Source organism: Brachionichthys hirsutus, chromosome 4, assembly GCF_040956055.1.
Source record: "Brachionichthys hirsutus isolate HB-005 chromosome 4, CSIRO-AGI_Bhir_v1, whole genome shotgun sequence".
In the NCBI taxonomy this organism is placed as follows: Eukaryota; Metazoa; Chordata; class Actinopteri; order Lophiiformes; family Brachionichthyidae; genus Brachionichthys; species Brachionichthys hirsutus.
The window spans coordinates 9,487,539-9,631,717 of NC_090900.1; the positions used below are offsets into that span (position 1 = coordinate 9,487,539).

At 42.1% G+C, this 144,179-nt stretch overlaps 5 protein-coding genes across 5 annotated transcripts in view; 2 read left to right on the top strand and 3 right to left on the bottom strand.

The window, feature by feature from the left end:
- Nucleotides 1-1,173: 1,173 nt before the first annotated feature.
- On the top strand, nt 1,174-49,541 carry kcnt1b (potassium sodium-activated channel subfamily T member 1b). Its single transcript, XM_068760672.1, has 37 exons — nt 1,174-1,240; nt 3,612-3,654; nt 4,307-4,474; nt 23,916-23,954; nt 29,573-29,652; nt 30,367-30,472; nt 31,012-31,068; nt 31,157-31,205; nt 31,418-31,477; nt 31,664-31,738; nt 31,908-31,991; nt 33,052-33,146; nt 33,825-34,005; nt 34,409-34,573; nt 34,777-34,913; nt 35,480-35,543; nt 35,766-35,874; nt 35,972-36,080; nt 37,458-37,607; nt 37,696-37,928; nt 38,240-38,260; nt 39,260-39,473; nt 40,645-40,750; nt 40,991-41,163; nt 41,966-42,037; nt 42,299-42,433; nt 42,703-42,814; nt 43,634-43,735; nt 44,088-44,171; nt 44,250-44,378; nt 44,640-44,653; nt 44,926-45,230; nt 46,682-46,744; nt 46,980-47,030; nt 48,353-48,364; nt 49,035-49,119; nt 49,421-49,541. The coding sequence occupies exons 1-37, from the start codon at nt 1,174-1,176 to the stop codon at nt 49,539-49,541; spliced, it is 3,870 nt and encodes a 1,289-aa protein (XP_068616773.1).
- A 5,743-nt stretch (nt 49,542-55,284) lies between these two features.
- On the bottom strand, nt 55,285-69,807 carry camsap1b (calmodulin regulated spectrin-associated protein 1b). Its single transcript, XM_068760709.1, has 18 exons — nt 69,642-69,807; nt 67,261-67,523; nt 65,632-65,793; nt 65,360-65,440; nt 64,963-64,995; nt 64,435-64,576; nt 64,062-64,201; nt 63,742-63,838; nt 62,959-63,082; nt 62,213-62,298; nt 60,768-60,852; nt 57,764-60,041; nt 57,406-57,542; nt 57,081-57,325; nt 56,682-56,784; nt 56,493-56,605; nt 56,206-56,324; nt 55,285-55,676 (listed from the first exon to the last, which is right to left on the bottom strand). The coding sequence occupies exons 1-18, from the start codon at nt 69,805-69,807 to the stop codon at nt 55,380-55,382; spliced, it is 4,671 nt and encodes a 1,556-aa protein (XP_068616810.1). The 3' UTR covers nt 55,285-55,379.
- Nucleotides 69,808-72,795: 2,988 nt separating this feature from the next.
- ubac1 (UBA domain containing 1) lies at nt 72,796-81,135 on the bottom strand. Its single transcript, XM_068738325.1, has 10 exons — nt 80,998-81,135; nt 80,026-80,146; nt 79,881-79,954; nt 79,628-79,741; nt 79,394-79,496; nt 78,380-78,488; nt 77,243-77,507; nt 75,975-76,058; nt 75,686-75,824; nt 72,796-74,966 (listed from the first exon to the last, which is right to left on the bottom strand). The coding sequence occupies exons 1-10, from the start codon at nt 81,133-81,135 to the stop codon at nt 74,851-74,853; spliced, it is 1,263 nt and encodes a 420-aa protein (XP_068594426.1). The 3' UTR covers nt 72,796-74,850.
- Nucleotides 81,136-83,815: 2,680 nt separating this feature from the next.
- Nucleotides 83,816-120,694, bottom strand: LOC137893367 (neurogenic locus notch homolog protein 1-like). Its single transcript, XM_068738826.1, has 34 exons — nt 120,637-120,694; nt 119,965-120,046; nt 107,822-108,084; nt 107,323-107,661; nt 105,987-106,109; nt 105,660-105,893; nt 105,195-105,350; nt 104,752-104,937; nt 104,348-104,461; nt 101,937-102,050; nt 101,566-101,799; nt 101,373-101,483; nt 99,935-100,127; nt 99,029-99,174; nt 97,477-97,590; nt 96,695-96,814; nt 96,034-96,186; nt 95,707-95,935; nt 95,171-95,372; nt 94,905-95,058; nt 94,560-94,744; nt 93,837-93,969; nt 92,895-93,152; nt 92,427-92,539; nt 91,726-92,297; nt 91,050-91,481; nt 90,812-90,960; nt 89,015-89,228; nt 88,599-88,689; nt 88,244-88,406; nt 86,106-86,404; nt 85,514-85,661; nt 85,303-85,400; nt 83,816-85,177 (listed from the first exon to the last, which is right to left on the bottom strand). The coding sequence occupies exons 1-34, from the start codon at nt 120,692-120,694 to the stop codon at nt 83,816-83,818; spliced, it is 7,542 nt and encodes a 2,513-aa protein (XP_068594927.1).
- A 22,275-nt stretch (nt 120,695-142,969) lies between these two features.
- Nucleotides 142,970-144,179, top strand: part of inpp5e (inositol polyphosphate-5-phosphatase E) — a 3,926-nt gene continuing 2,716 nt past the window's right edge. Inside the window, exons 1-4 of the mRNA XM_068738684.1 lie at nt 142,970-143,055; nt 143,719-143,842; nt 143,938-144,035; nt 144,148-144,179. The exon at nt 144,148-144,179 is cut by the window's right edge and continues 93 nt beyond it. Coding sequence (XP_068594785.1) covers nt 142,970-143,055; nt 143,719-143,842; nt 143,938-144,035; nt 144,148-144,179 — 340 coding nt within the window. The remainder of the gene's footprint in view (nt 143,056-143,718; nt 143,843-143,937; nt 144,036-144,147) is intronic.

Below are 144,179 nucleotides of genomic sequence, written 5' to 3' on the forward strand. Positions count from 1 at the left end.
AGGACATATTGTAATATTGTTCAAGTAAGGCAGAATAATGACTGAATAAATGAAGAGTTCACTCAATGATGGGGCATTGCATTGTTGGTCAAAGCTGCAGGAAACAAACTGCTGTTGAGAAATGACTGTGAGCATTCGATTAAAGTACATCATAGGTGACTGGGTCGCCATTAAAATTGTGTGTGCGTGTGTGTGCGTGTGAGAGAGAGAGAGTCTCCTTTACAAAGCAGAGATTACTCAAAAGTGACTCAAAAATCAGATAAAGATATATTGGCTGATATTTATGATGAAACTAATAACATATCAAAACAATCTGCATATAGGTCTCTTCTGTATGTTTCTTTTTATCTAGATAAATCTTAGATGAGCCATTATCAGACAGTTTATATAAAACAGAGAGATGTAATGTGTTACAAAAATGATGCAGAGTCAACATGCTGGTTTGTGTAAAGAAAAGGCGACCATGGAAAATATGCAGATGTTTGGTTAAAGAAAGTGTCGAGTTTGAAAAGGATAGTCTTTTGTAACTTAGTATTTTGAGATGAAAGTTGTAAGTTTAACCTTGAATTGTTGTGACAAGATGCTTTGAAGGTAATAAAGTGGAAAAAGTGCACTGAATGTTTTCAAGGTGAAATAGTACAAAGGGGAATATAAAATGGTGGTGCTTTATAATCTTTTTGTGTGATTTATTGGCTTTCTGCAGTCCCATTTCCAATACCTTTAATTATTTAATTGTAATAATTGTTCTTAATCAAATAAAAACCAACTGTTGTGAATAGCATGCAATGTTTTATTATCAATGATCCTCGAGCGATGACAGTATAATTTTCATCATTCAGCATATGAAAACATCCAACAATAGGCAAAGCATGCAGACCGGCTTGTAAAATAACAGAATCAGCCGGATGAAGTTATGGAAAAGAATAATGTGGGAATTGAGATCCTGTATGAGAGAGAGAGAGAGAGAGAGAGCATTGTGACTGCTGGCATTGGAAAGCATTTAAGTGGCTGTGTGGGCTTTAAAGCGATGACGCTCAGAGCTCTTCTCCCTGGAGAATAATGGTCTGAAATGTGGAGAGGCTGAGCGCAAGGAGCGCACGCACAGCAACACGTCTTTTCTGGAGCTACACACGAGCCAGCGGTGTCTCCCACCTAACCCTGCGAGCACACAGAATGAATATTTTTTTCAATCTGAGGGGGACCATGGTGAGACAAATGGCAGAGGACAAAGCTGTTCCAGGTATGTAAAATATATACACACGTAGTCTAGAAACACACTGGGATTTTCTAGAAGTTGCATGTCTGCAGCTCTGTTGTTTATGTTAGAAATTATGAGACAAAAAAAAGAGTATTCATGTGTATTTCGAATGTTCTTATGTATTATTTTACCATGTTTACCTGCCATTTAAATCCTAGGTTTGGCTGATGTACTTTCATAAGTGATATCTCCTCAGCCACAATTGTGCAGTATCAAAAGATGCCCTTTCTACCTTTCACCACAAGATGCCTGACACTAAATCACACTAAACATTACACATTATTACAGAACTTATATATTACAAGTATTATTTTTTTTGTCTGGACTCCAACTTGCAACCTCTTTACAGCACAGAAACGACTTGGCAGAAATCAGGGGCCAAATGATGACAAAGCGCGACCAGGCTGGCCTTATTGTTGGGTACATTAATTTCACTGAAAGCCTTTATTAATGACAAGTTTCCTGGCAGCACCGGGTTTTGTCCATTAGACGCAGATCGTTTCATGGTTGGTCCAGCAGATGGCGAAGCTCCTGCAGCCGCAGAATGAATGACTTTCTCCTGCTCCGTCCTGTGAGGAAAGATGCTGATGCTGCGATGGAAGCACCGAATGCATGGGAGCAGTGCGCGTACCGACGCGCGTACCGACGCTATTATCCCAGTTTATATGCAGTAGAAATTAATATATGACAGAAAACAGCAACGGGGATTTGGTCCCGGTGTTGTTACGACGGAGCAGCTGCGCCTGCAGCTGATGCGCACCTTCTTAAAATAAATAAATAAATAATAAATCAAGTTTACAACCGGGAGCATCGGGATAATGCTAACAATCAATCCAAATTACGCCTTCCCCTCCCGGCCGCGCGAACTTGTGTAGCTCCGATCGCTGGCGCGCCCGTTCCGGAGTCCCCCCCCCCCCTGCGTCACCAGAGAGGAGTCGACCCGGGCTGCTCGTCTTCCTTGCCCGACTTGACTCGCAATGACAGCGGCGCTCATTTGTAAGTTTACGTTCCTTGTCTGAGTATGAATTGAGGTTTGACTGCTTTAATGTCGTGGAAGTTCAGTTTGTCTAACGTCCACTGAATCCGCGTCTTGGTGCGCCACACCTGTCAGGTGGATGGAAGGAGAAGTGCTCACTGACACAGATTTAAGTTTGTGTTGAGAGAAATAGGCCTTTTGTGCACGTAGAAGAAGAAGTCTTAGATCTTTGATTTCAACTCGTGAAAAATTGGAGTTGCTTTTATATTTTTGTTTGGTGTATTTGTTTGCTATAACCTAATAATGACTTTCATACTGGAGTTGTTTATGTTCCTTCTGTCCGTTGGCTATAGGTTAGTCATCTCTCTGAACCCATTAAAGTCACACATCTCAGGTTTATCTGAAATACTCTAAAGTTTGAGTAATATGATAGTGTGTAGTATAGTGTAGTATTATGATCTCCACTTTAACTTTCATCTCTGTCATGAATGACCATTAACAGTTTGGATATTCATCGTGGCGAAGATCATACATTTTTACTGACCTCAATTTTGAATCTTTTTTTTGCTGTTCTTGCCCAGGGCTTTTTTTTTTTTTTTGGAAGCCAGTTTTGTATTTTTTCTTTTTTCTGCTTCATCTGCTTTCTTTGCTCTGAATCTGCGGTCCTTACTCCATTAAGCGACGGCAGCCTCTTACTGAGAGCGACTATTATTGTGGTCACTTTGCGTCATCCATTAAATCAGCTTTCTGCTGCAGACTTTCTCTTTTAATAGAGGACAAAACCACATTTCACTTTTACGAGGAGCTTTTTTTCTTCATGTCTTTTTACACTCTTAAATCTTCCCATCCAGTTTTCCACAATGTCTCCATCACCACATATCTTACTGCCTGTTTTCACTTTGTGCTTGCATTTAGATGCTCCTTTAGAGCATGTGAACAATATATTCATACATTTACATCTGTTGTGTGCAGAAGAAATATGAGTGTCCGTACTTCTGACGTAATTTTCTCCTGCTTTGCTTCATAAGCAGAAAATGGCATTAACACAACCTTGATGAGGGGATAATAGCTGCACACATTAAACTCACACTCCAGGGTGCCTTCAGTTAATATAATAGCAGACAGACCTGATGTGCTGCTTTGCACTTTATCAGAATATAAAAATAAAATGCTTCACCTGGTAATGTACAGGGATGCCAGCACATTAATATTAAGCTGCACTGCTACACTAAAGTGGGTCTGAGGAATCCAGATCTCAGGCAAGAACAGCACATTCCAGAGGTTGTACAAAAGCTGAAAGAGAAAAATTCAAAGTCTAGAGTTGAATTGAAATTAACTGCTCTCTCTCTCTCCTTATTCTCTCCCCCCAAGAGGCAGTCATGAGCCCCCCACGCCGATCATCAAGTTCCCATGGTGACAGGTAATCTCCCAAAGCACTTTGTTCCCCTACATGTACCATTAAGTGACACGGTGAGAACACATAAACAAACATGTCAGTGTGAATATGCAGCTAACACTCCAGGCAGTAGATGCTTGCACATACATGAATACCGTACGCTGTTTTTGCAATGAGGTGGGTTGTCTTCTCATGTTTGCCTCTGCTGGAGCATAGTCCTTGAGCAAAATGCCAGCAGTTGTTGTTGTTTTCAGTTTTTGAATAATGTATGGTTGTGTCTGAGGTCACATAATAAAACATGATGTGTATGAAATAGTGCATTAGCATGTAATCGTGTGGTTCAGATAGAGGATAGTACAGGAAGTGCACAACGACCCTCAAGTAGTTGTTGTGCTCAGATCAGTATCAATTTATCAGTATCAATAATACAACGCTGTCCCACTGAATTTTGATTATGTTAATTGCAAAACATGTATTAAATAATTTTTTTAGCCAACTCTGTGAACGCTTAGTTTTCCCATTCCCATAAATCTAGCCCCACATGTGAACACATCTGCATGTGCCTCTTTGTATCAGACAACTCCTGCTGACGTGTGAAATGTGCTAAAAAACTGCAGGAGTGGAACCGACGTCTGACGTTTATGAGTTGATGCCGTTTCTCCCTCTTGTGCTGCAGGCCTTCCACTGAGACCCTGCAGAAGAACAACAGCAGCAACTCTGGTGTTATTCTAGACATCTCGTCCCTCAAGATGGCGGAGGTGGATACGGAGGTGCCTCCTCTGCCGCCTCGCTATCGATTCAGGGACCTGCTGCTGGGAGACCAAACATTTCAGAATGATGACAGGTAGCTTGCGTTTGTGCGTGTCTGTCGAAATAATGCTCGGAATATGTGGTTTGACCCGCGATCATATTCCACACATTCACTTTGTGTTGTATTTTAGATTGACGTTCCCACTCTTCCTTGCGTTCCTGCATTTCCCAGATTGGACTCCTCATGACAGCCCCCCTGGATGTGGCAGAGTGTTGGTTTTATGTGTAAGGTGTGTAGAGCAGTGGAAATAGAAGCGAACAGTTGAGATTTAGAAGTGACACGGTAAGAGCCATACGCTCAGACGCTGTGCTACTATTGATCGGGTATTTGACCTTGTGTCATTGCCTAGTAGTGCAGTTTACAGTATTTCCTCTCGCAGTTCAAAGGTTTGATGCCAAACCAATTCTTTGCGTGTCTGATATCAACAGGAGGAGAAGAACACCCAGAAAATGGATCTAAAAATGAAAGAGTTCCATTTTTATCAGACTGTATTTGCTTCGAGAGTTAAATTAGTTGAACTAGCCCAACTGTGTGGCTGGTTCTGGTGTCACCTAAACGTAGAACTGCTGCTGCTGTTGAAGGGGTAGGCCAATGGATGCCGCCACCTGCCAGAGAGGGAGAGAGAGATCAATCAGCAGAGCATCAGGCATGGCTGAGCGCTGTGGAGCTCTCCATGGTGCTGAAATTCAGTCGTCTCACTGGAACATCAGCAGTCACTCAGCTCCCGCCTCACTATGGAGAGCTTAGCTTCGTCTGTGACTTCAAATCAAACATGTCATGCAATACATTTAGCACATTGTTTTTGTTGTTGTTGTTGTTCAGGGACCTCCTTAAGACTGTTTTACAGTAACATATAGTACATTAAAAACATCTGGCACAGTCAGACTTTCCTTTCAGAGCTAGAGTTTGCTTTCTTTTTCAGAAATGTATGTAAAACGAAGGACAAAGCAGAGACGGAATGGACCGATCACCTTCAAGTTGTAGGGTTGACCCTTGATTTCTTTCGCCATGCATGTAGAGTTATTGCAGCTCCACTGAGACGTCCGTGTCCTAAGTCAAGCTATCATTGGTTTTCTTTACTTGTGGAAAGCATATCACCCTGATTCATGTAATCGGATTTGGCGGTTCCACCCCGCTCTTTTAGAAGTTGCTCAGCGTTTCTCTTGAACAGCAAGTCTTACGTCACTGAACCAACATCGTATTTCATTGTTTGCTTTGCCAATTTGCCTCGCTGTTCACGCGTTTACCAGCACACTTGATTTATAATGTTGACAGATGGGGCATTGTCTGTATTATCACTAGACTCCACACCCTCAGTTGTCCAGCGCAGCAGCAAAGCTTCAGGAATAAGTGGATGGCTGTCAGTGGATGTCTTTCGTGTTCCACAATTAGCTCGTTGATATAGATCTCGTGTGAACGAGCCGTCAACATTGTTGTCTGTGATGCTGGCATTCTCTCGCTGCCCCTATCTTTCCTTTCACTCACACTTTCATCCCCAGTAAACTGGTGCATTGCATTTGACGCCAGTGCAGAACCTTGTGTCTACATTTGAGCAGGGGCCTGTTTGTCCACTTCCCTCCGAACATCGGCCTTTATGGTTTCCAGTGAAAATTGCATTTTTATTTGTTTTATTTGTTTTTAGTGGCACACAATTTATCAGTGTTATAGGCTTAAAAGATAAGAAATCCTTTGAGCCTAAACAAATAAAGCGATATTACACAGTAATTCCGTGGATGCACTGTCAACATATAGTAGGATGAGGTAGAGCCATTTGGATGTTTGCTTCATACTGTTGTGTACGTTTGTGTGCGTGTGCCATGTTTCTTTTTCGTTTTGCTGATCAGTATTGAATTGCAAAGGCTAATTGTGGGTTGTTGCTGGGCTACTAGCTGTGTGTGTGTGTGCGTATTGTATCATACAGAGGCAGTGCACAGTAAAGCCACACCCACCCTGGAGAGAAAAGCAATATGTCTCTCTCTGTCAACATCAGCCTTTGCACAATTTGTCTCTCTTGGCTATATATTGTGTGATGTTTACTCATTACCACTTCTGTCTGCTAGCAAACAACACAAAACACAATACTTAGCCACGGCTATGTGGTGGGATGTGCTTATCAACAGGGTAAAGAGCCATGACATAAGTCTTCTAAGCTGCTGAACTGAAAAAACAAAACTATCCTCAGTCCATAATAAGCTTTGCAGAAATGAATCTTTGGTGTGGCATGTTCAGTGGGGTGTTCAAATTCATTATTCATGGTTGCGGTTAAGATATATCAGGGATTCCAGCTTCTATTGTAGACCTTTTCCAAAAGCCTACTTTGGCATCTGTTACAACCTCTGACTGCCAGTTGGTGTGTCATCCTCATTGGAGTCACAATATGAGGAGACTGTTTCTGGCAGCATTTTAGGTAATCCACATTTGTGTGACTTAGATGACGAATTCAAATTCCTGCGGCTCTTTCAAATTACCATCCATTTTTATTGTTCTTAACAAACTTTGAAATAGCGTTCTTGCTGTTGCAGCAGCTTTTTTTTACATTAAGGCTTTCTGTTCCTCACGTACTTCTGTGAGATTCATTACACATTGCCTTTTCCCCTTCAACCAGCATTCTTGACAGCCTTTTGGTTTCATTCACAATTGAACTTTTGGGTGTTTTAGAAATAATCTTTAACACTCCTTCTGAATTGTTGATGTGGGAAAATATGCTGAGATTTTATTAAATGTTTTTTTAATTACCTCCGCAGGTTCTGCAGCAGCAGCAGCCACGGCGATCAATGCGAGATCAATGCATCATACTCGCCAGTCAGAACCATGGAGTTCTGGTTGTGCCTGATTCACTGGGAGATAGGACACAGCTTTAAAGCCTTTTGCTCCATTTCACAGGCATTCGGTTAGCTTTTCATGCCTTGCTCCATGTAATGACAGCCAGTATGTCCCGCTGCTGCCTGTCTCTAAACACTCACTAAGTCCTTTCACAGGAAATCACAGCTCCAACCATTAAAACAGAGCAGCCTTTATTTCTTTAACAACAAAGCAGCTGTAAAATGCAGCTTTGCACAACACCTCTGCATAATGTGTGTTAGGATGCAAATGAGGACACGAAAGACGAAGCACCAGTGTCCTCGTGGAACAGTATGGCGTTGCTCTGTAATTGGTGCTTTCCGAGCCGTGGACTGGAAACAGAAGCAGACTGTCAGTGGGCTTTGAGGGTGCTCTATTTTTTCACTGATTATCTCCAAAATGCTCGTGCTTTGCGATGTTGATTATATCTGATGATGCTTTGTCTAATCAAGCTTCTGAGCAAATGATTCCCCCAGAGAGTGTGTCCAATCTAACAACCCCTTCCTCCTGGTTTTAGCAAAGGGTTAAAGGTTTTAGGTGGTGATAACACCCTAAACATAATACATCTCTAGAAGGATTTCATGCGGCAGCAGACAGATGCTCATGCAGGCTGTAACAAGGGCAGCAACTGACGTTTGAAGAAAATCCAATTAAATAATAATTATACAAGTGTGTTCTATATTAGCACAGAGTGTTCGCCAATCATTTTTACGTAATACCCCGACCCCTTTAAGATTTTAATAATTTTTCAAAAATAGCATATGAAGCCCAAACCATAAATAACTGTTAACTGTAGTTATTTACATTTAATTGATTCCACACAACACAAAAAAGCTTCCCTTCAGGCAGCGTTCATAGAAGTTCATAGAAAAATGATTGTTTTGTGCTTGTCACAATTAGTAGATATAAACTGAGGTATTTTCCATTGTGTGAATTTCACATTGTTCTTCTACTCATACTTTTGCTCATTGTTACCTTAACTTCCTTTAAGGAATGGCATGAACAGGTAAAGAAATGTGAGCCACGGCTATGTGGCTATGTAAAGAGCTATGAAATAAGTCTTCTAAGCTGCTGAACTGAAAAAAAACAAAACTTAAAATGTGCCGGGGGGGGGGGGGAGTCCTCGGTCCATTGTTATATGTGCAATTTGAGTTGTAATAAGCTTTGTAGAAATGAATCGTTGGTGTGGTGTGTTCAACGCAGTGACGTGCAGTCAGGGGTTGGCAGGTGAAGCACAGCCTCACCTGCCATCATATAAAATCACACAAAAATCATGTATTTGTATTATTAAAAATAATATAATATATAATATAACATCAGTGATATTATATTATATATTTTATGACTGTTTCATTTTTAATAATACAATTAGTGCATCATGTATTCTTGTGCTCAGCGGCATTAAAATACTGCAGAATGAGGCCATGTGTAATACGGCCTCCAGCCGATAGGAGACCAGTGAGTGATTCAGCGCACTCATCAGCTGATCCGCTCGTTCGAGACGGGCTTGTAAACACGGAAGCGCTAGCTGTCTGGATGTCTGGACGTCAAGCAAGAATCCGTCTTTTCTGCTTTTCTTGCCTTCTTTTCTCAACTTCTGACGATGTCTGGACTCGGATGGGATATTGCGACATGAAGAATTTACCGAGAAGCCTCCAAACACGAGCAGCGACCGCGCGTATTCATGGTCAAATTGCGGGACCGATTCGAGCAGAACTGCGGCGGACTGGGCCTGACAGAGTCCAATAGATGGGAACGAGTGTTCTGTAACGTTCTGGAGAACATACGCTGTCAAATGAAGCCCAGCTTTTCCTCCATCGCTGGCATATCTCTGCCGTTCCGTTCCGTTCTCTCTCTCTCTCTCTCCGCAGCCCCAGCTGGACAGTGACACACACCCTCACCCACACACAGACGCGTCTCAGAACACATGTTTAACAGTTAAACATCAGTTAAACTTTAACTGATCAACACACGCATCCACACACATCCAACGCTGCACGCACACTGATACGCATAGTTGAATAATTTCATTAAATCTTTTGTAGATACGCAGATTATGTGTGGTCTCCCCTTTTTGTCATAAACTGATGAACCAGGTTTGTGACAATATGTAAAACATTCTGGTACGAATTTTTAAACAAAACACGTTAAATGTTGCCAATCAAATGATGAACAAGCTGTAGGTTCATTTATTTGTAAATCTGACTGTGCCTCAACAGACACGAACCTCACCGCACGTCACTGGTTCAACGGGGTGTTCAAATTCATTATTAATGGTTGCGGTTAAGATCTATCAGGGATTCCAGTTTCTATGAGCCATTTGAGAAACATACAAGGTCTTGATCACCCCGTTCTACATCCGGATACATGCCACACACACAAAAATACAAATACACACAAGTCATGTCTTTAATGTCCCCAAATCTATACAAAGAAAGAAAGACTGGCATTAAAAATAGCTGAACGTCCCTTTGCAATCACGTAGAATGGCTGAATTCATTAGGTGCGATGAAGTGCATGCTCAAGTAAATGTGTGTCTTGTCTGTGGGTAAATGTAAGATGTATATCACTCCAACAGAATTAAGGTAGCGAGCCCTTCATCGCTGTTGTGCGAGTGTGAGTCGTATTTCCGCTCATCTCTTCCTGTCTTTGGCGTGGATGTGGGCGTGCAGTGAAGGGGGTGGGGGTGGGGGGGTCCTCTCGTCTGAGTTGTCATTATCTCCAGGGTTGGGTGTTAGAGGGCCATAATGGCTGCTTGGCTGTGTGGGTGCTGGAGAGGAGAAATCACGCTGAACTCATTGGTCTGACAAGCATTTGGTGTGAGTGTGTGAGCAAGTGAGGGTATTCGCCATGTGCGTGTGTGTGCACGAGTGTGTTCACCTGCAGATGTCTGATTATGTAAGCAAGTATGCAGACATGGGTTTAATTTCTCCATCTGTCAGCTAGCATGAGGTGGAGAACACAAAGTCAACGTCACAGGGAGGAACAAACCGCCAATAGGGGTTTGCTTCGCTACTCTTTTTTTTGTGTCCTCCAATCAAGATGAAAGTAATGTGGAGCATTATTGGTTGCTAGATAACTCAGCACTTGCTGTGAGTCATACAGTGGCTCTCGAGCAACAACTAGTTCTGAACATGGATCATTCACTCATGGCACTGTGAAAATGTCCAACAGGACAGTTTTGGAGCAGCACAGAAGGTGTCTTGGCTATTAAATCAGTGTCTTATTAAATATAAACAAATTTTAAATACAATTTAAGTGGAAAAAAAAAGATACAATCTCTTTTTTTCTGACAGTGTATGTGATAAATCAGAATAGTTGTGTGCTTCTCTTGTTTCTTCTGTTCTGAGACTTTAAATGCACTGGAATTAGCAGCAGCTGTTTGTCATCACTAATTCTGTAGCAGCAGGGATTGATGACTTGATGATTTCCACCTGAGCGAGTTTGAGAGGTTGAAGACAAGATGAGCAGAGGGAGCGCTAAAACGAACAAAAAAAAAGAAGGGGGAAAAGAAGAATATCGTTGTTGACAGAAGAAAGAGGTGGAAAAAGGGAGGAGGAGGCAGGGCAGTGATGAGTGAAGAGTATAAGGGATTATATCCAGTCTTAATTAAATCGTGGTGATAACATTTGCTATGCGTTAGAGGTGTGGCCTTGCAATTTCCCAATATAATCTCAATCAAAGTTTTGACATACTTGAAAGGCTGTAGCCTTTCTGCTTCCTACATGTACGATTGCCTTCGTGGTAATTGTCAGCACATCGTGGGTGGGCAGCGGTTAAAGGATGCTCGACTTGTTCAGATGAGTTGCACAGTGATTGTGTGTGTTTGGCCTGCGGTTGGTTTAAGGATTATTGTTATTACCACACTGCAGCAGAGGCCCAGAACACATCATCGCATTCTAGGGCCCGTTACTCTCAGAATTGGTGCAGGCAGTGAGAAAGCACTGTAACGTGAACAGCGGTTGAAATGGAGAGAGAACTGAGGTATTGCCTTTCTGAAAAGAAAAGAAGAGAAATGAAAACACAATTTGGACATTTCATCTCTCATTTCAGGTATTTCATCTCACATTTGTGTTCCCTTCCCTTCCCTTTGAGTGAAAGTGTCTTGCAAATAAAGAGCTGAAAATAATGATGTTTTAACTAGTGCACGATTATTTATTTTCTGCATTTGAAATTGTTTTTGAACATTTCAGAAGGTCAGTGTACGGCCTCAGAGGGACAGCGCAAAAGCAGCGGACAGTTGTTGGTAGGAAACGGCGGGTGGATTATCATGGGGCAGGGTTCTCGGAGAAAAATACAGTTTCCCACACCGTACAGAGTTTGTTTCTTTTCTGGGCCATTGTATCTTGTGCATGGAAATCTCTGGCGTATTAGTAGCTTAGCCCCCCCCCCCCATACTCTGCCTTGCAACATTAATTGGTATCTATGGAATTAGCTTAATAAGCAGCTGTGATAATGGAAGCATTTTGATGAGGTTGTCAGCATTGTTGTTGGAGTAGGAAGAAACAGCGTCAGAGGATTGTTCAGAAACCACAGAATATAATAGTAATACACAATACTTGAATTCTGACTGCATTTGTATTAAACATGTTCATTTTGGTATAGTAAATGGTTGAAACAAACAATTATCTTGTTCATCTTTAAAGGAAATTGAGAACTGAGCTGTCAGAATCATATGAATCCATTAATGAACTTGATTCTTTAGTGGCTTCAGAACTGCCAGAGGCAAAATGCCACAGCGTACTGAAATTGTGTACTTATTTCACAAAATAAAAATGTATTTTGAATAGTCCGTCACACCAGCCAATCTGAACGTAGAACGTATGAATCATTCCAAGTGCTTTTCTATAAATATTCTAGATTTCTGACAAATATATAATTATTACCTTAATGGACTTCAGGATTCAATTACAGTCAATGGAGCTTCACAATTTGTTCCTCAATATCTCGTTTTTTTTTATTGACCAATGTTTATGGAATTTGACACAGGCATGTAGGAGCTAAATCTTACCACCGAATTTAATCATGTCTCTCTTATAAAGCTCTGCTATTTGGTATCCAACTGATAAATATCAATCTCTGAAGCTGGAGCCATAAAAGAAACCTTTCCAGGGACTTTCAAGGTTTTATGAACCTGTTTTCACGACAAGCAGACAAATAGGTAATTAACCTGAATAATGGCTTTTGTTTGCCTTTTTTTTTATTGACACTTGTTTACATTGTATTTATACACAGTTTCAATTGGAACCAGTTCCCGCAGCCCAACCCTACCTAACGCAATCTGCTCATTAATCCTCTGACAGACTCAGACTCTGCACAAATTACCGAAAACAATGTTTGGCCTCTGGGTGAAGCAGGAGAACACGGCACCTCAAAACACATGGCATCACTTTGCCAGCCTGAATCTGCACTTCCATTCTATGGTCGAATTTCATCAATATCCGTCCCTAACCTTTTGAGTTATCTTGCTAACAGACAGATAAACAGACAAACAAACAAACCAACGCCGGTGATTACATAACCCCCGCCTCGGCAGAGATAATGACGCTTTCTGTAATTTCCGCCTACTGCGGTGAAGACACAACATATAATTGCAGAAAGAGTTCATAATAATTGAACACACAAAGGCTAAATTATTAATTAATATTTTTTAATTAAGCTTCCAGAAATCAACATGATAAACAAGAATTGCTGTGCATATATTAAATAAACACACCATATTATGCACAACATACAGAGGTTTTTTTTTTTTACTCTTAAGAATGAATGACACAGTGAAATGGAGTGATGATGGAAGTGAGTTCATCTTCAAGATCAGAGTCACATGACACAAATGACAAGCAACAGCTAGCTGCCAGGCTATGTTCACTTTGACTCATCCTTGCACCGGCAAAAGCTGCACAGGGACGTAAAATGAAGGGAACAAGAGGGTTAGTGTGCAGCCGCACGAATTGTAATGAGAGGTTCTTGCTCTTTTTCCCTGCTACAAGAAGCAGATAGTTCCTTGATTGCTGTCATAACGATTCAGTTGATACACAACTGAAAGCAGGCATGGACAATTTCTTCTCGAAATGTATGCTTTCTTTAAGCTCTGCCTCTAAATAGTGGCCAGATTTTTAGTGAAATACTCGTTATGAGGCTGCCTGGAAACAGACTTGGCTTAACTGTCTTCAAATATAACTTTGATCCAGATGCCAGTGAGTGAATCAATAAGTAATCAGTCCCATAAGTTGAATCAATACTCACTTTGATATCGATGAAACCACATCACTCCCTAGCTCTATCTTAAATGCTTAATAATAACTACTCAAGATTGGCCCTTATTAATATTTATGCAGTCAGAAGTACAAGCTGTGACATAGTTTCTGGTGATGATGTACTTACCTGCCCGAGGCGTCAGCTGCCAATCATCTCGTTGCTACGGCTCACTGATTACAGATTTCAGCATTATCTTTATGCAAAGAGCCCAGAGCAACTTGTTCTAATGACACATTCCACTGCCAGTCAAAGGATGTTTTTTTCCCACATGAAATAGTTTGAATTCATGTCAATTCATGTCAATATGGAGTCAGAATTGGACTGGGATCTGAGTCAACACTGCTAATTTATGGAAGAAAACTTGGGTAATCCCAATTGGGTAATCCTGCTCAGACTCTACTTTGAGTTACTAAGTAGAAATGAAATGTTTCTGCCACTACCCAATAAGTAAATCCCACAGCCCCTCACATCTCTAGGAAAAAAAAACAAAAAACAGGAAGTCTTTAGAAACATGCTGGTGAATAGCAGCTGATTTTTGTCTTACAAGCAAGTGAGAACAGCACAGCCTCTTGTTGTGCAGCGTCAAGATAGCAGAGCTCTGTTATTCATTGAACTTCAAATGTGGTGCAGTCTAGCCAAATGGAAGCCAAATGTTTCTTAATGCTGCATGTTATTGCACATGATGAAGTAGCATTTATTCTCCCTCCATCAGAGACTCTCTGATCATGTCAAGGCCCAAATAAAAGGTTGAAAGAAGTGATTAAATGGTCCGACAGAGAATTTGATTTTTTTTTTGTTTCTGGGTCAACCGCTGGCTCTACATAAAACATTCTGTCAGGGGGAGAGAACATGAGGCTATGACCAGTAAAATGGCAGCTTTTCACATGAAGCAGCCTTTGGCAAAACAGCGGTCGGTGACAGTATGCATGCCTGTGTGCGTTTGTATGGCGAGTGTGCATGTGTGCTGTGCAACATGATGAGTGGCTTTGGCTAGACATCCTCCTCCTCTGTGGCTATGCTGTACACAGGAAGACAGCTCACCCACAGCAATGCCAGCTCACTGCCTTAATGTATTTTCACAGGGGAAGCTTTATCGCGGCCATCTATGCCCATCTGCAGCACAGAGCATAAAAGGGTGGGAGGGGCCGGCTGCTCACAAGACATAACATTATCTGGTTCAGTAACTGCCCTGGCATGTCACAAATTAAAGTCATCAATAAAAGGAAATATTCGGCTGTCATCGACGTTTCACTTTCAAACTTACGTGAAAGGCAGAATAAGTTGTGTGAAAATCATTCTGTTATTCAGGATCATCATCGCGCTCGCTTGGGAAATACCCTCTGTCACATTTTACTTTAGCACAAGGAGTAACGGTGCTCATTTATTTGGTAGATCTTGTATCCGTTTCAGAGTTCAGTTGTTTACCAGCTATAACTAGAAAACGACAATCAGAGATTGCAGACCCTCGCCTCCAAAAGAATATTCGATCTTGTGAGACAGTAAACAGGGCTTCCGGATCAGAGGGGCCAAACCTGCTCTAGCTTGCTGCTCCGGAACGTACTACAAGACTCCTTCTGGACTCTTTTTCCCATCATGCCATTCGTGTCCCTCCCTCTTAAAGTGGCAGTTTACAGCACAGGCACAATTCCAGATGTAAAAATAATTCTAGAATCTGGATCCAAATCCGGATCAACGCCATTCTCGGGGAGGACCGAGCCACGGACAGAACCTTGCTTGTGTAAAATTTTCAAGTTGATTGTGTTACTAGTTTTTGAGTTATGCGCTCGGACAGACAGACAAACAGACAAACAGACAGACAGACAAACAAACGCACCCAATTGCAATACCCTCGCCTCCTCTTCGGCGAGGGTAATCAGCAATCTGTGCTGTCGAATATGCCTCACACATTTTGGTGTTTCATCCTCGCAGTTATGCTGAGAAATGCCAGCTTTGATTTAATATAGTTTATGCAAATATTCAGTATGAACTATGTGGGCTAATCATTCTTCAATCATAACCTCCGCTGCTGCCATTCTCAAGAACACCTGAACAACCAGAGAAGCGTTCCACCAATAACTAGATATCCAAGGAAAGAAATGCGTGCCTACATCAGTGACCACAACACATGCTATTTTTTTTGTATCACTGTGAGGAGATCATCAGTCTTTGTATCATTCCACCCAAGGCATAGTGATTCCAACATAATGAAATTGCTTTGCTTTGTCACTGCCAAATTAAGTAATCACTTTTGATTCCTCGGCACAGGAAACAGGAAACAGGAAACCTCCCAGCACTTAGAATCAGGCTGTTATTATCAGTAGTTTATGAGCGATCAACATAATGGTGGCTTTGGATTAATTTTTAATCTGGATATGATTTCTTATGTTCGACTTGGTTTTCAAACGACAGTTTTTGAACAAAACAAATTGAGTTTAAATTCCCATGGAAGTTGAACTTGATATTCGGAATCCGAAAACACGAGTGGATCCGAGGCGAACCAAAGACACGCGAACGAAGGCGGAGTCTACCCAAGTAGGGTCAGTTTGAGTCGACCTGCTGTCGGAGAGAGACTGTGCAAATGTTTTGCTACGTGTGTGTGTTTTTTCACTTTTTTCTCTTTAGCTTTTAGTCAAGGATCCAAAGAAAGGCAGCAGTAATACTACTGGAAAATAAAAGAGGAAAGTAGTGAGAACAACTGTTGAATTAAAGATGGAAATAAATGGCAAATATGAAAATGCCATCCATTTTTGGGATCTTGCTGCAGTACGGTATGGAAAAATCAACAATTTGTACTTTTCTTAAGAAAACTGAGCAAAAGAGAAAGAAGGAAATAAAAACCCAGAAGGACAGTTACCCGGTCATTTTATGGAGGGGGACTCCCTTTCAAAGGAATAACCCGTCCCCGTTCCGGATTAATCTTGTTTCCATTATTTCTGACATAGCTTCTATAGTGTCGGTTTTCGAACAATATTACGGAATGAATCATGTTCGAGAACCGAGGTTCCACTGTACGTGAAATCCATTAGCTCTGAATTTGCATTATTTCAGCTCCATACATGTGACAATGCCAGGTATCGAGCCCTCTCTACTGCTTTACTGTGGCATGGCTTCTTCCTCAGTTGAGATCATCATGACCGTTTTAGGTTTGTTTTTCTACGCTCTCATTTGCCTTATAACAGATGACTATATTGGTATCTGTTTCATTTGATATACAGTACGTTTCTGCAGCAGTAGCTACTGCCTGCTTCCTGTAGCATGGTGTGTTTTCACTCAGCTGTCACCTACAGTACTCTACTTGACCACTAGGGGTCTCTGTGCTCAAATCTGTGCTTCCACACGTGCTCCTGCTGCTGCTGATGTCTCCACCTTTCTCCAAAGCGTCTCTCAGCGCATTCAGTTCCTGGGTTTTAGTACTTTGAGTTGCTGTTTCTTGGCTTAAACCAGTTAACGCACGAGTAGACACTCACAGGGCAGATAGTTTCTTTAATAGCTTTGTTACCCACAAAGCAGAAAATAGATGGATAGAATGTGGTGAATAAGCATAAATGGAGGGGAAATTACTATAGAACACACACATATCATTGTTGCCAATATACCCATACAATTGCATGAATGTTTAATACGTATATATGTGTTTAGGGAACATTGGATTTAAAAATAATGTTTTATTCTGTTTCCTCCAGGGTTTCGGTTTGTATATTAAATATGCAACCTTCTCCTCACAGGTGTGCCTTTCTTATCCCAAGGTTACTCTCAATGGATAATTGAATGTGCATTTGATGGCTGAACTCAAAATGCAATATGCATTGAAGAGTATAATTGCATCATGTGGTTCCTTAATGTATTAGTCATGACAGCACAGCTCGTGCTGCTGCACTGGCTATGTTAGAAATAAACTGCATCCTGTAAGCACATGACTGTAAATGGACCTGGAACAACAATTTATACAAATAGCTGATCTGAATTAATGTCCGTCAAATAAAATAAAATAAAGGTTTGCGTCTTTAATATACTAGTTAGTCGGGGTAATAGTGGAAGTGAATCGATAACACCTTTATTGTGGTGAATGTGATTTAAAGTAAATACGTTGTACTCTAGATATACAGCTACTGTTGATTTATCGGTCCCATCATTAGTACCTGCTTGCCGTGACATTTACCGATCATCGGTTACGTCATTAGTGTTGGGTTTGCCCGAGCGTTTGACGTTTCACCGTGACGACGCGTAAATCTCACAGACGCAAGAGGACCTCGCATCTCCGTCAGGGATGGAGGATCGCTCGATGCGCGCCTCAGTGCGTCCGTGGAGCTCGTGACGTGCCAGTGGGAGCAGCGCCCCCTCCACCTTTGCGCAGCGCCAGCGAGACGCGAGATGCGCTTTTCTCCAGCGGCGTCGGGCTCCGACTGATGCCGCCTGTTCCGACACCAGGAGGAGGACAGCTGAGCTCTCTGCTGGTGCACACCGGGAGCCATGGCAGGCGCCAAGCTGACACCTTCGTCGTCGGAGATCGACCCAGACGTCAAGACGGAAGTGCAGAATACACCAGAGCCCACCTGGGTCAGCCCCTCCAATCCTCTCCGGACTATGGGCTCGTTCGGGAGCGATGCCGGCCAAAGGTAGCTGCCTCAGATCCGCACCAAAGTCGCATGTTTCTGAATCCGTTTCGCTTGGGCACATAAACCAGAGGCGAGTGAATGCAGGTGCATAAAGTCCTCCAAATAACCCGAATCGTAATTATCCATCGACAAAAGTTGCGCCATCATCAATATTCCAAATATGCCACCACCATTAAATCTGTCCACCCATAAATTGTGTTTTGATCGCTAAGCACCAGGTGTCAGGCTTTATTTTCTCCATTACGACAAGGCGTAAAGGCAGCCCATGCGCCTTTATGAGTCGGTGCCATCACAAACAGCTCTACCTTCAATCGCAGCATTGCTTGGATTGATCTAATGCTGTGTGTAGTGATTACATAATTCAGATGATGCTGCTTACAATTGAATGAATCCTGATGTTTTTATAGGGTTGGGAAAAAATATATATTATACCACAGAAATCAAACCGGATGTGGGAGTGAAATGTGATCAGATTGATGGACTCAATAAAAATGCAAGCCACAGGTGATTAAGCTGACATACCTTTGTGGCTCCCTTTTTGGCACAGCTGCACAGCCGGTGTGTTGGTGGTGAATTGTGTTCTCTCTTTATTTACGGCACACATTTTGGTGATGACCTGAGATCTTTTCACGGAAGCATGTACGGTTTTCTCATACGCGCAGGCGTAATTCTATTTATTATTTTCAGACTCGGTAACAAAAGCAACAGTAGTGGTGTAGGAAAAGCAATTAGGTGCCTCTTTTGCATACAGGATGTTGGTGTTGTAAAAATGGTGCCGATCATTACATGGGATGCAAAATCATCATATTAATCTGGCAAGGTATGATGTATTGTCACTTAAGTCGTAAGAATTAGGCCCTACTTTGTAAAGTATTTTTAAATATTAATAAAATACTGCTATTTCTCCTTCAAGTGCAAGTTCCAATCAATAATAGAGTGAAAGCTGCCCACCACGGACCCTCGAGGACTGTTTGTTCGTGTACGCTGTATGTATTTTCTCCCGGGAAGATGGATGTGCCTCTTTAAATATTTCCTATGGGGCAAAGTTTTTGTTGTTTTTCTGTCCCAAAAAGAATTTCATCAAACATTTTTGTGACACCAGTATGAGGCGCTATTAATAACACTGATCAGCTGAGGATGCAAAAATGATGAGAATAACTTCACTCTGCTTGACTGGACATCTACTCATCACCAAGTTGAATCAGGGGAAAATGAAATTGTGTTTAGGGATGAAGAAGAGGCAATGAAAAATATTAGTGGTGCCAGCGATAGCTGCAATGGTGCATGATAAGGATAATAATACGTCCTCACAGAAAGACTGCAAGTCGGACTCAAACCTGCAACCTTCTTGCCGTGAGGCAACAGCACTTACCATTGGGCCACCATGCTGCCCATAATGATAATATGATATAATCTAAAATGAGTAAGTGTGACAGCGATGGAGAATGAAGCTCATCGTGTAGGGGGCCACAGCGAAATCTGTTTATCTGATCAGCAGCTACGTCAGCTGAACACAGTCAGTCAAACAGCACTGACTGCAGCTACTGCAATACCCAGGGGTCCATGAAAGCATCTGAGCATGCCATGCTGCATGCGGATAGGATGCTGTCAGACACGTGAGAGATTTTGTGGGTCCAACAAAAGTGATATTTCTGTCCAGCTGCTTGAGAGTGACAGAATATCAATAACGTGGCTCATGGGGCACCACAGCCAAGAAATAATTCAGTTTCTGTTTAATCCACAGCGGGATTATAGCAGGGTAGCATTTCTTTATTTGTTGTAAACACAGAAGGGTTTATTTTGGCTTGCCAACACATCGCCACTGATAAATAAGCATAGTTTGATACTAGTTGTGCAACAAATCTAAATATTAGAACACAGTGTGTATTCTCATTAAAGGGACAGTTCACAGATGAATGAAAAGGACATATTCTTTGTCTTGTAGTTTTGGCCCAAGCTGCAGTATTGCTCATGTATTAAGGAAGCTGTTCGCAGAGATGTTAATAACATAACTAGACGCCACTTTGTATGAGGCACCCGAAGAGCCAAAAAATAGATTTGGAAAAACTCATCAACAATGTCTCTTAGAAGTTATGGCCCGGTTATTGAACATATTCCACGGGCCTCATTGTGAGCTGGCTCACATCACGAAGCAGAATGAAATGCATTCCCTCATGGATACTAGACGCAGTAATTCACCCAACTAATTGATATCTATCAATTATTTAGATATCGATCCCCCATTCATTACTTATTGTACCATCTATGTTTTATGGATTTATCATTAGTACTTAGTCATTGCATGTTTTGCTCTTTCTTTCACATTCCTTTGTTTCTCAGTTGTACTCTGGTTGTAAATAATTGTGTATCACACCACAATTTTTATTGAACTTTTCTTTTGTTGCAAGTTTATTTATAGTATCCTGCTTTCACAAAATAATTATGCTTTCAATTTGATTTGACTACACAGGGTTTAATGAAGGAGTTTCATCTGGTCCTTGTGGTAAATTGCATGTTGTCCATCATTATTGTTCATTAAAGGAGTGGGGGGGGATCAAATCTCTCAGAGGCTGTCTTGAGACTTGAAAGTAATAACAAGTTCCATTGTTTCTATGCTGGCAATTAAACTAAATGAAGCTTTGGTGTAAGGATAATCCATTTAAATGACTGCTGGGCCTTTAATTAAGGTTCTGTACAACTGAGATATCAGGTTTGTGCTTGGCCATGCGTCCGAAATGAGTGTTTACAGTATGTATAAAGCATTTACATAAATTGGCTGAAAGATCGATAACAGCCATCACCGCTCCTCTGCTGTTCCTTCAGATAATTAGGGAGAATTAATTTGACAGTCTGAAGAAGAGGAGATGGGTGACTGTAGCCTACAAAGAGGATCTCACACATGTGAATAACCTAATTTGATGCTTGAGGCAGAAATCCAGCCAATGGAGAACTGAAATGGAACTCCCAGTTGAATTAAATCCTTTACCGAAGAGACTTTCTTCTCCTGATGCATCTATATGTTTCTTGAAATTCCATTCAGAAGACGTCAATATAAATGCAGTATTAAAAACACTTTGAAAAAAAATGGTTTGTGATGGTAAAATGGTACGGGATAATGGTTTTGCAAAATGTAAATTGTAAAGAGTTCGGTTTACGATATTTTTTAATTGCAATTTTCTGGAATGCGAAACCCTTTCTGTGCTAAATCCAAACTTGCTGAAGCTTTACAATATAAAATTTTGGTTAAGCCTGTTGGCAACTTGTTTGCTTCAGACCTGACATCCCGTAAGTTTGCAATAATAACCAATAAAGTGTCCTGGTATGAAAATAACAGACTGTGTCGTATCGGACAGTTCTGTAGCGCCTTTATGCAAATCATGAACCATGCATTTTGTAATCCATCCTCCCATTCTATTTACGTTTGTTCACAGTCAACAGTTATGGTAGCTGGCTATACGTAGAACAAGAGGTACCGTTGCTATGGTTACTTTTAATGTAATATACCTGTCGCCTACTTTAGATCGGAGGTGTTGCTGTTGACCTGATTTGTGCGAGGTGGTCGATAATAAGGCGTTTGCGCACGGTTTATTTCTCAGAGAATTGTACAATAATCCATGCTGGTTCTGATTTTGTGTAAGTAACATCAGTGTGCTTCAATGTTTATGGTCTATATAATGAAACTACAGAACTGGATTGTTCATACTTAACCAGATGTTGAGTTATCGCTCTGAAACCAGCCACTCATGAGGTGTCTCTGTGGCACGTGAGATGATGTAAGAGGCTTGCCGATGATGAGCATTAACAGATTCAGAACTACAAATCCCATTTGTCCGTGAAATTGCTGCAGAGAAAGTGCATATGTGCAATGCCCTCCCACTTTGTAGCAGACAGTCCTGGAGGCAGCTGCGAGCGAATCTAATTGAACACATACTTAGTCGTTTTGCACTTGTCTCACAAGCTCGGCGCGTTGCTGCTGATTCCAGATCTGCTGTGAAGAGGTGGGGCTGTTTGCTTTTTCACTCTTGTGTACTTATTCAGTATTAGTGTAAAGACTGAAGAGCATTTAGATTCTAACTGCATGAACATTAGGATTTTTTTTAAAGTTGTATCACACAAAGGAAGGAGCAGTGTTAATGTATTTCAGTTTGAATCAGATATATGCAAAGGCAGCATCTCTTTTTAAGAGCATCCAGGCTGCTAAAGCTTTTTGCAGACAGATAGCATCTTTACGGCTCTTTAAAGAGTAGTTGCATAGCCACAGAATGGACAGTGAGGTCAGTGCAGAAATGCTGATAATGTTGTTTCACGCTCCATCTCTGATAATCAGAAGAATCATTATCTAATGGCGTTGGACCAACACTCTTTTGTACATTGGGCATTACCAGTCACATGGCTGGAAATGTGTGATGTGTTTTGTTGCCACATGCAGTGCATCAATCTGTTACATTAAAAGTGTAATTTAAGTAGTATCAGAAGTTCCTGGCAACCCTTTTTTAATCTTTTATCTCTGTTCTATATGCATTATAGATCTAAACTTTAAAAATGTCTTCTCCTGAGACCCCTGAGAAATGATTCCCGTTTAATTCAAAGTCATTTACAGACGGCCGTCGACTTCGACCATCATTTTTGTCGAGGATTTTGAAGATCTCCAAGAACATTTGACACATTTTCCAGCAAGGAATCGTTCTTGAACGATTCCTTGCTGGAAAATGTGTCAACAATATATATATATGCTTAAACTTAGTGAGTGAGTGAGAGAGTTAACTTAAGTGTTTGTTCAGCATGTTCGGCTTAGAAAAGCAAAAACACAGAGTATTTTGAATTTATCGTCACACCTCTAGCAGCCGTACTAGAACGTTCCAGCATAGAGAACATTGTGGCCATTCTTAAAACCATTTTGGCTGTATGTAGATAGCTGATGACTTAATTGGGTCCTAGGGACTGAAGTAATTGACTGCGCTCTGTTGTTGACTCGGCAAACATGTTTTGGGTTAATTGCTGGAAATGTACAGGTCCTCTCTTGTGACCTTGCCACTTCCTCGGTTTAATGGACATTCCATTAGTCCATCTCAAAAGGCGTGTATTTTATGACAACTTCCGTTTATGTCAGAAACATTCAACTCGGCCTCAACTGCCAAATGATGACCTTTGTAACATTCTTAAGATTTTGACCACCTGCAGGTCCGGCTTGTTGCTGCAATGTACACCACGGTAGCTCGTAGAATTATCACCAGTGACTGCGCTTCCTTCCCTGGACCATGATTCCTTGGCACGGAGCAAATTACTCTGTAGTACCGCCTCTGTAATTTGAAGGTCACTTTATTCGGTATCAAATGAAATCTTGTTTAACCTTTGACCTGAAGCCCATCAGAATCCCCCCATACGTCAAACTACTATCTGGCACTTCTCTGTCATGCACCTTCCTTGGAAGGACGTGGGTATGTCCACTGATCTCCTGTGGTTTGCATTAAGTGTGCCATCAGTTCTTTCATCAGCTGAAGCATTGCTATACAGACTAAGTTAGAGTATAGTGTTTTAGTAGCTTAGAAAGTGGTTTTGAATTTCTCCTCAAGGCCGAAGACAGTCAATTTATGTTCTACAGTTCTCTCTCAATGCTAGAAAATACTTTCATTCTGATTTAAAATGCAAACGAAAGCAAAAAAAAGGAAGCTGCAGCAGCATCCTTAGTGGCATCCTGCTTTTTCAACCCTACCCTCTCCTAACCTGTACCTGTCTGTGTCCATGTTTGCTGCATCCAGGTATCAAGAGGAATACAGTATGGATTCAACCAATGCCCAGTAAGTCCTTGGCGGCATCATGCTTGCATGGCATGGAATTTTTGCGAACACAAAAATCACAGAGTATGCAGCCCTGTTCACTTTAGAGCCCTTGATGTAGACAGAAAGTCTTCAGAGGACACATTCCCCTATGTGGGTGATGATTGTTATGGTAATGATGCAGAATAATTACTAAGTTTGTGGCTACCTTTTCAACAATTGTTGTGTCAAACACTCAAAAATGCATATTTAGCTCAACACAGATTTTATCACACCACAGAAAATGGTAATAAGGAAGCGCATTTGTTTTAATTAGGTTAATGTATTCTGGATTTGCAGGTCTTCACACAATGGCAAGCATTAGTCATGTGACCAGAGACGAGTATCTCAAACTTAAATGTTTTGTTAGTACTGATAAAAAAAGAAAGAAAAGAAAACCAGAACAGCAGTGCTAAATCACTGGTCATAAAATGAGTGAAATATGAGGTTAGGATTAGCACATTCATACTCTAAAAATTATGAATTTAACGAATATTCCTTCTTGAAGACGAGATGATCATCATAATTGTCTTCTCTCAAACAACACTCACAATCTGTAAAAAAATTCTATGTTTGAATTTCTATGTTTGAATGTTGAATTTGCATTTCTTCTCTGATTGGGATTTGTTTCAGAGGAAGTTTCAATTAAATGAAATTAAATTAAATTCAGGTTCATTTGAATAATGCGAGAGCCTAAAAGAAGTCAAATTAACTTTAAAGATATTCAGGTTGTATTGACCTGGACCGTTTCAATGGCTTGCAGCTTCAGAGAGTCCATGATTTCTATTTCAGTTATCATGTCGTTGATGCTTGCTGGCAGCTCTTCATATCCCTAACAGACCTTGTGCCGGTAGTGTTTGTTCACCACTCTGCATTGATCGGCTGCAGCTTGAGTCTAATGTTGGGCCAATGTTCCTGTTAGAAAATGGCTTTTGGTCCTTTGGGGTGTACTGAGTGGAGTGATACAAATATGTTTTGACGTACGAAATTCCCTCACCCTCATTGGTATCTCCTTGCTAGGGGATTCTAAAAATAGCTAATACTGTACAGGGTATTTTGTGTTACGTAAACTATAACCTTTATTTTAACGATGGAGGCTTTCACAGCGTTTCAACACACTAATGGTGATAAGAGCCATAGATAGGCGACACATTGAGCTACAGGTGATTGATGTCTCCCTTGAAAACTTGTTTCACTTCACTGAAGAAAAACAAATACATCCAGCATGAAGGTGTTTCTTGTGATTGCAAAGATGTGGAATCTGTCAGATGGAATGACAGGTATCGGTTTCACGTCTTCGACTGACATGTTTTTCATTATTGCTCTGAAAGCCACAAAGCCTAATTTCAGTCTTTTAGGGGTCATATTAAATAAACTTAATTATTAAGTTAAGAAGTTTGTAATTTGTGAATTGCATAAGTAAATGTGACACTAATTAGCAAAGAGTACTTGATGGAGAGATTTGGACAACTTGCCTGGTTTCCTAAAGTGATGAGAATGATAGGCTTTTATTTTACTTACTTTAGTAAGGTTCAGAATATTAGCTTTGGGACAGTTCGTCTGCAGTTTATTGTGCTAAATCAGGCCGGAGGATGAATTAGCAAGGTTACCGAATAGTTAAGAGTATATGCAAGTTAGACTGTTTTTGTAATATGTCTCCAGAACTGTAAATAACAATAAATAATATCAATCTGTTTTATGATGGGTGCTTACAGCTCAATTCAGCTGGTTCCTCTTACTGTCTGCAACATCTTCTAGTAGCTGCACTCAATAGCTAGCAGGTTTTATCATGAAAAAATGATCGCAGACAGATGTTTATCAAGGCTAAGTCAAGGCTAAGATATAAAAAGAAATTGGATTGCAGTGCATTTGTGCCGGCTAACACAACGCGTTTAAGACATAATGTCAAAAATTGGGTCATTGAACGCACCCTGTGAACACAGGGTGTTCACAGGGTGCGCCCTCTCGTATACAATATACAAAGTATATGGATGCCTCAAAGAACCAGAGATGACATGTATATTGGCGTATATCCTTACAGTCCATTTTTCTTAGTGCTTTCACATTTGCTGTAGCCCATGTCTGGGCTGGAGTCTATTAATATTTGGTACACTCTATTGGATGAGCACCGCCACCATTTGAAGTTTCAGATCAAACCTGATGCAAAGACGTTGTAGCTTTTAAATGCTCATGTTCAAGTGTAATATTTTTAGTCTCCACAGCTTTTACACCTGGCACAGGTCTTGGAGTGGTGCAAGGGAAGTGTTCTATTTTTATCTGTTTCCATCCTGAGGCCCAAAACAAACCCGAGATGTGAAAAATATGTAATGTGATTATTTTGTAAGACTTTTGTCATGCTGCTTAAATGACAAGAGGTAATGTTATTAGTATTTGTGCTGCTTCTGTGCTTAAATGAATTCCTCTTCTTTGCTCCCACAGGTTGGAAGGTCACAAGAATGCACAAATGTTATTCTAAGGTGACCCAACATGTAAGCCTCATGCAATGTCATGAGAACAGGTTGCATGTAAACAAGATGGCAATGCCAATGAACAACAACAGGACATTGGAACAGTGTAAAATCAAAGCTGTTACGACAGCCTGATGGTCTATGTTTCACAATTTGTGAATTAATTACCGGGGTATATTGTTTTTCATGAACAGACATATTTTTACTGACATTAATATGTATTACTATTTTTTAATAAATAAAGTAAAATACAATTATTTGGTCACGTCTAGGATTTGGTTTAGGCTGCTCTAAATGAATGAAGTCAATGCCTTGTCCTGGCAATCTCCTCTTGCCTTTTCTTTTTTCTTTTCATTAACATATACAATCCTGGTCCCTGGTACTTGGTGCTATTTCAGGTATTAGAACTGTTGATGTTACAAGCAAGCTGGAATACTACCAAATGCAGTTGTGGAGGCAATGTCGACAACTGATGGGACAAATGTACAGACAAGCCAGGCTTGCCATTTTCAAATGATCTTGCAACTACACACACTGTACACAGTTGTTCTTGTTTTTAATCTACACATCATAGTTTTAGTAGTAGTAGTTTGACTGGAGGAAATGAAGACATTGAGGACATTGCCTTGTTTGGTTGCACAGCATCTGTGTGTGTCACATTGGAAATGGCGGTCTCAGTGGGTCGGTATGAATGCGCTAAATGTCAAAGATAGCTGCCCTGTGTGTGTGTGTGTGTGTGTGTGCGTTTATACCTATAAGCTTTACCTTAATGCTAAAAGCTTGATCACAAATATTTCATTTCTTCTGTGTTTTCATTTATTATTTTATTCGCAGTGATTGCGATCATGGTTCTGACGCTCTCATATTCAGGCTGTCTAAATACAACATCTATGGAAAAGTAAACAATAACATTCCTTAGGTGACATCTGGTGTGAAGACTGGCCCAATCACAGCAGTCAATTTAATACAATAACAGCAGCAGATGTTATCTGGGGAGATGTCCAGCTGTCGTCTCACATTGTATAATATCTTACTGTATCATATTTCATCTTTTGATAGGGTCTATTTTTCTGTTGGAAACGTAATTACGGGTATCTGTAAGCAATCTGTGTAAACATTGTACCTGTTCCATAGCCATGTCAACGGAGAACAATTCATTGCACCCATTTGTATTTTACAGCTTGTCCGGCGATAGAGCTACAGATACACTTGGTCATGTGGATCACATATAGCTGTGTGCTTGTGTGTTAGCAGGGGATGGGAGAGTGTGTTGTTGGTGATCATAGAAGAACAGGTCTAACATTTTGTATGTGTGCAGCCATGGCTAATTCCTTGCAATGGAAAAACAAAACACACAGGTGAACATTTTCTTTCTTGGAAGCTGTTTCCATGGTGACACAACAGAAACAGGGAGATATGGGAATAGCTTCCACCTACATTTTTATCCATCCCCTTGGTATTTAGATGATAATAATAATAATAATAATAATAATAGCTGCTCCCTCCTCCCCTGATGCCACATGTCAGATAAGGTAGACGGCTTTTTGGGGCCATCCTGAATTCACAAGGCCAATGCTCACGAGTGACGACAAGCTCTCCATGCTTCAGACTGTTAATAGTCTTGTCTACGTATTAGCATGATGATGGAGCTACCCTCAATAGCTGCATCATGTTAAAGCAATAGTTTGGTCAAGACCCCGTGCCTATCAAGGTCCATTATGGCAGCGCAGACCTTCACTTGCTTTTGATTTGTAATCATGTGAAAGCGATAAGTGATGGCTGTTTGATGTGAAGCGCTGTCAGCTTTAATGGATTTCAATTATTAATGGATGCATTTGTGTTAGCACTCAATATAAATCAAGTTGTCCATTCATATCTTCGATTGTCTTCATGAAAGTGATACAGACTGCTGCACAAACTGTAAACAAATGTAAGTAAACACAGCTTATGTGGTTGGCTACTAAATGTGTACAAAGAGTTAGGGCGAGTAGAAGCAACACATAGAGCATATTGCTCAATTTGGAATATGTCTCAGTATAGCAGCTAAAAACAACCTGCACCTAAGTTTGATCTTGATGTGCTTCATGTCTCTAGAATGAACTCTTTGGAGAGAATGTCCCTGGATGAAAGGACAGGGCTTCGTGTGGTCTTTATTTGACAATCTGCACCAGTGCTTCACATTGGGGTTGAATGTAACATGCATTTGAGGCTGATTTAGTTTCATTATGAAATGAGACTGTACACGGCTGACAATAATGGATGTTTAATGGGATTAGTCAGATGGGAAGCTCGGCTTTTTGTGTGTGCTTTGTAGTCCCTATTTACTGAAAGCCTACACCAACACACAATTATGGTAATATCAGATGCAGCATTACCATTATTTAAGACTCATTTTTACCAGGATGAACAACTGGGATGAGTAGATGAGTACACTGACGCGCGGCAAATGGCCACAGGGGAAATCAAGCCTGCAGCTGCAGTTACACACCTGCTGCTTCAGCAGATGCGCACGCTCAACCCACTGAGATAAACACACTCCATATTATCACTTGGGTTTTTATTGAAATGCAACCTTTGCATGAACTATTTAAATAAGACACAAGGAAAGTGAAACAAAACACCACAATCATGTCAATACTCACTGACCTTCCAAGCATCTCCAATGCCCTTAGCCACATGTCAATTAATTACTCCTTAAGGCACACTGTACTTTAAACATTTAAAGAGTGAGTGGTAAATAAATGACTTTATTTAAAAAAAGACAAAGTATTTTTTTAAGCGCGAGGTGTGGTTCTATTCTTTCAAATGCTAATTTCTTTCAACATCTAATTCTGTTTAGTAGTGGTGCCGAGATGGGGGGTAATGGATGGAGAAACTAAAGTGAAGATTTTCTACAACGTAGCTCAACAGTGGGGCTTTAAAAGCAGCATCGTCTTGCTACATATTACTCAGATGCTCTCGTGAATACATGTATTAATATGTGCCTGACAATCTTCAGCTGCTGTTACACTTCATCAAGTGAAGAGGATGGGTTTTTTTTTAATGCTAGATTTACCCAGTTTGGTGCTTTCTGGTCCTTTCTGATATTGTGTACTTGTATACACTTACATTAATGACGTCACTCTTTCACAGGGTGCAGGTGGAGTTCTATGTGAACGAGAACACCTTCAAGGAGAGGCTGAAGCTTTTCTTCATCAAAAACCAAAGGTCAAGTAAGTACAGCCTCCAGAGCACCACATCATTTGCCTCCCTCCCTGCAATGCAAATGACAGGCTTGCTGCTTATTGTGGTGCTCAGAGCTAAATGGGCATATAAAAGCGTTGTGAAGGAAATTGCAGGCATTGATGACTCATCGCAGGCACCTCTGGGGTTTCATTATTGCATCGATGGCCTCATCACAATAAAGCATATTTTTGGTTGTGTGGCCCGGCAATGACAGAAAAACTGGCTCATTTGCTGAAGAATGAGGAAAGCTTGTTGTTTGTTTCTCACTAGGAGATGATGGCAGTGCTGCAACATTACTGGGTTCATGTCTGCACTTATCAGATTTGCCTTTAGCCAAGCAAGAAACTGGGATTCAACAATATTATAATTCTTCTCTGCAAATCCCTCTTGTATTCTTCTTCTTATCTTGCCGTCTTATCATTTGGCAAATTAGAATCCCATAAAAGTTGCCAAAGGAAATCTGTTAAGACCAGGAGTTGAAGGATCCAATACATTCTCTTCAGGTCTTTCCCAAAAAGCAGTTTATGTACTAAAGTTCTGGTGTCGAAGCAGTTTCAGGGTCCTTAATGGCACCAACAGTAGAACCAAAGTAATCACAGCACCAGAGGAGATGATAGAAAACTGGTTGCTCAGCTTCAATAAGCTTCTGTTTTAGTGTTACCTGACCAGGATTGGACTTGTGTGCTTGTGTTGGTCTAAAGGCCTGAGAATCCGCCTGTTCAACTTCTCACTGAAGATCCTCACCTGTGTCCTCTACATTGTGAGAGTCAACCTGGATGACCCCAACGAGGTCAATGGCAGCTCATGGTGAGTAGCACATTCAGCAGTGTCTCCTATTTTAGATGTGTGCATATATGTTCTGTTGTTTTGTGTCTGTTGTTTCATATTTGGCAGCATTGCTTTTCAAAATTAGGACACTTTGACGCCTTTGCTGTAATTTTTTTAGATGCAGATTTTTGCCGTCACTTTTAATACTATCTTTTCATTCGGCTGGTAATTGGAAAATGTACTGATTGCTGTATGACAGGATTTTTCCAGGAATATTTTCCTGTCGCTACAGGCAACATAAATAGAGCAATGAAAGATATGATGGTAGAGAACATCTATTCATATATGAATTTTGTTTTAAAAACTTTCCATATGTGACTCCTTCTGTGCAGAAAATAAGGAAACTGAAGAATATGTGCATTAGATTCACAGCCAGCAGCTTTTACAGTGGGGTTTGTTCCTTTTAGCAGAATACTAAGTGATGGAAGTGTTTCCCAGTGAGCACGTTTCCCCTGACATGCTTGCATTCACACACATCTTCATGCAAATGTTCCTGTTTGCCTTGTTTTTCTCCACAGTGCATTATGCCAGAACAACAGTGGAGCTAATGCAACAGAGCCGAAACAAATCAACTGGTATGATTTTGTCGGTGAATTACAAAATAAGGCAATTATATACAGATGCGCGGAAGTTTAAAGGAATGTTTCTCGTGGTTTTTGGCAGGGAGTTAATTTTCTGGGTTAACCGACGGGTTCCTGTATGGGCAATACAGGTGAGAGCGATAATGGCACCATGAAAGTGCACTTCAATTCGATTCTACAGCATGAAATTGAATCTCAAGGAATGACTCAACCCAAACACACTAGCAGACTACAGTAGCTAAAAGCATTCTATTGCTTCCTCACTGAGGAATGGACATCCTGGAGCGATTCATTGGTTGTCTGGTTGTCATTTTTCTATACCGTTTACCGCCCTCTGCTTCAGGTGACAGTGGCCTTAATAAGCTTCTTGGAGACCATGCTTATCACATATCTCAGCTATAAGGTAAGGACCTCGTGCACAGCACACACATTTATATCATGCTGAGGCTGCTTTTATGTCTTCTTAAAAGTTCCAGTGCCAAAGCAAATACCAAGACACAGGACATATATATATATATTTTTTTCCACAGCTGATTACAGTTCTCTCTCAGTGGTTAATTCGATTATGTCCCGTCTGTTTTCTTTCCAGGGAAACATTTGGGAGCAGATATTCCAGATATCCTTCATATTGGAGATGATCAACACAGTGCCATTTATAATCACAGTGAGTAATTAATCATATCAAATGGTCTGTCAGTCTGATCCCAGAACTATTGGCACAACACCTTTGGTTAAATGAAGGTACTTTCTCTCTTGATTGTTCTGAGCAATCCAATAATCTGCTGTTAATGCCCCAGTGAAATGTGATGTCTTTCCATCTTGCTTTCCTTAAGATCTTCTGGCATCCCTTGAGAAATATATTCGTCCCTGTGTTTCTGAATTGCTGGCTAGCCAAAGGGGCCCTGGAGAACATGATTGTAAGTAAATCACGCATTTGTTTTACTGTAAAAACTGCAGCTATCATGAATAAAAAACACTTTGAAGGTACAACTCCCTAGCTGTTGTAGCTGCCATTAATGCCAGCTGTGATGCCAGAGCGGCTGAACGCAATTTAGTCTGAACAGAATTCAATACAGCTGACTACATTTGTATTCTTTATGGATGCACTAAAAAATATTTGTAGGTAGTGTTATTATCTACCATTTTTTGTATGTTTTGATAAATTTAGATGCTGGCTAATTACTTTGCTATCAAAGCCAGCAACAAGCATTGGCACAAATGAACTGATATATTTTCACAGTTAATAAAAATGTAATTTTTTTTATTAATTCAACTTCTTCTTTTTTTATTTCAAGACCACACCCTCGGGTAAATACTATAACGTGTGCAGAGAGACTAATCTATTTGTCAAACACATTCTGTTCATATTGTGGATCAGCAGCTGTTGCTGGGGGTTAGGAATGCAAGCATACTTAATTAAATGATGATGAAATGAATCATTACATTTTCTGTGGGACCATGAAACATTTTGTACGAAGCAGAACTAACACAAGACAAGCCATGTGACATAAATGCAAAACCGGGTTCTGTGTAGAAATCTGGTATTGCAATATCAATATTAGCAAAAAGATATATCATTGGTGTGAAGAAACTGGTCGCGTACTGAGACTCTAAAGCGATTTGATGACATCCAGCTGGCCTAGTTGGTTCGCGTTTGTTCCGATTTAGATGAGACCTTGGCGGAGTAAGATCCTCAGGACACATTAGTAGAGCAGATGGTAGAATCTGAGGCCAAGTGAAGCAGCACATGAAGAGAACGCAGTGACAATTCAGAGGGGCGTTAGAACGAGGTGGTGGCCGAACAAGATGCTACTGAAAATGAGTTCCAAGACATTATTCTAATGTTGAAGGAAGTCGAATACGATTAAGTGTTTTGATGGAGATTAAAGTGTAGTGGTTATTTTAGCCTCGTTTAATCTGGTTTCTCTGTTTACGGAGAAATCTCACACCTCTATATGACTGCTGCCCTGTGTGCAGAATGACTTCCACCGTGCCATTCAGCGGACCCACTCGGCCATGTTCAACCAAGTGTTCATCCTCATCTGCACCTTGCTATGTTTGGTTTTCACTGGGTGAGTATTCTCTTTGACTGTTGTCAGAGAAATAATGAAAGGATTTAAACATTTGTTTTGAATAGATCCAGAAAGCTTGAAATTACAGTGCTTATACTCTTATTTTACTGGCAAAGAGTAGATTAAGTTATTAACAGTATTTTATTGTCCCTGGATTCTCAACACAGATCTAATCTTAAACCTGAACTATTTTTTTTAAAACCAATAATAACATTGAGATCCAGATAAATAATAATTCCTGTTCACCTGCCCTGTGTTTTCTTTATTCAATTTACAACACTATAAATAAATAAATAAATAAACAAATAAGTTGTCAGTTCCTACCGTAAATTCTTTGTCATCCTTATGAATTAGTCAACATCCAGCCTCACCTATGTCCATTTAGATATTTCCTCATTCCCCTCTGCCTCAGGGAAATGAATTTGCACCAGCGCTGAAGTGGAACTGACACAGCAATCAATTGTGTCATCTTAAATGGCCTACTAAGTAGCAGTCTAAACTAGACTGACACTTGTACCCTTTGGTTTTGGGTTTATTGGATTTTTAATCTAATATCCTGACCTCAAACACAATACTGAAGCAGATTGCCCTCAAAAAGTATTTCACTTTTCCCCGTGTATAGAAGACACGCCTGATGTAATATTGTCATTAATTGTTTAATCCCTCATCTCTCGGCAGAGCCTGTGGGATCCAGCATCTGGAGAGAGCCGGGAAGCAACTGTCCTGGTTTGACTCGTTCTATTTTTGCATCGTCACCTTCTCCACTGTAGGCTATGGAGACGTCACACCACAGATCTGGCCCTCGAAGCTGCTGGTCGTCATTCTCATCTGCGTTGCACTGGTGGTGCTCCCACTGCAGGTTAACTTACTGAATGTGTTGGCACAGTGAGGGACTCCTCGCTTCACTACATACATATAATACTGAACTTTACAGGGTTACCATCAACTATTGAGGGACACTTTCTTGCAGCATTCACAGGACTCACTTAATTTAGGGAAGTCGAGCTGTTTCACACTTTCTTCATGATAAATCCAATGATTCACTGAGCTACTTATTAGACCACACGTGTTTTTTTGAATTGTTCTGCTGTGTTAACAGCCTTTGCAGAGCAAATTGGGTAGGAAATAGAGATGAACTCCCACCGCTCGCACTGCTACTACTGCATCAGCAGTTTTCGCTCCAGTGCTTTCACCATCTGTGTGTAGAGAGACAATCTATTCATTCTTGACACTTCATTTGGTGTTTACTGCCATTGTGTCAGTTTGAAGAACTTGCCTATCTGTGGATGGAGAGCCAGAAGTTAGGAGGGAACTACAGCCGCCACCGAGCGCAGACGGAAAAGCACGTAGTGCTGTGTGTCAGCTCGCTGAAGATCGACCTGCTGATGGACTTCCTCAATGAGTTCTATGCTCATCCCAGGCTGCAGGTAACACAGCAAAACGCTGGACATAGTCCATGTAAATGCTGCGCGTGCGTCTTGTGTATGTATGCACAATAATATCTCAACATATCAGATGCATAACTCTATGTATCTACCAACTGCCAACTTTAGACTTTCGGGGTAATGCTTCAACACCGTACACTAAATTACATTTTTGCCTGATTCTTTACAAATGCTTTCTTTTGCAGGATTACTACGTGGTTATCTTGTGTCCAACTGAAATAGATATTCAGGTTCGCCGTATCCTTCAAATCCCTTTGTGGTCCCAAAGGGTCATCTACCTTCAAGGGTCTGCCCTAAAAGACCAGGACCTGATGAGGGCCAAGTAAGTGAAGACATGGCATGCATCACCTTGTTGCTCCATTGTTGACCGCATGTGACATGAACTCACACATGTCCTCTATTGATGTCTCAGTCATCCAGGTCATGTTAAAATTACTGTACTTATACAGTGCCTTATACAGTACGCACATGCATACACACACACACACGTACACACAAAGGGTGCATAGACATGCAAGTTTGGGGACAGAGGGTGGAGTCTCTGCCAGCAGTTTTAGGGTTCTGAATATGGGTCTTGGTCTAATTTAGTACCATTAAATGATGAGAGCGATCCGGATACCCGTCTGGATACAAAAAGAATACCAAAATCCCATTAAATTACAATGGAGGCTTTTAAAAAAATTTAAAATATGCATTCAGTTCACTCACCAAAAAACCACAGTCATAAAGGGGTCCGACATGCACTATCATGGAAAATGTCTTTTGGATCTGATCAGAATGAGGTCAGGCTCAGCGGAGGTTTGCACTTTCCGAGGGCTTTTCTCGTTTCTTTTTAAATGTGTTGCTATAATGTACGGCTCTTGACTGAACAATTTTGTTGATTCTCAGGATGGATGACGCTGAAGCCTGCTTTATCCTCAGCAGCAGGAACGAAGTTGACCGAACTGCTGCTGTAAGTCCCATTATCAGCAATGATTTGGTGTATTTCTTAAACTTCAATTTATTTTATATAAACACTTGCTTAAAAATTACTTAAAAAACTCAATTGGAACAATTTCCCTATTGTGAAACTACCATTAAGTAGTATTAAGTAACACAAGGAGTGGGTGAGACAAATTTGTGGTCCATTGAATTCTGATTGCATTTTACGAACGAGTCATTTCCTCTCTCACAGGATCATCAGACAATTCTGAGGGCTTGGGCAGCGAAAGATTTTGCTCCAAATTGCCCGCTCTATGTCCAAATTCTCAAACCAGAAAATAAATTCCATGTTAAATTTGCAGGTATGTAAGGGAAGACATATTTTAGTCTATTTTATTGCACATGAACTGCAACTTGATCCAACCTACTGTGTATTTGCAATTTATCCATTTCATTCAGATCATGTCGTTTGTGAAGAGGAGTTTAAATATGCCATGCTGGCGCTGAACTGTGTGTGTCCGGCCACGTCTACCTTAGTCACACTCCTGGTCCACACTTCCAGAGGACAGTGAGTACAAACGACTATATTACAGCAATCAAGCAAAGCCTTCATGGACGTTTATCACTGTCACTCTGTAATTTATCCCCAAAAGGCATTACACTTGAGGTGATTATAATTTTGATTATTCAATTCTTTGAGTATCCTTGCGGCAAAATTAATCACATTTTCCATGATTGTCACTCCCGGGCTGCCATCGATGGGATCAATGGCACCTAAACCGTATCAAGCGTCAGTGGTAAGAGCAAAGGTTCTTACCTAGGAGTTGTAAGAAGAAGAAAAATCGAGTTTTCAAATGCACATACTGTACTGTATATACAAAGTACACACGCATACACACAATGAAATGTAATTTTTCACTCTACTCCTCTAACAATCAACACACACACATACATTTGTAGTGGCCCCGTAGCACGGCAGGGAGGGCAAAAGGTGAGAGGTGTGTCTAATATTTCCTTTAGATTTGAAGGAATGCACACATAGTTTATCATAAGGATTGATATGGGGGAGGGGCCATCTTAGCTCTGTGTAATGTTGTTAACTTTAATGCAGAGCATTTTGTCCAACCAATAGGCTTTATGGGATTCAATCGGATTAAAAACTCCACATACTGCATGTTAAACAGTGAACTTTAGATATACGAGTAGTTCATTACCTTATGCAGACTTTAGTTCTTTACTCCTTACAAGCATCTTTTGGCTTCAGCTTCATATCTATGAGTATTTTATTAAAGTAAAAGATGGCACATTTCCCAAAATGTCAAACTAGACCTTTTAGATATTCAGGGTGGAGATTCAAACCTAGTTTGACTGACAGCGTTCTTGAAATTGACTCTAGATGACACCATTGGACTTAATGGGATTTTGAAACGATAGCGTTACTGACATCCAGCTTGATATTACCAGTCTGAAAAATTATCAGCTTCTGTCAAGTCAGTAAACATTTCCCGGCTTCTTGAAGCAAGCAAGGTAATGTACGGTATTCTGTGCAAGGTGACGACCAAATATATATTCATCGCTCTCCAGATTTAAAAACAAAAAACCCAGCACAGGCATTTTAAATTCCATTATGGGGACGTACTGGCCCGAGACCTGGAAGGTGAATAGAATGGGAGTAGATTTATTTGTGTTAGGTGATAAATCCCATTTACTGAAAGCAAAGAAGTGAACAAACTGCATAAACAAAGTGACCTCGTATTTCTCTTTTCTTCATAACGAGATTTTAGATGCCTGGGGAGGAGAGGGTCATAAAATTTAAGGCCACCTCATCAGTCTGTGGGGGAAGTTGCACATGAAGTTAAATTTGCATTATTCTGTGAATATGATGAATGACATGAAATCACATTGCAAAGATCTCAACTTCATGTTTCTCTTTGCGCTGGTTCAGGGAGGGACAGTTGTCCCCAGAGCAGTGGCAGAGAACCTACGGACGCTGCTCTGGAAACGAGGTCTATCACATACGTCTGTGTGACAGCAAGTTTTTTGGAGAATATGATGGAAAGAGCTTCACCTACGCCTCCTTCCATGCCCATAAGAAGTTAGTTCAACTTCTGCTGGCCGAATCTTGGTTATAGTAATTTATCTTGGAATACATTTGGAGCAGAAACCTGTTTTCAACTCTACAGATATGGTGTGTGTTTGATCGGAGTGAAGCGAGAGGACAACAAGAGCATCCTCCTGAACCCCGGCCCCCGCCACATCATGGCGTCCACTGACACCTGCTACTACATCAACATCACCAAGGAGGAGAACTCAGCTTTCATCTTCAAACAAGAGGAGAAGCACAAGGGCCTATCGGTCGCCGGTCTCTACGACGCCCCCTCTCGGCTGCCCGTACACAGTATCATCGCCAGCATGGGTGAGTCTGGCGGCCAAAGAATCTTTGGAAGTAGGATAGTTGGTGATGAAAAGTCCAAGGAAATGAATGAGCTATTATTTTAGAGACAGTATTGTGAATAGTTAGACTGCAGACATCCTTCCAACCACTGTTCAGTTGAAAGTGTTTCAGTAAAAGAAGAGAAAATGGATGTTTTGATGTGACTCACTCCGAATGGTGGCTGCCTCTGGATGCTTTGGCTGACTGTTGTGCATGTTAGGCATTTTTGTTCAAACAACCTTTTTACGTTCTGGGCTGACATTATTGTATTGTTTTTCTTTGACCTGTAAAAGTTGATCAGACCACTTCATTTGGTAAGTTTGTGCATGATGCATCACCCTTTTACACTCATTTACTTATTTTGCAATTAGATGGAATACCATCTTTACAAATTATATTATATGTGATACACTGTACCAAAAAAACAGAAATATTGAATTGTTAATTGTTTTTATTTTTTTTAAAGATGAAATATGTGTTGTGACTATAGCATGTTATTATCATATTCACATTTTGTACTTGCATCATACATCATATTACAAACAACTAATATGATGTGTATTAGGGTCATATTCATTGTCACAAAAACTATATCAACATCATTTGCATGTATTTGTTGGAGCTCAAGAATGCAAAACATTTTCTCCTCAAGGTCAGTCTAAGCCCTAAGGCAAACTGAGACCAAATCTGCTGCTAGGGTTGTTAGTGCTGAGCAAGATACACATTATTCTTGTTACGTTATGTCCCATGTGACTATTTTTTTGTCCAGGTACCGTATTTTTCTTTCGCTCTGGAGTATAAATCACACTTAATTGGGAAATTTAATTTACAAAATCCAGGCAGACAACAAGCTAAGTAGGTGTCAAGTATGATAAGAAAATACATTACAGTAGCATAAAGAATACAATCTAAATTTCAAATTATGTATACACCCCTGGCCAGAAGTTTTGGGACATCCAATGCAGTCCCATAGCTTTTCTAATCAGCTAAACTGTTTCCAGCTGTGCTAACATGATTGCACAGAATTTTCTAATCACCCATTAGCCTTCTGATGCACTGAGCAGACATAGTACTATTAGAACTCTGGAGTGATGGTTGCTGGAAATGTAGATGTTGCACCAAAACCAGATATTTGCAGCTCGAATAGTCGTTTTACGACATTAGCAAGGTAGAGAGAGTATTTCAGATTTGTTTAAAGTTATCATCATTGAGAAACAGTGCACACTTATAGTCCGGAAAATACAATATTTCGACATTGTAATGGGTTGTTGACAATAATGACAAATAGCTTACAGTTGTGATGTAATTTTCAGGTACTGTAGCCATAGACCTCCAGAACCCTGATCCTCCAGAAGAACGCAGCAAACTGTCCTTGCCTACAGAGAATGGCTCTGGAAGGCGCAGGCCCAGCATCGCTCCTGTCCTAGAGATCGCCGACTCATCTGCCATTCTACCCTGCGATCTCCTCAGTGACCAATCAGAGGATGAAACCAACCAATCAGACGAGGAGGGCTCTGTGGGGTCAGAGTAAGTAACGTTGCTTCAAAAATGCCAGAACTTGGTAGACATTTCGTGGTCTTGGTAGTGATCAGTAGATTTGTACTTGTACTGTAATACATGCAACTGTTTGACTGTACCTGTACTCTAACATTCTACCTAATAAATATATTCACCATCGTCATCATAATTTATGTTGTCGGCAGCAGTGATAAAGGAAAATGTCCTCGCAGGTCAAACATCAGGTGCTCTGTACTGGATTGATGTCACCTTGTTCTTCATTTTCTTAATGGTGTAAGGAGGAGAGGTGGATGAGTTTGGAATAGGTGTGCAATCTTTTTATAATGAATAAGGTGCAGACATGATAGTGACACATGTGGATGCCATGACAAAGAGGTCCTTTCCTTTTGGTTGTAGCTCATGTTGTTTGTCCTTATTCTCGAGCTCCATGGGTCGTTCTGACTGATAGTTGCCGTGAGGGCCGCTTAGTTTATCTCAGCACTCTGTCTCTCTGTGCGGTTGCAGATCGGATGGATCAACCGCTTGTCCTCACAGCGTGCACCACAGTCCATGCAAGTGATTCTACAATGCAGCTGTTGGACATAAGTTGGACATAAGCCTCTGTTACTGAACTCCATGAGACCGAAGTAGTTTTTCCCTCTTAAGTAATTGTCAGGCACAATAGTCGGTCAAATGGAGGCTACAGGAAAATGATGAGTTGCTCAAAGTCCCACAGTGCCATCATGTGGTCATTTTGTTGTAGATGCATACTGAACAATGTCTGAATCTGTTTCATTGGCAAGCCAAACAATATTGTATTGAGGTTATTGAAGATTGCACATTAAGCACAAATGGACAATTAATTAACACCAAATTAGACACAATTTAAACTAAAATGGGTACAAAAACATTGTAATTGCTGATATAGTCAAATATTCAGTGAACAAGTTCTTCTGGCCAGTAAACATCATTGATTCGAGCAGGTGTAGTTTCAAATGAGAAAAACAGTCATATGAAATATTGATGAGAAGACCGCGGAGCGCTGCAGTGATTATTCTACCCAGGGTTCTTTGGGAGGTGGATTGATTTCCACCATCATGCTTTGTTTCAGACAACATTACTGGTTGATTTTTCCAAACCATGTCCCATGCAGCATTTCCAGACGTATCATCAGAGTTGTTTCTTGTTTGTTTTCCATCAGTTTTGTAAAGGGCTACCCTCCCAACTCGCCCTACATCGGCAGCTCTCCAACTCTGTGCCACCTCCTACCACAAAAAGCTCCATTCTGCTGCCTTCGCCTCGACAAGGTACATTCACAAGCATGGCAAGAGAGAAACAGCATAAAACCGAGCCACAACTACTGCCGTAATACATACATTATTATTTATTTTTTGCTGTTCGGCTATCATGGGATGTGTCTCCTGACAGCACAGCACAACTAAGACCTGCCTAACAACTTGTCTTATCACAGCACAACTAAGACCTGCCTAACAACTTGTCTTATCACAGCACAACTAAGACCTGACTGACAACTTGTCTCCTTCCAGGGCTGTATACACAGCAGCTTTGAGGATGCAAAGGCATACGGCTTCAAGAATAAGCTGATTATAGTGTCTGCAGAGACAGCAGGAAACGGTCTCTACAACTTCATTGTCCCTCTGCGAGCTTATTATCGACCCAGGAAGGAGCTCAACCCCATCGTGCTGCTGCTGGACAACCAGTAAGACTTATTACTGTCATCTTCAACCTGGCATCTCATGACCTTCCTATAATAAAGTAGAGTAATGTAACCAAGCCCAAGCGCACACACACACACACACACACACACACACACACACACTCACAAAAGGCCCATATGCATGCAAATGTGGAGCAAAAGAGATGATGTATGATTTTTCAAGTGGCATGGTCCTGGGAGCAGTAAGGAGTTCAGTGCCTTGCTCAATGGCACCTCAGCAGTGCCCAGGGTGTGAACTGGAACCTCTCCAGCTGAGCGACTGCTACCCTAATAGAAGCCAAATGGCTTTTAGTCTAGACTAAATCATGGCAGCTGGAACTCTGGGTTAGCGTTGCATCAGGATGAAGAAAAAGCTTTTTCAATTATTTATAAGCAACTGTCCTCTCTGCACAAGAAGGCTATTTTGTGTGTTTTATACATTTGTGTGTGTGTTTGTGTACGAGAGCGTTCTCTGCTGTAACTCACTGTGGTTTTCATTAGCTTCCACCAACCCTCTGCAGCCACAGAAACAGAAAGCATAAGGCAAAGAGCCAAGGACGTTCTTGATAAGATACCAACAGCGAGTCAGCGAACACGTAAATCCTCTTTTAGGACAGAGAATTTAAAGTGCTGCTAGGCTTTCCCTCTGCTGCCTTATGAAACAACACCACAGCACAGTTATTGCCGCTGAAAGTGTGACTCTTATTTCCCTGAAACACATTTCAGAAAACAATGTCGTAATGTGTCGCAGGGGACTGGAAAGGTAGCAAAGGATGCTCCTTTATGATGTTTCCTGTTTCCACAGGCCAGACAACCACTTCCTCGAGGCCATTTGCTGCTTTCCAATGGTTTACTTTATGGCTGGCACTATTGATAAGTAATTCAATTAATCAATAATTCAATGATCATGTACGTCAATTATTTTATTTTTTTATAGCTTGAATATTAATACACACAATGAACATTCAATATAAAGTACTATCAGTTAATGCATTTGTTATTTTCCACTTAAATATAATCGTGTTAGCACATGAACATTAGCTGCGTCAGTTCAGGTACAAGAACATGGTGGTTGAGATATTGATGTTGCACCAATGCTATCTCATTGTGTAATATACGCCGTTCTTTCCTTGACAAGCTTGGACAATCTGCTTCAGTGTGGTATAATCTATGCTGACAATTTGGTTGTTGTGGACAAAGAGAGCACCATGAGTGCTGAGGAGGACTACATGGCAGATGCCAAGACCATCGTCAACGTCCAGACCATGTTCAGGTAAAGCCAAGCATATTTTATTTTCCAGAGTTGTCGATTCTTTTATTACGAGTTTAGGATCAGCTGTAATTTAGGTGATTTAACTTATTCATCTGTTCTCCGTCTGATGCTTGCCTGAGTTCATCTCAGATACAAACTGCAGTTGTCTCAGCTCAGAAACTATTATTTTATTTAACAACTAAAATTAAACGCATTCATCACTGCCGTGCTGGATATTCCCCGCAGCGTGAAGCTGTTCATCTGTCTACGCCCCTCTCGTATCTCTCCAGGTTGTTCCCCAGTCTCAGCATCATCACGGAGCTCACGCACCCATCCAACATGAGGTTCATGCAGTTCAGAGCCAAGGACTGCTACTCACTAGCACTCTCCAAACTGGAGAAGGTGAGCCGTTGCTCATACTTGGGTTGTTTTCTAGTGATCCATCCATGGTTTTCAAACTCAGACAAGAAATAGATTTTTTTGCGTAATGTCTTTAACAATGTCTAAAATTGGTTAGCTTGCATGAACACCTTGGATTTCAAATATTTAAGTACTCTTAATTGGTCTTTATGGGTTCTTCGCGCAGCCGGTGAGTGGAGACTGAGGGAATAATGGTGTATCTAAATCCCACAAAATTAGATACAAGGAAAAGTGAAATAATTCTGTTAATAAAATATAAATAGACCTAATTCCCATTCCCCAATACAAAACTATTATTTTGTAAAGAAAAAAAAGTTAGTGCTTTATCGTGTTCCTTTTTATGTTTTATTGCATAGATCGTGCATGGAGGAAAAAAAGGGAAGCATAAAAATCAAAAATGAAAGCGGGTTAATGATTCATGATCACAGCTGCTTTCTCGTCTCTAAATATGCTTTGAGTTTTTTTGGGGATTGCTTTCACCTTCAGTGTACATTAAAATCATGTTCCTCAAACAACCTGGATGTTTGCAGTTGTAAAAAACCAGTAGACCTTTTTCTTTTCCAATCCAACTCCAAGCATCTTCAACCTTCTCCCTCACACCTCTTGTCCAGACATGCATTAAATATAACCCCTTTTAAAATCTGATTTCAACCTGTGATCCATCACCGCTTTGCAGCTATTTATTGTCTCCTGTTTTGTTAGTGTCAGATATTTTTTATCCAACCATAATTGGATTTCTATACATGCTTGCCATTTTCTTCAAATCTTTTCTTGATTTACTGTGTGCGCCTCTCTCCTCAGATAGAACGTGATAAGGGCTCTAATTTGGCTTTCATGTTCCGGCTGCCGTTCGCTGCAGGCCGAGTGTTCAGTATCAGCATGCTGGATACGCTGCTGTACCAGGTGAGGACTAAATAGAGCCAGATAAATAAACTTTTATGTCATGTATACATTCATTATTTGATGATTTCATCACTGTTCGCTTTTGTGATGCTGCTCTGCCTCCAAGGAAGAACATGAATGAACTGAAGGATTTGTTTTTGATTTTTTGTTTGAAATGTCTAAAAGAACATTTGAAAAAAAGATTGAAAACTGCTGCCAAATTGTCTTTTTTACTCAGATTCTGAGGTTGTCAACGGCCAGGAATCAGAAACATTGACTGTCTTTATCGCTCTGAATAGGATTAGTTTACAGGTGTGTTGGGATTCTTATTAAATGTGGACTTCCCTCATGCATATTTCTATTGCTTTGACAGTCGTTTGTTAAGGACTACATGATCGCTATTGCTAGGCTTCTCCTTGGTCTGGACACCACACCTGGCTCTGGCTACCTGTGCGCTGTAAGTATGAATCTCGTGCTGCTGTGCGAGGGGGCGAGCGAGCGAGTGTGACGGTGTCTGATCAGCTCTCATTCCCAGTTGAAGATCACAGAGGAGGATCTGTGGATCAGGACTTACGGCAGACTTTTCCAGAAGCTTTGTTCCTCCAGCGCGGAGATCCCCATTGGGATCTACCGCACCGAGTCGCACATGTTCTCAACCTCTGAGGTAACAGCACTTTGATCGGTTATGTTTGAGATCTCTCTTTGGGTTTGGTACCGACTGTGACTTCTGGTGTTTCTGCCAGTTAAATCAGATTTAATGGGCTTCAGCATTTCTACCAGTGAATCCCAAAATGCAAAATAAAGCATCTTTACTGCTTCTGCACTGTTTTTTGAGGCTTTATTTGATTTCGTTTTGCTTTGAATGCCCCAGTCTTTTATTTCAATCTTTTTGTTTCGATGTCTGTTTGTCCTTTTCTTGTTCCAGTCCAAGGACGTGCAGGTAAGATCCAAATGTGCTTTGCTTTCTTTTAATTTGATCAGCCAGCTGCCACCTTTTTTTTAAAAGAGGAAACATCTCCTCCCGGTATTTTTATTATTTATTAACAATATGTAACTATGTTTATTACCATAAGAGCTCATAAATACAGGCCTCTGAAAGAGAAGATGGGTATTTGTTATAGAAAAACTGGATCAAATATATCAACATGGCCGGACACAGTTGAGCCGTCATTAAACCTAATCACAAACCGCATTAACGCCCCCTCCCTGCTCTCCCAGTCCCAAATGTCCATCAACATGGACCATGGCTTGGACCACCGCGAGCATGGAGAGACCTGGAAGGAGAAGACATCCCACAGAAACTCCACCACCAGCAACCAGTCGGAGCACCCGCTGCTGAGGAAGAAGAGCATGCAGTGGGCGCGGCGGCTGAGCAGGAAGAGCACCAAACCGTCCAGCAGGGCCGAACGGATCTCCCAGCAGAGGCTCAACCTGTACCGGCGCTCCGAGCGACAGGAGCTCTCCGAACTGGTGAAGAATCGCATGAAGCACCTCGGCCTTCCCACTGTGGGATACGGTGAGTCGGACGGCCGGAGACAAAGGGTGGTCAAAGGTGGACCATGTAAGATGTTTACTGAATGATTTACTGCAGTAGTCTCTGATATATTTACTCAATTTACTTAACTTATAGCGAGAATAAACAGTTCTGGTGACTAATCTGAATCATTTATACATATAAAACTTTCAGTGTCTAATTATTTCATCATGATTAGCCATAAGTTGCCTTAAAACAACACTATTATTATTGTATTTGTTGTAGATTGGACTCTCAGTTCTATTAGCATGTATTTAAAGCCAAACTAACTCTGAAGGCAGAAATAATGAAAGTGGTTGAGTATAACCTCAGTGGGGAGCGTCTTATGTTTAAGGTGAGAAACATCTAAAGAATAATACTATCATGGAAGCTGCAAACATTGCCTGTATAACTACATGACTGTGTTTAATAAATCAGGCATGTACTTCTGTCGAGCTCTATTGTGTTACTCTAAGCAACAAGGACACCTTAGTATAAAGGCTAGGATAATCACGTTATCAGACAGAATAAGGAATGCAGGGTTGCAACAGTGGATTTGGATTTGCTGATAATTACATACAATTTATTTTCAAGCAACACGTGTAGTTTCTGATGATCTACTATAAATCAGACAAAATACTTTTAGATATATCATCACAGATCCGAAAGAAAATGTGATGGGCCTTGTTTTGTCCAAATTCGCTTTGAGACAGTTTTCACATATAAAGACGTCAGGAATATCTGCTCTACCCACTCCCAACCTGTTCAATTATTTCTGCCAGGACAACAGGTGTGTTCTCAGAACTCTGACCTTTCTGTCACATTGTCTCATCTATGAAAATGTGGAATTGTGATCCTGTTGAGCTCTGATCATTAACATTCCATCCCATTGTCATTATTAGCCATTAAAAACCCATTTTCTCCCATCAGCTCCATACACATCAAACTCTTCATATACCCAAACAGACACACCACTGTATACTCATGGTCATACCACATGTGGACACGTCATGCCTGAAGACGCAGGCCGCACCAAAGCTCATCTCAGTTGCATTCGCCTGCATTGCTGCCCACTTCCCTTCTTTTGTTTTTCAGTTCTTTCTCTCTTCCCAGCTTTGTGCTTCAAATTAAAAACAGAATCATGCTCCAGATGCGTTGCACTTGCTGAATATTGTGTGACATGTTGATGGAATACGTTTCAGGAAGAATCACAAAAGCTAAAGACCTTCTTAAGAACCATGACTGTCAGTGAGGAACGCTGCAACAGCAAGCGGCAGATACATAATTTGGAAGTGATTCTGTGCCGACACACAAAGCATGGCTTGCTCTCGCCTTTGGTACAAGTTCTTTTTGAAACTGCAAATGCATTCGCTGCCTCCCTGATTTCTTTCTTGTCTCTTGTTTTCCTTCCTTTCTCTCTCTGACTCGTCTATCTTCCCTCCTTTGCCTTATAGAGGATGTTTCTAATCTCACTGCGAGTGATGTCATGAACCGAGTAAATCTAGGATATTTACAAGGTAATCTGTGTGCCGTCTATAACTCATTTATAGCATGTGAGTGGCCACGTCCATCTTGTGGGGAAGGATTTCCGCCTTTTCATGCCTTAAAGATGAATGCACTGAATTTACACACAGCCATTTTTAGATGTCTGTTTTTCCTACTCTTTGTTTGACTTATTTTAGATCATATCTAAATTTTACTTCAATTTAATTGAACAAATCGGGCCATTAACAGTGAAATGCTGTTGCTTAGAGTTGCAGGACATTTCAGAGCATCCGTATACAAAGGAGACCAGGCTGTCAGGTTAGCTGGTCAATCACAGTACTGCAACTTTACTGCATGAGTGTGTGTGTGCGTGTGGATCAGTAGCCAGCCTCTCACTCTTTTGCACTACTATCACTCCCTGTCCCGATCTGGTCTTTCCTGCATTGCGTTCCTGTGAGGTGATTTCCAAAATGGCTGCCCAGTGGAAGACTGCAGAGTATCAGAGTATGGCTTCCAGAGTGGAGTGGAGCACAATCTGTCTGTGGATGGAAAGTTAGACGTGGAATTAACATGAGCAGCTTCTAGTGACGTATATAAACTATAGTCTGTATCAAATACCTCTTCTCCAGCTTCTTATTTCTCCCAATGCCTCATAGTGTTATACCATGGCTACTCATCCACAGGCAACAACAGAAAGCGTTCAAATGTTTCGTTTCTTGAAGCGTGTAGTTTAGGATTACAAAGGACTGTTAATGTGGCTGCCTGCAGGTTAACACAGTTTGTGTGCTGAGTTAATGTCAGTAAACGGGACAGGACAATGTCCGTCCTGTAGTGCAGCACACGGAACTAAAACTCAGTTATGATATCAAAAGTTACCCAGATCACCTTGAACTTTTGTTTCTGCTGACCTCCAGTGTTTTCACATCTCGCCCTGCTGCAGTGAAGCCAGCAATGATAAATCTACACCAGGAGAGCTTGTGCTGAGAAGAACAGCACAGAACTGGTCTCCTGTCAGCTTGAGTCAGCTGATAAAACAAATTAGATAATCAATTCCAATATCATTAATAGCATTTAGTGATGCTCATCAAAGATTACAGTGAATTTAATCTGTATTCAGTCGACAGTGGAGCAATTATTAATTTGCCCATGTCTGACTAAAACCCCGGCCATGGTATAATATTACAGTAAAGGGGATTGGGGGGGATTATAGCGTCATAGCGTAGCTTCCACGTTGGTCAAGCAGCAGCAGGTCGGCCTCGTCCACTCCCACACTCCCAATGTGTGCTGCTTCACTCTCCATCTGGTTGGACTCTTTCTGCATTCGGCCCGGTCTCGCGGATGCTGGGGCATGTCCTGTGTGTCTGTGAGGTGTGGCACATGTCACTCATAGTGGGCTGTGGGGCTCAGTGTCGTCTGTCGGCATGGCCTTGCCAAGCCTGCTGGTCCAGTGTGGAATGCAGTGGAGATGGATTTGCAGAGTAGCCGCGCGGGGATTCTGTCTGCATGCTGGCTCGGTTCTGAAGCTGCGCATGAGGGGTGTCGTTTGAGTCAGCCGGCAGCATGGGCCTCCCCTTGTTCCACCAACTGCCCGAGTAACTATTAGCCCTTCTCTCTCCTCCACCCCGCCTGGCTTTATAAAGGGCCACAAGCAGGTGGGTGGTCACATGTGCCCTCCTTTGCCATTCTCCTGTCCACTATGCCACTAGGCGCCACCACCAGAGAGACAACACACTCCAACACACACACACACACTATCTGATATTTACATTCAATGTTGAAATCAATCCTTCCATTCAATTCTTAATTTAACTGAACTGAAGCAATAACATTGTTGCTATTTCTAATGTTCACATGTTTCGTACAACAGTTTATTATGTTTGATGTGAAGTTTAATGGGTTTGAAATGGTTTCAATCACGTACTTTGACCAGCAGAGTGCAATGTATGCAAAATGTCCCTAATACCTTTTTGAGATGGTTATTCAGCGCTTAGTTTAAATCTCCATTGTCAGCTTAACTTGTATTCCTCTACTGTCGTTGTCACGGAAACGTTAAAACTATAAAATTCTCATTTTAGAATCAGAACAAGCATCTGTTCAGTTTAAATCCAGACTAAGAAAAGAGCATTCCCACATTTCCTCAGACTTTCCCTCCCCTCACTCTGACACGGTGTGCCTTTGTCTGTGAAGAAAAGGTAGAACCAGAGGAGGCTCATATTTTCTGGGGTTGGATGGCTCATTTCCTGGTTAATGTACTGTGAGATAGAGTGAGACGAAGAAAGCCTCCAGAGTGGCCCTGAAGGTCTCTGTGGTCTTTTCTTCCAGATGAGATGAATGACCACCAGAACACGCTGTCCTACGTCCTCATCAACCCTCCTCCGGACACCATGCTGAAGCTCAACGACATTGTGTAAGAATCAGAGCAAGAGATGAGGACGCTTCTGCTCGTCCCTCTATGTCCAGAGGACTCACAATGGACACAGCAGCATTAAGTAGATAAAGGTTAATAAGGGACTAAATGCAGGTTGTTATTTTCATTTAAAATAAACAACCTTTATTAACTTAGCTTTTTCAACAATGGGAAAAGCTTTTACTCCTTTCTCTCATTCCGTTATATTAATATTTAATCTATCACTGTGAAGATGCATCAATAACTTACACACTGCCATACTTGACAATCTGCAGTGATAATATAGATCCGATCTTTACAGGTACATTATCCGATCGGACCCACTGGCACATGTGCCAGAGGACTCGCAAGTGGGACAAGCCCGCAGCACCAGAAACCAGCAGGAGTTTGTTACAGAGACCAGGGATGAGACTCACCTCTGAACCCGCCGCCTCCCCGAGTCTTCCACATCCTGACCCTGAACACCTGAGACAACGTCTGGGCCAACAGAGCTTGTTTGTCTGGTGCAGAGGACGGACTCGTCTACTGAATGTGCATCATGTGTCTCTCAACCTCAGAAACAGCCAACCTTTTGAATAGCGGACCCGAGGGAGGGCGAAGGGACAACGTTGTTCCCACTGAAGCTGCTACAGGAGAATGCATGAAGAGTGCCTCGCCATTGACCCCGACCCATCAACCCACCTGAACACTCTGAAAACCAGAACCGTGCCCTGGAAACGGCCCAAATCCTGCAACCAAAGGACTGAGATCTGATGGAGGTTTGAACTAGTCTGCAGATAGTCAAAGGCATTTTTTGTGCACACATTGCACACAACATCAAATCATGTCACTCAGGGGTGAAGCTGCCCTCGCGCCACAAATCACGCCGACTTCCTCTACGAACATCTGGGCAACTCCACCCTCCTCCACATCTTAAGCATCCTTTTGAAGCAAGAAGCAGAAGTCATGTCTAGCGGTTTAAACACTGACCATTAAATCACAGAGAATGTGTACTTATGTTAATTTATTATGCGTGTTAGGTTTTTATCTCTATCATTAGGCAGGGTTTATCAAATGTTTTTATGGCACATTGTCATTAAGAATTTAGACACTGTATTGTGCAGATTATATTTTAGCCATATTATAATCATCAGTTTTAAATTCTTTGTGGTTGGAACTGAAATAGGCTGAAGTTATTTTTGAAGTCGGTGTTAATTTTAAGTGAGTTCTTTTCATGTACTAATTTAACTGTCCCAAATTGTCTGAATTTGTTTACTTTTTTTGTTTTGTGAATAACTTAAAAATTAATTTTACAATTTGTGCCAAGTTCCATTTAAGCTGTGATATCAGTGTTATTTAGTTTTACATTTGGAGCCCTTTTGATTATTTGTCTTAATTTTTTTATATGTTGTTTTTTTTATAGGTGGATGTCTACAATTCCAACAAGTAACAAGACATATCTGTTCACAAACACTGAGAAACCCAGTATCTATAAATGAAGGCTAAATTATTTTGGGCTAGGAAATGTATTAAATGTGAATAATTTAATGAAGTATTCAGTGTAGGTTGTTTTATTTCTGAATTCTTCAGAAGGTTGACCAAAGTATCAGTATTTGATTATATGAAGTTGAATATCAGTATTTTGTTATATTATTTTGTACTTGAGCTGAAAATGAAGAGCTTTGCTCTAACTGGGAGTTCCACACCTTGAGTATGTGGCATGTCAGTATTTTTTTCGATCGCTGTAAATAGTAACTATTGATTCACTAGCCACGTTTGCACTGAGGAATCATCATCCACTGTGTGCGCTGAAGGAAACAGGCTGTAAATAAATTCTGCCATATAAAATATACTTAAACTTTACAGAGATGCCAAAACTGCAGGGGCCGGGCTTGCAGTGCTAAACTTTCCTAGATGATGCCTCTTTTTATTTCAGCCACCCATGAAGAAAGTAAAGTAAACAGACCTCCGGTTGTTATCTATCATTACATGATCAAATGTTTTTGGGGAAAAAAAGTCTCTTTTTCACGTCCGTGGACTAATTCATCCAAACTGATAACGGGTGGCTGGAAGAACCTTTCGGCTCCTTGAAAAGTAGTTACCGGGGCCTTTTGGCAGAAACGTGGCTAACATTGGTCGCTTACGTCTTTTGATTCTATCTCTTCTTGTGATAAAAGTGAAAGAGGACTTGAGCTATTTTTTTGCACTAAGCTCTGCAGAAATGTTTGGAGCACAACAGCATGACCCTTTAATATGAATCTGGACAGTACTCAACCGTTCCTGTGATGCAAAGACAGTCAAATGTGCAGTAATATTTCATGCATTTTGTTGTTCAATTCCTAGATGTGTGTGGCGTATTTTTTTCAGTCCCATTCTTGTCAAAGAAAAGTGATGAGCAATGACACTGAAGTACTCTTAGGTTGATTTTCTCCCTGAGCTCTTTCATTTGTTTCTTCAGCAGTCGGCATAAACCTCATTTTTGTGCCAGAGAGAGACCATTTCTCACAAGAGTCCCATTGAGATCTCAGTTTACGAGAGCTGAGGGAAAGTGTGAGAGATCCCAATAGAGGATTTGATTGCTGTACATCATCCTAGGTCCTCGATCCTGACAAATCACACACTCCTCTAAGAATCCATACTTATACAAAACTACAAGGGGCATGCAAAAACACTTAAAAGCATGTTTTGTCATTCAGCTTGTCAAGAAAAAATCGTTTTGTACCTTTGGCAGGATGTTTCACGTGATGCCCTGCAACGAGAGAAAGTCATAATCAATCAGCTGCTTGCAAGTTGGATTCATTATTTGATACTGTGTATTTATACGAATGGATATGCATGTTGTCTCAGTGTTATCAGAAGCCTACTTATGTTTACCTGCAGTTTGTTTTTATTTCATTGCCAAAAAGAGGAGGATCCATTTTGTACTATTTCTTATGAGAAGTGTGTGTACTTCGGCATATAGAACGGAAACAAATAAATGCTGCATGCAGGCAGACGAACTGAAGGAAAGGAGTTTTATTTCATCCCTGGTATTTAACAGTTTGAAATTTTGGAAAATCAATTTATTTTGTTTCGATGGTTACAGATTGGCTCATTCTGGATTGTTTTTTTTTTTTTTGTCTCAGATGAGGATTTCAAGGAGTTAACTAGATCTGTATTATAGTTGGTTTCATGAAACATTCCTCCCCTTGCCGGAGAGGTGCCTTTTCATATACTGTGAATTTTGAGCATTTTATTTATATATGGATATACATATGAGGAGATCCGGAGGTTTTCATGCTTGTTTAATACAGATGGTGCGCACTTATTGACGGAGTTACGTTCTGAAGACTCCGTCGCTAGAGGATTTCGTCGTTAAACCTTAGTGGCAACTTGGCTGACATTTTTTGCGGTGAAAACATTTTTATATTTGCATTCATATAAGCCATTTTAACTGCACACATGTACGTAACTCACTCACAGCTCCGCAGCTGGTGCATTGTGCTCGTCGGAACAGCGATATACGCAACGGAAGCCTAGACGTGCCAGTGTGACGTCCCATAATGACACGCTGTATTATCTTGCGCATGCGCACAAGCACTTTGCACTGGCCGTCGCCGTCACCTACAGTCCTACACGGTGTCAGCAGATGAAGCTCACCGTGTGAAGTCGTTCGACCTGAGGATGTATTGATTACGTGCTGTGAGAGTTTAGTTTCTTTATAAAGTATGTTTATACTTTGAGCTTACTGTGTAGAGCACAATGCAGAGACGTGTATTTAGTCAGTAGTTTTTGCTGCCACCACGTGGCTATCATGTGCAACTTCACCAAAACGCAAAATATGAACACATTGTTAGAAAGCTGTCTTTAATTCTGTGAAAATCTAAATTCAGTCGTGATATATGTACACATTTTGATCACCAACAAATCTTCACTTATCACGGAATGATTACAATTCCAGGATAAAATAAAATGTGAAAAACTAAATAAATGTATGCTTCCATGCATAAATAAAAAATAAAAAAAATAAGGGGACCAGTGGATTAATATAAATAAATGTGGCAAATCTAGAAATTTATTCCAGAAGTTAATTTAAAGGCTTCAATCAAGAGTTAGCTTTTTAATTTCTCATCTTGAGTTGATTGAATGCGCTGCCGTTACCCTCCATGGTGACCCAAGTGATCAATGCAGACTCCAAACTACAAAGAAACCGTTACCATGGAAGTATAGAGGTTGCCATAGTGATGAGCGTTGGCATGGATCCCCTGAAACTGCTGTTCCAGTCGTGTGGTAGAGCGAAGAGTGGCCTGAAGACGTTTTGGCTGACTGATTAGATTTGAAAATTCCTTGGTCACGTTGGATGAACATTTTTTTGTTTATTTGGTTTGTGACTTATTCAAGGCTCGGAAGGTTTTAAGAAATGGGAATAAAATGAATAAGCTGAGTGAATACAAAAATAAAGGAGGATAGATTTGTGAGTTTGAAATCAGTGCAGTGTCTAAAACTAGCAAAATAAAATGAACAGCGAGTCTCACAGATGGACAAATCAAGCCATGAGAACGGTGATAAAATGAAAAAACGTGACTTTTATTCACTTGGACATTTATTCTGTTTCAGTGCTTCCATTTTTAAAATAAATAGATGGCATGGGATCAAATATAAAATCAACAAGCATGAAATAAGTACACTGGTGTAACAAAAACTCAGACCGAAAGTCAATACAATCTTTTAGTGAACATAAAAATAAATATTTACCACCTCTCCCACCCAAAAGCCCCAAAAGCAAATGAAAATGCAGCAAATAAGAAATCAAGTATTCTGTTTTTGGAGACAGCAGTAGCATTGTCAGCAGAGGCCCTTCAGCCCCACGCGTCACTATTTAATCTTAGTGTTTTGTTCACTTTTTACAATTTACGGCATGCACAGCAGCAGTCAGACGGATTAGTGCTCAATTCTTTATGCCCATTCAGAAGGGAAAAATCCCCAGAAAGTAAAGTGCTCGTGCAAACACTTCTGGTTGTTCTAGAGGCCAACATATGGTTCAGAAAAAAAAGCACTTCTGATGATCTGTGAAAAAGAGAGCGAGACCATGTGGCAGTGTTTTTCAATACATCAGAGGAATGTTCTTTAATGTTGGTACGTACCTGAAACACAGACCCTCTCCCCCCCCCCCCCCCCCCTTACCAGGCCACACACAAACCCCTTTGTGAATATACCAAATACTGTCATTCAGACTAATACAGCGCAGCACAAAAACACTCTTAAAAACAAGAGTGTGTGCATGTGCCGCGCTCACGGAGAAAGATGCGACAGGTCAATGGAAATCCTCTGGGATGACAAGACGGGGCGGGATGGGAGGGGAGGTCGCACTGCTGGACAGAAGCTGCCAACAAGTGTCGCATGAATGCTCCTTTATACAGGACAGATCAAGAGTGAAAACACACTAAGGTCTACACATCAGAGAATTGTTATGATGAAAACACATATCAGCTCTTTACCACATTAATAAAAAAACCAAAATCCATCCGCCCTGAAGCAAAAAGATGCTCTGACAAATGAAAGCATTTAAAAACGACTGCTGTTAACAGGTTCCTTTTGCTATACGCATATCCAGTGCTACGAGACCAGCGCCTACTGAAACAGCGGATGAATAAATAGATGCATACCAGGACGCACGACAGGCCAGGACGTCCGAGGGACGCCTCACAAACTCCCCGTCCGAGCAGCAGGTTTTTGAAGATCCCCGGTGAGGCAAATTCGGCAATGCCAGTCAGATTCGACAGATTCGACAGTTCACGCAGGAAAAGAGATTGTTGTCGGGACACCAGAAAAGACCGAAAGTCCTAAAGGGTTGGACAACTTTCTGGAGAGAGCGACGAATCTCCCGAAGTCCTTGCTCTGTTTTTGCCTGAACGTTTCCGTGAGCGAGGCGGTTACGGAGAGACGCTTTAGTGCTGCGGCCCGGCTCCCCATCACGACAGTGTTGAACTCAAAAATAAATACGCCCACTACGCGGGAGAGAGACGGAAGATAAAACGCCATCGTAGCAGAGATCACAGAGAAACCTCCAGCACTGCACTGCTCGCTCAGACCAGCAGTCTCTTGCTCTCTCACATAAGCACACACCCTTTCCCTTGTTTCTCCTTCGGTCCATCGATAAGTGACTAGCATCCGGAAGGGTGGCCTCCCCAGACTGAGCAGGCGTTGAGCTTCACTGTGGACATCATTGCAGTCTACTCAGAAAACAAGCGACACGGGGACTGGATGGTTTGAGCGGTAGAAGCGTTTGAAAGTTCAGCCTTCTACTTGACACTTTTCTTTGGCACAGCACTTCTCTTCGCCTGCCAGAGGTGGTTGTGGATGGTCAGGGCGTCCACGCTGATCGACACAGTCTTGGCAGGGATGACCGTGAACTGCTTTCTGTCTGAACTGTACTTATACAGCTTGTCGATCATCTTCTTGCAGATGCTTTTGGGTCCCGTGCCCGTCAGCTTCTGGATCTCTTCGGTGTCTGGGAAGTACGAGTAGAGCGCCCGGAACTGGCAGCCGCCGTCACGAAACAGGATCATCAAGTGGTTGGACTCGCACTTTTCCAACTCCTGATGAGGAAGGTAGGAAAATGTCATGAAGATGCCATTGATGTCAGAGGAATATCAGAGCAGCGGCTTTATCAGCTCAGTGCTGCTGGATTGTAAACTACAAAGTAAGTAAAAAAATAACATTTTATTATCTCTAAAAATGTAACTTTAAACAAAATGATTCAGCCACAAAAGCACGTTTAATAAATGGAGGTTTTCTACGGGCCCTAAGGTAATATTAATAGGACACAGCAATGTGCAAACGTGACGAATCTGAACAGCAGATATTCAGCTGGAGCGTCTCTACTGCAGGAACGTAGTGAGAATGCTTCAGCCACAAGTTTCCGTAACGCCGAACGTGATCCTACTATTTGTTTCTCTCTCAACAGAATCTAGGATGTGATTCTTCCAGACCTGATGGGGGCAGCACACTGTTTATGCACACCAGCCTCTGCTTATAGAAGACACATAAAGAGGAGGAAGAGCTGGCAGCAACGGAGAACAACGCTGCATGAGGAGGAACAAAATAAAAATGCCCGGCCTGACCGACCTCTAGGATCTGGTTCTTCTGTGGCTCGTTGACCTTTCCAGCCAGGCAGCAGTGGGAGATTGCATTGTGGATGATGGGCTTGTTTGACTTGGAGCTGGGCTCCTTGAATAGTTTGGGACCTACGGGAGACAAACGGGTTAGACCAAGCAGCAAACAGTCCGACCGACTGACGAGCAAATGTAAGTTCAGAAGTAAACGACTATCTAGGTATCGTGTCGAGAAAAAGAGTGGAACAAATTCTATTAGGTTTGATATCTAATGAGACGTAATGGAATCTGAGCTCTCACCCGTATATTCGGCCATGGAGGCGATGGAAGACGCGGTGGAGCCGTTGTCCCAGTCTCTCTCTGCAGTCCGGCTGTTGTTACGACTACCTGGAAACGACTCCACAGAGTCGCAGCTGGAGGATATCACAAATAATCAGACACAGCACTGCACAGACTTCAGTATAAATCACTGTGGGGGGGGGGGCCTACCGCTGGGAGCCAGCCCCTCCAGAGTTGACGCTGTCTGCCTCGTTGGTGGCAGCAGAGGCCAGGGACAGGCTGGAGCCCGACTGGGCGTTGCTCAGGTTGTCAGCTGCGCGACACAAATCGACAATCGGTCCAGAATCGATTTAAAAGAACCTGCTAAGCTAGTTAAAGGCCTGTAATGAATCCAATGTCATAGAAGTGGGACGGGCTCACCTAATCTTTCTACAGCCAAACTCTTCCATTTAATGCAAATGAATTTCTCAATCTATTTAATATCATTATAAGGCGGCCAGAATTGTAAGACAGGTAGTGAACCAGGAAACCGGCAGCGACTGGCCCACGGCTCAGACCTAAAGAAAACTCTAACAGCTAAATGTCAATCCAGCGATGCAACAAGCTCACGTGTGGAAGAGCCCTTGGAGAAGTTGATGCTGGAGGATTCCTCTCTGAAGACAGACTTGGGGGGTCTGTGCTTCTGCTTCAGCTTGGGGGTTTTGGGGGTTTTGGGGGTTTTGGGGGTTTTGGGCTTGAGGAGGCCTTGCTCCTCGAACATCTCCTGCTGCTTACGCCGCAAATACCCCTGTTTAATCAGCTCCCGCCGCGTCTTCTCCTCTTCTTTACGCAAGCGCTCCTCCTCGGCTTTCCGTCTGAAATAAAGCAGAGCGTCCGGAATTGTTTTGGAACAGTGGCGTCTGAATCCAACTCGGACATCGGTGAACAAAGCTACCTGGCTTCATCTCGTTTCAGCTCCAACTCTGCTTCTTGCTGTTGTTTACGGAGCCGAGCCTCCTCAGCTTTCTTCTGCTGCTTCAGCAAAAATGCTTCTCTCTTCTTGGCGAGCTCATCTTCTGCTTTCTGTTCATCCTAGAACCAAAAATGAAGAGATCAGAACATCAGTGGCATATTCCAAAAATTAACCAGTCTTTAATATTGCTCTAAAATGTGAAGAAAATAGCAGAAGCACAATTACTACTACCTGATGAGGTAATTCATGAACAGTGGGTCACTAAAATTAGAAAATGATAAACTGCCATACAAAAACAAAATGCATTTAATAAGTATCTCCATTCTCATTTAACAGATACCTTGAAGAAGAAGCCCATGACTGATTTCTGTTCGCCATCATTTCCTTCCGACGCTCCATCCTCAGCAGCCGACTCTTCCTCAGGAGCTTTGAGTTCTGACAGATCAACCTCAATCAGGTGGGCTTTGCTGCGCTGGACCTCCTCCGATGGTACATTCTGCGTTGCTGAACCGTCTGAAGAGCTGAGATCGGAGTCTCTGATGGTGCTGGACAGGCACTGGTTAAAGGACACTTCTGGGCCGACCAATACCGTTAGGTCCACTCGGCTCGGCAGGCGCATGTTTGCCTCCTCGTGAAGCCGGTAGGAAGCACTCCCAATGTGGCCGGCGGCCGGACTGTCAAGTGTCGCTCCAGCTATCGGGCTTATGGGGCTGTCGGGCTGCTCGGTCCTGTGGGATCTGCCTCCGACCAGCTGCCTTGCATGTGGCAATGTCTCTGACCCACTGTGGGTGGGGGTCCTGGAGGCCTGCCTGCTCTGCTCCTTGCCTACCTTTAGCTCTGAAGGCTTGGACCTGGAGCCCCGGCCTGAGCTCAGCTTGGGGGGTTTCCGAGTGGGGACGGTGCTGGTGCTAGAGGGGTGCTCCACAAAGTGAAAACTTGCAGCCCCCTTAGCGTCACCATTTTTAACGCTTGTGAGGGGAGGAGGAGTCGCCCCAGAGGGGGACTGTACATTCTGTTTCATCAACATGTCCTGCTGAAGCGACAGCTGCATCATCTGCTGCTGGATGCTGCCAATGGCGTCGTTCAGCAGCTCGATGGAGCGGCTGCATTCGTTCAGGTCCAATTCTTCCTCCGGGTGCAGGTTTCCACCGTTATCCTTCTTGTCTGAGTCCAAGGCACCTGCTGCGGTGGGTCCAGCCACCTCCTCTTTACCCCCCCGCCGGACATCAACAAACATGTCATCTTTAGTTAATGACCCTTTCCCCCCACTGAGCTCGTCTTTGGAGGTTTTGGCTTTAAGTGGGTTAGCTAACGTGTCACTCTTGCCTCCGCCTTTCTTTACAACGTGCAGAAAGGCTGCTTTTCCCAGCTTCTGCCTCTGCCTTGCTGACAGCACCTCCATCTTCTTCTTCTGGTGTTCAATGGCACGGCGCTTCTCCTCCAGCTGCATACGGAGCTGGACAAATTCAGACGCCAGTAAACTGGTGCCTCCGCTCCCGTCACCTGTTCGGAAGCATCCGCCCAAGGGCGATGAGGGGCTTTGGTCTCTTTTAAGCCTCCAAGATGAAGTCAGGGGCCCGCTGCCCTCTGATCCATCTGGAGTGGTCCTTTGAGAGCTGGAGGCACTGGAGCGCAGGTCATGGTTGCTGCCAAAACGCTGTTGTTGGGCTTTGCGCTCAGCAAAGGAGGTCATGCGGACGCTACCGCTGGCCATGCTGCTGGCCTGAGAGAGGCAGGGGCTGGAGCGGCCGCTGCCACCGTTCATGTCTTTGTCCTTGTGCTCTTTTACATTCATGTCCTCTTGAAGTTTGGCTGATTCTTCTTCATCGTCATCCTCAATAAAGGCTTTCCTGGGCCATTCGGGGTCTTTAGTGTTAACCGCTTCATCCAGATCCTCTTCCTCTTCATCCAGGTCTTCCAACTCAGCATCAAGGCCAGCCATTGGTTCTTCAGAATCTGAATGGAGGTAAAACCCTCCGGCCGCCTCTCTGGCTGAGGGGTCCACACTGGTAGTGAGGTCAGGCCTGGCAGCTGCCTGATCCTGCGGAAGCTCCTCCGACACGGTTTTCTCCTCACTTACTGTTTGGTTCAAGCTGCAGGGAGCTTTTCTACAAATGACCGACGGAGAGCCGCCACCTCGATTTAGGGAGCCCCTTCCTGAAGAGTGGGACCCCTCACCACTCTCCTCTTCCTTGTTTAGGAATATAGACTTCTCTTTAGCAGTTTTGAGGATGGCAGGCATTAACGGCTCGAGGTAAAAGCTTTCTGCTGCAGGCTTGGATTCTGTGGACGGTTTATTTCCCACTGTGGCAGTTCCTTGTGTCCCATCAACCTGTTTAGGAATGACAAAACTATCGGCCCTCGTGACTTCAGTCGAGGTTTTTTCATCATTCTCAACGGTAACATTTCCCAGGAGGCCGTGGCCGTTGACTTTACGCACTGCAGCATGTGATGGCTGGTGGAGCGGCAGCCCGTGTTTGGGCGTGACGTTCACAACGCTGGATGCCAGGCTGTCCTTACTTATTGAACGAGCGAGACTCACACTGTCGCCAGAGACCTTGTCTGCATCACTGTCTGTGGCTGAGTGGAACATGTAGGGGCTCAGTGTGGACAGTGGCCTGCAGAATAAAAGCAAAGGAGCAAAACTTACATGATACTCAGCTAATATCACAGAACGCTTTTATGTTTTCACCAACATACTTAAATTTAGCTCCCAGTTTAATTCCTAAGACACATTATCACCACAGTAGTGAAAAAAATCAAGAATAAAATTCATGCATATTATATCGGGTCAGGATTGAAGATTGAAGAAAAACAAAAACGGAAAATTGTCTCGGAATTTAATATCCGGGCAAAAATATACAAATCTCTGCAAATAGATTTAGATATTTTAAATTGTCACCACGTATCATTTATTTTTTATTTAATTTGTATCACAAAAATGTTGGCAAACAGTAAAACTATACCCATAACAATGTTGTAGAGCTTTCAGTGACAAGAATAAAGTCTTCTTTAGCATGTCCAACAGTTCAAACACAAACGTATTCCCAAATGTTGTTTATTAAATATTTTGAAAAAATAAATGATTCACAAAATAGTTAGTTATTAGAATAATGTTAATGTATGTATTAATGCAGATTCTGTCAAAGTGAAACCTTTGTAACCCTTTGGGCAAGGATTTAAATATCCGATTCTAAATGAAGCCCTCTATTAATTTAAAATGTGTCTTCTCACCTTCCGGACATGAATCCATTGCTACATTAAAAAAAAAACTTTCTAAAACAAACAGACATTTGTTTAAGATCAGAGCGCCATTAGAAATGTTTTCAAACTTTGTTAGGTACCTTTGCTTCTTTTCGGGCCATGCGACAACAGAGCCTCTGGGCTGTCGGTCCATCTGAGTCAGAGAGTTGGATCGATTTCTAAGACCTAATCAGAAACACACAAAAATCAGAATCAGAATACTTTACTAATCCCAGAAGGAAATTCTATCAGCAACAGTGCTCCACTCAACAAGACACATCAATATAGAAATAATAAACTCGAATGTTAATTAGAAAATAATAATACTTGTATGTCGTTCAGTTTTTGAGGGGGGTGGTCTCAGTCTGTTTGTCCGTGTGCTCCTGTACCAGGAGCTGATGGAGGGGGTGGGTTGTATTGTCCAGGATGCTTCATAGTTTCTGGAGCATCCTTCTGTCCATCAGTCTCTAAGGAGTCCAGTTTCACCCCGACGACATCACCTGCCTTACGCATGAGCTTGTTGAGTCTGTTTCCATCTGCGACCCTCAGTCTGCTGCCTCATTACATTACAGCAAACCGGATGGCACCACAGACTCATAAAACATCCTCAGCATCGTCCAGCAGATGTTGAAGGACCCGAGCCTCCTCTGGGCTCAGTGTTCTCAGTGTTCTGAGCCCAGTCCAGTTTATTGTCAATGCGGACCTCCCAGATCTTTCTAATAACATGATTCTCACAGAGCTGGCCGGCTGGTCCAGGCGAGTGTACACTTGGTTCTGCAGGTAGATGACGGCATCCTCTCCTCTCAGCTGGGGCTGGTAGGTGAACTGGAGGGGGTCCAGGGATGGGCTGACGATTGGCTGTAGCTGGTCCAGTATCAGGCGTTCCAGGGTCTTCGTGACGTGGGACGCCACTGGTCTGTAGTCCTGAGGGCTCCTGCTAATGCTAATGAGCACAGAAAGCCCGCCTCCTTTACGCCTTCCCCACGTGGTGAAATCTTGATAAGCCATACAGCCTGTTGTCGGAAACATCCTGGTGCAGCCATGTCTCCGTAAAGCACATCACCCTACACTCACAATATTCCTCTTCACTCCTGGCCAGCGCCGTAAGATCGTCCATTTTATTCCCGAGCAATCTCACGTTACCCATGGTGATAGACGGGAGACACGGTTTATATGTCCTCCTCTTCAGTGGCTTCTGTCAGAACCGTTTCCTCTGTCAATTCATTCTCCCTCTGCAGCCACGGGGAGCTCTCATCCAAACTTCAGCTGGAATGTCCAGGAGCTCTTGCCCCGTACCAGCCGGCATGAGCGAGATCAGATGATCCCTGGATTACACAAGGCGTCCATGGAGTTGCTGAGAGACGGAGAAACCGCCGAACGAAAATATAAAAAGAGAAACGTAGACGGGGACCAAAACTCTCTCTACCAGCATGATTAGAGAGGACACTTAACCTTCTGATTAGACAAGAGAAGAAAGCATGAAATAAGTAAAAATTACTTAAAAATAAATTAAAACAAAGAGTCGAGTCGGGGCTGCTGGCCTCACCTGCACCATCATCGCCTTGCTGCTTTTGTTGCCTCTGTCTGAGGGGCAGGAGTGGGTGGGAAGGACTGAAGGATGGGCCCCCTTTACTGATGATCAAAAAAGAAACAACAAGCAAAAATGTATTTTCTTTAGCATTCATTAGAGGGGGGGGGCATCCAAACAGCATTAGCAACACACCTAAGCAGAAAGTCACCAAGTGCATTTATTAAGCTTCAGACAACACAACCCAGAAGTTGTTCCAAGCATATGACAGATGAGGAAGTAGCACCCAGAAAGAGAGCTCCCATTCAAGGGCAAACAAAGAATACACAGCCAAAACCACAACTCTGTGCAAGACAGGAGGGCACAAAAGAATGTAGGTCAGACACCACTGCCTGCTGACCCATCCTGGTAGGGCTAACGTAACTAGCTCCAGAGATAAGCAAGATAAGCAGGGCTGGCGGACTCCATTAATGGGATGCTGATCCCAGTAGAGTGCTTTATTGGATACCTGATTTAATGTTGATAGCACACACAACTGCTAACACTGGTTAACTTCACCACATCACAGACTGCATGGATTTAAAATAACTGGCTGCAGACAAAACTATACAAATAGATATTTCTGAGATGTGGGTAGAAAAGTAAACAATATGGGCATTTTAATTGTTCCAGAACACAGACACCCGACCTTAATGATGAGGCAGAAAGAGAAGGAAAGTGTGGAGACTTACAGGGGGTCAGAGTCTTCAGGGTGCAGGAAGTACCTGTTACAGACTTCTGAGCTACTCTGGTTATCGGCCCCAGGAGGGCTGGCCAGGAAGCTGCGCTTGGTGGCATTGGAGATAGGCACTGATGGACGGGCGCTCTTAGGCTGAGCCATGGCTCGAGCTAAGGAAAGGACAAACAGTGTATTATTGTAATTTGTAATATATATTATTATGAGATTAACTTTGAGGTAACACTAATGGTGGAGCATACTCTGGAGGGAGGGAGGGAGAGTTGGGTGGTACATACACACTTTATACGGTAATTGTAGTTTACACGTGCCCTTAGATAAACTTAGACATAATAATTACTCCTTTGGAAGGCTTTATGTTCTTGATAGCATCCTTCCGTTTGATGATTGTACATAACGTCGATGTACTCCACTCGTACTGGCGTGCCAGATCACTAACGCAGACACAACGGTCACGTTAATCAATAATTTTATGCTTAATCTGCCATCCTTACCACTCGCTTTCTTTGGGCCATCACTTATAAGGACTACTCAAAGGTACAGCCAAAATCACGTCAATCATGGAAACACAACACGGGAGACGAGCACGGAAGGAGGTGAATACCTGAACTGAACGAGTGAAGCGCATTCGGCCATTTAGCGCCAGCATCTGGAAGTTGCTCATGTCTCAGATTTATGCTCGTGTCTCAAAGCAAAACTTTGCTGGCAGGTTTGCTCGTGTCTCGGAACGCTCGTATGTCGAAGTATTACTGTATATATTTTCAAACAGTTACTTCCAGAGTGCAGTAAGTAAATATTAATTGATGCTTACCATCCTTGAACTCTTGGAGATCTCGAGGCTGGACAAATTCTGGCTTAACAGTCTCAAACCACCAGAAGAGTTCAGCAATGAACACCATCACATTTTGCTACACAGAGAATATTAGAGGCATATTATAAAGATGTGAAATGGACTGGTGATTGCTCATAATACATGCAAAAAATATCAAGATTTAAAATCCTATTCGATCTGATTGACAGATAAGTCTTTTATTTATTTAACATTTTAACTTACTGGCTGCTGTACGACATGCTTCAATCCTAATTTAATTTCAAATATACATGAAACCTGCTGTGTCTTGGTGATTGTACCTTGAGCACAAGCGGTGAGTAGAGCATATCCTCCGTCGTCAGATAGAAACTTTTATCCAGATACTCGTTGGCAAATTCTCTGAGTAACTGGATGTTATACAGGCTGTCAGCGATGGGTGGTGCTTCCTTCAGGCAAATATCTGATCAGACAGATATAAAGTGGGTCAGACCAGGGCACAGCTCAATGACCTCAGGGCTATTAAATGTCACTGGGGCATTACCGTAAGTTATGAGCAAGTGCCCAAAATAGTATCACTCGTGCTTATTAAATACAATGTGCTTTCAAAGACAGCTCAATGTTTCCAATGAAATCGTCTTCAAGGACCACTGATAATGTCGAGGTGTAACCTCTGTGCATGTAAGGACAGAGTACCTTCCAGCTTGATGAGGTCCGGGCAGTAGCAGTGGACCACGGTGAGCAGTGCAGCTCCATCACAAACATCCCGCATCAGGTCTTCAAGCAGTGGGAAGAAGGGCATCTGTCGACCCGAGGCATGTTCCCGACGATATCGTACCTAAACCACCAGGACAGAATGAGAAACATCCCAACGCAAGAGCACAATTATCTTTATCGTGACATTTAGTCAAAGCATATATTTATTCATTACAGATGGATTTGGGCTCAAGTAAATGCTCAAGAATATAATTAAAAAAGTGAAAGGCACATTGTATCATTTATTCTTTGTCTTTGATTTTTGATCCATCAAAAAACATGATGCTGCCTGACAGAAATTATATCAGCGTTCTCCCCCTTGCCGAAATGCCGACTACAAGCAACACAAATGAGCTTGAATGAGCCATGGTGGAGTGTGTGCACACATCAACACAGAACTATGCGTGCAAGGGGGAGAGGGTGAAGAAAATGGGCTTAAGGGAAGGGGGTTGCTGGCATCCAACTTACAGGGACTAGCTTCCAATACCATTTGGAGGGAGACTATCCAGTTTGCAGGAATAAAAAAGGAGAGGAGGGGATAGATGAGGAACAGAACGATTAGCAGGTCAGAGACAAAGGATTGGAGCCGCTTCTGGGTTAAACAGAAAAGGAAAGCACAGTCAGAACCAGCACAGGAGAAACATGCCTTATCAAACTAAGGTCCAGCTGCTCTGAACCCAGTTTTTGCTCGATCAAATATTTGTGTGCGTTTTTGATGACACCTGCTTGAAGAAAGACTTACTAAGGAAAAGCAAATATAAAGAAGCTGGCAGCAATCTGTTGGCAATTTTGGCTCTGCTATTTTAGATTACTGGATTGCTCTCCTGTAAAAGAACCAACAGCAAAGAACCGAGTCAGTCTTTACCTTTTGGTGACTGGGGGACTCCAGGTGGTGATGCTTCACTTTGTGATCCCTTTCTGTAATCTCCCTCATCTTGTTGTTCACCTGAACAAGACATAACGAAACACTTAACACACTTATCGTGCAGATAAATAAACAAAAACAACCAGACTATGCAGATATTTGAAGGCGTTTGTTTACATTTTGTATAATGGCCTTTTTTTTAAAACTATGAATCTCTACATGGAATTGCAGCTATGTTATCTTTATCTCTGCTTAAGTCCCAGTTTTCAAACCTTGTTGATCCAGAAGACCATAGCGTCTTCCAGGTCAAAGGGCAGCTCCTTGGTGGCACTAAACGTGGAGAAGCGCTTGACAGAAGCCACCACTTTCTCGATGCTTATCATCTCCACCGTGTAGGCCATCATCAGGGCATCGATCATGGGCATATGAGCGCTCTTGGTGAAGAAGAAACAAAAGACAATTTTCTATTAAATTGTGTATAAAAAGGACTAGAGGAGTACACAGGTGCAGAACTATCTTCATTCGTGAAAACATCAGCCAAAAAGGCAAGTTGCTATGGATAAACCTCGTCATTTCAGCAAACTGGGAGTCTCGGAAAGAAGCTTTGTCCAACTCAGGATCCAACCTTGTCAGCAAGGCCTGTGTGGATTATTTTGTTAAAAAAATCCTAACAGGCCAGCTCATTATCACTGCTTGTTCCCATGGTAACAAAAAAATAGGATGGCTGTGATCAAGTGAGCAATTAGATGATCTGTCTGTCCTTGTAAAGTGGTGGGGAAATTGTGACATGTCAGATATGAGACACAAGAGTTGCCAAGGGGCAACTCTTTACTAAAGAGGTCATTTAACCTGTTTAAGATGATCTATGAGAATATTATTAATAAGTACACTCACGCTACTGTTATAATGAGTGCACAATGGGCCACCACTTTCTTGCATATACAAACAGAACTTCTTTTTAAAATATTTATTTATTTTCACCCCCAAAAACAAACTAATAATTGGGGACACAAGGCTGTATAAGCATTGCAGCAGCTTAGTAAGAAAAAGGAGACACAAAATTAAAAACTATTACTGCAGTGCTTAAATTGGAACCTTTTCTTTGAACGAAAACTTATAAAAGGCTGTCAAATCATCCAATGACTTTTTAACAAAAACCTACAGAAAAACAATAACTGAAAATGTAAAATGTTTGTAAGTAACTGTTATGCCTGGTCACAAGGCTTAGACATAAGCTTCCAGCATTGTCCTGATGGATAAGGATGAAAGCACTGGCCTCGTCTACTGACTTCACTGTGATGAGATAAAACCACTTCTGGCTGGACAGTCTTCTTCTCTGTCAGTCAATCTGTGCTACAATCTGGAGAACTACTGCAACACCAGGACCTCACATACTCTCTGTGTCTGTGAATGAAGGAATGAAGTGGGCTAAAAAGAGTAATGGAGTATACTTGTGTGTCTAGTATCTAGGACTAAACTGATCACTGATATTTGAAGGTAAAATAAAGGCAGCCTGAGTAAACCCAAACCCAAGTACACAAACACATTTAATTGAAACAAAAAAGTGATCTGATACTAACCGTGCCTGTGAAAAAGCATTTTCCAGCTTATAAACTAAACTATCAAACTGAGAAGCATGAAGTCGGCTCGAAGTTCTTACACTAAAACAGCATTTAATGTGGACTATAAATGGGTGAGCGTTAGTCCACCTCCGTGGCTCAAATTGAATAACATTAAAGGGTCGTTATGGAGATTCCTTTTTCACACTGATAAGTAGTGGGCAAGCAGTTTGCCTTGATAAAATTATTTCAAACTCAGATTTGGGTTTATGCAGGTTGCCTTTGTTTTAACAGCTGACTAGATTTTGCACGTCTAAATCGACCTTAAACGCAGTCACTCACCATCTTGATGGGCATACAGGACAGATCCCCATCAGTGACAGGTGTGTCGTCACTTTCCACAACATAAATGCCCTTCCTGTACAGAGCCTGGATGACAGACAGGTGGGACTGAAGAGACACCACCTGCTCCGTCTTGAGGATGAGCGCACAGACGCGGCAGTAAAGCTCACAGGACAAAAGCAAGCGGATGACTGGTGGCTTGATGTGTTCCTGGTCATACTGGTCTGTATAGAACGGATCCCTCAAGTCTTCTGGAATATTGTCTGCAATGTAAAAAGTAGTCGGTTAAACATGGTGACAAAAACGTCATCAAGGATGTAATAGTAGTAAATAATTAAACTTTGTTCCTTGCAAATATAACAATGTCCAATGCTTCTTGATACCACAGCCAAAAAAAAAAGAAAAGATAAAATGTCATAGGTACACAACATTTTAAACTATCAACCCTCAGACAGTGCTGACACACCAATAACTACATAAATAACACATTTGCACTATTGTCATGTGCAGACTACTGTTAGAATGTGCGTGTTTTTTTTGTTAAGTTTAGATTTGGCACTATTAAATTAGTAAATTGCTCAATTATAAACGTATGGTAGAGAAAATGTAAACAGGATTATAGATTTAAAAACCTTGCAAATACATGTGGTTTACCTTTCAAATACTGACTGACTGAATAAAAACAAATGGGTTAGCTGAGCAGTCTTAGTGCTAAATGCTACAGGAATATAATGATCCATAAATCTGCCATCTGCTCCGTGCTGACTTCAGTTTATCTGAAGCAACCGCCCATTTGTTAATGAATGTGAGTTTATTGTCTCAGGAATAAACCAGGAAAGATCTCCTTGCAAAGCACGACCCTCAGTGAGTGCAGGATTCTCAGGTGACACAGCACTAAATTTACAAAGCTGGAGCCACAGGAACAAAAAGGTTACAATGATCTACATAAAAGATCATGTTGCTTTGGGTGCGAGGTCTGCCTCAAAACCAGAACCCACAGCCATATGAGGGAAAGAATTCAGGAATGCCTTCATGCCTGAATTATTAGCAATACCATTTAGCAAATAGTTTGTTCCCCAAAATTTTCAGATGCTTAATCCCATTGTGTTTGCAGCAGGCATCGCCCAACACTAACTCGAGCTGTTAAATCTGAAATCACATTGGTCCTATTTACTGCGTTCCACGTGTTCCTGAAAGCCCATGATGTTTTCTGCCACCATTCACATGGGCCGATGATTTCATTGTTCGATGACATTAACCTATTATCCATAATACCCAGGAGTGTGGGCAATTCCTGGGGAGTAGCAGCTGAGTAAATAAATAACTGAGGACACAGAGAATAGTTGTGCATGAAAACAAAGCGGCCTGTCTGGGACTAGACTTCACGTTTGACTTCATTTGACAGACAGAATAATGTTATTGGCATCTGCCCCCACTTTCCCATCGCCACGAACAAGGAGAATTCATTAACTGGGATGGGGTGGAGCCCCAGGACAGATGAAGGATATTCTCCAGCAGTTATGAATGATGACTTTTTCTTCTGATAACCAATGTAACTTGGTTTGTGGAGGAACAACAGCTTTTGAAGAAGCAGATAAGATACAGAGCCAATTTGTAATTGTTGACACTTTTTCATTAACTATACCCAGATAAATGTGGATTATGTTGGGAAGGGGCAAACAATATCCTTTTATAGCCATTACAATCAAGAATTACAGCAACCTGTCTCCATATGGGCCACCTGACTGTTACTTTTATGTAAACTACTCCCAAATTTAGGAGCACATAGGAATGGGCCATATATCAGTACAACAGAGGATAAGCAATGATTGCTCTTATAAGTGTACATCCAGAAGGAAATGGATCCTGAAGAGCGGTCCTAAAATTCACACAACTCATTAAGTCCTGAAAAAGTATTCTAATGTTGACTGTAACCACAGACAAGGAAGATCAAGCCTGCAGAACAAGTTACAAACACTGACACAACCTCAACACTAGGTTAGACCCTGACAGTACATATAGGTATTTTCCATGCTCTGAGAACAGTCGCAGAAATATAACTTCATCCTTAGTGCTCGTCACTCAGCCTGGTTTGGGTTCCATCTCATGGCCTCCCAAATAGAATGAGTGAAGCTTCAGATACAATGATATACTCGATGGCACACTCGATTCGCTGGCTCACTTTCTGGTATGTCGTAAAAACACTTCGTAAACAGACAAAAAATAACAACAGACCGGTGTGGTCGAAACAGTCGAACAGGTAGTAAGACAACCAACCCCTGTACAAAGATATTTCTATGTAATTCGTAGCCAAGTGTAGATCTATAAAAAGAACCCAGACTGAGTATTTGCATTCTGTGAATATAAATTGAATTACTCACCAATGCCATAGGTTTTGGCAAACAGCCACCGTAGGTTAGCAGCTATTTTTGCTCTGGCAGAATCATACATTTCCAACGGTACGACATCCACTGTGCCTTGTGCAACCCCAGTCAAATCCACTTTTCTCCTGGGACTGTCCTCACCAGCACACAAATCAGCGTCCATCCTTTATTGAATTAAAAATAAGTACAGTAAGAAATACAATTAGATAACAGGACATTACCCATCCAGACAAGCTGCAGTTCTCATTGGTATGGCTGGAGGCATGGAGAGGCTGGACAATTCATCCAAGTGTATGTTTAAAGTTAAGAGCTCCACCCATGAATTTAAAAGAAAAAAATATTTGGCTGTAGATCAATTTGTCCATTTAGATTGTTTTTGTGCGAGCTGCCAAGTTTTGAAGATGCAGGTCGTAGAGATGTCTGCATTACCTCAAATTCCATGGGACTAGATGACACTTCCCTTATGGTGCTCAAAACAACAACAAATAAGCTCAACAGCAATGCCTCTTTCTAGAATACATAACCCAGATCCTGAGGTTAATATGCATGCCTTATTCTGAGGCGTTGATAGGAGGAAGTATTTTCTGCGCAGAGGAATGCATGAATATACTAATGAGAGGCTAGGCAAGAAGAAAAACATGCATTTTTTATTAGGAGGTGAACTGTGCCTTTTAATAAAATCTGTTACAATTGTTTGTTAATCATTGTGGAAAACATTGATTTGCGTGCTGCATTCTTTAAGTAGAAGATTAGGCATAACTCTGGTGTATAAGATATAAGTGCTAAGAAATGATTATTGCTAGAGCTGGACATCTGAAACTGATTCAGTCCAGCCAAATTGTATTTCAGTCATCTTTATTAGTTCAAAAACAAATTTCACTGGTATCCAAATTAAGTTTCGGTTTCCATGGTGATAGCATGCAGAAAGCCTCTGTTATGTCCACCACACACTTTGAGCCAAACATCTGCATGGACCACAGCAAACAATGCTAAAGCATGACTTTATTTTGCCCTGAAAAATGCCAGCTCTGCAGCGTGCAACACTCTTGCCAGACTTTGTGCAAGGAAGGATGTAAAATCAATCATTCAAATCAAACGATGTCCAACTCCAGCCCCTAAAGGTCTGATTACATTCACAAATGCTTTATTCAAAGGGTGAATACAAGAATTAAAGTTGCAGATCATTGTGTACATTGTGGCTAGGACTGTAGGTCCCGCTCTAGACCAAAAGCTACAGGATGTCTGTGTTGTGGCTTTTTCCAGCTCGAGATAAACTGTTTCAACCACAATTATTTTAGTAGAAAAATAATCCATTTTAAAAGAAAAACATAAATATTCCTGATAGAATAGAAAACTATCGACTCAAACCCTGGTAGACTGACAGTCCATCTTAATTTTGTATCAAAAACACTGACTGGCTTTCACTTTTACTGGCACCTTCGATTGGAATGCTTGCTGAAACATTGGTGCTATTTTAACATTTATTTTGACCTCAAACTGAAACATAATCTTGTCAAAAGAACACAACAAAGAATATAACAATTTCACAAGTGTGCAAACACCTGCTCATATCATTCCATTAAGAATTTTACCCTGAAATCGACAAAAGTTGGTCCTAAAATACATGGAAATTAGCGTAATTGTTAAGTGGAAGTGGATTTACAGCATCGTGAATATAAATTGAATTATTTGGCAAACAGCCACCGTCGGTTAGCAGCTATTTTTGCTCTGGCAGAATCATACATTTCCATCGCCAGGTCAATTATCGGCCCGATGCTAGCTTGTTGCACAAATTAGATAACTGCTAATAAACATTAGCTGCTGCGTGCTGGCGCTGAGTCCCTCCTTAACGACAGAGCAATGGATGGATGACTCTTTTGTATTTGGTTAAGGTCATCTAAACGGCCATGCATGCAAAAATGAATCCGCAACGGCTAACCATTAGCTTGCTGGTGTGTACCGTAACGCCACGGAGGTGGCCACTGCATCCACCGGAGCGGAGCCCGTGCGCGACGGTGGCTAGCTAGCCAGTAACGAGACGTTACCTTGAAAGGTGTGGTGCAACTCCAAGGCACCCTTCAGTTCCCTCGGGGTAAACGATCAGCCCAGGACCCGTCTGGCTTTACAGTGATCCGCCGCGTAGAAAATACACCGCCAGAAGAGACGCATCGTAGCCCGCTAACAGGGAGGCGAGTCTGGACGATCCCCTCCCAGCAACAAGACTCGGTTCGCGGCCTGCGTGACAACAGCTCCCGCGGCAGGCAGAAAAGGGAGGGCTCTCCGTTGAATAAACAGGCCGCGCTCCTGTGTTTAGAAATCTATCTCTGCACAAGCCACCTCATACTGGTTAACAGATGCACACAGCTTAGTGTCTCCCGGCTGGGGATACGCAATGACCAGCAACGAACGGCGTATCCACGGACCCCTCACAGAAACGTAATTAACGCAGTCTTCGTATGAGCCTGCACTGCGCATGCGTGATCACCTTCAAGACGTGAGAAACTTGGTGTATTTTATTATTATTAAACTAACACATGGCTTTCTACAACCACTGAAACTGGATTGTGGCTAAATATGTTGCCGACAACTGAAGCAAAGCGACGAAAAAGTTAAATATTCACAACTTGTGCATGTTTTCAATTTGAAACTAGTTTTCGCAGTATATGTGCATGTTTTTAATATTTTAGGGTCTTTTTCTTCTTCTGTCATTGTTTAAGGACTCCATCTAGTGTTGAAATGTGGAATCAGAGTTTTGAAAAGCATTACGTGTAATTTGTTGTAAACAAATAACTTTCAATCACTGTTGGTATTCCAATGGTCACTGATAAAAGTAATTGAAATAATAATAATGCATTTAAAAATGTGAATGTAGAGTGTGATCTGACAACCATTTACAAGAAGTCCATTCTCATTACACGTTTACACATTACACAGCAAACCAGCATCCAGACCAGGTTGTTAATAACTTGCAGGTTAATTTGCAGAATCCTTGAAATTGAAGCTGTTAAACTGAATTGAGCCACCCCCCCCCCCCCCCCCCCTTAATTTCTACTTGTTCATTTCAAACTCTGAAATGTATCAAAATGACAGATTTCTTCCAGTCTCTAGATTGCTGACATTTTTGCTTAGGAAAAACACAGAGCACAATGACTGCAGCCACAAAATTAACTTTAATGCAATAGTGATTAGGAGACCAGTCATGACAAAGGCTTTTAAAATGAACAGACTGAGAGAATATTGCATAGTTTGTTCATGTGGGACAGTCCTGCACGGAAGCTGAGTGAAAACAATAACCTGTAACACCAACAAGACTTCAGTGTCCTTAAATTGTCTTGCTCATTTTCAAAGAAAATTCTGCATTTAGTGTGAAACGTTATTTTCCTCCCCCTCTTTTGTGCAGGGATAGCACTGTGTTCGTGCCAGTGCAGAACATGGATGCGGAGTGTTCGCTGGTCACTGCGGCGTCCACTGCAGTGATGTGCAGACAAGCCTCAGTGGGTTACCTACCAGTCCAAAGCACATATTCTATGTTTGTAAAAACATTTGAAGAATGTTTCTCACATTTGTACATTATCTTTTGAGGTTTGCTAAAACGTGATATAAATAACTAGTTTGGCTTTGATATAAATAATATAATAATACATAATTCAAACAGACACTTTTTTTTTCTTCTTCTAAAAACATGGAAATACTTGTCAAATATTTCATTTACAAAACCATGTCTTGTAGTGCTCTTATAAGAAAAGTTCGAGACAGATTAGTTAAAGCCATTTTCACCTGTCAAACGAGAGAAGGGAGCGAGCAAAGGTTTGCCATGACAAACAAGCTTAGAAAAACAATCTCAGCCTCCCTGAGCAGAAAGTCACATCAATACCACATTTTCTTAAATATCGAATGAGAACATTCAAAAGCTTGGCAAAACACACCACTCTCGGTACAACCAGTCTATATTTAGGAATCTATACTCATCTTCTCACGGCTGGAGAGTTTGAGTACTCAAATGCTAATATTGTGTAACACACTACCTACTGCAGTTCACACATCTTTAATATTCAAATCAAATATATTCCTTTATAGTTCAACAGAAGTCCTTGCTATTGCACAAACATACAGGGCGTTTTTCCACGTGTACAGCTAATGACAAGACAGTTTGGTTTGACAGAATACATGTTCATTTCTGTCCTAAGAAAAAAGGTCAACCAGAAGTTCAACACTGCTTGTGTCTCATAGTCTATTATTTCTTTGTATGTATGAGGATGCTTGCATCATCCTATTCAAACAAGAGAGGAAAGAGGCAAACCCCTTTTTATTAGGCTCAACTTCATTTAATACCCCGCTACAGCCTCTGGAGACAAAATGCAAACCCTTCCTTTAGCTTCCTCAGTGCTGCAGGGAGCGGTGTTTACAGAGAAGAATGAATGCTAAAAAGGAGCAAAATGATAACGACATTAAAAAAAGCACACTGAAAACACACAGGTCTAACATTCCATGTTCTCGCAAAAACATGAAGACACCAACAGTTTAAAGCAGATATTTTGTCATAAAAGGCAATAAAGTAAAAATAAATATTCTTGATGAAGCTTCAGGACAAATGTTCTCCTCTTTGCGTTGAGGCGGTCGAATTACAGTGACCTCATTGGCACGAAAGGAGACGGAGGCGAGTGTGTCAGAAAGCCTTGTTTTCAGTCAGCTAGTCAAACCCTCCACATTGGTCCACAGCCTTTCAATAACATGTTATTTGATAAGAAAAAAGAAACAAAATAGGGGAGGAAACAAACATGACAAATTTGACACACATTCACAATTGATGATCACCAAAACTGTAATTGATATTCAAATAATGGGAAAAAATATATGAAAACAGCTTTACTGAAAGTGTAAACATTAAAATTACAGTTGATGTAAATTTTGCAAATGGAGAAATTATATAAATTGTATTAATCAACTATAAATTGCTCTCAGTAAATTGTAAAAACAATAATAAATCTCGTACTTTTTTCATTTCTGTAATAATAATGCTTGATAACATTTGTTTTGTATAAGTAAGTACTTTACTGATATAAATAGTTATATGTAGGACATCTTATCTCCTACTCTAACTACTCTGAAGGTAAAAACAATACTTGTGTCTCTGCCACACACACACACACTACAGTCAAACATATACTTAAACTGCCACAGTCACAGCAAAGGTCACCAGCAGGCTCTATGTGCGATTGAGGGTCTGGAAGATTCTGGATATTTGGAGCATGACGGGCCCAGTCTCTGGGTCGTTCATCCACTGGGTGCTGTTCAGAGGATTCTCCAGCATGTCTTCAAATGCTGCGTACAAACACAGGGCACACTGTTGAGGCACACGGTCAACAAAAACAATACGTAGAACATACACCGATATGGACACATGGATACACAAGGGAGAAGTGTTATGCCATCATGACAACATAGACATGTCTATAATTTAATACTCTGTACATGGGAAATTGACATTTAAAAGGTGCTGTATTTCTCATTTGCAAATTTTATATTTTTATTTTATATATTTCTATTTAACTGAGCTGGGAACCACAAAGCTCACAGGACTGGGAACCACAAAGCAGATAAGTGGTTGATTGCGCTCGTCACATCTTCAAGAAGATGAATGAATGAATTTGCTGAGGATTTGTAGAAATTGTTGACAGTTAACCATGTTTGTTCAGTTTTTGGTAATTCAACTTTCGAGCTGAATCACTGGTGAATATTCTGAAGACGCAAGTCGCAGAATTGGTGACAATTGAACCAAAACTGAGGGAGGACATTTTGTGATTGATAATTCCAGCCAACTCAAGAAAATACAATTATTTCAGCTCAACTATGCCAAACCTTTGGTGGAAAATGTGCATTTATTTTTGCTCTTCAGCTCATTTCAGGTAAGTTTAGCTAGTGTTTTCTTAGAAAATGAATAGTTAGCTGTAGTTGAGGTAAAAACAAAAACGTTCTTTTTTTAATATTAATAAATAAAAATAAAAAACAGTAATTTTACTGACTTTTACTTTTTAGTTTACCTAAAAGAGTCTTGGGGTTGGTCAGACCCAACTGGACCACTGGATTCTCTAGAATGGCTTGGAACAGTGGGCTGCTGGTGTCAATGCCTTTGTCCATATCTTCTGGAGAAGGTTTCCTGTCTCCCAGCAGCCACTCACACTGCAGGACAGAGATACATAGTGACAAATGAAATTCCCTTTGTGCCTTTTAAAAATCCAACAATATCATTCTGGATATTAGAGTGCAGACCGATTTACAATAAAAACAGTGTCCAAATTTCTACATCTCTCCGTGGATGTGTGAACCTACCGCAGCATCCTGCTGGTTATTTACCCTCAGAGCGTCAACCACCTCCTTTTCATCAAACCCCATCTCCATCAATGCAATGACAGCCTGCAGAGACAAAGAAAGTCACTGTGATTAATTTACACTTCTACTGGGAAATATAATTGCTTTGTGACAAACAAGTATTTTTAACATCGGAATCTTTCATCATTTGGGGAGCGGTGTTCCTGTTGCATGTGAAGCACATTAAAATCAGCAATAAGGGAAACCATTGAACACAATCAGTGACACAAATCTCACCCCAGACAGCTAACGTCCATGAATGCACATTTCAAAATGCTCTGTTTCTATTAAAGCACAAGTATTTCCCAGAAGAAACTGCTCCGGAACAGTGTGACAGGATAAGATCTCCGTTCACTGTAACCGCAGCGAGTCACCATCTGACGTCTGACCTGGAGGATGCGCAGAATAAACTTTCAGTTGATCGAACCATAAAGACGGCGTTTGATTCGAAGACGTTCGCTGCGCTGAAACATACAGAATGAATACAGATCGTGACTTGACGTGGAAGATGATCTCAGAGTGAGCATCTCCAAGATGAATCCCAGAATGGACTTGCTCTGCTCCATGCACACTGCCCATCCATCGCATTAGCTGAGCTGTTTTGCATGCAAGTGTGTGTGTGTGTGTGTGTCAGCGGCGCATCAGGCACACACACATTACATTGTTTTTTGTCCTGCTCCTGCATACTGTGTTCACTTGTTACTTCGGTTTCCTGTTACTGCTGTATTACTAAATATTACTAAAATGATAATATGGTTGTTAGGTTGGGTTCTTTGTGTTTGTATGCATTTATATGTTTCAATCATCTCACGGGACAGTGTGTGTGTGTGTGTGTGTGGGGGGGGGGTATTTTGGGGGTCGCAGTCTGAAAAGTTTGGGAACCCCTGTATTAGGGTCCCTCAATTCACCACTTCCAGATCTATATATCGTACACTAAATCAGGGTTATCTTAACATTTAAATATGTATGTCTTGTATCTACCGGTACACTGATTGTACTATTTTGGGAGATAAGCAGTCTTTCTACTCAATATAGAGAGACTAACCGTATAAACTGCACGAGTGAATCCAAATGTCAAAAGCTGGCAAAATGTACCAGACCAGGCCAGTAGTGATGTTTGCATGAAGTGTAATTGCACCGTTACTTTTAGGATAAGTAAAATAAGTTTCATAATATTAAGTAAATACCAAATTACTGTATGCAAGCTCCTACAGGATCAAACCACCCACCCTTGAATCTGGTCTGAACTCCCTTTTCCTGCGGATCCGCTTAAAGATCTCTGTGAGCTCGTCCTGCCTGCAGCTTTCGTCTGTGCTGGACTGGCCGGAGAGGCTGCGGAGAAGGTTAGGACCAGAATTGGAGGATGAGGGTCCTGGTGTGGGAGCAGCCATGGCTCCTGCGGCCCCACAAGAGTCCTGGCCAGGTAGAGGTGCATCGGCAGAGGGATCATCTACATGCTCTATGAGCCACTCCATTGCCTGTGTCACTGACATGCTGTGAAAAGAACGGATATGAAAAAGGGTTCCAGGAAGATTATTCATTCGAGTCACACCAATCTGCATCTTGTTTGTTTTGAACACAATATTTTTATCCAACCAATCTCAAATTAACACTTTCTTCTTTTTTAAACCTACCCACACCGAAATAGATTCATGAGAATTAAGCCAAAATGTAAATTTGCAAGAATGCCACAGCTGCGGAAACTTAACTGCGATTGTATCATTTGCAGGCTGGAGGTGAGACAGTCTACCAGAGGAATCACCAGGGCAGAGAATACTCACCATTCCACGATAGAATATCCACACTAGAGTTATGCAGCAAGAGCAACAATAACAGATTTTCCGTGACCTGTTCGAACACGTGTACTGACCCAGAAAGGGTTCTGACCGGCTGTTGCTACAACGGTAGAGAATATTAGCACTCCTATCAGGCCTGCATCTGACAAAGAGGAATCTTCTGAGTCATGATGGACTTTGGGGCCTGTGAGTTTACACCAGCGCTGCGCTGATAAGGTGACGGTGCTTCTGGACTATCTAGAGATGAGGCCCAACCTAAACACCACTGAAAAACTGAGTTGGGTTGAGAGAGTGAAAGCCGCAGCGTGAATATCCTCCACCAGCAGTAACTCCAGCAGCTCCGACTGAAGAAGTTAAAAGTGAATACGGAACAAAATTCTGGTTGCTTCAATTTACCTGATACCACCCAAAGAAGTGTGCAAGGAAACCCGGGAGTGCATTATTAATGCCTTTAGGATACGTTAAGGTGACTCATTTGAAAAAAGGCATCAACTTACACCAATTATTTGATACTCAACAGATGCTGGGGACATAGTCGAAATGGTTTTCTTTAAACCGAATGAATCTTACTGGTTCAGTCTAAGAGCTTTGATTGCTCTGCTCTCAGGGAAACCCATCTCAGTTAGCTGCTGAAGGGCCGTTTCATCCACCCGATCATCTTCATCTTCATCCAACATCGCTACAAGACAAAAAGAGAGAAGACATTTGAACCCAAGGGATGGGCAATAAAATAAAAATACCGTAATTGCTGAACTATTATGCGCACCTGTGAAAAAGCCGCACCCACTGAATTAAAAAATATATATATTTTGTACTAAAATAAGCCGCACATATTCGTAAGCCGCAAGTGCATTGAGACAAATGATATTTAACGGAACACGGCTCGTAACGATATCCGCAGCAGGTCTTCAAGGTGAACAGCGTCTGGCATGTTAGAATAAGGTAGCTGTAAGGGAAGTCGGCAAATCAGCTCCGTAACTTCGGGATAAGGATTGGCTCTAAGGGCTGGGTCGGTCGGGCTGGGGTGCGAAGCGGGGCTGGGCTCGAGCCGCGGCTGGGGGAGCAGTCGCCCCGTCGCCCTCCCCTCTCCGCCCGTCGGAGGCTGCGCGGCGCGCGCGCGCCCGCCTGGCGGGGTGTCCCCGTCCCCCTTGCCCCCGTGCCCCTCATCCTCCGTCCGCGGGAGCGCGGTGCGGCAGGGGTGGGGACGCCCGGGAGGTCGAGGGGGTGGGTTCCTTCCCCGCTACGCGGCGCGTCCGACGCCGCGTAGCGGATGGCGGACAGGCAGCGGGGACCGGGTACGGCGGTCCGGCGGCAGCGAATTTTGTAACGAAAATAAATAGGCTTTAACGAAACACGGCTCGTAACGAAAGTGGGAAAATATACGTAAATTTGCCGCGTCGTTGCATAAACCGCAAGGTTCAAAATATTGGAAAAAAGTAGCGGCTTGTACACCGGGAATTACGGTAGTACAATTCAACTTTAAGATATAAAAAAAACGTTTTTGTTGTAAGAATATTGTCACTCTTTCAGTCTATTCTCCTGCAGATCACATGCATGTTTATTTTAAGAGGTTCTTAGCTTTACCATTGGCCTTTTTGAAGAGTTCAACAGCATCAGGGTTCAAAGCCAGAAGCTTCTGGGCAACTTCAATGAGAGAAACCAAGATTTTTCTTAGCTCCGTCTGAAACTAAAACAAACGTGTAATTGCAAATGCAACAACTATATATATATATATATATTTCCCCCCCTGACAGAACCTGCATATTAGAATTAATTTTATGCACTCACTAAGACAAAGCCATTCACCAAGAACCTTACATCTCTATTGTTATGCTGGGTAACTGAGCGGTCAGTCTGCCGGGTGGAAAGGTTGGTGGTTGCTTTCAGAATTGCATCTTTGTCTGGAGCTTTGTTTTCTTGCTTTTTCGGGGACTAAAAAAAATATTAAAATAAATAAACAAATTAAAAATAATAAAAAGAGAAAGAGATAATTAAGGACACACATTTCTGATGCCGCTTGTGCAAAAATTAAAGAAGAAATTGGATTAAATTAAGAGTTGACGAAGCATACCTTTTCATCTGAACTAACATCTGCATTCTTTGGAAGAGTTGGTGGAGGTCTTTTCTTTATGAGCAGCAAAATGTCTACCACATAAATGAAGCATGATCAGCTCACAGAAGAACAAAGGTTTCAAGAAATATTGGGTACTACATACCTTTATCTTTGAGATTTTCATCAGCAACGGTTTTAGTGTCCGTGAGAACTCTCTCTGAAGCAGCATGTATGAGTTTATGGTGGGTAAGAGTTTTGGGGTCTTCTAGACTTCCATGCACGTACTACAATCCAAGAATGAAAGAAAGTCTCAGAAATGAACTCAAACATCATTAGGACTCGTCAATATGAAGGCAAACATGATCAAATAATGTCATTTGCTTTCTTCCACCAATAAAGCCCTGTTGTATTATATTTTCATTTCTATAAAACAGACAAATACAATATGTTTATATAAATACATTTATAACAAATAGTACATTTATTTGACAGAAAGCGTAATTGTTTGATAGATTATAATTGCTGTCAGCTGACTTTTTTTGTCAATTATCCAAGATTCACTATCATCAGAAAATATATCTGTAAATATTTGGTTGAACAATACCGAGTTGAAGCCAGTTACATTGCAGATAATTGTTTTTTTGCTTGTCCCCTAAAACCATTATCCACGATGCAACTGCATTTATTATTCATCCTGTTATTGCATATCATTTGGTCAAACAAAAGCAATCTTCATATGGGGAACTTATGTCAATCAAAAAATATATTTTAATCTTTTTACTATTAAAGACACTGTCAGTGCCCATATGCTGTTAAACCAAGTATGCTGCTGCATCTTCACATTTCTTATGTTGTCAGGAGGAATAAAATTGAGGCTAAAACTTCAGTTCATGCTACATACAGACAGGAGATGAACAGCAAACATAATGCTTCTACGGCTAGCAACAGGGAACAAAAAAAGGTTAGCTAGCTTAAGAGGGACAGCCAACCTGCTAAATTATAAATAGCGAAGTCTACCCAGTTGCTAAAAATACAACGCCTGTGATACTGACACTGACAGTTTACTCTGACGGCAGCGCAGTGACAGGAGAGAGAAAAACAACAACCTGGAGCCACAAATAACACACAAACCTACATGTTTCAAGCACTTCTCTTTCAGTTTCTCGACAGTGGCGTCTTCCGTGATCTCCTCCAACCACTCCGTACCGTCCATTGTGCAGACATGTATTTTCAACACTTTACTGGCGAATATCTTCTCCTCCTGGACGAACATAGCTGCAGCCTTCAGACTAAATAAGTGTCGTCCACTGACGTTAACCAACAGCAGTCGCTATGTGATCCTTGCGAGCTAGCGTGCTAGCGTCAGCATCCAGCTGGCCGTCGTTCTGTAATTCCACCGGCAGCAGGACAGCAGCAGGCGGCGATTATCTGAGGGACGTTGTCGGTGTCATTTGATAGTTTCGGTTTGGATGGTAACCGATCAGTTCTGTGAACCAACAAGCTGTTTACTTTCCCCTCCGCGGACAGCCAGTCAGCCAGCGAATACCCTATTTTTACTGTAGCATTTGAACTTTGAACTTCAATATTACAGTGCATCATGGGAAACGTAGTGGTTTGACTCTTTTCAGCGACTATGGCTTACAAATAATACGACAGAACAGTATGATATTACCAAGTTTATGTGTTTTCTTTATCTACAATTAGCAAGGGTGGAATTACTACTTGAATGAAGCTCTAAGATCCATCTGTGAAAATTCAAATGCTCAAGAAGGATCGCAGAGTTAGTAAAATGTAGATGTTTTTTAAAGCTACGCGGTTAATGTTGAATTTGAAACTATTATATAATAATGAAACATTTGGAAGGACAGGAAGGCAAGTAAATGTTTTATTGTGCGATGAAATATTGACTTGTGCAGAGGATGAATGTTTGTAGAAAAAAAGGTGTTAATAGAACTACAAACGTCTTGCACTTCCCAGAAATTTAGATTTTTAAAGACGATTACCACCACTAGAGAGAGACAACGAGCTACAAGATGAAACACTTGTACTGTTCTTCAGCCCCTTTAAACAATGCACCAGTAAGGAGATCAAATATCATTGATGCTACAAATCAAATACAGCATATCAGTCATATGTATCAATTGTTCATCAGTAGGTAGTAGTAAGATATTCCCAAAATCTATATGGAATCTAAAAACATGTATCAGCAACCTTTGACCCCATTAGGCCTGTGTGATCGTTAACTGTCAAAATGACTGGACCAGCATTTTTGTCTATGAATACTCTTAAAGAAGACGTTCTATCACAGCGGTGGAATATCATGTATGAGACAAGTCTCACTCTTTCAATTTATATTCTAATGGCATATTAAAAAGTGATATTAATAAATACCGTAGCAGACATGTGCTTGTACTATCATTATCATGCTAGATAATTAGTCGGCAAATTCGTTTATTCACATTGTTGATGCTGGAATTTAAAGTAAAACAAAATGCAGCTCCCATGAGGTCAAGACACACAAGTGCCCTTTATTATAACAAACACAGACTGAAAAAGAGTGGAAGAAATACATTTGTTGCAAATTATATCTTTACAGAGGAAAACATATTGCAGAGATTACAATTTCACTACAACCTATTTTTATTACAACTGTAATATTTTTGCAAACTAGATCAGGGGGCATTTCACAAGGAACTGAATGAGGTGCAACTAAGAACGTAATAATTTTGTCTGGCCAGAATATAACAAACTTTATACACAAATCTATGCTTGGGTGGAATTTTCATCAGATTGCGGAAGATAAAATAAATATGAATTTTATAAAACCCTCAATATTTATGCATTTTCTCTTTTATGAGAAACAAGTGTCTTTGAACAATATATATTGTATCTTTTTGAATACAGTAATTTATTTATGCATAAGGGACAATAAAATACAAAATATATATTGTATTGTTTGACATTCTGGAGGCTGTTGATTGGTGCAAGGCCTATCAAACTGCATGCTGAAGACATCAGATTTCTTAAACAAAATCTTGCTTACAAGGGAAATTTATAATATATTTACAAAAGGAAGAACACAGCCACAGGCTCAAACTAATAGAGGGTGGCAGGAAATTAAGTTTCCCTTTCCCTCTAGACAACATATATTGTGGCCAACAGGCCAGTTCTCCAACACCACAGGGCTAACAGACACTCAGGACTGTCTTAACTGCCAATCTCCAAGATGGCTCGATAATATACAACACATCACACCTCCACCACATCACTTCTTATGAAGGCAATCAAATTTAGAGGTGACGTTGTTCCTTTGATTCAAGACATGAACGCAACTTGAGTGAAGCTAAAAATCGCACGAATGGTGGAAACAGATCCTACATGAACAGAAGGTTTGTGCATAAAATACAAGACCTCTCTTAACAATCAGAAATTGTCTATCTTTAAATGGAGAGAGCATTTCTCATACGACAATTTGAACTTTAATTGAAATTAAACGTAAAGTGTCCAATATAAAATGAACCTTAATTACATGTGTATTTATTAACAAGATTGTACAAAAACAAAATATAAAAAATATAAACAAGGATTGAGTAATGGAAAAATGCAAGCACTAAAGTCCTTATGGGAATAAATACCCAGTGTGTACGGTGAGGCTTCACTACAACAAAGGAAAAACTAATCTCCTAAAGGACTTTCTGTTCCGAGAGACCCAGCAACATGAATCCCCAGAATTTCTGCAAGCAGGCGGTATGTATAAATAAGGCATTAATAAATAAAAAGAATGGATGAAACTGAGATTTTGTTGTTAGTATAAAAACATGTAAAAATAAAATCATATTAAATCATTTTTACAGCATTGTCCTTTTTCTATTTTTCCACAGACTGATTTTATATATATAAAAAAAGATATATATATACACAGCAGCTCATCTGAGCATAAAGACGCAAACATTTCATTTGAACTGCTCAGGTATATGTCCGATCTGAGACTGCATGCTCGTCGGCGGACTTGAAATGCCCTCTGACCAGTCTGACATGTTTGAATGAGGAGATGAACTTGACCATTGGTCAGGGGAGCCAGGGGAGGGTGTTAGAAAGGGGTGGTCAGGCACCTGGACCTGATGGTTTGGGGTGTTGTCCATTGGACCTGAATAGCTGTGCTGGGACGGTGGGGTGAGGAACTGAGTGCTGGGCATTGACTGGTTAATGGAGGAAGTAATAATCTGGGACTCCTGCGGCAGAATGGTGTGGATGGGCATATTGGCGCTGCCTGTGCCCTGCTGGAGCTCAGAGGAACTGAGCTCCCCGCTGATGAAGTTCTGGCTGTTGGTCGTGTTTGAGTTCTGGTGCTGAAGTTGGATGCTCTGTTGCTGTTGCTGCTGAAGCTGCTGCAGATTCTGCATCTGCTGCAATTGCTGAGCCTGCTGCTGCATGATGTGGGACTGTGGGCCCAGTCTGGCGGCCTGGATCCCCTGGTAGGTCAACATCTGAGATAGGCTGGTGGTGGGGAGGCCATTGTGAATGGAGGCCATCAATCCATGCTGCCCTCCCTGGTGCAGACCACCTTGACCACCTCTCAGGGCATTGAACTGGCCGGGCTGGCTCATGTTGCTATGCATCCTGGATAGCCAATCGCATTGACCGTTAATGGCACCCTGGCCACTGGAGCCAGACACGGGTAGATGAGTGAGACGAGGAGGCAAAGGGTCAAACTGCATTCTGGCCAGGTCCTGCTTGTTTGGCATCACCATGTGGTTCACAGTGAGGTGTGGGTCTGACATACCCTGTAGATGATTCAGGGACACAGATGGTGACTGCTGGAAAGGTGAGGTCATCATGGGCGGTGAGGCCACATCAGAGACATAGCCGTGTGGAGACTCCAATGAGTCAACCGGTGACAGGACGGCCGAGCTGTCCAAGAGGGCTCCAGACTTCCCATCCTGGGAGTTCTTCTTTTTCACCTTCATGTCTTTGCCCTCCTTGCAGCCGATGCCCTTAGCACTGGGCTTGCGTGCCTTTTTTCCGTGGCCTTGACCTTGAAGATGGGGCTGCTTCATCCCACCCAGGTAGCTGTTGGGCGAGCAGAGAGGCGGAGAAAGTGTGGTGCCGAGCGAACCTCCGTGCATGTGAGGACTCCGTACCAGGTTGTATTCGTCCATCAGCCGCACAATGTCGTGATGCATTCTGTCCTGTGCAATGTCTCTTGGTAGCCGGTCCATGTGGTCGGTTATTTCTCTATTTGCAAAATGATCCAGTAGCACTTTGGCAGTCTCATAACTTCCTTCCCTGGCAGCCAGAAACAAAGGAGTTTCCTCCTGGAGCAAAGAGAAATGAGGCATCACGTTAAGGGCTCCTTAGATAAATGTGTCAAATGTGTCTTCAGAATGATTCACTATTGCTGAACAGAGCTTGGAGGTGAATAACCAGATAGTGTTTTTACCTTGTTATTTTGCATGTCCTTATTAGCACCATTCTTAAGAAGCACTATAGCAGCCTCCACATTATTTACTGCTGCCGCCCAATGTAGAGCTGATTTACCTGAAGAGGCAACACAGATAGGTTAGTTATCACTCACTTGACTACGTTCAGTAAATCTGAATGATGTTTGATTACTAGGCTCTTATTTAAGACATAAAGAAGAGCAACTTTACCAAAATCATCGATTGCATTGACGTCAGCATGACAGTTAATCAGCTCCTCTACCATTCCCTCCACTGCCAGCCTGGCAGCCAAGATCAGTGGTGTCGTGCCATCATGCATGCGCGCATCCAAGTCTGTGGCGCGGTTCCTTATCAGAATCTACAGAGACATTCAATGGGTCACTCCTTATGATCTAAACACAGTTATATTAATGCAGGGTAAAAAGTCATACTTTAAATGTTGACAGCTATTTTAACACACATAGAAATACTTTTAACTACTGACAGGGTTGCCTGCCAGGGTAAATTGTAACTATGGATAATATGTTTTTTAGCGTGCAACTAATGAATGACAGCTAGCTGACCAATTTAAATTTAAGATGACCTCTCACAATGTTTTGGTTTATCTTAAATCGAACGGCATCCAATCGACTCAATTAAAGAAACCAAAACACCAAGGACATTTTAAATGTTAGCAACAGCCAATGTTTGACCTTTTTACTTAATAAAGGATTTAAATTGTGACAGAGGAATAGACTAATCTCTAGTTTCTGCATTAAAATTTAGCAGACATGAGTGAAAAAACCGGCACATGAAAACCCACCTGGAACACCCCTTGAGCATCAGCTGCCACAGCAGCATGCAGAGGTGTCCTGCCCATGTTGTCCTGGATGTTGGCATCAGCGCTGGCCTCCAACAGTCGTTTGGCAGCATCAGAACGGGCGTACCGGGCAGCCAGGTGAAGAGCTGTTTCACCTGTGCGGTCAGTCTGGTTGTGAAGGTTCGCACCCTGGTAGATGAAGTCGCTGATCACATTAGCAGAGGCGTCTTCTTCTTCCTCGCTGTTGCCCATTTCTAATCCTCCCCCACTGCATGATGCAATCATCAGCGGCGTAAATCCGTCTGGACAGAGATGGGAGAAGTAGAGGAAACATTAATAAACCAGGGAAAGCACTCAGAGAGCGCAGACCTCCGCCAAGCAGCTCATTCCCCTCCTAATTGGATTTACACCGTCCACATGATGATCTGGATCGTCATCAAAAGGTTCTAAATTGTTCTTGGTATCTTTATACACCAACCATGAAGTAAACTGGAGTTGATGTGTATTTTTAACTGATTTTTGAATCCTTAAATGGGGTTTTAATGTTAAAATTAAATATTTTGTACTGACTCCATTCTGAATTAGATCCGGATGAAATTTGGTGGTGAGATAGACGCCCCCACCCTACATGACTGTGTCACATTCCATAAACAGCGGTCAATAATCAACCGAGATATTGAGGAACACATTTTTAAGATCAATTGACTGTAATGTTACCATAAATCTCAAATGGATCCATAATCCAGGATCTCTTCTGGATCATCACCAAAATGTAATCATCTGTTCCCGGTAACATTCTCAACATTTCCTGAAAATGTCATTAAGATCCGTCCTGAACTGTTTCAGTTATCTTGCTAATGGTGGGACGGAGAGACGGACGGACGGACAGACAACACGATCACATAACCCCCGCCTCGGGGGACGTAATAACATAAATACAGAAGGTAACATGCTGCCTGGTCAGCCGAGCACAATTCAACCACTGCTGCAAAAAACCGGAGCGTGCACATCAAAGCAGCAGGCAGATCAAAACGAAGAAACAAACAAATCGAATGAGGATTTGACACTTTTTCCTGGGTTGAATCATTACAGCTCTCGCCTTCCGATAAGGGATTCTGATCAAGGTCCTGGAGACTATCCAGAAGGAAAGTGAAGCTGGGGGGGATGGAGGCCGAGACTTGCTACTGCTGCAAGAAGACGCATTAATATCTGACAGTGAGAGGCAGCTCAGTAAGTCGACTTGAATAGGTGTTCTCCTCTTCAAAAGGAGAGCAAGCCCCAGATCTTGCAGATTTGGTCGATTCAAGTCCATCAATACACAATGGAGGAAAAGTGCGCTCTCATGTTGTTAACCCTGTTACTTTGATTTTTCATAGCTTTTCTTTAGGGACTTTAGCGCTTTCTACAAAAATGTGTTTCTGCTTTTGATGCCTTCCTTGCTTTTTAAAAACGTGAAATAGACAAAAAATCAAAACAATAAATACATTGGAGGTCCATTATTGGTCAAATGATTAATCTGATCAGGAATCAGTTTCCCCCCCCAGGCACCGGCTTCCAGCAGGCTGCTTTGAAGAGGATCCTTTACCCTGAGGACATAGGGCTTAAGCTACGTGCGCATTTTGAGATGTGCGCGTGCGCACACACCCACACGCACACACACACACACTATGAAAAATGTATGATTCAAAGTTATCAGCCAATGAGCTGCCAATCATCTTAAGCTTGTTTCCCAGTCAAACAATTTACTAACTTCTCGCGACCCCTTCTCACAAGTTATAGAGTTTTAGAGGCTTTATAGAGTTAAGAAAGGAGAATATTTACCGAGTTAAAATTACAGAGTAAAATAACTATCAGAGGAGAAGCTGAAATTTTACAGCTAATTTTGAATAATGGAAAGTTCTTGTTCAAATTTCATCTTGACCATTTCACACACAATTAGGTCTATCCTGACACAGGAATTTGTATTTTAATATTGTAATTTATTTTTGTAAAATCTTTGAATTTACATCATTCGTCATCAGACAACCAAATAAAAATGATGTCCACACTCCCCCGAGTTCCCTCTGGGCATCCTACAATATAACTATGAGTTAATAGTAATAAAAATAGTAATAGTAATCTGTGAGTAATGAGTCACCAACCTGGTCCCCGAACGTTGACATCCATGCAATCATTCTCAATCTCGCCCTGGGGGGGAGTGGGAGCCATAGAGGGGACGCGCAGGTCTGCAGCATCCAGGTGCTGCTGCGTCCACTGGCGGTGGTCCGTCTGGTCGTCCGCCTCAAGTATAGCCTGTTCGTCATACTGTTAAAACAGGGGCAGAAACGGATAGATGACTGAAACTGCAGTGAATAAAACTTGACATCATTTTTTTTTTCATTGCATTCAGAAAAATAAACAATGGAAAATACATTTATATTAATTTTTTGTTTAAAAACTTGGTCAAGTTGCAAATTAAAAAAAAATCCTAAATTATATATATTTCTGTTTCCTTACCTTGAACCGTTTTGTATCTGAAGGTTCATCTTCCTCCCAGTCATTCTGGGTGACATCCATGAGGGAAATGTCTGAGGTGTTTTTCAGTGGCCTATGAGGATGCAGAAAAAACATTTAAAATTCCCTGAACTCTACAGCTTCCATCTCATTCGAGCCTCCTGACACTAATGGTGCCGCAATGCCGAAAACAAAAGCATTGATTAAAACTGTACCCCACCCCTACTCCCTAACAAGCCAATTAATGCACAGCTTAACCGCCTATATCATTAACCTTCTCTATACTTATCATTAATCATCAAAATGATTCCCAAATTTGACTGATCCGCATGCATGCCGTCTCTCAGAACCAGTCCTTCACCGAACAAAAAAGAGACAGGAACACAATTCGGCATGTAAAAAACCAAACCAAAACTTACTTCAGTCCAACAGAATCCTCTCCGACAGGCTCGCGCCTCTTCTTCTTGCTGGTCTCTGTGGTCTTGAAGCCCTCGGGGAGCCAGAGGCGCCCATGCTCATGGCGCCGCTTTCGGGCAGCCACCATCCCCACTCCAAGGAAGGCCAGTAATCCTATGCCCCCCAGAACCAAGTATATTGGGTACAGATAGTGAGGTATCTCGGGGTCCACATCACCTGGTTGGAAAAGAGACAACATGGTCAAGATGGGCTGGAGAGCAGATTCAGACCAGCAGAAGACGGACCAGGACCCCCCAGGACCAGCCGGAGTGTTCGGACGGAGCTAGTCCGGCTCTCTTTCGCCTCACGGTCCCCGCTCCAGCTCACAACCAGCAGCGATCAACAGAAGCTGACTGACGATCCTCACCCGTTCTGTCACTAGCTTCTACCATGTATTCAGTAATAATCAGAATTACTAACCACTTTCCATCCCCCCCCCCCCCCAAAAAAAGAAAAAAGATAGGGGCGTGATAAAAAAAAAAGGAGTAAAAACCAGCACCACCACCACCTCTCTCCCTTTTCAACTCAGAGTACCAAGAGACAACTTTACCATTTCTTCTTTAAGAGAAAAAAGGAGGGGGATTAATGAACTTCAAATTACTGCACGCGCTTTAAGCTGTAAAGACGAAGGATTTATTAGGATTTTCCAGATAACAAAGACTCCCAACTTCTAGCACACTCCCGATCAATTTTTCCCTTTCTCTCTTTTTTCCACTAACGATTTTGAAATGATAAACTCCCCCCCAACCCAAACCCTTAGAGATGCATTAAGTCCTGGTATTACATCCAGTGAGGTGAAGGTTGCAGCAGCTCCTCACACTGTGGGATGAAGTGTCTGTGCGTGAGTGTGTTATCTTAGGACGTGCATGTGGACATGTATGTGAGTGGAAGACAGACAGAGAGACAGAGAGTTTTAACGTGCGGGTTGGGGGCTGGATGATTTGATTTGGAGCAATTAACCATTTTGGAGCCTGAAGCCATTGGATTTACACACTGAGGGAAGGATTGATTGTTTAGGCCATGAGATTCAGAACTGCATTTGTTCAACGCTGCATAACAAATACACAATCAAAGAGAATTCGGCTCAGGATCCAACCACAAGGCCCTTTCAGTTGGGGGCGTGTGCGTAAGAGCACGTGTCTAAACCACCTGTGCAAAAGAACCATCAGTGGATCACACCAGAGGTTTATGTCTTTTAGCCAGTTCACTAAAAATCACAATTATCCTACATAGTTACTAATAATTAGGCAAATCTTTATGATGTGTGTTTGTCCAAATATTGATGGCAGCTTTCAGTTTCCACTCGAGGAAAAATCAATTTGGAGTTTGCATCATCAAGTCTGCCTCAATAATCAAAGGTCAGACAATCAGTTGGGCTGTCTCAGAAATGATCCTTCCTTGTTTGGTTTTCAGCAAATATTATTCATACAGAAGTAAAACAAAGAATAGGAACTACTTTCAGTCGGGGAACGATACACAGTTGGCGGACGGTGTATTTGGTATGGACACAAATCAAACTCCAACTATACCAAGGCTCATCCTAACGAAGGAATTGCCCCGCTGGTTCAGAAAGGGCCTCATTGATGTGTTTTTGAAATAGTGCTTAAGCTGCTGTATGGCTTCAGCTGCATCTGCTGATGAACATTGATATTGCCCAAAAGTGAAAAGAAAGCAGGAGAAGTAATGAGCTGCAGACAATCTATGATTTGAGGGCCTGTTAAATATGTATAGAGACGCATACTTCCAGAAAATGGACTCACTAAAAACTGCTTCAATGGTGTAGGGAACATCCAGTTTTCCACTGGAAGCCAGCGCCCCGAGGAAAGCTGCTGCGTCATTGGTGCTCTGGAAGCACTCAGAGGACTGCTGGATGCACTGACGGTTGTCCACCTCTAAGTGGACAACTGACCTGTAGAATAAAGAGGAGCACGGTGCACAGTAAATATCGCTTACTGCACAATACTTCACGAGAGAAGCCGTTTGGGTACTCTCGCTCACCCTTTGATCTGCAAGTGATCCAGCTCCCTCCTCATTCTCCTGCTCTCTCCTGCCCCATCATGCAGACTCCTCTTCACCACGTTCAGCACCTTGCCAGACATGTCCGACCACGTGTCCACCGAGCGTTTGATGTTGTACTTCTTCAGCTCGTGTTCATTCCCATAGTAGGGGTACACCATCATCTCACCCTTGGTGTCCTTGCTGAATATCACATTGGTACGCAGGACACGGCTCAGCTCACGCAAGAAGCCAAAGGAGTTGTTTAGGAGATGCTCGGGGGTGATGTGGACCACCAGGACCAACTGGCCCAAGGCGAGCTTCTCAGGCGTGTTGGCGCAATCCAATCCATCCCATTCACACTCAGCATTGTTGCAGCCCTGGTCACAGTGGCCATCAGCATAGTGGTCCTTGCAGTACTGGTCATACAGAGGGCTGAAAAGAAGGTCATGTTAGGGGTACGGCCATTTGGAAGTACATTTTACAGGCTGCAGCAGAAGAAAAGGACGTGACGATGCATACAACTGCATGAATTTATTTTAAAAAACAACACTTTTAAGGTTTGTTTTAATGTGCTTCAACCTGTCTGGGAACAATGATGATGCTCTTCATCAAGCCATTTATTTTTCAGACTGAATTTTTGCTGAATTTTACTGTGAATCTTGTCTAAATTACTCACTTGCACTGTCCTTCCAGATTCTGACAGTCAAAGCCGTCGTAGAGACAGCCAGCATTGTCACACTGAGAATCACACGTCCCGTCACTGAAGTATCGCCAGCACTGCAGCGAGGCAGAGCAGTTCTTCCATGGGGCATCGAAATTGAGCGAACAGTCGCCGTTGTCCCAACCGCACGCGTGGTTGTTACAGAGCACGTCGCAGAACTTGTTGTGCTTCGCCTCGCTGCACTGCGGGATGTCACAAGCAGCCTCCACCTCAGTCGGCGGCGGGATGTCATGGCCAAAGCCTCCCTGAAAGCTGTAATCGAGGATGTGGCATCGGACACCGTTGAAGTTTGTGGGGCAGAAGCAGTGGTAGAACGGGGCCTCAGATGTCTTTTCACATGTGCCACCATTATAGCAGGGGTTGGAGTTGCAGAGGCTGTCAGCGGGATACTGGCACTCGGGACCAGTGAAGGATGGAGTGCACAAACACTTGGGACTCTTGTGGCCAGAGATACAGGTGCCTCCATGGCGGCAGTGGAGGCTGCCACAGGCCTGGGCATCATACTCACACGTGGAGCCGGTAAAGCCCTAGAAAGATGAGAGAAAATCATAAACCGTGGAATGTACTCACTACACTAAAAGTTATTTTATATATATATATATGTAAGCTCTAGGATGCAATTTTATTTGGAGACATACAGTATTTGTGGTACTCACAGGAGGGCATTTGCAGATGAAGCCATGTGGGGTGTTACTGGCAACAGCGCACGTCCCTCCATTACGACATGGTTTTCCCTTACATCCATCAAACACCATGTCACAGTGTTGACCTGCAGTTAAAACACAACACATGTGACTCTTATTTCACAAGTGCTGCAAAAATATCCCAGATCTCATTTTCTCTTTCTGAAATTAATCTCGGGAGGCAAATTATTTTCTTGTTGTGGGCTTGTGACAGTTTCCAAAAGTTGCGTTTTCAAACCAATTCATTGAAATCAAAAGAAATTGGGTTAATTATGCCTTGTTCTATTGCACAGTGTCACATCTTAATATTCACTGAAGGAAATATGTTTATGTTGCTTTCAATTTCATAATCAAAAATATTATAATCCCACATGAAGGTTAGAATTGGCAAAACGCGTACGTCAAAGAAAACACACAGAGGGCAGTAGAGCGATCGTTTACCTGTGTATCCGGTGCGACACTCGCAGCGGAAGTTGTTGGTTAGTTGGATGCAGCTGTGCGTTCCCCGTGGATCACAGGGGTTGGACAGACACTCATTGACATCTCCCTCACAGCGCTCCCCCACGTACCCTGCAGGGCAGATGCAGTGGTAGCCTCCGACCCGATCGACGCACTTCCCTTTGTTGAAACACTTGGGCTCCTTGGTGACCGGGTCTGTGAATGGGTTGCAGTCGTCCATGTTGATCTCACAGTGCACCCCTGATGAAGGTATGACAGGGGAAGAGGGAAAAGCCATGCAAATGTTAAATAGCTGCAGAAAGCAACATTTTAGTCCCAATTGATCAGTTACTTCCTAATAATGTGGCGTTATTTACATTATTAAAAAAATATATTATCTCAGTCTACTTAATTTCCTTCTAATATAAACTAATATACAAGTGTGCATATTAAAATACTGCAAACATTAGATTCCAACAAATAAACAGTCCTAAAATTGCAATAATGCAGGGGAAGTCTGGTCGTTATAATCAAATTCCTTAGTGTTTTTAAAACACTAAATGATAAGAATTCCAAATCAGGCAAAAAAAAAAATGGAAACCGACCAGAATCAAAGAATCAAAAAAAAAAAAAAAGATTTCCCTTAACTTCACATCAAATCTCCTGAAATGTTTTAGTTGATCAGAAGGCCAACAGCATCGCCTTTTCTGAGATGCACCCAACGCTGCTGGCACTTTGGGCTGACCTACAACACACACTCCCCTTCATGTCTGAGAGAAAAATCGATGCTGTACTTGACAAGTAGAGGAAGGGATGGAGGCAAGACGGGAAGGAGAGTTTTTTAGACATGCCCTGGCTGCTGCTAAGCCCTAATTAACGAAGAGACAAGGAGGAGAGGATGGAGAAGCTGAGGGACGTGGAGCAGTGTGCGTGGGGTCTGCTAACCTTGGGTTCCCCGGGGACAGGAGCATTTGTAGGTATTGATCAGGTCAATGCAGGTGCCCCCATTCTGGCACGGCTGGGAGAAACACTCATTGATCTCGTCAGAGCAGTTGGTCCCCACATATCCTGGCAGGCACTGAGAGAGTAAAAGAACAAGTGAGGAGGAAGAGGAGGAGGAGGAAGAAAAGGAAGGAAGAGGAAGAAGAGAGGGGAAAGTTTAATCAATGCCTGACATGAAACAAAGATGGTTTTTGTTTACCTGGCTGTTTTCTGGCCTCCATCCTGTCAAGGCCAGGAGATACTTTATTCAAAGGGAGATTAACATAACCAATCTGTTTGTGTTCTATTTATAAACAGACCTCTCATTAGTGGCTGTTTCTAAGGCACAAAACTGCTTTTTTATATGATTCTAGAGCAAATTTGATAAGGTTAGACAATGATAAATGTAAAAACACCATTGATATACCAAGTCGACGGACATTTAGCACGCAACATCAACTGAACGAGTCTCTGTGATGGGCTTACTTTCCCCTAAAAATGTTGAAAACACAACTTCCATCAGCGCTTGATCATATCTTTAAAATTGACCATGAAAAGTAAAATTACAACATATCTTTTTGCGTGAAAGACCTTCAACCCACGGCATTAATGCATATATATGTTACGTGTACAGTCAGACCTGACAATTTCCCATTTCAATTCAAACTTTAAATTCGCGTCTGTTACCTTGCAGGTGTATCCACCTAAAAAGTCTGTGCAAGTGGCTCCATTCTGGCAGGGGTTCGGCGTGCATTCGTCCACTTGCTCCTCACAGTAACTTCCAGTATATCCGACCTGGCAGTGGCAATAGTGAACGTTGCCTGCGTCCAGACACTGACCCGAGTTACGACAAAGATGGGCAACATCCACTCCTATGCAGATGAGAAAATGAGCTTTAGCAATTTGTATTTATTTGTTATTATTTCAAACAAGGAAGAGCGAGAGCATGAAAAAAATGTTCACCAACAAACTGAATCACACAATGATATCAATGACAGCATTTTTTTTTATCACAGGCAGCTCTTATTGTACCTCTCTGTTTGGCCGCAACCTCACAGGAGACACTCGGGACGTCACAGTAAAGTCCTGTCCATCCAGTCTCACATTCACAGCTGTAAGTCGTTCCCCTCTGCCAGCAGCTTCCCCCATTCTTGCAGGGTGATGAGTCGCACCAACGAACCAAGTTCTGCACGGTGCGCACACACATCATAAAATTACTTTAATGAAATGAAAATGAAAGACAGGAGTAATCAAAAGCTTAAGAAGGTACAAGTATATCATAAGTAAAATGTTCCTACCTGGCAGTTCACTCCAGTATATCCATGAGGGCAGGTGCACTTGTAGGTACCGTAGCTGTCGTGGCAGGTGCCGCCGTTGAGGCAAGGTTTGGAGTCACACTCATTGATGTCATGCTGGCAGTAGCTCCCTGTGAAGCCTGGTGGGCATAAGCATGTGAAGGCATTGATGGCGTCCACACAGGTGCCACCGTTGAAGCAGGAACTGCATCGGGGGGGAAAAAATAAAGATTATGATGAAGTTTAATGAAATTGAGCAGAATGGAAATGTTCTTATATTTTTTAGTACTTGCTAAACAGACATTTACACACAGTTTGAAATTAAAAAATTCAGGGTGGAGACTAATGTCTCTGCTGTTTAGGTGACACTCCACCAGAGGGGGCACTGGTGGAAAGGGAAATTAGATCCACTTTAACAAGTTGATGAAAGGGAACCTGTCAGGAACATGTCCTGTGCTCATCTCTTATCTCGTCAACAAAACGTGTTGGTTGAATATGACATATTGAATAGGAGTCTTTGTAATATGTGAGCTCTGTACCTCTCAGTGCAGTCAGGAGTGTTATTTTCACAGTGAATTCCACTGAAGCCGGCCGGGCAGGTACAGGTGTAGCTGTTCACACAGTCGGTACAGTTGGCTCCGTTCTTGCACGGGTTGCTCTCGCACTCGTTGATGTCCTCCTCGCACTTGGTGCCCCTAAAGCCAGGCAGGCAGGTGCACAGGAAGCCGTGCACCTCGTCCTTACAGAGGCCTCCGTTGCTGCAGGGGTCTGTGGCAGGAGGAAATCAAGTATGTAACTAAGTGCTGCGGCTGGTTTGTATATTAAAGGAGCAGAAGGAGACAAGGGAGGCAGACTGGAGGACATACTGGGCTTGCAGTCATCAATGTTGGTTTCACAGTCGTGTCCAGTAAAGCCTGGTTTGCATCCACAGCGGTAACTGCCCAAAGTATTTTGACAGGATGCTCCATTGCGGCAGGGATTCTTCACACACTCTTTGATGTCTACCTCACATGTTTGGCCTTAGAAGAGTGCAAAAATTAATAATAATAAGTAAAAATACAAGTATGGAGAGACTGGATCCATGCAAGGAATGGCTATTTGATTTTTTTATAATAGTTTTTAAAATAAAACTGAAATACAAGGGTTCAATTTCATAGCAAAAAGTGATTTGATTTTTTGTTTCTCTTTACAACATAAAAATAAAATCACTGGAAAACAGAAATAGAAACTTAACTAAAAAAAATGAATCTGGTCATCTATCTATAAAGCAAGAAAAGGAAAATGACTTATACTTAAAACGTTTTGTTGTTGTTGTTGTGTGGTTTGAAATAAAAAATAAAAATAACCACATATTAAAAAAAATATATATTGATATGTTTCTGAAACGAAAATCAAATGACCAAAAGACAGATGAGCTTAATTGGCTCTAAGAGTGCTTTTTGTATGAATCGGCTTTTCTCTATTGAAAAACTGTATGACTTCTCAGTTAATTGGTTCGTCATACCATATTCATTTATTAATGTTTACCTTGCCATCCATCAGGACAGACACAGGAGAAACTCTGATAGTCTTCTGACTCTTGACACACGCCTCCATTCTTGCAGGGTTCGGAGCTACAGGGGGCCATCAAGGTTTCACAGTTCTCTCCTGCAACACGTAAACACTTATGTCAAAAGCACAAAAAGAATTACAAATATTACGATTCATTTTAACAGCATGACATCATTCAGGAGTCATGAACTCTACGATAACGCAACCAAAATGGACACCGTCATCTTTCAGTGCTATCAGAAGATTTTAGCCAGTGTCTGTCAGTACTCAAGGCCTGTCGAGACATTTCCCTATCTGTTTCCACAACACATTGCTCTTGCAGGAAACTGCCTCCAGTTTCCGACCATTGTGAAGCCATTTACTGTTCTGTGAGACAGGAAGCAGGCAAACAGGAAATGTGTCAAGATCCCCGTTCCCACCCCGACACAAGCAAAAGCCTTTTATTATTAAGTCCTGTGGATTTTTCCTAAAAGACTGCTTAAAAAATACAAGAACATTTGCACTTATCCTTTCCATCACCTGTTTTGACAAAAAAAATAAAATAAGTGAGATTACATAAAAACATTTTCCAGCTAACTTATCATCAACTTATGAGCCACAGAGGCGCAAAGCGATTATCTTGCTGTTGTACTTAACCAGAGAGGCGTTTCACCCTCAAACCATCTTTCCTCTTTGTCTAAAGTACAGACCTGCAGACACTCTTGGAACGCCAAGCTGACACATGGGCATCCAAAATAGTTCCAATCATAACTTCATACCTGTGTAAGGCAGGATACAGTTGCACTTGTAGCCGGCAACATCGTCAATACAAGTCCCCTGGTTGAGGCAGGGGTTGGAGGCGCACTCGTTAATGTTGGTCTGGCAGTTTGGGCCTGCAGTTGGAGCAGAGAAAACATTCCACCCGCATCAAGTTCATTCAATTTGTTGGTCAAGTGATAGGTAAGTGCAACTTGAGGACAAACATGCACCACATGAACCTAATTATCCTCACACAGGGGCGGACTGGCCATATGTCCATTCTGGAAGAGCACAGAACGGCCGCTGGCCCCACGGCCGCCGAGCCGACCTCTTGAATTCCTCCATAAACTGTGTCATAATACACACATAGGCAACAAGGACAGGGGGCGCTACCGCCCGGCCCTACAGTTGCACAACGAAATAGCAGGAAGAAGTAGAAGAACTGCACGAGCGTCTAGTCTGCGGCTATCCGGTGATCCAAGAGGGACATGTAGAGAGTGCTGAGGCGGCCAGAGCGGAGAGACGGAGGCCTTGCGAAAGGTGGAGAGACGGCGGTGTTGTGAGGGGCGGGGCAGGCAGCCCTCCAACAAGCTGCACAGCAACGGAGACAGGGAGCCGGTGCCGTTGCATCGGCCGCTTGAACATGTTGGGACTCAAGCAGCAGCAGGCAGGCAGACGCAGAACGGAGCGGTGCAGGCGTGATAAATGAGACAAGGCTTATTTACATAACACATTTCAATAATGGACGAGGAAAGCGGGGCACAAATACGAAAGGAGAAAGGGGGAGCAGAAAAGATCAGAGAAAACAGGCTGACATCCCTGGGAAAGGATGCCTCAATGTGTAAAAAAATAAACCCAGCTCTGTCGTTGACTCGTTGTTAATTGTGGATTGCAGTTGTGGAATAAAAATTCTTGTGAACTGATGTAACAGAATGACTTTGAGCAGTGCTTGAAGTGGGCCGGGTTATGCTCACCGGTGCGTACAGTGTTACGTCCCTGCATTAATCCTTCTTCATGCATGTCTACACCGTATGTGCCTCTGTCAGAGCCCCGCCCCGAGCCTTCACAGTCACTGACCCAGGACTGCAGATTCATTTGGCCATTCCACCGAGACTTCCTAACTTTAAACAGTTGCACATCACGAGAGAAGCCTCTGTGTGACACTCTAAGCGGAGAGCAACCGGCGGCTTGAGCAGCAGTCGCTCAGACTCGTGTTAGACCCTCGTTTGCACGTCTCGACTCAACCACACGAACGAAACGCAGAAGATACATATTAAATGTATTTGTATATGTGGAGCTTGCTGACCGATGGAGATGCAAAAACCTCTGACTCTGCAAGTGAGAAAATAAAGAGTAGCCTCGAACCCACAACCAGAGCAAATGTGCATATTTATCTCATTACGCTGGCTAATTGAAATCTGCTAAAGCAGTATAGAGCAGCATCGTCAAATGTATTCTCTCTCTCTCTCTCTCCTTTACACAGGCCCGTTGATGAACTGAATTCGGGCCGGGCTGGGCCGTTCTTCAGTCCCAGCCCGCCCCTGCACTTGTACATGCAAAGCAAATACTAACCTGTGAAGCCCATGCGACAGGTGCAAACGTAGCCGCTGGTCATGTCCTTACATGTCCCTCCATTCATGCAGGGGTTGGATTCACATTCGTTGTTGTTGACGTCACAGTTTTTACCACTCCACCCCGAGTCACAAAGGCATTTGTAGCTGATGGAGAGAAATGTTGCCGATAAATCTCAACACATTCATTTTTTTGGCGACTCGCCAGACGTTTGTAGAGCTGTATGATGAACGTCAGCACTGATACCACGATAGCCTACATTCCTGATCAGTCAATCAATGTTTGGAAACTTTTTCTCAGATAAGGAAAGATTCTTTATAATATATCACTTTAGTTAATATTTAGGGCTGGAAATATTGAGCCTGTTTTGTAACTAGAATATCTGATATACTTATCTGAAGACATCAAACATTAAACATTCCAGCACCTCTGAAGATCAGAAGGCTTCTTTGTATTAGGCCAAAATTTAGCCTAATACAAAGAAACCTAAAAGAAAGCTAAACTAACAGGAGGCTTCATATTTCCCTGGCATAAGACAGTGGTACCAGTATGTACATGATAAATAAGAATATTCTCAGAATTTAAAAAATTACTTTAAATAAAAAAAGACTTTGATAAAAATAAAAAAGATATTAAACATTCTTAAATAATCAATCCAGATGACTTATCCACTGATTAATATTAATGCTATCAAACGCTGAAATACATTCACTGACATCAACAATCTTGAGCAGGGAGTATTATTATTATTCCATAGATACTCATTCCTTTGTTAAAGAGATGTTCAAGGTAGGTGCTCTAAAAGTCTCTTGCAACATTACATCATGAATACTTGCTGAATTACAAATAAACATAGCACAAAACCAACGCAATGTGGTGAAGGTTTGAATTCGCTCGCAGCCTCACCCGTTCATCTTGTCCTCACAGTCACCATGAATGCAGGGGTTGCTCACGCACTCGTTGACCTGGGAGAGGCATGTGGCGTCATGGTAACCATCTGGACACGCGCATTTGAAGCCGTTGATTCCATCGATACAAGTGCCACCGTTGTGACAGGGATCGATGGCACACTCATTGATGTTAATGTTACACATGGTACCTATAGAGGAAAACATTTGGATGTTTTTAATCAAAGTTCTCCATTCTGGGGAAGGATCGCTATTTGTCTTTAGACATTTAATCTGTTCACCAAATGTGCAGGTGGACACAGGAGTTTATCAGCTTATCTTAGCATGACGAGTGAAAACAACGGGGAACAGCTGCCCTGGCAATGTCCAAACGTAAAACCCACCTCGTGTCTCTGCTCAAGCTAATGTTCAGTATGATCAGCAAATTGTGTCGTCAACTTACAAAATGTCATCGTTGGTTCATAGAAATTTGAGAGGCTTAAAAATACTAGCAATATATTTTTAAACACCTGTCAACAAGACGGGTCTCACTGTATTTGAAGTATTATTTTAAACACGTAAACACACAGAAGCTGACAAAGCCACCACACGATTTAGCCTTCATCTCAATAAATGTATTAATTTCTAGAAACATGAAGGCTTTTAAGTCCCTCTTTGTCGGCCACTTGAAGCACCGACGCCACTCAGCCTGGTGCCACGCATAGCATAAAGGTTTTAAAGCAGGGACCAGCTTCCAACCTTTTAAAAGCTCAACTTTCAGGAATCTTTCAGGGAATCTTTTCTCCCACTCAAATCCCGAGTGCCTGGGTGAGTCACAGTGTGTGTGTGTGCGTGTGTGTGTGTGTGTCCTGTCTTTGTAGGGGAGGGCAGCTTGCGTGTCCGAACAGCAGCAGGTTGGGGACAGGGTGGAGGTGGAAAGTTACACCGGTTGAGCCTCAGAGGAGCGTGCTCACTCGCTCAGCATCTGTCACCCTCCCCATCAAGACCCACACTTCATTGTCCATACATGCAATCCTCTTATCCTGCAGTCATTTTACCCTTTGGTTACCTGAGACATAGGCAGCATTTAAGAGGTCTTAAATTAAATTTACCTTTTTGCAAATGAAAAGTCTGAAATAATTTAATAAAGACAAAGTCAACACAAGGTAAATGAGGATAAACATCTCTGTGTCTCTGGAGAATACAACCCAAAAGAAAACATTCTTGTGCTTGAATGTCCTTAAAAACTATTACTTTAACACACTTTTTAAAGATGCTTGTTGTTGTTTGTTGCTATTCGCAAGGATCTGCTTACGTGGCTGGCTTAAATTTGCCCTTTTGTGTGTCTACATTTTAATTTGAGGTTTTTTCAGGTAGCATTTCTGAGAGTGTCAGCTGCTTCTTTCCCCCCATAAAAGGCCACATATGAAATATACTGTGACACCTCTCCTGTTTACCTGTGTAGCCGGGATCACAGACGCAATCGTAGCCATCGATCTTGTCAATGCAGGCGCCGTAGTCGCAGGCATTGCTCTTGCAGTCGTCAATGTTGATTTCACAGTTGGTTCCTGTCAAAGAGTGCGTTTATTTCAATAATCTTTTGTGCCATGAAGAATAGTTGCGTTTGCACCTGCGTTTCTTGTTTGTTACCCGTGGTGCCTTTGGGGCAGATGCAGATGTAGGCGTTCTCTCTATCCTGGCAGGTGCCTCCATTCCTGCAGGGCTGGCTCAGACACTCGTTGATGTTGGTCTCGCACAGTCGGCCAGCGTATCCAGGCTTGCACTGGCAGCTGAAGGACGCCAGGCCGTCGATGCAGGTACCATAGTGGCACGGGTCAGAGTAACATTCGTTGATGTCTGTCTCACAGTGTCTCCCAGAGTAACCTGGCAAGAGTTACTTTAATTAATTAGTGTTATGCTTGTTTATCATCTTCAGCTCCCTTTTTGGGGGATTTAAAAGTTTCTACTCTATTTTTTCCTGTTCTATTAGACATTTGCAGCTGTTGTGAAGACTTCTTTACCATCAGTGCATTCGCATGTGTACTTGTTGGGTCCATCTGTGCACTTGGCGCCATTTTTGCACGGTGTGCTGGCACACTCGTCAATGTCTATTTGGCAGAAGTTCCCAGTGAAGCCTGGAAAAACAACAACAGTGTGTGTAAGTGGGTATAGGGGTATAGGGGTGTGTGTGTGTGTGTGTGTGTGGGTGGGTGTGTGCCCCCTTTCATAATCCCACGGTCGTACTACAAGAGCTCTCACCGAATCAGAAATCCACATGTAAATTACCAACTCTGCTACACTACACATTATTTTCTCTCTCCCTTCCTTTCAGCATGAATCCAAAGGGAGAAAAGAGAGCGGAGTAACAGATTCATGCTGGGGGGGGTGGAAGAATGAAAGTGAGGCCTCCTGACCAAGGGGTGAGAGACAAAGGAGGGCCTGTCTGCTCAACGTAACACCAAACTGAGTCCGTTGCCTCTTTTGTCCCCAAAAATCTTTCCATCACAATGTGCATTCTCTTGTGTTGCTTTCGCCCCCTTCTCCTCTACCCTGTCCAGTCCTTCCTAGCCTCTGAAAATCAGCTTGACCCTTGGCCTACCACTATTTCAACTCCTTGTCATTCAAAATCAACCAGCAGGCTCTCTCTCTCTCTTTTGCTGGAGTTTTTCGATACGTCTTTCTTGCGTCCCCCTCTATCACGATAGGGCGTTTCCAGGGAGGAGTGGGCTGATTTTTCCCAGTGCATTTAAACCGTTCACTGGTTTCTAGAGTTTCAAGAGGACTCCAGCATAGACGTAGAGGAGACATGCATATTTGTGTTTTCAGTTATACACATACGCACATCCACAAACTTATTTAAGAATATATATAAGCTTTGTGACTCAAAGTAATTTATGAATGCTTTTCAGATCACATTTATACTATCGAGATAAAAAAGTTTAACCTCCATTGCTGAGTTTTGGACAAACAATCAGAACTTGATGGACTATCTGTTTGCAAGCCGTGGGGGTAAAATAACACTTCTTTAAGCATTGCTTCCAAGTTTTCAGCAACGGTAAAGAAACCTCACTCACCCAAACTAAAAAAAAAATGTCTTCCTCAAACGTGTAAAACAAAAGTTATGTTTCTTCAAAGTTAAAGAACAGTGCCCCAAATTTGCAGCTGTGACCAAAATCAAAGATAAAAAAAAAAAGAAAACTCTATGAAAGAATGTCTTACACGGATGCACACGTACACACACACACACACACACAGACAAAAGTTGAAGCATGCACAGACATCATCATGCACCACAGCTGCCGAAAAGGGATTTATTCCCAGACTGCTGGAATCAGTCGTTTCAATAGCTCTCAGTGGGGTTTCCATGGCTATTCCATGTTCAGAAATAATAAGCGGGGACCCTTGCCTCAGGCCTTGTTCAAAACAGGGACAAATTTACATCTCAAGCAAAGCGGTTAAGACCCCTTCTTCACCCCTCCCTGCAGCATAACAGTCTGAGTGTCTCGCCGGCCCAACTCTTCATCTCCAGCCCCTCATCACCGCCGCATTGTGCTGCTTCCTCGCTAACCCTCTCCGACTGTCACAGACAGGGGCTTCCTTACGCGCTAAGCTCTTGTGCTCACTCCTATACCCCCTCTATTATTTCTAAAGATTCCTTGTTGGGGTGTTTTTACTTCTTCCTTTCTTTTTCTTCTCAACAGGAGGAATCCTGCTTCTCCACCCAGGCCTCTTTTGATCCACCCGACTCAAAGCTTTGCTATTTTGCTCGACAAAAAGCACACACACACACACACACACACGCAAAAGAAAGAAAATTACTCACACCTCATCGATCTGGCAGAAAGAATGCAAAACAAAAACCGCGTTTTTCCTTTCCTTTCTTCTTTTCCTCCCAACCTGTGACTCAATAGTAGCATTCCCTCCACAACAAAACATCAATACATCTTGAGTAAAAAACAGCATTTCTAAAAACAGAAAACAGCCTTCAGCAAACAGCTTAGAGTCCCTCAAAAACAGACGAGACCATTATCTCATGCTTCACCACAACACAAAAAATGTGTTCTAATCCTCATCCTTCTCTTTTATACATTTGCATTTAAAAGTCTTCTTTAAAGCTACAATTTTTGGTTCATTCAGCAGATTTTGCAAAAGGCACACCAAACTTGTTTAAAAAGTTTTATCTTCCTCAAGCCTTTCCCTATAGATTTTTCTCCCTCTCCTCCTCAACTACTGAATTCGTTCTGGGCTACCCAGGCCTGCATAAGCCTGCCTCAGGGCGGGGATTAGTGCCCGTCCAGAAAGGTGTTTGTGTGTGTTTGTGTGTGAGCGATGTACAGACAGAGACAGAAAGACGGAGACGGATCGACCTCTGTGCCCCATGGCCCATCCCATCCTGCCCCGCCCTCCCTCCTCAGTGGTACAGCAACCTCACCTGTGGGGCACTGGCAGTCGAAGGTGTTGATCTTGTCAATACACTCGCCGTAGTTCATGCAGGGGCTGCTGGCGCACTCGTCTGTATCGATCTCGCAAAACTTCCCCTTGTAACCTGGCCAATTAGCAAGGAGTAAAGGAGAGAGAGAGAGAGAGAATACATTTGACGATGCTGCTCTATACTGCTTTAGCAGATTTCAATTAGCCACAGTAATTAGATAAATATGCACATTTGCTCTTCTTCTCTTAATTAATTTTTTTTTTTTAAAAATCTCATCCTAGCATCAGTTATGATTAAGGTGATAAAGAAACTGAATCTTGTGTTCAATCAACAGTTCAGCAGCTTAAGATATTCAGCTCACATCCAGCCCTCCACTTGAACATCTTATATGAACAAAATGTTACCTGGCATGCAGATGCACTGGAAGTTCCCAATTTGGTCCAGGCAGGTGGCCTCATTCTTGCACGGATTGGACATGCACTCGTTGATGTCCAGTTCGCAGCGTGGCCCCACGTAGCCCTGCAGGCACTTACACTGGAACGAGCCCTTGGTGTTTATGCACTTCCCTGCATGCTCACACGGGTTGGATCCTGTTTAAATAGATAATTGCTGTAAGCTAACTTCACCAAGCTGCCATGTATACACAAGTCCTAACAAAGACCAATCAGACTGTAAAGATGTAAATGAGATACATTTGGGTGGTTTCGTGTTGTTTGACGAAGCCTTGACTCTGTGTAATTGGGGCAATTGTACCCCTATAGATGTCATTTATTGTGATTATGGGCACAATTATGGGTACCACAGTCCTGATGATGTTTGGTTAAGCAAGTCAGAGAGTCTACCTTACCCAGTGAGCACTCATTGACATCCTGATCACAGGAAGCGCCGACGTATCCTGACGGGCAGGTGCAGAGGTGATTCCCATTGACGGGGTTGGTGTCACAGTTGGAGCCTTTCTGGCACGGGTTGCTGATGCAGGCGTCGTCCAGTTGGCACAGCAGTCCTGGCCAATAACAGAGAAGATGGAGTTTTTAAAATCACAAATATCCTCCCATCACAAACAAATCACAAATGACAAGAAACCCACAGCCACGCCAGAAAAAGAGAAATCCGTGATGCAGTCTCTGGTGTTTGATTTTACACCTTTGATTTAGTTTTGACAGCACATGGAGAGACACCTCCCACTTATGCCATGACCTCCTCTACTCTGCCTCTGATTGACTTAATGGCTGACAGTCACATTTAGCATGCAGCACCTCGATGAAAGAATTACACGGAGGACCAATCCCCCCCCCCCCAAATATGTAAATACCTGTGCGACCATGAGGACATTCACAGAAGAAAGACGCCACACGGTCATGGCACGTAGATCCATAATGGCACGCAGCACTGGCACAGTCATCGATGTTCTCGCTGCAGTCGTCTCCGGTCCAGCCATTCACACACACACACTGATAGCTGCCGAAGGTGTTGTGGCACGTGCCGCCATTTTGGCAAGCGTTGGGCATCAGCTGGCACTCATCTACATCTTCAGTGCAGAGTTGACCTGTGGGAGAACCAGGAGTCAGATGATTATGATACCTTGGGATTGTATTCGCTTGAGGAGCATTGGCTTATGCGGATGCATCGCTCCACAAACCTGTAAATTCTGGTCTACACTGGCAGTTGTAGGTGTTGACTCCATCTACACATGTTCCTCCATTCTGGCACTCGTGCTCTGGGCAGTCATCGATGTTCTGGTTGCAGTTCTTTCCAGCAAAACCTGACAGACAAAAAGTCAAAATGACAGATTCATGCCGTGTTACATCGATTGCTTGCATCGCCGCACAATTTCTTCAGATTTCAGATTTCTGATGGCTTATCTCTCCTGTTGCGAAAACAACAATCTGTCATTTAGAGCAAAGACAGTGAAATGTCTCTTCAGTTAAATGTGGTAACCGTCTTTTTTTTTTCTCCAACAGAAGGAGGCAGCTGTACCCTCGAGCTCTGTGGAAAACTCCAATCCAAACCGCTGCACGGTTGCACAAGAGTCAACGGCTGCACTGTACATGTGGCAAGATGGTTAATAAGTGAAGATGAGAATCAGCAGAATCATCTTTTGCATTCGTTAAAAGTCACGCGGGCGTGTCTTCAACTGTAATGAACCCAACTGGGATCAGAATCTAATCATTCTAAATGAATTTCTGCTATTTCTTCCACATACAATACAAATCAGTGCCTGCTGCTTATTCGCTAAAGTCATATATGTTAAAATAACTAAAATTCCTCACTCAATCGCTCATGATTTTTTTGAGGAATAGCTTTGAACATTTTTGTTATTCCTGTTTTCAGACGTAACAACAGAAATCAGGCAAAGGCGGCCCACGAGAAGGTGATGGGCAGGACCGAGGTCCCGCTCCACTCTGCTATGTGAAACGGATGTTGTCCTTTGACCATTTCCCCCTGATAAGATGCTACGCCTTCCTGTCCTGCTTTGTTCACGCACACACACACACCATACAGACCTGTGTAGACTCACATGCACACAAACATACAACTCAGGACTCAAAATAAGCAAGAACACCCCAGCTTTAAATTACATCATCGCTTTTTCTGACATGCAGGAGGCCTTGACATTTAAGTTCCAACTTCAGAAACATCGGTAACACAGCACATTAAAAAATAAAGAAGCTAAATATAATTCACTTAAATATACCAGTGCTTCTTAGTCAAAATGTACAATATATTATGCAGTTACAGTTTATCTGTCGTGCCATAAAATCATATTAACTTATTATCAAAGGTGAATAGTGCACAATAGTGACTAAGCTATAGTTGAGTCCTCAGTGTTGGAACCTCCTGCTCCGTTCCCTTGACACGTATACGCACACTCACAAGCATTTATTTCACTCACACTAAAAGCTGGAACAACCAGGCCTTAAAGCAAAGCAGCTCATCACAGCAATACAAATGTCTAATGCGTGTAATGTCGCTACCTGGCACGCAGGAGCACTCGTAGCTGGTGTCTCCCTTTTGGATGCACGTGCCTCCATTAAGGCACGGTGACGGGGTGCAGGGCTGGTAACGGCTCTCACAGTTCTCGCCTCTGTACGCCGCCGGGCACTTGCAATGGTAGCCGCCGACATCATTGATGCAAGTCCCGCCGTTCTTGCAGAGAGACGGGGTGGCGTCACACTCGTTGATGTCTTGTTTGCAGGTCTTTCCGGTGAAGAAGGGCGAGCAGTTGCAGATGTAATGGGACTCGATGGACGAACACAGGCCACCGTTGGCACATGGATTTGAGGCACAGGGATTGGCTTGTTGGCACAGTTTACCTGAGGGAGTAGACAAATGATGATCTGCTACAGGCTGTGCTGTTTGGTGTTCTCCCGATTCTGCATGAACTGACCCTAAGAGTTATTTTCTTTTGTCTTTTGTGTCACCACCGACACCATGTTCTAAAGCCCTTCTCTCCCTTCTATTGCTGAGTGTTACCTGACCATCCAGGTGGGCAGCGGCACTTGAACGTCTGGAGACTCTCAGGCTCGCAGATGCCTCCATTCTGACAGGGCGAGCTGATGCAGACATTACTGAGAGGCGTCGTGCAACGGCGGCCGCTGTAGCCTGGCTTGCAGGTGCAGTTGAAGTCGACGGTATTGCCCCTGGGCACGGCGCGGCATGTGGCACCGTTCATGCATGGCAAGGTGGCGCATGGGTCATGAAACTGACACCTACTTCCTACGTATCCAGCTTGACACCTGGGAAAAACACAAACAGAGGTTGGAAACAGCTTTATCTCACATTCATCACTCATTAACATATAAACACTTACCCTTTGTCATTATTCAGCACCTAATTCAATAATGTTTGCTTGTTCTAAAAAAGAGATATCGCTACACAAACACGTCGGACTTGTTTTAATCGGTGCATCTGGATTTAGTATGACTTGTTGAAGTTAACTAACTCTGGGATGACAAGATAAGTAGATTTTGATAAGAAGGATGAGGATGGATTGAAATGTTATTTCTATCCACAATCTTTTTCAAGTAATTAATAATCAAGCACAAATTGATACGAAGGACTTTCAACGGAAACAAGACCGCGAGGGCTTTGTTTGGAAACCTACTCCTAGACAGGGTGTTTGACTGTACTTGTACTGCTGTAACATTCTATCTAATAAATATATTCATCATCATCATCATTTTGAAGATCCAGTACTACAGCATGTATTCCATCCTTTCCATGGATTTCAGTTCTGCATCAATTAATGATCTAAAAAAAATGTGTTTAGACAAATTAGTCTGCTAAAAAATGCTCAATCATTATTTATTTCACTCATTAAATAAACAATAAAGGGGGGGGGGGGGGGGGGGAGGGTAGATGGGAATGCCCTTTTTCATCCCACACCAAGCATAAGGGTTCAGAAGGGCAAGAAAACATGTTGCTTCTATCGAGGGTCATCCCTTTGTGCAGTGCTGTGCTTAGAAATCAGATGCTAGCCTTCACCATCAGGACTCACAATTCATTTCTCTTCAAGACAGTCCTATCCTGCTTTTCTTTTTTTTTTACAACGAGGCAACACAGCCATGAGAAACTGTGCTTTAAACAGGACATTCGTCTTTCCACAGCCACACCGTGAACAATGTGTTTCAGGCTGTAAACCAGAGTGGTCTGCACAGGGGGAAGTGGGGGGCAAAGTCCTGTGATGTTTCTCACAAGTTGTGTCTGGGTTTTAAACACTGTTGCTCTCGTGAAGAAGTTCCCAGAAAGAGAGAGAGACAGAGAAATAGAGAGAGAAAGAGAGCTATAGATCATAGGGTCACATGGGACTTGAAGGCTGTCCCCTGAGGACACGCACCGCTCAGCAATGAGGCCACACACAGTTTGCTTTTTACATAAATCACAGGATTTTGCATGACTATTTAATGGCCCCCTACATTTAACCTCAGCGCTCACACAGAACTCCAAAATGTATAATGACAAATGGTTTTATTCTTTAAATAATTATGAGATATTTGTGCTCTAATAATCCCAAACTGAAAAAAAAATTCCATGCATGTACAATAGTTAGATTTCCAATTATTTCCATCATCAATTCCATCAAAACTAAAAGTTAAATTTTGTTAAATAACATATTTTTTAACAAAGCCCTAATTTCGCAATAAAAGTCCTGAACTATTAAAAGTGACAGTTGTACAAACAGCAGCCGATAGAAAAACAAACCGACAACCATTGCTTGTCTCTTTCGGACAAAAAAAAATGCATGCAATAATACTGTAAATATAAAAACAACAAATGGTCTCCACAGATGTTTAGCGTGAGATTATTTCCTGTCCAGATGCAACGACATCGATTTAAATCACTGTGTTTTCAAACTGGTGGTTCTAATCTAGTGGGTGACATGTAAAACTGTGGAAAAACACTACCGGTAATAACAATAATCCAAATCCCAAAGTTCTTACATTTACGTCTAAAACCTGAAGACTTTTCATTTACCATCATAAAAGGCAAAAAAAAACAAATAAATAATAAAATTAAATACAATCCTTACATGTATATTTAGGAGGCTAGAAACAGCAGATGTTTTGCATTAAATTATTTAAATATTATCAATATAGTTAGTAAGTTTTGTGCTTTCAATAAACAAAATAACTAATCTGCGCTACACCGATAACCTGCCCGCTGCCAAAATCCCCTTTTCATCACATTCATGGATTCAAAACGGCTGTCAACAGAACTGGAAGACTATCGCGGCTTGATCTTTACAAAAACAAAGAACCACTTAATAGCATGAGAGATAGCGGCAGAAAAATCCTCAGCATTTGGAATTCTTCTTCCTAATCCGCCCTTCCCAAACGTCAAGAAACAAGAAAGGCAGCCATCATGAAAACCCTCAGCAGCTCTCAGCGATGATCTGCACCGTCTTTGACCCCTTTGTCAGTCCTCATTCATCCCGAGGACAAGGCAGCATCTATGGCATAGTGTTTGAGCTGCAAGCCAACTTTTATGGGAACTTCAAAGCAGCATGCCACCACCTCGGCGCTCGTTATTCTTCCCTCTCCAGAGAGGATTTGCTCTCGCATCAGACAAAAAGATAGAAAGAGAATGAAACAGAAGACCGTGAAGCATGACAGCTGTCAAGAAACCAACAAAAGAAAAATCTCTGAAAAGTGGATTCCTGTGAAGAACAAAATTACACAAGGAATGTACAGAATTCTAAATGTTCTCTCTTTTTTCTGCACAGACATCTGGTAGCTGAATACTGTTCTGGATTACAGTCATGCAGAAACAATGCTTTGCATAGAACATCCTGCCACCCTTTGCTGCACTTCTAATAACATCATAACCCCTTGTCACTCTCAAATACCTGACCAGAGCCAGCAAGTCTGTTAGCCCGGAGGGCCTGGCAGGACCATGTCCCCAAAACATTCCCAGGAGTCCAGTTTGTGTGTAAATGGGGACCGCGCCGTGCCCCCCCTCCCTGCAGGGACAGGCGTCTGTTTAGACAGGGTCTCCCTCTCATGGGATTAGGGCAGATTTAGGATTGTGGCAAGTAAAAGAAAACATGGCATGCTCGGCTGCCCTCTACAAAAACAGGAGTAGTGCATGGTGGCATGTCACCAAATAGAGACTGTCATTTAGTCTGGGATCAACGTGGCAATGAGAATAACCTGCCAATCAATTTTAAATTCAACTTTCAATATAATATCACAGCATATTCAATGATTAAAAATATCTTAAAGACAAACTCACAAATGTTAATTTACCTCAGAGGGTTTACATTCTGTAAAATATGGCGTGCTACTATTAGACACTTCACTCAGACTTAAATATGAACAGGCGAGTGAGGTGGTGACGGAGTGGAAAAATAAGATCTTTAGTCTTTGTCTCAACATATTCTCCTAAAATGACTTGAAGCCACATTGAAAATGATCATTGTTACCTCCGCCGAGGTTTTCAATGGAGCTTCAAAATGTGTTATCTCGGTTGATTATTGACCAATGTTTATGGAATTGGACACAGTCCTGTAGCGTGGGGGCCTCTATCTAACCACCGAATTTAATACGGAACAGATCCAGAATGAATTTTAACATTGATAACCCCATTTACAGATTCAAAAATCTGTTAAAAAATAAACATCAACTCCCATTCACTTTTACTTTTCATACTGTATAAAGATACCAAGAACAATTTAGAACCTTTTGGTGATTATCCAGACCATCTAATTACGAGGGGAATGAGCTGCTTGGTGGAGGTCTGCGCTCTCTGAGTGCTCTTCTAGTCTTACTATTTCAAACACGATCAATCTGCCATGTATTTTAAATAGCTCATCGTTTCTGTTCTTGTTCCCCTATCTGATTTAATTTGACATATTTTAAGGATAAAATTAACAGTGTTGCTGGGAATTCTTCTACGTAATTCCCGAGCCTTTCCAGTCCCCTGCAGCACAATAGAGGGAAGTGTGTGTGATGCACAGTAGCGGGGGGGGGGGGGGGGGGGGGGGGTCAGAGGAGAGAAGAAGCAGATCTGCCTGCTCGAGGGTCAGTCCAGTGTAAGTCCCAATGGCGGCGGCTGATGAGGTCGTGAGGTGCCACACGAGCTCGCTGGAAAAAGGCCGTAGGGAGCAGGTGCGCATTTTAATGAGACGGCAGCTGCTGCCCCGGCCATTCACCTCCCCCCCACCCTCCTCTTCCCATGTCGCCCATCCCACCACTCTGCCTCCTTCCTCTTCATGACACCCCATCTCATCACTACTGCAGCCTATAGCGACACAGAGACTATGACACAGAGACCAAGACACGAAAGAAGAGTACTGTATAAAAAAAAAATTATTAATCAATGTAACTGAGTCAGTCTGTGGTGGAGAACGGTTTTCAACCAGGGAAGAAATCTGCTGCCTCTGTTATCAAACAGTTAATAATCATCTGATTAAAGCCCAATAAAGTAACTGAAAGTAAAAGAAAAGGATTTCTACTCGGAGTCAACGCCACACTGAATGATGAGTTGAGCATTTTCTACAGTGCTGGGATGTGACCGGCCAGTCAATAGCTGGCAAAAGTGAAGGACACCGAAGGAGGAGAAAAAAGAGGGAGAGAACGTGAGGGATGAGTGGACTCATTGTTTTTCTTCTCCATTCAGAGTTGACCACAAACTGGGAAATATTCAGCTGGTGCACCTCCTGCTTTCTCTCCTCCTTCTCCCTCCTGTCTCCAAAGATTCTCCCTGTGAATCCTCTTTTTTTTTTAAAGTATATGGGTTTGAAATGTTTCTCTCTTTCCCTGTATTGGTTCCACTTCCTTCTTCAAAAACGTATGGCTGCTGGCATCCCCGTGCTCCCTTCTCTGCAACTTCTTTCCCTCTGAACCCTCTCACCTCCTCTTCTTTTCACATTGGGATTTATAAGTCTGAAGTGATGACTGCCAACCCCCCCACACACACACCCTAAACCCTTCTTTTATGTTACTCTGGGCTGCGTTGCAACTTTTTAATGGTGTCTGATGTTTGATGCCAAGGAAATCCAAAACACACACTGGCAGTGGGACAAACAATGGCGAGCAAAAGAAAGGAAACTGTAACCAGTTTGGTTGGGTCTCTGAGAGGAGAACGGTAGGAATGGGTTGCCAGTTCAGAAGGAATTTGGGCGTTTGCTCAAGAGTCTCCTGTCCTGCTTCTTAACCTGATGCTTGTTGGCGGCTTCACTTCGTGGTGTCTTGAAAGAATTTGCAGCAGCTTTGAAACCTGGCATCTGCACTTGCAAAACAGCCTAATGTCTCACACTGAGGCCGAAAAGACAAACAGCAGCACCCCTGCGCTCTTACCTCGGTGCACGTGGATGCACTGTGCAAACACACTCTTGCCGAGGTGCAAGCGATAAGTCAACTGTAGCACACGCTGGGGAAAGACGGATAACAGTTTGCTCTGCAACTTGGCAGGGGTCTGTCAAATACACGCTCAGCACAAAACCTATTTTACGGGCATCAGGCTCAACTGCCAGCGCACAGATATATTATAATGCAGGGGGAGTAAGACAAAAGATATTCAATGACTTTTATGGAGTCCTGGATGCATTGAAAACAAACAGAGCGATGCAGCTGCTTCAACAAGAGAACTCTGCTGGCGCTGTGATTGACCTAATCTCAACAGCAGCCGGTAAACTGGGCGGCTGGAAAGGTAAATAAAGACGACATGAAAAAGAAGGGCACAAATCAGAAGCTGAGCAAATATCAGGTGTTTGAGGGGTATTAAATAACTGCGGGACAGCATTGAAATTATATCAGTGGTAAGGCCGATACTGTTATTATCCTTCCTGTCATGCCTGTCCTGATAGCGCTCATTGTTCTCTCCGCTCCCGTCTAGGCAGTGTCCTCTTCTATTACTGTCCCAGTAGCCCGTGGCAACAGGTCTGTGGCACTGATGGGCTGCACAAGAGGGCCGGGCGGCGGCCCGAGCCTGAAGCAGATGTTGTGGTGACATGTGACCCTTTGCCAGCCTTCACTTTAAAGGGGCTTTCCTCAATGTTGGGCCGAGCTTCCATCTGCCATCCTTTTGAGGTCACAAACAGATGGGGAGAGCGGCTTTGAATGAAATATGTAGGCTACAAATGTTTACTGTATACAACAACAAAAAAACCTGGAATTAGCGCACAGATTTTTAGCAGCTGTACGTACCTCAATCTGTATCCATTTTGAGAGGCTTTATGAATTAGGCTGTGTATTCATTCAATTACTGAAGCGTGTAAAGCTCTGTGAGAGAGAGGATTACAGTCTGGTTCCACAACTGTAATGTATAATGCCTAATGATAATAATTATTATCATTAGGCATTATACATTATTTCAAGATAAATCTGATGGAAGTTGGCGTTTTTTGTGGTTGATGATATTCACCAACGTGTAGCTAAGCTCCGGCAAAGCGATGACGTCTCTACAATAAAGTCTGAATATGGCAACCGACATGAGCCAAAAGTGGTTAAAGTGGTGCACACTTTATTAGAAAGTCAAGCTGAAGCTGAACACACCCAAAATACAGAAACACTGCATTGCACAGGAAAACTACACCGAGTGCAGCAGGAACAGGCAAAACCTTCCCTATATTGCATCATTGTAAGTATATCTTTGGGTTGTTAAGTCTGTTGTTGTTAACATTTAGCACATTAATTAATACACTAATGTAAATAGCCTTTAGTTGCAGAAGACCAGTCAGTCAGTCAAACCTGGGATAAGATAAGCTAAACAGATATAAATAAGGCACGAGTTAGTAATGTATAAACCAGGGCTGTGCTGAAAGAGTTTCCTCTCTCAGGTGTCTTCTTCTTTCAATCAGGAGTCGAATTGTTGGTGGATATTTTTTACCTCTCATTTCCTGAATGTTTGGTACCGGTGCCGGTCTAAGTCCCCTTTAGTCTTCTCTGATCTGTTTTAAAAGCATTGGCCAATGGGGCCTCTCCCCTCTCCTGTACTTCTCATTTCCCCTTTTTTTTTTTTTGTCGTCTCTTGTGTTTTCACAGCACGCCGGCTGACGAGCGTGCCACCGCCGGTGGAGAAAATCCACACTGGAAAAATGCAGGCTTATACTCCCAGCTTCAATCACACAAATCAAGTACTTGGAAGTAAAAAATAACTATTCCACTAAAACCGAAGCAGGCACAAAAAAAATAGGCTGGCTGTTTGTTGTGGAAACCAAAGCAACCACTAAATCCCCACTGGTTACAGAAATTAGAGGGAAAGCACTGCCCCTCGTTGCCTCTCCTTACATCCATCCATCTTATCCTTCCCCTCTAATCGTACAGGAGAGCTGACCTGGCCGGCCCACATCTGGCGGACTTCATTAGAGACCCTGTTTATTTGGGAGCATTATTAGCCCATGGGAAAGAAGCAGCTTCCCGAGAGATCAGCCACTCTGTGTGTGTGTGTGTGTGTGTGTGTGTGTGTGCATGTCTGAGGACTCATCAAAGCTCTAATGACTTCAGCCTTCTAAAGTCTGGGAACCCCTTTGTGGCTTTACGGGTGTCTGAAGTTGTCGCCGACAGCGCCACCGGACACTACAGTTGTTGCTGTACTGCTCGTGTCCCACAAATCAGGACCAGGTTTAGGTTGTCAAACATGAAGAATTGATGTGCAATTTTATATTTCCTGAGTTCACCGGACTGCAGAATTACCTGTTGCATTTTACAGATGGAGACTTGAAATGTGAGAAATGAGAGGAAGCAGTAGTATTTATTTGAGTAACAAAAACAGATTACTGTATTTTAGCCTCTCAGAAAAGCAAAAGAACATCATTCAGACAATAAAGCTTCTGTAATTATGAGCGGCAGCCAATGATAGCGGTTAAGATGAATCGATGAGCTGAGGGAAGTGGAGGGTTCAGCTCTCGCTGCAGACGTTGCTGTGGCTGCTTAAGGGCACTGGCCTTTCATTTCATTAAACATGGAAAAGAGCTTTTACATATAGTTGGATTTCCCTTGTCGCCTTGCATTTTCCCTCACAGATATTGCAGTGGGCGTTGCCCGCGTCACGTCTGAAACGTTTAGGTGTGCCTTAGTCGCTCTCACTCCTCTGCACCAGTTGAGTTAACGTGAATTGCTCCTCAGTAGTAAAGACGTAATTCGGTCTGTATTCATAAAATTATAGAGTCGTGCACCCAACCCTTCAACTTGAGCCCAGTTATTTTGAGCAAATGTCAAATACTCACCAATAAAAGCAGAGAGTCAGCCCTAATCAAATCTATGCACAGAAGACTATATTAGTGAAGAAAAATGTAAAATGCTCTACTACTGCGTCTACACTACTGTCAATGTCTACTATGCTCTTCTGAATGGATTTAATTTGTGTACAATTATTTGCAAAGGACAGCTGAAAAAAAAATGACGAGGTGTTTGTCACGCTAACCTAAAAATGAGACGATCATGTCTGTATGCCAGTATGTGATTTATGAATTACAACTATGTCTCTGAAATAGAATAAATAATAATAATGCATCGGTTTTATAACACGCTTCTGGACACTCAAAGACGCTTTACATTGTGCATTCACTTCATACTTGGTGGTGGTGAAGCTACTGTCGTAGCCACAGCTGCCCTGGGGCAGACTGACAGGACCCGACCACCACCGACATTCACACAGGCAATGTGGGTGAAGTGTCTTGCTCAAGAACAAAACGACAGTGTGCACACGTGCCAGAGACGGGTTTCGAACCGCCAACCTCTCCATCGCAGGACGACCTGCTCAACCCCCTGCGTCACCTTCGCCCAAACAAAATGTAATATATATTCCTATATTATTAAAATATATAGTTCATTGTCTGTCTTGAATAGAGCTGTACATTTGTCCCCCTTGCAGGTGACCCTGGCTCAGACATGTGAGTGAGTTGTCCCGTAAACGCTTGTGTAACTGATGCCATGATTACGTATACTTAAAATCCTGCAGCTAAGCTGAACTTGTTCTGTTTCACTCTCTTCTCCTGGATATGCTGGAAGTCAGTCTGGCGGTGAAAGTGACTGAATGCTAAAAAGCACACCTGGCAGACAAAGTTGACCTGTTCCCGTGTGCAGCTGAATGGGCAAAACCACAAGTAATCAGGGGTATTATGAAGCATGCTGCTCTGCGTATGAGTCACATCCCTCTTAGTTGTGCTCCAACGTACCGACAGCTGGTCGGGCTGGGAGAGACATGAGAAATGGGGAAGTGTGGCTCGAGTCTGCCCAGTGTCTTTGTCTCAAACACATGGTGGCTGTCAGTCCTCGCAGTTCATGATCAAACGTTATGAGATTTATCTTGCCATACGCCAGCCAAGGAGGCTCAATTATCGCCAACCCTCAATGTTGAGGTTCCACACCACCAAGTCACTCAATTCAGCCAGAACGCTCTGAGGAGCAGCCCTCTCACCAGGCGGACGCCAGCCAAAAGGAACCCAACACCGCATCATGCAGTGCATTTCTCGTTGTGAGACGTTGATATGATCAGATATGGCACCTTTTCTTCCCTTGGGCCAACCTAAGAGTTTCCTGACTCTTAGGTATGGGGGGGGGGGGGCTTAAGAGGGACTGACGAGATAGAACAGAGGTGCCATTAAGGAATCGGTTAACCCAGAGAGACAAGGGATCATTTTCATTGAACTGGATGCATACTGTAGCAGCCGATGCTCATACCATCGGGGCATTACTGTAATATCCTCACTGAAGCTTAAAACTAAACGTTTGTCATCCGCACATTCAAAGATTTAAAAACTAATTATATTCTGAAGTACTGTCAATAATAAAGAATAATAATGAAAATAAAATCAATATCTTTGCTTGTGATTTGTAATCAGCTTTTCAGAAATATGATCTACTTTCAGGGAAGGTAAGCACAGGCATATGTAACCAAGCCACGTCTTGAGCTTGGGTTAGTTTGTCAATTGCAAAATCGGTTTGGATGGCGAAAAAAGAAAAACAAGTCAATCAAGAATTCTTCATGTAACGAATGATAAAGGTGCAGGTCCTCCTTCGCTTCCTTCGGCCAGCCCGGCTTCTCTCATTTCTCTGGACAGAGAAGAACTCTGCTTTGATTCTGGTCATTGTGCCACCGGAATCTGGGAGTTATTGTTCCGGACTGACTCGGCTCTGTCAATGCTCTCTCTCTCCTGCTGTCAAACCTGTGCAGCAAATATGGGCCTCCCAAAAGTTCTTTGTAGATAAACTTCAGTTGCAGATAAACTTCAGTCATATGGCGAGGGGGTGCTATCTGTGGTATGGCATGACAAGCAGGCATCTCTTCAAGACTACCGGTGCACAAAGGCATCCAGTGACATTGACTTCCTCAAGAGCAGCAGGAGTTTGAAACAAAACATTAAAATAATGAATTGAGGATTCATCAGCAAATACTTACCAGTAGTACTTATACTTCAAGCAAAGCAGGGTGACAATTACCTACCGATAAATATATCAGCTTACACAATAAACATGAACTGCAGTTTTCACATTTCACACTTGACACTGTGGGACCTTTAACATGTTTCTTTCCTCGTGTTGAGTTTCTAACAGGATCCATCTGGCTGCGGCTAATCCTTTCTGTCCATCTCTGCTCAGCTTTCAGTTCATGGCCCTGTCCACTGTGCTCTGCACAAAAGCTGCAGCATGAATTGCTTAAATTAAGGAAACACCTGACATTCATCCTGTGATACAGCTGCAAAATATCCTCTGTGTTTCTATTAAAGCAAGTCTGGGTGACATCGATTTTATTCTCGGCTTGAGATGAAACCGCTTTAGGACAAAGCGGTGGCACTGAGTTTAAAACAATTAGTCCTGTACTACGGAGAGTATAAGTATATGTATTAGTTTGCCTCATACTGGAATCTACTAATGATAATGTGACTATTGGCACTAATTAATAAGTAATGACTGAATCTGTTTGAAAGCTAAGGGTATCAGAATCAAAAACAATGTCTTCAAATGTCTTTATTTTAATGCAAAATCAGTTCAAATTCTAACTAACTGAAAATATTCAACTTGTAGTTGAATAGTATGTAGTATTATGACTAATCTTCCCATTTGTATAACAGGAACCAAATACTGTTTGGGTATTTCATCAGTACTTCTACTTCAAAAACATGTTTTTTTTCATTATGCTGGTTATTATTGACGAAGCCGAACTTTTTCTCAAGATTTCCACTTCTTCTGGTGGCAGAGTGACAATACAAAAGAACAGTGTGTTACATGCACAAGCACCGTTTCACACACACTGTGTGCCCGCGCAAACCCTTTTCAAAATCGCGAGGGTGTCCATCTCCATGTTTAATTGGAGAAGTCTGAGGAGGAGAACCGCGCGGGAGCACAATGATAGCTTTGTGGCCCAATGAGGAGGCTGGGGAGGTGGGGCGGTGGGTTGGGCGTGTGATTGAGGGGTGAATAACACAACCAGACCAAATTAAGATGTGGCGGGAGGGGGGCACGATGGCGCTTGCAGTTCTGTAGCTGTGACCCGGTCGGACCGACCACTGCAGCGCTGCGACAGTCAGTAAGATGACACTGACAGGTCAGGGTGGAAAGAGAGCCAAACACAAAGTGGGCCTATTGTTAAAAAATGAGTTCCAGCCAGAGCTGAAGCTTACCGCATTACACGAGGGCCCAAAACGTCCAATTGCAAAAACCTAGAGCTCAAAGTAGGCTACAAATATTTCACTAGTGCCATCTGTCCAGTGGAATGACAGACAGAAAGAGAGCCATTGAGGAGGGGACACAATCCCAGGAGAGGGGAGGGGAGGGGAGGACAGGTTGAGGGTCTCTCTGGGAAGCCTCACCCAGATTAGTCACACTGAATTAATCGCAATAGAGAACAATGGTCGCCGAGCTTCTGGAAACCCCAGCTGTCGCTTCGTGAAAGAAAGAAAAGCAAGATATAGGGCTACCAGATTTGGGTTGCAACGTGTGGTGGCAGTAAAACACACACACACACACACACAGTGACCCCCGTCCTCATCAATGTCCACTCCTGTCGAATCACTGTCAGCATTTGCCTCCCAGAAATAGCAATGTCATTGCAAACACTCACATGCCAACAGAACATCTGATTCATCTAAAACTCCACATCCTCAGAAGTTTTCTCCAAAGTTTCTCCAAACAATGAACCGGTTCAAGAGAAAGAATCAGAGCTTTAAGACTTACATGCATTCCCCATTTCCATCTGGACTTGCTTCACACGTCCCCTGGTTCAAACATGACTCCGTGGGCATGGAGCATCTCAGACCTAAGAAGGCAAAGTTTTAATACACCTGCACTTGAAAAAAAAAAAAACTTTTGAGAACTTCAGGTCAGTTTGAAAGCAGGACGGTTCACAACAAACAAACATAAACAAAAAAAACGGGCCAGTCATGACAAAGTACCATTTTTGTCTAAATGTGAACTAGGTGTGACTCTTGCCACCTCAATGTTCAGTTTTTGTGGTAAACTGGGACTTGACACTTGGTTGACAGTTGCGTGCGTCTCTTTGCAGTGGTCCCAAAAAGAATTTGCTATTTTGGTAGTAATGATTACAAAAAATAAAAAAATACCCTGTGTACAAACTGCAAAGGCATGCGTTCACATACCAGTGAGAAAGAAGTTGAGAGTTTGCTCAACAAGGGACCAGTGACACAGAATACGTTGAGCATGCAGAAGAAGACACACATTTAGGGCTAATGTTAACAGGTGAAGTCATATAACCGTCTGAAACTAGTTTAAATAAAATAAAATAAAACTTTGCTTCTGTAGTGTCTCCATCCGCAAACAAGTCAAGTGAACGCGGCGCTTTTAAAGCGGGATCAATCAAATGAAAGGACTTCCCCTGCTGCCACTCACCGAGCGTTAGAGTTATCAGCGACAACAACAAAGTTATGTTGACAAAGAAAATATGCATTCCTTCTGGTTTGTCCAAATCCACGTGGGTTGTTGCATAGATCCGAGACTGTGTCGTCCCTCCCGTCAGAGAAAAACTTTCAGGTCGTCTTCGAGTAGATCCACAGAGAGCGAGAGAGAGAGAGAGAGAGAGAGAGAGAGAGAGAGGCACAGCGAAGCGCGTCTGTGGACTCTGAGCACGGGATGCTGTCGCTGCAGATCCCGGGTTGGAAATGACTTGAGGGACACGCATCCGCCGCTCCGCGTGGAGGGGCGTTATTGTCGCTATCAACCACACGCACACGCACACGCACACACGCGCGCACACTCACTTAAAAGAAAAATCACACACTTGGAAACTTAAACTGGCAGAAAGAGTAAACTACAACTTACAGCAATAGATGGATGGATGGATGGATAGATAGATAGAAAGATGGATGGATAGATAGAAAGATGGATGGATGGATGGATAGATAGATAGATAGAAGGATGGATGGATAGATAGATAGATAGATAGATAGATAGATAGATAGATAGATAGATAGATAGATAGATAGATAGATAGATAGGTAGATAATACATTTTAATAATAGAATGTCAGTAAAATATTAAGACGCATATTGTCCCTTAAACCTGAGTATTTCCACTTTTTACTGCTATTCCACTGCTACATTCATAGCGACCAAAACTTCTCATTTGACTTTCAATCATTCATACCCTAATCAGTATAAAGAAGCAAAACGTTGAAATGGTGTCTACTTTTTCTTAGAGAAGGCATTTGTATTTTTTGACAGCTTTTTTTGTTTGTTTGGATAGTTCAAAAATAAACACGGGTCACATTGTGGGGACTGCTTGTTAGCAGTTAGGATCTTCTACAATGATAAAAAAAATGCTGATGGAGAAGTTGTCTCTTGTAGAGTCATCAAAAGGAGGAGCAGATTCACATCAGGTGATCTGTGAACGCAGCCTGAACGGCTTCACACAGGTAGATGTTGTCATGTCATGTACAGGTAAATAAGGCCGACGGATGATACCTGCGGTCATATGGTGTCCTTTTCTCATCAGTAGCTTTAGTGTTATAAAGTTAATTTGAATTACTTTTTTAACATGTTCTCGTCTCTTAAATAACAAAACAAGCTTGATATGCCGATAAGGAAAATGTTAGGTTAAAAACTTGAGAGAACATGTCTCTGAAACAAGTTTTACAGCAATTCAATGTTTCAGTTCTTGTTTTAGTTCAAATATTAAAGTTTGGATTGTATGTTTTTCCTTAAATTTTTTGTTTCCACCTTGAAATCACCAAAAATAGGACGTCAGTCCAGGAGTATGTATGAGGCCATCTTACAGCATTTGACTTCATGATGACTTCAGTCTGTTCTTTTAAATGGTTAAAAGGGTTTCATGCAGGTCATGATGGAATCAACTGTGGTTCTTGCCCCCTTATACATATATAACATACTCAAACACTGAACTTAAAGAATAGAGCATGCAGTATATATGCAGAGGTAACAAAACATAACAACAGTTATTTATACAATATTTTAAAGCGCCCCAGGCTCAGGGAAAATTTAAAACAATCCAAACTGAACTATTTTTGGTTTTATCAGACATTTTTCACAACAAAGAACAGTCACATGGCTTCACACAGAAAGTCTAGGCAGATTGTTTTCTGTGAATTTGGACCATACAAATAACATTTGATGATTGACTGATATTGTAAAACGTCAAAACATAAATGCATCCATATTTATATTAGTGTAGGGTAACCGAGAGATGGACAGAACCTCTTTCAACCTCTTTCAACATGATCACATGCTAATTTCTTGTTTTTTTTAAAGTGCGGCACAACACAAAAACACTCCAAAGATGTCACAGGTGAAAACATCTGTCAGAAATCAAACAGGGAAAACAAGGCAGGTAAGACGAGGAAAAGATGCTGTCTAAATGTGAGCGACTCGGTTTGCAAGCGCAGCGGTTTTAGAGATTAAGTCGATAATATACGGATAATGGCAAGTAAGAGCATCAGCTTGGCCATTTCATAATCAGCTTTGTGTTTGACCCAGTTAGTTTAACGTAAGCGCTTTAAAAGAATCAGATATCAACACGATTTTAATATGATCACTTTAAGTATGAAAACATAAATCTGGAACTGCTGTATTTTTAATTTCATCACTAAATTATTGTTTTCATACAAACCCGATAATCACAGCGACAAAACACCAACCCTGGTGAACTTCATTCACTGACATCTGTACTCGCAACAAACTTTAATTTCTTCTTTCCTGGTCTGAGCTGAAAACACCCTTGGAGAAGGTAAACAATGTGTATTTTTATTTTTTTTACTCCACTACATTTGTCTGACAGTTAAATAGAGTTTAAAAATATGCATTTGTTAAATGTTTGATTTAGAATTTATCTGATGAACTGGATTGAAAAAATGACTTCATAGAATAATATGAAAACAACAACTTTGTACTTCTTCCACTACATATGTGAGGACATGAAGTCTTCCACAAGAAAGATCCCAGTAGGACACAATCAGCATTTTACTTTTGCGTTTAAGTGAGTATTGACATAATCTTTCAGACGACTGATCATCCTAGTCTAGATACTGATTGCGTCACTTTCTATTTGGTCAACTGAACAGACGGTGTGAAACTCCAGACGTTCACGCTGACGACAAGGTTAAATTTCAACCCAGGGATCAGCGGTTATCAAAGTCATTTGGTGGTATCTATTTACACTTATTGACGAGTTCATGCTCGGCCACTGCCAGTTCAGAATAATTAGCAGCGAGATCACAGCATTAATACAATCCAAAAACTCATTCCTCTCTTCTTTTCAATGATGTGCATCAAAGCTGTGTTGCATTTAAATGCCCCATTGTGCTCTTGTTCATTGTTTGGAGAGGAGTGAGCGGGGTTGTTTATTGTATCACATTGTGAGGTGCAAAGTAAACAGGATTTGTGTTGATTTCCTCCTCATTGTGTTGCTCTGGGATTTAGGGTCTGAGTGATGGAGTGGTGAGACTCGATCAGCTGCAAAATAACAGCTCGCCATCCAGGACAACTGCTGGGAATCCTCGGCCTTGGACATGATAACCTCACATGGACAACAGTATCTATATGCATTTTATTCCATCTCTCTTCTGATGACTAGCGGCTACAGAGTCAGAGGAGGTCATGTGACCACCTATGTTGGTTTGCAAGATGTCTTAAAATGTCATTATCAACAATATACCGGTAATAGCATCAATCAAAATAAAGAAAGCAAGGATCAGGATCTGGAACATATATTTGAGAATGCATTGGCTCTTGTGGCCGTTTGACTTTGTATATTGGTAACGCAGAACTTTATTTTAACTTGTTCATCTACTACACTGAATGACCTTGCAGCCAATAGCACGCCGTGCAGCATCATTTTGCATAAGAGATCTTCATTGTGGGGTGTGGGTGGGCGCCGGGCAGCCTGCGGCAGATGTGCTGTGTGAGGGACAAGTCTGGACATGTTTATTTAATTTACTGTCAAAGTGCTTGGTTTAATCTCCGCACCGCCTGCAGTACTGAAGAGACGATAGTGGACAACTGCCATCTCAAGTAAAATGTTTTTTTTAATGTATTTATGATGTAACCTTTTTAAAGCTTTTAAGGCTAAATGAAATAGTTCACGGGGAAGTGTTGAGTCTTTTTTCAGCCAGCTTTTCTTTGTGATTTTGAACACCTGTTGACTCTAAATCAGATAAAATGTTCTTGCATCATCAGAAGCCAGTTTATCCTCCTCTCCTGAAACCTGAAACAGAAATGGTTTCAAATATTAAAACATGCATCACATCTATATATATATATATACACACACAGTATGTATGTGTATGCCTATGTATATATGTGTATTGTTGTCAAATCACAGTAAGAAGGTTCCGGGTTCGAATCAAATCTGTGGTGAGTTTGCATGCTATCCCCGTGTCCGCTTGGGTTTTCTCCGGGTTCTGCGGTTTCCTCTCAACTCCAAAAACATGCAATTTAGGTCAGTTGATTACTATAAATTGCTTGTAGGTATGAGTGTGTGCATGATTGTTTGTCTCTGTGTGCCCCCGTGATGCACTGGCGACGCATTCGGGGAGTACCCTGCCTCTCGCCCATATCAAACTGGAATATGCCGCAGCAACTCCCGTGACCCGCAAAGCAGACCAGCAGAAGAAAATGTATAGATGGATGGATGGAACCAACATCTAACTATAATAAAATGTATTTAAACACAAATGAAACATTCAGTAAGTTGGAAATAATAAATTCTAGTGAACTCGTTTTATCCACAGTTACGATCAGATAGCGTGACTTTCCAGAAAACTTCATACTAAGGCTGCAATTTAGAATATTTTCTTTATCAATTAATATACACAATTATTGTTTTTTTCATTAAAATGACTTGGAAAAAGTCACAGGATTGATCCTTTTATCCTATTAATTCACAGGAGTCCTTGATCAACTATTTTGTCCATTTCCTTTTCCCAGCATGGAGAGCTGGTTGTTCAGGGTCAGACCTTAAACCCAGTCCTGTGATTTATTGTTAAATTAGTTTTGCATCCCCCATTCAGACAATTCTTAAAAGCTCGCACGACTACAATACAAAGTGTACCTGAGGGAAGGAAAATGGGCCATTGTATTGCGTTGGTATTATTTCCTGAGTGTTTCAAACAGAGATTGATGTATCCTGGTGTTGCAGTATTGTCCTTCCTGGAGAGGAGGGCTTTACAGACTGCATTGTCAAATTGTAGACGTGGCACAATGTGACAAAATCCAGTCAAGGATGACCGTGACCCACAAGGCGGATAAAGCGGCTGTAGACGAGATGATTGAGGTCATCTACAAGAACATTGATGGATGGACAATGGATGGATGGATAAATGATGGATGAATTTGTTCTCAATATACAGTTTGGTTACTTATATCTTAATGTAGATTTGTTTTGTATTAGTAATCAGAATTTACCAAATAACAATGTTGCCATTGTGGATGAAAAAGATAACTGTTACACTGATTTCATGCTGCACAGACCAAAGCAAATGCATTTTCCATCGAATTTCTTCAATATGATTGCTTGATATTTGGGTAATAATCTACAAATTTGAATTTATTGTCTCGGGTTGTTCTACTTCATAATGACTATTTTTTTTCTTTTGACATCAGAGAATGATCATTTTATCCAGTAAATTTACTTTTGTAATGAAGTGTTTTATTGTATTGTACATTTACGTTTATTTCCCCCACTGGCACTATGTACAATAGGCTATACATTCAAAAATAAAGTAAAAGTGAAGTAGCAGAGACTAAATGTAAATGATGCCTCCTGTGTTTTAATCCATTAACTGCATTCATTGGACTCATTCATGTCTGCTGCAGCTGCTTCCCAGTATTGTGGTGGCCCGTCTACGTAAGCATGTGGTGCAGACAGCCAGGCACAGCCAGTCAGTGGTTCTCCTTCCCCAAGTGATAGGGAGCCATGGGAGGTCCAGAGACCCTGGTCCTGTTTTTGCACATCTAATCACAAACAGGAAGTCCCTGTAAGTTAGTCACACAGAGACACTTCCTCCTTTTGTTTACAGGGGGTTTGATTAGACTCCCAAAGACTTTAGTTGTTCCAGTATGTTGCAGCTCCAGCATGATCTGCCGTCATGTTCAACAGCAGAGAAAATCTGGGAGGATGACTCCGGAGGGTTGGGATGATCGGCTGTTGTTTTGCAGAGCAGAAGGCGGATAAAAGTGGGAACAGTGAGATTAAAATAGCATCCCGGGGAAAAGATCATGAAGTATCTCAGGTGTTGTGTAAGCAAATAGGGAGATGGAGCAATTAAGAAACTAGAAAGTCACATTTTACTTTAGTTTAACATATTAATACACAATGCACTATGTGAAGAACTACTGCAGTGCAGATTTCCCTTTCAGAGGAAAGCATTTCGCATTTTGTGACTTAAGATGGAGTGTGACACACCTCCACGCCGCTGTTCCCAGGAAAGCAAAACCTCTGTTGCTTAAATATTTGATGACGAAAGATTTCGGACTCCCTCCTGCATACCACCCTTTATAAGCTCTGTCTGCTGAGAACAATATTCCACTCCTCACATCTTGTGAAGCCTCAGAGATTATGTAAAAAGCTATTTTTGTCATAACATGTAGGGGGGGTAATATTAGACTGTGTTTTGAGGATGCAGAAGCTTCTCCAGGGGATTATGTCTTACTTTAAAATGTTAGCTTCCCAACGTTACACTGAGGCTACTTGCCTGAGGCACAGCCTGAAAAAAAGTCTGTGTCTGAGTGGGTTTGGGAACTACGTGGCCTTTCCCTTATTAAGATTTCCCATGGGCCCCTTAAATTCTACTTATCCTCATGCATCTCCCACTTTCCATCTTTCATTTTGGGTTTCTAACTCTCACTTAAAAACTAAGTTACCTTTCTATTGGCCTCTCCCATGCTGATGTCATTTACTCTTAGCTAACTCACATTATGTTCTCTCGTTCAGTATTTTTCTCTCTACATTTTCTTTCGTATTTCAGCTGCTGTCGAGGAGTATTTCATTCCCACACGCCAGTGGCTGTTGCACGTGTCAGACGTCCAGGATTGTTTAATTCCCATGGGGATTTTAGCAACTTTACTCCACTTTTTCCTGCAGTATTAAACTGACTTCCAGTGAAAGTTGACCTGATTTGCATATCATAATAGACCTGCTGTCTTGCTCCAAAGACTCCAACGAGATTATCTTGTCTAATATCAGTTCAGTTAGGATGATCCATCAAAACAAATAGGTGTGGCTTCATCTGCCACACAAAACCGTAGTACTGTAATGCCAAAGTGATGTCACTGAAGGGCAACATGTTCTCCAGCATTAAATCACTTCCTTGAATACCGGTAAGAGCCAACACCCCACATTATATTTAAGGGTGTCACCTTTTCCTAGTCATTGCCTGTTTCACTCAATCTGGAATTCATGCCTTTCTTTTTCTTAATTTATGGAGTCTTGTTCCACTTTGTTCACATTTTCTTGACATTTCAATGAGGAGAGAGAGAAAACAGAGCAAAGAAAGGTAGATGCAAAACTTCAGAGCTGCCTCTGAAACCTGTATGCTGAGGACGATTTTATTAGCGAATATTTTATTATATATTTGTGAGCATATTTGTTTTTAGTAAATGTATATAATATTCCTTTTTTAGGCACTGACAGCACCTGGTCAAGGTCAGGAAAAGATAGAGGTTAAAAAACCACAACAGTCAATAGTGTTTGACACAGCATTGCTATGTGTAGGATTTTATGATGATCTAAAATCTGACAAAAAAAATAGAGATTTTTTTGCTGCTGTTTTGTTTCCTTGAACAAATGGCTGGATCCTGGCTTCTCCACCAATCTGGATTCATCAATAACCTAAACCAACTTTGAATTGTCACAATGTGCAGTACATAGGTACACATGACCCTGTGAGTGACTGAGCCCCAGTAATGTGTGTGAAAGTGTGTGTGCCTTATTTGCGAGAGTAATCTCATAATTGTAGTCTGAGTGAGGGAAGGAAGGGTGAGGATTAGTGCTTCTGGTTGTGTGTAATGTCTGAATACAACAGCGTGGGAGCTTTTGTGACACAGTGCCACACAAAAAGCAAGGAAAAGGAGTTTTGGAAACAGCAAAGCACTTGAAGGGATTAGCGTGACATTGAAGGTTTTTTTTGTGAAGTATGTTACACATACATATGTTTGAATTTGTGTGCCATAAATTTAGTGAAATAGTATGATTTATTTCTCATTCGTAATCATTATTCATTCAGTCAAGAGAATAAACATAAACCTAATAAATAAATTTAAACTTTTGGAATGAATATAGAGACTTTTTCCTAAAAATAAAACCAATGCATATGAATCAAACCTATATTATTTAACATGATTGAAAGTACAACATTAAATCTCATGAATGCAGCAGACAGATGGAAACTCAGGTAGCGCCTGAGAAGCTTTATTCATGACAATGACTCTCAGGACAAGGTAGCTGATAAGCAGCAAAGTGCACTAACATGGAGTGCATACTTCCTCCTCAGCGGTACCCGGCCCACAGAATCGCATACTGTGCTGCTTTTCCCAGCAGCACGTACATAGTTCAGAGGAAATACATGTTATGTTTTCAGCAATTAAGGTCCTCGGCGTCTTTTTTTTTTCTAAAGGGCCCTCTGATTAGGGTCTCACCTAAAGGTCTGCAGGATCAGAGATATCTCAGACTTTAGCTGAGAATTCCTCTTTCGCTTCCAAACATGAAGAAAAGATCACATGAATTACAGACGCAGCGACTATTTGCTGATATACTTAATCCTATTCTTGAAAGAAAACAGCTATTTGAGGCTCTGGCTTTCATGCAGTTCTCAGGGTACTTGAATATCCCTTCTGCATAAACAGAGACAAGTACAGTTATGCACATATAAAGACATGTTTGTCCCGGTTTGACTCTCATGACAAGACAATCTTACACTGGTGGGAAATGTATAACTTAACTCTGCAATATAATTGAGTGTCAGTAATCCCCAAACAGAAGCTGTGAGAAAGCTCTGTAGAAATAAAAGGTTTTTCACACCTCTTGACTGCTAATGACAACTAAACAATTACTAATGAAACCAAAGTCACGCATCATTAACAAAAAAGGTATTTTCCCAACGCAGGTTAAAGGTACTATTGTTGATTGAAGACGTTTAGACTGAATGTTCTCACTTGTTTTGCATTCGAACCCACATAACAAACAGAAGAAATGAAGCAGTACAAATACACAAACATGCAGAAGAAGAAAAAGTTGAAAGAAACCCGGTATGTAAACACATTACTATGTATTTAATGCTCTCACTGACCGAAGCTGAGGATATTGTCGCTTATGCTTTTTGCCACATGGAACACAGGGTGGTGTCTGGGCATTGACAGATGCATTGTTTGAAAGACAAATTAAAGAAGGATTTTTACACACATAATAGTTGTTGCATCTTTAAACTTTAAACTGCTTATATCTGTCCAGCAAACATTTCATTTTATAGCAGACACCTTATGTCATATTTGATTTCTAGGAGAAAATAAACTTCATTATCAAGCACAAGAACGCAGCCAGCGTTCATTCATCATCATCATCATCATCAGCATTGTTCAATCATCGTCTCTTTAGCCCGATGATCTTTGTGTTGTTAATGGCAATAAGGGACGAAACATGGGATTAACTGTGACCAAAGCAATTGGGATATACTTCCTGTTTCCCCTCTGATCCCACTAAAACCCAAAACATGGCAATCAGATGTCTGAAGGGGCTGAATTGCAGGAAATTGTCTGCTATTTGCAGGGGTGAACTGTGATTAGTATAGAAGAATAGAGCAGAGACAAAATATGTCACTTCATCATTTCAATTATTTTCATTGATTAATGTCCCTAAAAATTACTTTTTTTTTATCCCCCAGACAAGAGACAAATATAAAAAAATAGTGAGAGACACAAATTAGTGAAAAATATCCACAATAAAACAGAAAACAGCCACAAAGTGGCATTAAGATGGGCATATTGGTCGTGTCTCAGAAGACTGTGTCACTGTTAGTGTCTATGTGACAATTTCAGCTGTCGGGTATTTCAAGCTATAAATAACTTTTAATTGATGTAATTTCAAGTCATTGTATTTATAGTTATTTATTTGTAATTTAGTTATTAAACTGTATAGACAAGCTAGCTACCGATAATGCATAGTATATTCCTGCCATTAATTCAGTTCAGTCCAGTTTGATCCAGCTGTGTCATTTTGCCATACAGAGGAGAATGAGAGTTCTTTTCCTAGAGATCACGGTGGTCTCAGCAAAGAATAAATACATGTATACAAATCTATACCAATGTCTATGAGAAGCAATACTGGCACTGAAATCTACAATTTAAAATAGAACTTAAACATAAGTTCTTACAGTAATAACAGCAGGCTCCTAGTCCTTACTTTGATACTGTACAGCTTCACCTGAAGGGGCTCTTGTACATATTCACTGACCTGGTGAAAACTAAAGGATTTCTTCGAACAATGAAAACCCAAACTTCCTTGTTCAGGAAAATGAGATCGTGAGATTCACACCTTTAGCAGCCTCCCAAACTGTTATCAATCCTTCATCAGTTTCCCACACTGTGCCTGCTGCACATGACAACCTGTCTGTTTGCAAAGGTTCCGTAAATGCTGATCCTGTGTGACAGAGTTGTTTGCAGCCTGCATGAGGCAAGTAACTCCTCTCCTCACCCAAGATACCCTGCAGTCACCAAATATCTCTGAGACCATCAGACACTGGTTCATGTGACACCTTTCATCCTGCTTCATTTAAATCAACGGTTTGTTTCACCTCTCTGCCCCTGCAGCACAAAGGAAAACGCCTGAGGGTTGCTATCTGCTATGTAGGAACCCGTGTCATATCCTTTTCTCTCTCAAAATGCAATAATTTCTGAGAGCTTCTCTTTTTTAACCAGTAACAGCATTCCTTTGGAGCCTGGGAACAATGACTAAAATAGCAAATATTGATGTTTGAATGAACGCGGTGGTTTTCCTGCTTCGTGAGTTAGATACTTTTTTTTTTTTGCCAGATGCTCTCCAGAAAAGAAATTTGCATTTCATAATTAATAATCACAGATACTGAACAATAAAGTGTCTTGAGGGGGGATGAAAATGATCACACAAAGATTCACTACTGTTTTCATTTAAAAGTGATAAGAAAAACTGTTGACAGTTGATGATCTCACCAAGCAGCTGGTTTCATTTTGCGTAAACATGTTTACCCTATAAACAGGATGATCAGTGAGGCGTTGCATAACAGACACTCAGTGTCTTTAGCTACATATTGAAAATGTGGCCACCCTTTAATATTGCTGCTTGTTAGAAGCAGAGGTTTTATGCTTTACTTGTAATGAGCGCTCTGCTGACCTCGCTGTGGCCTCTGTCCAACGGGGACACGTCATCATTCTGCTGACTCCACATTATATCTGAGTAAAAGGCCACATTAGTCAGGCTGGCCAATGACATTACCGTTTACTATTTTTAGTCATTTTAATGTAATTACAATCCTTTTGAGCTTTGAGCTGCTTGGTGGATGAAACAAGCATCAGTCACTTTGGGTTTTTTTGTAATTCGGATTGTGTTCATCATTTCTGTGCTTAAAAAGGAGAAGCTAATTGGGTGGTGAGTCCAGGGGGGCAAGTGATCCAACAAGATCCAGTGTATAATATGTACTTTTTTTTTTTAACGAGGCAAACATTTAGCAAAGTAAAACCTGCTTTGAGAGGCAGGCTCCTGTTTGATCCACACCTTAACATTATCCTCCTCACTGGGTGAGGCAAGTTGGCCTGACATTTTGTTTTCAGACAAAACAGAGACGGATGATCTGTCGGTTACACTTGGTACATGTGGGCTGCCAACTCTGTGAATCTGAAACTCCAAAACAAAGCTGTATTAAATCCATGGCAGCATCACATTTTCACGTTCTTCCACACTGCAGCATTGGGATTGTGTAATATTATACCAATATCTGGTCACTATATCGGTAAAATGAAATGTGTTTGCATTCAAAACGTGAACGGCTGCATGGACAACTCATTACGATCCTTCACTACACGTACATTGCATTGTCTCCGGACGCTGTCCTGCAAACAATTCTCTGATTGATCAAGCTGCAATGATGATGTGTGCATGTTTATGTTTGCTAAGTCACAGTTATACCAAGCTCTGACACGTGTTGATTGACTAAAACAAGCCACACTTGCACACTTGTGAATTTGTGAAACCTGGGCAGACAAAACTATTTGTCTCGAGTCTGATTTTGCTTTGTTGTGATCCAACGGGGCAACTTTATACTTTTACGACACATCAGCTGCTGCTGCCTAGCCTGGGGTGCAGCGCAGGAAAAGGGAGGGAAGGGAGGGGTGTCACACCTCACATGTTGACCTTAGCACATTCACACGACCTCACAGGGGAAAAATGATCACTCCAGTAGGATTCTGTCAACCCCCCCTCCCATGACACAGGTGTGGATGAAGGGTTGTAAATGTTAGTCTGTGTGAGCCCATTCTCTAATGATAAGGAACAGGTTAAAACATTGCTTGCGTGCGGGTCGGAAAATATTGAGCAAATCCAGATTTCGGTGGCCAAAGTGTGAAGTCTTTAGCGATGACATGGACACGCTGTAAAAGAATGGCAGCAGTTTATGCATTAAGGCGGCTGTGCTGCTGTGAGCTTCGGGAGCAGCTGGCTGCAGCGTTCACGCCATGGGATGGACGGTGTTCATGCTGCCAGCTGCTGCTGCACACGAAGGCACACTCAAGCTCACACACATCTTCACAGAGGTCTTTACACACACAGCATGTCATTGTTAACAGCTGGCAGGGGTTTAACTGCTGTATTACTGTTGGCACGCAAAGACCGGGGGGGGATGGTAACCTTGACTGTCAAAACGGGGCTATAAATGCAACAATGAAACACAAATAGCCATTTTGCTTGCAACTGATATATATGTCTTGTGTGAGGTTGTAATCCCTCCATAGCAGCGACAGAGGGTTGGACATCATTACCACTGAGCAGATTTGCATGAGAGTTGAGGGCATAAACTCATTTTGTGTGGGGCTTGGGTAGGAGCTGTTTGAAGAATGCACGAAAACACTCACAAATGTTTCTGCGTCTTTGGACAATACCACAATGCCGGCATCTGATAGCGAGTGAAGTTACACAGGTTGAGAAAGGACTGCAGAGATCAATGCAAGAATGTTTACATTTTTATGTTATCCAAGAGCAAACTGAGTTTATAGTGGGCTCTTTTTTACATACGTTTTACTCGTACGTATAAACAGCAGAGGATAATAATGAATGAATAATGATAATGATTGTATTTCACTGCTAACAGGACCTTTATTTAACTCCCCTCTCTCACCTTCCTGAATTAAACCTTAACAAAACAATCTGCAAATCAAGTAGATTAAGAGATTAAAATTTCCCACTGTTGCTCAAACCAAAGGTGTGATTTCGCTGCATAAAACAAAACTAAAAAATCACAACTTCACTGACTGCCTCTCAATAGAGTGAAGCCGACCGGAAACATTATCGACCAGTAGCGCTCACTGTTTCCTCATAGAGATCCTGCCTGTTGTAGTTTATCATAGCTCAACTCAATGCTAGCTTTTTCAGTCGATGGTTATAATTCATGTGTCTTTTGAGTCATTGTTTAATTAAATTCAAATTTAAATGACTGATTCCTGTATTTTTTTTTTTCCAGAATGATCCACATCACTCAAGATTCCACCTTAATTCTCGATAACGAAGGGCTAACAAATTAAAGATTATCCACTAGGAGGTTGTTCTGCACAACATGATGCACTACTACGTTAAGTACACAAGTTGTTAGGATGTAGTAAGGGTGAGTAAGCGCTCCTTGAGTCAGGCTTTTGGAAAAGGTTTTTCACAGCATGGAACGGTAATGAGTCTTAGCATGTCGATATGTGTGAACGGAAACACCCTCAAGTTTAATTTTATTTGTTAAAATGAGTAAACAGGCATGAATGTGCACTGATGGATGCATGGAAACATTATTATTACTTGCAACCACTGAGTCAATAGACTTGATCAGTGAGTATGGCTGCAAAGATAGAACGATGGAAAGGAATAAACGAAAAGAGAGAGAATCTAAAAAAAAAGCAACAACAGTAATCAGAGCCAGGGAAATGAGTGGGAGAACTGGACTTCCAGTTGGACAGAGAAGGTCCCAGTCCGGTATAGGGACTGGTCAAAACACCACTGGGGAGGAGGGAGGGAGGGCTGGGTGGAGAAGAGCAAGGTTCCCATGCCCCGGAGGCCCCGAGGGAGTAGCGATGGCAGATGTGACGTCTGGGGCCTTCCCCTCCCGCCTCTCCTTCATCGCTACAACTTCCTTTCCTCATTTGTCGGCTGTCCTCTACTCTGGGTCCCGGCTTGGACACCGTCTGGCCACTGAACGTATTCTTGTGGGAGAATGAAACGCGCATCAGGGTACATACGGGACTTTGCAGCCGTTGCCCATGACTTGAATCCCATGTGGGACCAAAATTGTCACTAAACAAAACTAAAATCACAATAATTCTGAGCTTTCGTGTTCACTGACCAAGCCGAGAGGTTTTTTATTTTCAGAGCTGGAAGCGGGAACGTGTCGGAAGTGCACAATGCTATGGACTGTAAGCAGACCTTATCTCAGAAGAGATGAAGTCAGGCTCAGGAGTCTAAAAGGAAGTGTGAAGAAAGATACCTGTGAAAGAGACAGAGAAGGGAAGGATCCTCCCAGATCCACCCCGAGCCAGTTTTTCCAAGATTTTGTCAGCGTAAGGCGGCTGTGTGGAGAGGCCTTTATCTCACTAATGCACTGTATTACAGCAGTCCTTTCGGAAAGCCCTGTCTCTGTGTGACTGGAAGAAAAAGATCAGGGTTGCCCCCCTTCCGAACAGGATTAAGACCCTCTGTGCAGTCATATATCTTCGCCGCCGTTGCGCTTTGAAGCCCCGTGAACGACTGTCAACACCGTCAGGCTCGGCAACAAGAGCTTGGCCTCTGACACCGCACTGAGAGAGCATATCTCTGGGCCTGAGGTCCGTGAGCCAGCTTTCTTTGAGGCCTCTTCCCAAGCTCCCTCATGATCTGTAAATAAATATGCCGAGGCCCCCGACTGATAAGTGCCTGCTTGCTTTGTGCTGGATTTCAATTAGATAAAGGGAGAGGAGGTGATAGAGGCATAACAAATTAGGGAAAGATTTCCTGGCTGGTGGACTGCTGGACATTCAGCATGATGTTATCAGTAATAACAAACAGGAAATGACCTCAGATCCTCTGAGATAAATGGGAAAGGAATGACTTTCAGGCAGCATCCTCCTTCTAGGATACGTTTGTTAGATCCTGCCGGTGTCAGCCTTATTCAGAAGGTATTGGTCCAGCTCTCCGTCTCTTGGGTCCAATCCTCTCGCTTTTCTTGACATTAGCCTATGTACCGGTATATGTGTGGAGGAGACTGAGACTATAAGAAGCAAGGAAACAAAAAGATCGCAATTCTTTAATACGACTACGTCACTTCAACAAATTGATTTAAAAAAATTGGTTGAGTGAAAAATTCAAGCAGATTTAATAGACCAGGAACGACAGGGGATTTTTTTTTTTTTGCCTACATGTGATAAATGTCTGATTCTCTTGCCAACGCAAGAGCTGCAAAGAAATCCTAAAATTATTGATGCTGTGGGATGAAGAAATAATGAGGAGGGTGGGGGGGGAACTCAACAGGTGTACTTCTTCTTACAGGTTTGCACAAAGCATTGAGTAGATGGGAGCTCTCCTTACTGTATGCATTGTCATGTAACATCCCCTCAGATTTACCATTTACTGTGCTGTCCTGTAAATTGTGCATCTTCGCTATTGGTCTTCGGGGTAGCACTGTCTCAACAGCACCTGTTACACTACACAGGGAGGATGTCTCCCCCCACCCAGTCGCCCCCATCCGACACACAACAATGCAGAAAACATACACTCTTCTGTAACAAAACACACGGATATAGACATTGTTAAATATAGATCTGAGAACAGATGTCCCATGCAGTGGAGAGCATATATGATACCATTGTCCCTGTGTTGCAGCTACACTCACACAAAGCTACATCTTTAAGCACAGTGTGAGGACGGGGTAAGGGGACAGATTTTAGGATTGCAGTGCCCTTTCCTGCAGGGCAGATCTTCTCTATCACTGAGAATATGATACCAGAGAAGAGAGAAGGATCCCAGCAGCTTCTAGAATCTGTAGCACATGAGCAGTTTGTTTTTATTCTCAGTCTAATGAATGAGAAAATCCCCGTCAAAATGCAACGTCAGTCATTAGGGATATACCCGAGATGTAAACCACACTAACAGCACAACTGCCCCCCTCTGGTAAGTACAGGTACTGCAGTGACATTCAGTCGTCGGCGTTCCTGTGTTTTTGAGGTATCAGTAGTTAGTTTCATTAATTGTTGCAGTACTGGAATAAGTACTATCTGGCTTTATTTTAGTTATATCAATACTACAATGTTGAGATATTTAAATGGAAATATGCCATACAGTCAAAATTCAAGAATGTTATTCATGTATAAAATGATGCCACATTGAACACAACATAGATTAAGATTACTTTTATCTACTGTGAATCCATAGAAAAATGTTGATCCTACTAGGAAAGTGTGAGAAATTTGTCAGAAAGTTGCAAACAAAACTTGATTTTTGCCCATCATAAATTAACTTCCCTTTTCAGATCAAAGAACATTTCTAAGACACAGTGCAACAGTCTGGTCTTTGCATATTTGTGAGGCCACTCGGCTGGAAGGCAACAGCAAGGTCCATCCTGAATACGCTGTAGACCCAGACTGCAGCTGTGTCAACAGCGAGCCCGCGCCATAGCCTCTGCAGATACTGATGTCTCCAAGCAAATGGTTGAGGGCAGAGATAACGAGAAAAGAATATAATGTACCGGTACTCACACTCTCTGACTGCAAAGCTGCTGATCTTCAGCTTGTTGGCTTGTATCTGATGTTGTTGAATTCAATTGAATTATATACATAATTAAAACGCCTTTCTTCCTATCTTTGCAAGACATGGCAGTCTCCACCGATTCTGATGTGGAGAGCGTTCTAAGCACTCTAAAGCGGTTTTCACCAGATACTCTACTCTGAATTCCCATGTGGGACTGATCTGTTGAGCATAAATTAAAAGGCCTCACAGAGGTCAGAGTTCAGTGCAAGTCTCCAGACCTTCATCATCCTCTTTCATCTGTGGAGTTATTGGTTAAGGTGGATCTTTTCACATAGAAATAAAAAATCAAGCACTCAAACAATCCCACTCTATCGAAGATGAATTACCTAAACGCCACTTCTTGGTTATTTATATTCTTAGCATGCATAAACAAAATGTACTGTAATCTGAAAATGAGGATTAAAATGTATTAATTAATTGAGCATAAATAACATGTCTGAGTCTGCTGGAGACTCGTGAAATCCGAGATTTGAATTGAAATCAGTGACCAGAGTTCTGTGTGTTTATCTTCTCAATGTGCTAAGTGTATAATATGACAAAGGCCAATGGTTAATCCAATAAAGCTGACCTCCCGGCCACAAAGAATTCCCTTAGCTACTCCAGTTCCTTATTTGAGCACTGCAGAGGGAGCATCATTCAGTCCCCTGCAAAAGGTGGTGAAGTTAATATATACAGAGAGACTAAATGAAAGGAAAGGAAAGGAAAGGAAAGGAAAGGATAACTTTTTTGTTTTGGTTCACCATTCTCATCATGCTTATTTTCAATGCAGAAAGATGACATTAATGGATATGTGGTCAACATGAATGTTGTTTACAGTTTCCACTAACCCCAGGCTTTATTTTGAGGTCATATATTATATATTCAATAGATTTATACCTGGAGGCACTGACCCAAAGACAGGAGGCTGACCAGCAGGTGGCAGAGCTGAGGATGTTGACGTTTTCACTGGGAGTGACAAAATGGACAGGATTAAGAGTTAGAGAGACAGTTTATCTTGGACAGTTTGGTGGGAAAGTCAGAAAGCCAAGGTTGAGATGGTTTGGGCACGCATATAGGAGAGATGAGGATGGAGCTGCAGGACAAGAGGAGGAGAGGAAAACCCGTGAGGAGGTTCATGGACGCATTGAGGGAGGACGTGCATGTGATCGGTGTGAGGACGGAAGATGCAGGAGAAAGAGGATATTGGAAGAAGATGATCCGCCGTGGCAACTTCTAATGCAAACTGTCATAAGAAAAAGAAAAAGGAAAAAATAAGTATTTCAAATTAAAGCATATATTTCTCAATAGTTTAGAGTCTCCAGTCACTAGCTGGCCTGTAATAGGACAGTATGCATGGCAATAAGTGGTCCTTTAATCTAAATTGTAATATGTTCAGCTGGTTTAATGGTCTATTATCAACAGTTAGCTTGCACTGCTAAAAACATCGAAACAGATGACGCTTTCTATGACATCATTTTGAGTATCAGAATGATGACAGTCTTTAGAAGGATTTCTCATATGCTGTAATAACCAACAGTTGTCCATGTTAGTGCCTATTACTTAACACACTTGACCTACCACTCTGTTACAAGGTCAGAGGTCAGTGTCTGCCCCGGTGACTGCTGACAGAGTAGGGTGAGTTCATCAATGTGTGTGCGTTCATGTTTGTGTGTGTTTGGGGGGGGGGGGGGGGCGATTGAACAGCCCTGGCTCTCTCTCTCTCTCTTGTCGCTGCTACATCCACTCTCCATTTACCACTTCCTGGGTATCGGGTGTTGCACGAAAACTATATTCCAGTGTTTGTTTCTTTTCCAAGTCTTCCAACTGCAATAAACACAGGGAAGAATTCAGCCAGGACAAAGGAGAAAGTGGAAAACATTCAGCATCAGAACCCCACATTCTTCCTACCGAGTTAAGTTATTATCAGTGATGGCCGCACACCAAGCAGGAGACACTGCAGTTTAGTGGCGCACAGGAAGCAGATGGAGGGAGAAAACTGGACATGGTCATGTTGGTGTGTGACTGCAGCAACATCTTCAGATCGCTCTTGCTAAAGCTACTGTAGGATGATATCATTGTATTTTAAGAAAAGGAAAATAATGATTCAGACTTTTGTGATAGAAAGTAATTTATTGAATATATTAAACCACTACTATACTTAATGATGCAATTTGTACTTTGGCTGAATGTTCCCATTTCATGCAACCTTGGATGGGTGTTTGGATTATAGGACCGAGCCCTCCCATAACTGACCCATCCAAAATGACTGGGAGACAAATTTAATTTTTTTCCCCCCATGTCTTAAATCCAAAAGTCATTCCTTGTTTAGGAACTCATTTTCAAAATGAAGCGGGACTCACCTAACACACAAATCCATGCAAAAATGACACATATTAAGCAAATGACAAAAAAATAAATGGACAAAGATGAAAGAAAATGCCCATCAAATGAATCAATGAATGAATGCATGATCGATCCTAGCAGCCCATGAAGGAACCAGTTGCCCACAGACATTAACATGGAGCCAGGCATTGCCAGGCTGGAAATGGTATAAAACACTTAAGCAATACACAAAACTAGCCAGAACACATTTTTACAGTTGGTGTTTTTGATGTTCAAGGTGAACAGTTTTCCTGCCACTCAATGCAGACAACTGCCGTGACCTCTGCCATGCTGTCCCTTTAATTTGATCAGTCTCAGTAGAATAACTGTCTGACATCAACAGGAAGGATACTCCAGAGGAAGAGGGCATGACAGAGCGAAGGCATACCAGCAAAGACAGCAAAACATTACTGTTGTCTTAACTAGGTTCAATTTTCTGCAACTTTTTTGTTAATGGTGCACAAACTTAAAACACGTACAGAATCTGTAGAGGGCTCAGCATTAAACTTTAATCTGTCTGTCCCACTTCAGAGTAATTGTAAAACTCTCGCAAGTCATAAGTGTGTCATTTACCAGTTATGGTCAGAGCGCTTTCTTCACATAATACTGTCCCTATCGCTCCGTTGGAACAGCAGGTCCCAGTCCATCTCCTTCTCATTAAGCATATGCCTCATTTTCCATTTCAGAAAGGAGATAGCATAGAATTGCACACAAAAGCACTATTTCCGGGCCTTTCTGCTCATCTCATCTGGAAGTCTAATGAGATTGGATCAAATATAACTGACACCGCGGGGAGACAAAAGGAGACATAGCCCTGGGTGAGAGTTGAGGCTGAGTATAACAATGGACCTGAATGTGCCGTCACTGCAGCAGTATGGCGCAGAAGCACTGAATGCAGATGATTCTGTAATGAGGGATTACGTGGTGGATTATGGGTCTTTATTAAGATGTTTCTGATCCTCATTAGGTTGAACTTTGTATCAGGGCATTGATTCCACACTTACTCACCGGATTGGCCATTCTAGTCTAGATGAAGAAGAGAGAGAGCAGAAGATAAAGAGCCGTGCTTCTACAATCCTCCTCTGACAAAAGCAAATGTAAATGCGAGATAGAGACATGTAATTTTGTTTTGAATGTATGCATATTCATGCTTTTACATTAAAGACATCTGTTATTTCTATATTTATAACCACTGTAGTCCAAAGCATACACATTGTGAATATATTATAGCAACAAAATAACCTTATTTGATCAAATGATGGCGTGAGATGAGAGGATCATAAGAGTTTCATCTCATTCACACGAAACATGAATGAACTTCTCGTTAATCAATGTCATAAAAGTTGAGATATTTCTCTAACTACAGTATTGTTACCTGCACTATTGGGACTGGGAGGATCAGGGGAAATGCATGTTGATCAAATTTCAGAGCAAAAAATAAAAAACATGAATGGGAAAAGTCACGAGTCAGTAGGATTCATCCTATAATGTTCAGGTATTCAAGAAGATGGATGATGGATGGATGGATTATCAGGTTTTAGAGGTGAGCATCACACACTTGTGATTGATGCTAAAGGGAGGAACGATTAAAACACGACAGGAAAAAGGAGAAGCCCAACACCATGCTTAGTGGCAGTGACAATATTAGAGTGAAATCAGAGAGCGCCCCAATGTACACATAACAAGTTAGTATGACACACACACAAAATATGTTAAAGACACCTTGAGAAAAATAAATTGTTATTTTCAAATAGGATACACACAGGGTACATCACAAGGCTACTTGTCTTTGTACAATGTGAACCCTTTAGTATGCTGCACAATGTACATTAACCTTCAGTCGCTATTGGCTGCTGCACAGGTCCTGTTTTTTGGTGTGAATCAAACACTGTTTTTTTGTGATGTGGCCAATAGAAGTGCTGATGTGTCTTAAAAGACTTAAAGTGTTACAAAAGGGATTGCATGCACATTGCCTTCTGACCGCAGGGGGCGGTATGCTAAATGTTTTGCTCCCTATAACGACGCTCTTGTCTTGGCAACACATTCTGTTGTCAAACGTTGCTAAGGAAGTAATGGAACCACTTCAAAATGAGCCCAACTGAGTTCACGTTACGTTAAATAAGAGGTAACTTTGTCGTTACTCCATCTCTGTAACGATAAAACAACAGCGTAAGACAGAAACTACCAATATGTATCATTTGATTGTATGACTGTATGTTTATTTAGGCATTAGCGCCGCTAGCCTCATCGCTATGTTCACTTCGAAGTCTTGAAATGTTTCGGATATCATCTCTTAATATTTAATTGCGATGTGCTTAGTTTGTAGAGTGCACAGGGCTTTTAGTCGGACGATTAAGTGAAACATTTTAAATGTTGGTTCTAGATAATTCAAACCTCGGAGGTTTACATTAGTTATCGAGCTAGCTTACGATGCTAGCATTCGTGCACTTGGCTAGATAGGGGTAGAAACGTCTGCGTCAATATAATATAAGACGCTGACGTGCTTAGCATTATTACACTTGTTTGGCTAAGGTGGGAGAGCAGTCTCGCTTAAAGTCAGCATTTCACTGAATGGTTTTTGCACTATATTTTCAGGAAGGTTTATCAAAGATAACGCACCATCCACCTGATGACTGCTGGCCTCAGACATGATAAAAGAATGGCTGAAAATGGAGTGGATAGCTCTCCCCATCAGCCCTGTGACTCTCGTGCTAAAGGATATCCAGTGTTTAATGACCACAGCCCCCCCAAGACCTCTTTAGGAGAGATATCGTCCTTCAAGGAAAATAATCATGTATTTAAACTCACTGCAAGAAATGCAGAGATCCACCCGTACCAGCCTCGGCCACCGCCGCAACCCAAGCCGCTAAAGTCCAGCAAGAGTGGCGCTGTGGAGGAATCCATGGAAACCAGGAGGCTGAGAAACAGCCAGGAGAGTTTAAGTGAACTGACAGAGACTGGCTCCTCCACAGACTCACTGAAAGAGGAACAAACAGCTCGAGCTCCACACGGGATGGTCCTTGGAGATGGTGCCACCATTCAAAATGACCAGGATCCCAATGTGAGACCCCTGTTAGCTGTAATGACGGGATCCCAAGTATTTCAGGACAGTGGAGAGAGTCTTCCTCCCATGCAAGGAGGTGACCCCACAGACCATTGGATTAGATCCACCAAGGTGCGTCTGTCGCCAGTGCGACCCACTGGTCCGTTGCCTGCTCTGGAGAAGAGCTTCGCAACAGCCACTTTGAGGGCAGCTAATAGGATTGACAGGGATTGTTTGGATTATACTGTGCTAGCTGGGAAGAGGCCCGGAGAGAGATTCCACAGGAACCTGAGTGACAGCCGACTTCTGGAGAACATGGGCTCGGACAGCGCCTCTGTCAACTCCATGAGGTCCACCTACAGTGTGCTTAGCCCCATCAGACCCCAGGATGTGAGGAACAGGTAGAGTAAACGCGTCAGGCCATGTAAATGATGTATCTGGAGTCATTCTCAGGAAGGAGCTAAGGATGGTTTTATAAAGCTTACTTTTTTCATAGTCAGAAAGCTCTTAGAAGCTCGACTCTTTAAAGGCATTTGGATAAATGTCTGAAGCGACGTAAATCTAGCAAATTGTAGAACTGGATGCAAATGTTTTATCTTTTGTAATAATGGTTCAGCTCGGCACAGCCACATGTGGATTACGCTGTGAATACCATGAGGTGTAAACTGTGCTCCGGATTCAATTACCTTATCTTTATAGTAAATACAAAGTTATTGTGGACTGCCTCTGCAGCGACATTAGCTACAGCATCTTACACTATTGACAAGTGAATTAATACTGATTGTGCTTTGAGCTTAGCGCAGCCAAATTGTAATGTAGTCCTGAAATCTTTACATTCCACTGCACTCACCTTCAAGAGAAAGAGGTGATGTGAGCGTTGTGAGGGATTAAACAGGATGACAGGAGGTGCTTGTTCAGTAGGAAAAGCATCTCGAGTCTGTGCCGTAGAAAAATGTCATAGTTTTAATTCCGAATGATTCCAATCTCAGAGATCAGCTTTGCTTTTCCGCTGAACTGACTTAATCCTGCAAGGTAAATTGCTAGTTTTCCTTTCCATTCTCAAGGAGCTTTCTGGAGGGCAGTGTGCTGGGAAGTGGTGCCCTGCTTGGAGCCGAGGAGCTGGACCGCTACTTCCCCAACAGGAGAGTGGGCATCTATGTAATCACGTGGAACATGCAGGGAGAGAAGGTAGGAGGAAAGCATAGCTCTGCAGTGTGTCTGCAGTCTGCATCTCGTCACTACCTGCAGAGGTTCAGCAATCAACGGAACTGTGTCCTCTTCAGGGGCTTCCAGGCGACATAGATGATCTGCTCCTTCCAACCGACTCTGAATTTGCACAAGATTTTTACATTATTGGGGTCCAGGAGGGCTGTCCTGACAGGTACATTAGGTTGCTTGATTTTATAGTCGCATGAAAAAAAGAATAATGATGATTGATTACTTTATCAGGGGTGTGAAGAAGCTTATTTTATTACGTATGCGACTGTTTGTAGGCGAGAGTGGGAGACCCGTCTTCAGGAGACAT

Coding starts and splice junctions, on each gene's coding strand:
- kcnt1b (XM_068760672.1), top strand. CDS start 1,174: ATGAATATTTTTTTCAATCTGAGGGGGACCATGGTGAGACAAATGGCA. Junction 23,955..29,572: donor ATGGATTCAACCAATGCCCA/GTAAGTCCTTGG, acceptor ACTCTTTCACAG/GGTGCAGGTGGAGTTCTATG. Junction 30,473..31,011: donor GAGGTCAATGGCAGCTCATG/GTGAGTAGCACA, acceptor TTTTCTCCACAG/TGCATTATGCCAGAACAACA.
- camsap1b (XM_068760709.1), bottom strand. CDS start 69,807: ATGGACGCTGATTTGTGTGCTGGTGAGGACAGTCCCAGGAGAAAAGTG. Junction 65,794..67,260: donor CCTGTATGCCCATCAAGATG/GTGAGTGACTGC, acceptor TTCTTCACCAAG/AGCGCTCATATGCCCATGAT. Junction 62,299..62,958: donor AGCTCAGAAGTCTGTAACAG/GTACTTCCTGCA, acceptor TTTGATCATCAG/TAAAGGGGGCCCATCCTTCA.
- ubac1 (XM_068738325.1), bottom strand. CDS start 81,135: ATGTTCGTCCAGGAGGAGAAGATATTCGCCAGTAAAGTGTTGAAAATA. Junction 79,742..79,880: donor ATGTTAGTTCAGATGAAAAG/GTATGCTTCGTC, acceptor TATTTTTTTTAG/TCCCCGAAAAAGCAAGAAAA. Junction 76,059..77,242: donor AGTTCAGACCAGATTCAAGG/GTGGGTGGTTTG, acceptor TTGTCTCTGCAG/GCTGTCATTGCATTGATGGA.
- LOC137893367 (XM_068738826.1), bottom strand. CDS start 120,694: ATGCATATTTTCTTTGTCAACATAACTTTGTTGTTGTCGCTGATAACT. Junction 99,175..99,934: donor TGTGAGGACAAGATGAACGG/GTGAGGCTGCGA, acceptor TCTCTCCATCAG/CTACAAATGCCTTTGTGACT. Junction 85,178..85,302: donor AGGACATGCAAAATAACAAG/GTAAAAACACTA, acceptor TCTTTGCTCCAG/GAGGAAACTCCTTTGTTTCT.